We start from the raw sequence: 144,179 nt of genomic DNA, 5'->3' as shown, positions 1-144,179 counted from the left end.
GCATTAAATCTAGAAACTGCTTTGGGCAGTAGGGCCATTTTAATAATATTGATTCTTCCTATCCATGTGGCTCAACAATTTTAATCAGGATATGATCTCATGATGTGTCTCATCTTGAAAATAAAAAGTTGTATCTTTCTTGTAATAGGCAAAGAAACCATGACTGTTTGAGTAGTAATGAGTAGCCAGAGTGCCCAGAGTTTCATCTCTAAATATCTTTTTTTTAATAGAAATAGGTAATTTCAGGGCAAGTAATATATAACCTTTAAAATTTCTTATAAAAAAGATAAAACACTACCAAACACTATTAGGATCTATTATATAGACTCAGGAGACAATATGAAGAAGCTCCTATTAGCCAAATTTGAGATTATTTTAGCATCAGTGAGAATCTTTAAAGTGATGGAGCAAATATGTTTAAAACCATGAACTTAAATGGGTACTAAAATAAAATCCCTTTTTGCCTTCTTTGAAGGAGAGTTTGGGAAAAAATCATTATATTGAAAGTAGAGATAAATAATTGAGCATTTTTTCCTGTCTTTTCTATAAGGTCTGTTCTTCAAGTTACCTAAACAGTTGGTAAGATGATGTTCTCCATTAAATATATGCTAGGGAATAAGTGAATGTCATTTCACCATGCTAATGAAATAAGAAATCTAATCAATGATCAGTAATGACGGCCAAATTCATGAAAAGAGAGAAAGCTAACACACGGCGTCTGATAGACTTACATGACATTGCCAGTAAAGTATTCTTGCCAAAGATAATGGAACCCGAATTTTATCAGCCTTAGAGCTCCAATTACAAATCAGCAGGAAATATAGAGCAGGTAGAGGATCATGTTAACCTACTCCATGGAAAAGCAATTGAAAACAAATCCTGAGTGGGAGAAACACCATCAGACAAAGGTTCTGGTTCTTTCAAGAAATGAACTGCAAGAAAAAAGAAATAAAGATAATAAAATAAAGAGTGAGGGAAGAGAGATTTAGTGTATGATTCTTAATCTTTACTAGATTTCTGATTTTAATAAATTATTACAAAATAATCTGTAACAATTGGGAAAATTCAAATACTAAGTACTTGTTTGTATTCAAGCAATATTTGTGATAATGGTATTGCTCTAAACCAAAAAGTTATTTTTTAGATACACACACTGAACTACTTAAAGAGGAAATTTTTTGATATCTAGGATTTGCTTCCAAATAACCCAGAGAAAGTAGTGGAGAAATGAATGGGACAGAAGAAACAAAACTAACAACATGTTGACATTTGTTGAAGCTGTGTAATGTCTACATTTCAGTTCATTATATTATTTTATATCTGTATATATACATATATATTTTTAAAAATGTATAATTAAAAAGTTTCTATAAACATTCAGAGCTTTTTATCACCTGTAAAATCTAAATGTATAAAAATAATGCACCTGAATCACACCTTGGAAGGAGAAGGTTTAAGAGCTTAGTCACTAAGACATTAATTAGAAATAAATATTAAGGAATGTTTGTCTACATTCAGTTATGATCTATTTTCTATTCAAAAAAAGTCTATCTTCTTAATTTGTTACTTCTGTGTTCGGTATACCTGAGCAATATAGTACACTATAATAATCTATAGTGGCACTATGTTAGACTAGGAAAAGAAAATTTGTGTAATGTAGAAAAGCCATCCAGGTAAAACTGTACCTTTTTAAAGTGGTACAGCCTCTCCTCCATACTCCCAATGCCATTCAAAAATCTCTCACACTGTGGGACAGAGACAGCTACGCTGTTCTTTTAGATAACTGGGCTTTAGTCTCTTAGGTTTATTTATAAACTCACTGAGAAAAGATTATTTAACTGTCTGAATTTCTTTATGGGTAGAATATTATCTACTTTAAATTTAAATAATGCTAGAAACATTTTTTCTTCTTTTTTTTTTTTTTGGCTGAAGTGTTTGTGAGAAACAGCTAACATATTTTACTTGGAGGAAAATAAGAAAACCGAAGCACATTTATTTTGAATACTTTTATACCGTTGTCTTCCCATGCATTTAGGGAAAGAAAACCTACAAAGTAAAAAGAAAATCATAACTGTTTTTCAAATCTTTGACTTCTTATCTAATGAACTTTTTCCTTCACACGTAATCCACTAGTCAACTGCATTCCCCATAAACCAGCAAGTTTATTACAATAATAAGCATAGTTGACCTTGATATTTATTTTTTCCAACAAAAATGTGTTGATTGATTTCCACTCACAGATCGCTGTACATTTTTTTATTAGAAAACCTGTTGTTTTTACATCATAATTTTTGTTTTTATTTTAAATAGACGGATAAAATCGTATGTGTTTATCAAGTACAACATGTTTTGTAGGATATATTAACTCTATTTATGAGAACAAGGTTTTCGGGTCCCACACCAGTGAAGTCTTGTTATGTTTGTCTTTCTGTGCCTGGTGCATTTCACTTAACATAATGCCCTCCATATTCATCCCTTGTTGTCGCAAGCATCAGAATTCCCTTCTTTTTATGATAGAGTAGTATTCCACTATATACATATTCCACATTTTCTTTATCCATTCATCCATCCGTGGTCACATAGGTTACTTCTATGTCTTGGCTATTATGATGCAGCTGCAATGAACATGAGAGTGCAGATATCTGTTCAACATGCTGATTTCAATTCCTTTTGAAATATGTCCAGTACAGAACAGTGTATATTTTGTCAGCATTTCTTAAATTTTTGTCAACTAACCAAACTAACCTTCTTTCAGTTTTAACTTTTCACTGAAATTTCCCAATGCCCCTGCATCTTTCCTTACACTGATTTTGTCTAATATTATATGACTGTTTCTGCCAATGTTATCAATTTTTCTGCATCTACTAATAGCAGCTTATACCTGTTAGCTATTGTCCTCCTTTTCTTATTCTAGCAAAAAGATTCTGATATGATCTATCAGAAAAAGAGACCCAAAGGAGCATTTTTAAAAGTTGAAGTGATGGCATGATGTCATTTTTAGTCACTTTGTGATATAAATTTATCTTGTTTTGTTTTGATAATATTTAGAATTACTAGTAGTAGCAATATTTAGGATATGGTTTTATAAATGTAACATATTTTAACTTGTTATTTTGAATTTGTATACATTCAAAGGAAGTTTTAAAGACAGTCTAGAGAGGTTGTTTGTACCCTTCACCCAGTTTTTTCCATTGGTTGCACTTTATGTAACTATGGCAAAATATCATTGCAGAAAATTGACATTGGTACAAAGTGTGTGTATAGTGCAATGCCATTTTACTGCATGTTTAGATTCTGGTTACCAACGCCAAATGAAGATACAGAACTATTTTGAAAAACTGTTCCATGACCACATCTCCCGCATGCTACTGTTCTATAGTTACACACAACTAACCCATGGAATCCACTAACCTGCTTGCTATTTTAATCATTTTGTCATTCAGTGGCATCACACAGTATGCAATTTTTGATACAGCCTTTTTTCTTCAGCGTAATGCTCTTCATATCCATTCAAGCTTTGATATATATCATTAGTTCATTCCTTTTTACTACTGAAAAGTATATCATGATATGGAGGTACAAAAGTTTGTTTAATCATTCAACTATTTAGGAACATTTGATTATTTCCAGGCTTTAGCTATTACAAATGAATTTGGTATGAATAATTGTGTATGGATCTTGTGTAAGCATAAATTTGTATGTCTCTAGATTAAATGCCCAGGAGTACAATCACTGGTTAACATGGCCAATTTCTGTTTGGTTTGGTTTAAAAAAATGCCAAAATATTTTTTCAGAGGGGCTTTTTGACTATATTCCTTACAGAAATATATGAGCAATCCATTTTCTCTTTCTCTTCACCAGCTTTTGGAATTATCAGTAACTTTTACTTTAGCTCTCCCAACATTGTAGGACATTATATTGCTAGGATGATTTTCATTTCCTTAAAGTTTAGCAATGTTTAACATTCTATCAGGTGTTTATTTGCCATCCATATAGCCTCTTTAGTGAATTGTGTCTTCATTTTTTTTTTTCCATTTTCTAATTAATGGGTTTTTTTAAAGTAAAGTTTTGAGATTTCTTTATAAATTCTAGATATGGCCTCTTTATCAGATTTGTAGTTTGAAGTATATATATATATATATTTTTTTTTTTGCCAGCTTGTGGCTTGTCTTTCATCTTCTTAACAGAGAATTTTCAAAGCTAGTGTTTAATTGATTTTTGATTGATGTTTTTGGATAGACCATGCTTCTGGTGTTCATGTCTAAGAAGTCTTAACCAAACTCTCAGTCCTAGTATTTTCTCCCATATTTTTTTCTCAAAGTTTTATAGAGTTAAAGATTGAAGTTAAATTTATGTTCCATTTTGAAGTTTTCTTTATTTATTTCTTTTACATGAGGAGTAAAGTTTAAATCAAGGTTTACTTTTACCTGTCGATATCCAATTACTCCAGCACCATTTTTTGAAAAGACTGTCCTTCCTCCATTTAATTGCTTTTGAATATTTGTCAAAAATCACTTCATCAATTTGTATGTGACTATTTCTGGAGCATCTATTCTGGTCCATTGGTCTATGTATCTATCCCTCTACTGATACCACACAGTTTGATAACTGTGTGCCATAATCTTGAGAATCAGGTATAATGATCCATCCTGCTTTATTCTTTCTTTTCAAAACTGTTTTTGCTATTACAGTTTTTTTTTGGCTGACTATAAATTTTACAACAATAACGTCTATATCCACAACATATCTAGTTAAAATTTTTGCAGGAATTTCATTAAACTTATATATCAAGTTGACAATGACATCTTCACTATTTTGAGGGTTATAATCCATGAACACAGTATGACTTTATTTTCATTTTTTATTTATTGCACCAGAATTGTTGAGTTTTCAGCTTAAAGCCCTGTAGATGTTTTAAGTTTAAATCACAGTATTTTATCATTTTTTGAGCAACTGTAAATAATATTGGAATTTTATTTTTAGGTTCAATGTATTGCTAGTATATAGAAATACAAAGCAATTTTTGAACGTTTATCTGTATTTTTGTGTTTTTAGCTAAACTTACTTATTAGTTCTAGGAGGTTAGTTTTTATATTCCTTAAGATTTTCTATGTAGGTGATCATGTGATCTACAAATAGGGAAAATATTATTTCTTCCTTCAGACTCTTACGTATATGTTTCCAAGTCATCTTGCACTGTCTAAAAATGTCAGGACTATGTTCACAAAAATTGAAAAGAGTAAACATCTTGCCTTGTTTCTAAACTCAAGGGTAAAGATTCACTGTTTCACCATTATGTATTATGTTAGCTGTAGTTTTTCTTTTTTTCTTTGTAGATCCTCTTTATTAAGTTCAGGATGTTCTTTCCTACTATTAATTTTCTGAGAGTATTTGTTAATCATAAATGTGTGCTGAATTGTCAAATTATTCTTCAGGTGCTTTTTCTTTTTAGCCTGCTAAAATCACGGATTTTTCTAATTGCTTTTAAAATGTTGAAACAGCCTGCTTGCCTGGAATAAGACCCCTTGCTCACAGTGTATATTTCCTATATATGTTGCCTAATTCTACTTTACAAAATTTTAAAAATCAGTTTTACATCTATATTTTCAAGACATATTGCTCTGTAGTTTATTTATTTTTGCCTTTTCTTGTTTTGATTCTGTCTTTGCTAATTTTGGAACAGTAGTGCTAGCTTCATTAAAATGAATTGGTAAGTTTTATCCTCTTTCATTTTCAAGAAGAGGTTGCATAGAATTTATGTTCATTTTATTTTTTAATTGTATTTATAGTTGAATATATTTATAGAGTACAAAGTGGCATGATAGTTCAACATAATGTAAAATGACTAAATTAAGCTAATTAACATATTTATCACTTCAAATATGCAACAATTATGATGGTGAGAACATGAGAAACTTACTCTCAGCAAAACTGAAATGCACAGTACTCAGTTATTAACCATATTCAGCATTTTGTGCTACTGATTTAAAAAATAAACCAAATGTATTCCTTCTAACTGAGGCTTTGTACTCTTTGATTATTATCTTCCCATTTCCTCCAATTCCCAGATTTCATAACTACCTTTCTATTCTATTTTAAACTTTTCATTTTAGATTTCATATATAAGTGAGAACATGTGACATCTGTCTTTCTTGTTTCTGGCTTATTTAATTTAGCATAATATTCTGCATCTATGTTGTCACAAACAACAGAACTTCATATTTTAGGGCTAAATAGTGTTACATTTTGCATATATACTACATTTGCTTTATTCATTCATCCCTTCATAGACACTAAAGTTTATTCAATCACTTGGCTATTTTGAGCAGTGCTGGAATGAACATAGGAGTTCAGACTTCTATTTGACACATTGATTTCAAATCTTTTGGGTAAATACCCAGAAGTGGGATTGCTGCATCGTATGATAACTCTCTTTAGTTTTTTGAGAAACCACCATATTGTTTTTCATAATAGTTGTACTAATTTACATTCCCACCATTAGTGTACGAGGGTTCCCTTTTCTCATATCTGTGCCAATGCTTGTTTTTTGTCTTTTCTGTAATAATAACCATTCTAACAGAAATAAGGCCATATCTCATAGTGGTTTTAGTTTGCATCTCCCCAGTGATTAGTGACGTTGAACTTTTTATCATGTATCTATTAGCTATTCGTATTTTGTTTGGAGAAATTCAGATTCCCTTCCCGTTTCTTAATCAGATTATTTGTTTTATTTCTTTAGAGTTGTTTGAATTTCTTATGTATTTTGGATATTAATCCCTTGTAAGATGTATGGCTTGCAAATATTTTCTCTCAGTCTGAAAGTTCACTCTTGTTTTCCTTGATGTGCAGAAGCTTTTTACTGTGATGTAACACTATTTATCTATTTTTGCTTTTGTTGACTATGGTTTCTGAGTCAAATTAAAAAAAAAAAAAGTTACCCAAACCAATGTTAGATCGTTTTCTCCCCATTTTCTACTAGTAGCTTTACAGTGTCCAGTCTTATGTATGTCTCTAATACTTTTGAGTTGTATTTTATGCATGGTCTGAGATATGGGTCCAATTTCATTTTTGGCATGTGGATATCCTGTTTTCTCAACAACATTTTTTAAAGAGACTATCATTTTCCCATTGTATTTTTGCTCTTAAATGTTGAGTAGAATTTCCAGATGAAATGATTTGGGCCCTAGATTGCTTTTTTGAGAAATTTTTGTGTTATACTTTCTATTTTCTTAATAGTAATAAAGCTCCCAAATTATGTATTTGATATTGGACAAGTTGAAGTAGTTTGTCCTTTTAATGTAATTGATCCATATTATCTAACTTGTTCATTTATGTGTAAAGCTATACATATGGTATTACTCCCTTAATGTACTTTTGGTTTTTCCGGGGTTTGTAGTGACATCCCCTCTTTCATAGTAATATTGGTAATTTGCGTCTTCTCTTTTTTTCTTTCTCAATCTTTTTAGAGATTTGTCATTTCATTAATCTTTTCCAAGAAACAGATTTTTGTTTCATTGTTTTCCTCTATTATTTTCCTGTTTGAAATTTCATTGATTTCTATTTTATTTTTCTTATGTTGCTTTAGACTAAAATTGCTTTTTTTCTAGTTTATTAGGTTGGAAGCTAACATTATTGTTTCAGATCTTCTTCTTCTCTAATATATGTTGTTAATGCTGTAAATCACCCTCTAGACATTGCATTTGCCACATCTCACATTTTGATAAGTTGCATTGTCATTTTTATTTAAGTCAAAATATTTTTAAGTTAGTCTTAAGTCATCTACTTTGGCTTATGGGTTGTTTAGAAATGTGTTGTTTAATTGTCAAATATTGGAGGATGTCCCACATCTCATTATGTTTTTGAGTTTTGGCATAACGCTGTTGAAGTCTGAGAATAGATTTTGTATGATTTCTGTTATTTTCAATATATTAATGTGTATTTGTTGCCCAAAACGTAACCTTTCTTCATGAATGTTCCACATAAGCTGGAGGAGAATTTGAATTCTCTTGCCACTGGATGGATAATTCTATAAATAGCCATTAGAACAAATTGATTTACAGTGCTATTCAGTCAACTAAAAGAAATTTTTGCCTGCTTAATCAATGTTACCAAAAAAAAAAAAAAGATGATAAAGTCTCAAACTACACTCTTACATTTGCATATTTTTTTCTTTCACAACTATCAAGTTTTGCCTCACAAATTCTGACTCTCTTTTTAATTGTGTACATGTTAAGGACTGTTAAATTACCTTGTAAAACTGGTCATTATTCCTGATAATCTTCCTTGTTTGGAAGTCTGGGTTTTTTCCTTGAAATTTATATAGCTAACCCTGTCTTTTTTTTTTTTTTTAATTAGTGTTAGTAAAGTATATCTTTCTCTATCCTTTTAGTTAAACGATTTAATTTTTTATATTTAAAGTGGATTTCTGATAGACAGCGTAGCAGCATATACTTGGGTGTACTCTGAAACGCACTGTCTTTTAATTGGTATGTTTAATTGGTATATTTAAGATTATGTCCACTTGAAATAATTAATGAATTAATATTTACCATACTTAAGCATTTTAATTTTGTTGCATTTGCTTTTGTTTATTTTCCTCTCTTTTTCTGTCTTAGTGGGTTTTAACTGAGCATGTTATCTCCTTTCCAAGCATATCCACCATACATTTTTAAAAATAGTAATTGCCCTTGTATAGGGAACTTGCAACAGAGTACTCCCAATTTCTCTCTCAACTCTTACGACAGTGAAATCATTCATTTAACTTATCTATATGATATAATCACCTTATAATTGTTACTATTATGATTTAAGCAGTTATATTTTTCAGCAATGGATTAAACAAATAAAACATTAAGTATATCTTAATGCATTCTCCCTCCTGTGCTCTCCCTTTCATTCTACAGGTATGCATTTGTGAATTATATTCTTTTCCTTCTCCCTGAAGAACTTTTAATGTTTCTTACAAGACAATTTTCTAGTGATTAATTCCCTCAGTTTTTGTCTAAGAAGGTCTTTATTAATTCTACATGTTCAAAGGATAGTTTTGTAGAATATAGAGAACAGTAAGTCAGTGGAATTTTTTTTCCTTTAATGTTTTAAACATTTCACTCCACTCTTTTCTGGCTGTCTTGGCTTTTGATGAGAAGTCTCTTGTAATTTTTATTCTTGTTCTTCCATATGTAAGGTGTTTTTCCCTCTGGTTTACTTCAAGATTTTCTCTTCACCATTGTTTTTTAACAATTTAAATATTCCTAGGGATCGATAGGTAATTTTAGCATTTTGCTTGGCATTGACTGTTCATTCTGGATCTGTGGTTTGGTATGTGTCACTAATTTGGGAAAGTTCTTAGCTATCATAATTTCAAATATTCCTTCTGATCATCTTTTTTTCCTTGTAAGGTATTCCACATACATGTACATAATATTTTTGAAAATGTCTCACATTTCTTAGATGTTTTGTTTCTTTTATTACTCTTGCTTTTTATATTTTAGTTTCATAATTGTTTTTCCTTGGCTATGTCAAGTCTACTTATTAGAACAGCAAAGGCATTCTTCATTTCTCTTACAGTGTTCTTGATTCTTACATTTTCTTTCAATTCATTTTTAGATTTTCTGTCTCTCTGCTTTCATTAACCATCTTTCTGTCTATATTTTCTGCTAGGATACTTTCCGTATTAAACATAACTATTTTTAAATTCTCCATTTGATAATATCAAAATCTGTGTCATAATCTGATTCTTTTTTTAATGTTTAGTTTGTCTCTTCAGACTGTGTTTTGCTTATAATGGTGCTGGTGTTCCTTTGATTTTTGGTTGTTGTTTATGTCATTGCTTATGGTTTTGTTAGAGACTGGACATATTGTATTGAGTATAAACTAAAGATGAAACAGACCTTAACTTTGGGGATGTATGTTAATTTGGCTAGAAATTGGGCTTTATAAATACTTTCTTAGTTATGGTTGTCAAAGGCTCTCATGTTTCCTTTTTTTTCCTTCTCCTTGTTCCCTTGACGTTTGGCTTCTCTGATGACTCCTGTTCAGGGAAAGTCTGTGTCTTACAGCTCTTTCAACTCTAGCTACTGTTATTTTACTGGAGCTGTGCTGATGCAGAGGGAAGGGTCAGAGAAGAGAATCATTCTATAGCCTTATGATGAAATCTTTTTCTTTCAAATGGACCTCTGTCTGTGGTCTGGGACCTTCACAGGTTTTTTTCCAGAGGTATTCTCTTAGCTGATGCAGGAAAGCTAAAGGGACCTGGAGTGAGAGAAATACCATTCTGAATTTGGGAAAAGACTCTGGTAGTCGTTTGCCTTTTGTAGAGTAGGTTTTCTAATGAAGGTTTCTCTGGACCTGTTTCACAATGATTACTCCTCCCCTCCCTCTTCTCTTCCTTGGATTTTACCATCAGAATCTTGTCAGTTCCTGGGAGTGAAACGCCCTTTAAAACTGCAGCACCACAAGTTTCTCATTGTTATGCTATTCTACACTTTGCCTTCACCAATTTGAGAACATCAACGTTTCATTTTTTCTACAGGTCTATAGTTCAGGGCCTTCTTCTCCACAGAAGCAATCTTGGCTGTCAGTCTCCAAATTGACCTGTCTCTCCAGAGTTTTATGTTGATGATAGAACTGGCAGCTTTCGTTATTGGTAAGTACAATAAAAGTCATTGATTTTCAGTGCATCCAGATGTATTTTGTTTTAAAAACTAGAGTAACAACATCCAAATTATTTACTCACTAGTGCTAAAATCAAACTTCCCGCTGAAATCTGTTTTTAAAATTTTTTTTGTAAATGTTTGGAACCATCTATTCAAATTAAATGAAGTGTTATAGTGAATATATTGTTGGCAAAAAGAATCAAACCATAAAATTTTTGAAAATATTTTGAGCCAAATATGAGTGACCATGGCCGTGACACAACACATTCAGGACGTCCTGACTACATGTGCCCAGGGTGGTCAGGTTACAGCTTGGTTTTATATATTTCAGGGAGGCATGAGACATCAACCAACTACATTTAAGAAATGCATTGGTTTGGTTCAGAAAGGTGGGACAACTCAAAGTGGGGGAGGGGGAGCTTCCAGATTATAGGTAAATTTAACCATTTTCTGGTTGACGGTTGAGTTTGTCTAAAGACCTGGGATTGATAGAAAGGAAGTGTTCAGGTTAAGATAAAAGATTGTGGAGACCACAGATCTTTTTAAGTCTTATAGTGGCTGCCCTTAGAGACAACAGATGACAAATGTTTCCTATTCAGATCTTTAAAAGGTTCTAGACTTTTAGTTAATCTCTTTAGGACTGAGAGGGTCTGGAAGAAAAAATCTAGCTATCTTAGTAGATATTCTTTACAGATACAGATTTTCCCCCACAAAGGACAGCAGGGAAACATGAAAATCAAATATTTTGATTTTCTTCCTTGTCTCATAATGTTATGCCAGAGTCAGATTAGAAAGTAAGTCATGATATATAGGGTTAAATAAAACCCATTTGATGAGAATTTATGGTTTGTAGGAGATGACACCCCAGACCCCTTAGATAGGAATTTGGGCAAGATAAAAAAATCAGAGCTTAGTCCTCAATATATATAACATTGGCATAAAATTATTTAAATAAAAATAAAAACCAGAATTTAACTTTTGAAAATAGACTTTTATAATATTTTTAATAAAAATAACACTATTTGCAATTCTATTGTGCTCATTTTGTTGTCAATATAATCAGCATCATGTCCTAGATATGTATATCTAGACCTATATGTGTACATAATTAATAATAGTGTAAATTTTTAATACTGCAAAATATTTTCAGCTGCCAGTGATAACTGTTGCAAATACTATGCTAATTGTCAATACTTCTTGAACCACAAGCTACAGCATAAAGTAAATAAAATGGATATTTGGCGCTACTGAGTAAGAATACTTTGTTATCTAAGGACATATTCCATTCATGAATTGGAGAAGTATCTAATGTGTTACTTAATTTGTCTTTTCTCTTACACAAACACTTAATTATTCAAAATTCTCCCTATTTTTTATATAGCTCAAAGAAGAAATATTCATGGTGTTGGCAAAAGACTCAAGCTCTGTAAAATATTTGAAGAGATTTGTTCTGAGCCAAATATGAGTTAGGAGATCCTGAGAACATGTGCCCAAGGCAATTGGGCAATAGCTTGGTTCTCTGCATTTTAGGGAGACATAAAACACCAATCAATACAGGTAAGACAGTCATTGGTTCCGTCTGAAAAGGTGGGGGACAACTCAAGGTGTTGGGGTGGGGGGTGTTGCACTTCTAGGTCCTAGGTGAATTCAAACATTTTCTGACAATGGTTGAAAGCATTTATTGTTTATCTAAAGACCTGGAACCAACCGAAGTAAGTGTCTGGGTTAAGATAATGAGTTGTGGAGACCAAGGTTCTTATAATGCAGATGAAGCCTCCAGGTAGCCTGCTTCAGAGAGAACAGATTTCAACTGTTTCTTATCAGACTTAAAAATACGCACTTTGGGAGGCCAAGGCGGGATCATGAGGTCAGGAGATCGAGACCATCTTGGCTAACATGGTGAAACCCCGTCTCTACTAAATAAAATACAAAAAATTAGCCAGGCATGGTGGCGGGCTCCTGTAGTCCCAGCTACTTGGGAGGCTGAAGCAGGAGAATGGCGTGAACCCAGGAGGTGGATCTTGCAGTGAGCGGAGATGTCACCACTGTACTCCAGCATGGGCGATAGAGCGAGACTCCGTCTCAAAAAAAAAAAAAAATGAACACAGAAAACCCACCAGACTCCTTAGTTAATTCTCTCCTGAATCAGGAAAAAAGCCTGGAAAGAGAAGAGGATTCTCTCTAGGTTGTAGATTTTCCGCAGAAGAGACAGCCTTGCAGGAACATTTTAAAATATGTCAGGGCAATATATTTTGGGCCTGCTATCTGTCATTTTGGCATTTTATTGCTGCAGAGTCTGCTTTGTTAGTCTTAAGGTCTCTGTTTCAATGTTAATGCTGGTCAGCTATGCCTAGATTCCAAAGAGAGGAAAGTACAACAAGGCATATTCAATCATCCATTCCCATCATGGCCTGAACTAAAGTTTAGCTTTACCTCAAAATGCCCTTATCTGAGAGGAGGAATCCAGTCAGCTGGTTGGGGGTGCTTAGAATTTTATTTTTGGTTTACAATTGCATTCAGGAAAAACATATCTTGTTTTACCGATAGAGGAGAATAGATATGCAGAAAGGTTTACTCAGGTGTGAATGGTGTTAGTCACAGCCTTGAGGCTTAGGGTCCTGAGTCTTCCTTTGAAAGCTGAGTTCTGGATCCTGTATGACAGAGGAGCCATATACTCTTTAGTAAAAGCATTCTGTTTCTTTGTGATCTGTGGGATCTACGAAGCCGGGGGCCCATGGAAGGATGTCCGCTGATTAAGTCTAAGTATGGTAATGCTTGAAAAATCTCTGTGTGTACTCCATGTCACTTTTCCCTTGTTTTAAATATTTAAAACAATTTAAACAGAATTTATATCTTTAGCATAGTAACATTTCCACTAACGTGATATGCCTCCCAACTTAATTTTTCTGTAATGTACGTCATTCACTTTATATGTTTCTATATGTAGGTCTTATATGTCATACATTATTCAGTATTACGTATATTATGCAATATTTAGTCATTTTAAATAATTTTTGTCTTATTTTGATAGTACTTGCTGCTATATAAAAATGTTACTCACTAAATTGAATAGATTTATATCTGGCAATTTTTACTATGTTTTTTATTAAATCTATCAGTTTGGGATTCTTTTGGATTTTCTACATAGATGAATGTCTCATTTAAAGAGTGACAGTATTTTATTCTTTTCTTACGTTCCTTATGTTTTAGGGTTATCACTATTTTTGTGTAGTTAAAGCATCAGTGCTACACTGAAAAGAAATTGAACATTTTTGTCATGTTCCTGAATTCACAGGGGTTTTAAAAAATTATTCTTCTCCCTCCATTCGATAAGTTTGCTGTAGTTCTTTTGAAAATGTGCTTTATTGATTGAAAGAGTTCCCATTCATGTAGAGACAGCCTTTTGAAAAAATGTATTTTCCGTATTTTATTGCTCTTTTCTTTTTGTTTCATAAGTGGTAGTTGCATTTCATCAAATGATTGTCCTTTGCATTTAATGAGATGGTCATATTTCTCCTTAAAGTTCTTAAACAAGTGAATTGCGTTAACATGTTTTCTAATGTTGAAAATACCTTCCTTTTGTATAACAAAGTCAATAAGGATAAATAGTTATTTCCAATAATAGTTATTTCCTATGATATTTTTATATATCATTGATTCATATTGCTAATTTTTAATTTAATTCCTTTGTATCTGTATATTTGAGTAAAATTGCATATTTTTATTTTCCTTCTCTATTAGAAGATCAGTTATACTAGCCATATAAAATGAGTATACGAAGCTATTCTGCTTGTGGAGAAACGTCCAGTGTTTCTGTTCTTTCAGTGTAGAATTCAGCGTTTTTAATGTGTTTACAAGGTTGTGTACTTTTCCTCACTATCTAATTCCAGAACATTTTTGTTACCCCAGAAATAAACCTATACCCATTAGCAGTCATTCCTCATCACCCTCCCCTTAATATATCTTTGAATTCTTTAATAGTTAGTTAGATTGCTTGTTTTATTTTGAGTTGGTCCTGGAAATTTTTCAATTTATATATATTTTCATATTTATTGGTACCAAGGTTTTCAGGGTCTTTCTAATAACTCCAATTCCTGAAGCTTCTGTTGGTCTATTTCTATTGAATATTCTTGTGCCAATTTTCAGGCATGTTTTCTTGCCCCTTCTCCTACGAGTGATTTATTTTTATTGTGGGTTGAAGAGGACATTTGAAAAAGGTTTTTACAGAAATAAAGCCTCAGATGGTGTTATATGTCTCTAGAGAGTGTCTACATTTGCTTCTGTCTGTAACTGTGGTCACTAGTTCCCCAGGCCATTCTTAATTAATTTCGGTGTTGGAGGGGCTGTGAGGCTGAGCAGCAGTCCCCGCTGAGGGTCGGTCTGCATCCAGTGAGTCCTTACTCTTAGCAAGTGGCTGCTCAGTACCTTGGCAATTCCTAGCTGCAAACTAATGTCCCCACGATGCCTCGAAGTCAGTGGTCAAAATCCTCCCGAATTGGACAATTCAGAGGAAAAAGGAGGTGTATGTTCCAGTATTCTATAGCACTGGAGGATGACTCTAGTTGAAAACAATTTATCACATATTTTCAGAGAGTTAGAAAAGAAGAATTGAATGATTCCCAACCCACCAAAAAATGATACATTTGACATGATGGGGAAACCACCTTTGTAAAGAATTATAATAGTCAGAAAATTATGACAGTGAAAGAGATGTGATTTGACCACTGCATCTTGCCTTTAACCTCCAAACTACCCTTGGTCATTCCTGGGCTTGGGCCATTCTAACTAGGAGAAATTTAGTTTATAGTTTAAATGATAGTAGCCCCTCCCCCAGGCTAAACTGCCTTTGTAAAACTAATGAAAGGCCACCAGGTTAGCAGGATGAGTTCCACTAAGATGTAGGTGTAGTTAAATGATTACCAGCCATTATTCCAGAGTTCACAAGGTTTGCAACTTCTCCAATTTACTAGTGTAGAACATAAGACTGGCCTTTTAATATGTCTTTTCTGGCTTTTGCAGGCTTGTGCCTGCAACTCTGCACTCAACCACTCCTAGGACCCTCACCCAGAAGTGACCTCAGGCATGAAGGCCGTTTTCTGCACCCCTAAGATTGCATCCCCTACCAATTAGAAACACCCATCTCCTAGCCCCCTACCTACCAACTATCTTTGAAAAACTCAAGTCTCTGAACTTCCAGAAAGGCTGATTTGTGTCATAACAAAACTCTAGTCTCCTATTTAGCTGGCTCTACATGTATTAAACACTGTCTCTGTTGCCATTTCCCTGTCTTGACAAATCGGCTCTATCTGAGCAGCTGGCAAAATGAACCTGTTGCATTGTTAAATGGATATGCTAAATACCCTGATCTGCCCACTGTACATTGTATGTATCAAAACATGACTATGTACTCCACAAATAAATGCAACCATTATGTGGCCATTAAAAAATACATGTTTTAAATGGGCCACACACATAGCATACATTGCAATCTTCTACCAGATCCATCATATATTACTAACTCTCTCGCTGTCTTTAAGCATTTGTTTTTATTATTCATTAGTCTTTTTGAGTGTGTGTGTGTGTGTGTGTGTGTGTATTTGTGTGTGTTGGGAGGGGTAGCAGATGTAAAAGTCCTTGCATTAAGTATCATCTCTATTTTTTATTAATATTTTGCCATGTTGATCTTTTCTTTTTTTTTTTTTTAACATTTTAGCTTTGGGCCGGGCGCGGTGGCTCAAGCCTGTAATCCCAGCACTTTGGGAGGCCGAGACGGGCGGATCACGAGGTCAGGAGATCGAGACCATCCTGGCTAACACGGTGAAACCCCATCTCTACTAAAAAAATCTACAAAAATCTAGCCGGGCGAGGTGGCGGGCGCCTGTAGTCCCAGCTACTCGGGAGGCTGAGGCAGGAGAATGGCGTAAACCCGGAGGCGGAGCTTGCAGTGAGCTGAGATCCGGCCACTGTACTCCAGCCTGGGTGACAGAGCGAGACGCCGTCTCAAAAAAAAAAAAAAAAAAAAAAAAAAAAAAAAAACATTTTAGCTTTGTTGAACCCTCCCTTGTACCTTGTTTTCCATTTTAATTCTCCATTGTACCTATTTTTTCCCTTTACTGCACATTCCTTAACATTCAAACTAATTTTAATTCTTGCATTTCCCACAATAAATACATTAAAAGCTACACATTTCTCTGTGTCATAAAAATTTTTATATTTAGTATTTTCTATTATTACCATATTGTATACATTTATATATATTTCCATTATGATTTCATCTTTAAACTGTGAGTTACTTAGAAGATTTCTTTTAATTTCCAAATATATGGGGGTTTTAATGATTTTCCTTTGTTACCAATTGTTAACTCAATTGTGCTGTCATCAGATAATATAACCTATGTAATACCAGTACTGGTTTTATGGACTGGATTTGAAAGGAAGACATTTTCTCAACCTGCTTAGTTCAATGTTCTATATGCAGCCACAGTGTGAGCTACTGTAAGGTGAATTCACTCATGGGTGATTTGTTAATAAGGAAGTTAGTTTAGAATGGAGTAAACACTGTCTTGGCTCATCCTCAAAGATTCTAGACAAGAGGGTAGAGAATTATGGTAGGATCATATCTTTATTGAGAAATAGAAGTCTTCAATGTTGCTGCCATGCTGGCAGGAAAAGCACTACTGCATCCATCTTAAGAAAACTAGAAACAAGTACTAGGGTCCTTCCCAGGGCCACATCCCTCCTCCTCCTGTGCTGCACTCTTGCTCCATTGCCCTGCTTCCACAGACACTCTAAAGCAGCATGCTAGCTCATGCTCCGCCCATCTGCCAGTCTGTACCCACCAGCTCCACTCCAACCAAATTTCAATATATTGCCACTCTATTGTTCTGGAGCATTTTTAGCAACCACTGGGGCAGCGTGTGGTCACAATGTATCTGAATGGGCCGACAGATTATCCCCTCCAGTCTCCTGTACTCTTTTCTGTTTTGTACTCTTATTATAAAGCTGCATAGTTTTATATTGTCCCCCACAACTCTTTTTCTCATAATCCCTACTCTCTTTTGAATATATTTTTCAGAACAATGTATTTTTCAGGAAGTAGAAAATCTTTCACACACTTCCTATCGACATGAAAGACAGGGGCATTAAAATTACCCCAAAGGTGGCTTCTATCTTCATATTTCATGTGACCTTGAGGAGTGTGATACCATGATCAATAAAATTTTATCTGTGGGATTTTTGAGGCTTTGATTTAGCCCTTCTTTTTGTCAGATATCTGAGAAGGGTCACCAATGGGACCTTCTTAAAGTTCGTTCCAGATATGTCAATTTCTTCTTGTAGTTCTTTCACTTTTGACTTTATATATTTTAAAGGTATGTTACTATGTTTAGATACGTTTAGGATTGTTCTCCCCTCCTGGTGAATTAAACCTTAATGTTTGATCTCAAGAAAGGCTTTTTGCCTTAAGGTTTGTTTTGTCTTAGACTAATAAAAGTTCACTACTTTTCTATAATTTGCCTTTTAAAATCTGTTATTTCATCTGGAATCTTTGATACTTTGTTATTGGTTGATATGGTTTGGATTTGTGTCCCCACCCAAATCTCATGTCAAATTGCAAATCCCAATGTTGTAAGATGAGCATGGTGGGAGGTAATTGGATCATGGTGACGGATTTTCCCCTTGCTGTTCTCATGACAGTTGAGTGAGTTCTCATGAGATTTTGTTGTTTAAAAGTGTGTAGCATGTCCCCTTTCTCTCTCTTCCTCCTGCTCCAGCTACATAGGACATGTCTCCTTCGCCTTTGACTTTCCATATGATTGTAAGTTTCCTGAGGCCTCCCAAACCATGCTTCCTGTACAGCCTGGGAACCATGAGCAATTAAACCTTTTTTCATTATAAATTACCCAGTTTCAGGTAGTTCTGCATAGCAATGTGAGAACAGATGAATACACTGGTGTATTGCTTCTCCTAAAGCTTGCTCACAATGGCTTGTATCTTCTTATTTCATGTGACTTTGAGAATTGTGATATCACAATCAATAAAATTTGATCTGTGGGATTTTTTAGATTTTGATTTAGGCCTTCTTTCTGTCAGATAACTGGGAAGGGGCACCAGTGGGAGCTTCTTAAAGTTAATGCCAGGCTTAGGTCTTTTGGCATTGGAAATAGAGTGCATTATAGTCTAAAAGATGCCTTGTAAGCAGCCTGTCATTGGAAATGCTCTATTAAAGCTGTTTTCCTCCTTCCATATAAGCCAAAACCTCAAAGTTTTCCCACTGTCTCATTCTTCAGTTACTTTCTTCTCTTCACAGTTCGTTCTTTCCTCTAGAAAATCACCTTTTGGAAATTGTTTTTATGGGAGATTCTTATACTGATTTCTCACCTTCTCAGGACCTAGACTTTCTCTTGTTTTCCTCGTGAAGCTCATTTAAATGAGAGACGTGGGCTATGGAGGATCCAGGAGGCTGAAAGCCCTTGGCTCTGTGGCTTCAGTGCCTATCCAATTCGTTGTTTCTGCCTCTCTGGACGCCTCTTACTTTCTTATCAACTAAGTCTACATAAAGAGGACATTTGTATCCAGTCTTTTATACTTTTAATGTGTGATGCATTGCAAAGGCTATTTGGGCAATTAGTCTTCTACGTTGCTGGAATTTGATGTCTGATTATAGCTGCCCTTTTATTAGTATCTATGGTCCTGTATTTTAAAAATTTCAATAATCATAACACTATGATGAGAAAGTATTACTTGAAATATAATATTTTTTAAAATACATTCACTACACTGAAAAAAAATAGGAAAAATGTAATACTGATTGTTAAGCACTTTACAAGTTGTATACCTTTAAGAAAAATAGTTATTTTTATTTCTCTAAGAACATATAATGCAGGCATTTATGAATATTAAATAAACTTAAATATATAACAACCACATAGTGAGTATAAATACTGAACTCTGATATAGTGGATATGTGAATGAATTCTTTTCTTTGTGAACATTTAATTTTTTTTCTTAAATTTTTATAATGATTGAGGAATTGTTGGAAGCAAAGTGTAACCCACAGTGCTAAACACACATTCAGGCCTCAATTTTGTAATTTTCTACAACCTTCCTTATGCTCAGTGCATTCCTCAGAGATAGTTGTTAAGTATATTGCCAGTGTTAGGCAAGAGAAAACATTACTCTCATTTTCAAAAATAACATTTACATTAAGAGTGCAAATTTTAACTATTATGAAAAAAGTCATATGCCCTAATGTCAAGGCATTGTGTCCCATGGCATATGCCCTAATGTCCCATGGCAAGGAATTAGCTCATGCTGAAATAGTGACTTAGTCTTTTTGAAGTCATGAAATTCCATTTCGGGCTCTGAGGTGAGTTGGTATTTTTGTTATGTTTGATTTTATTCACAGAGCACAACTTAATAATGTTAAGAAAAAGGAATCAAAGTCTTTGAACTGAGCTGATATGCCTTCTTCTTTTGCATGGCTTAGAATGAATGCAATCTGCAGTCTTTCCCCCTCATCCTCACATCCACAGACTCTGCTTTTGCTGAGTGGTGTGGTAACAGCACAGAGCTGGAGATCAGAACAACAGATTTTGAATAACTTCTCCATCACTCTCTGGCCTACTAGAAAATCTGGTAACCTTTCTTAGCCTTGTAATTTGAAGAGTTGTTATGAAGAGTATATTCTGCTAAATGAGAAACAGTGGTTTGTAGAATGTAATGGAACTTTTAATATAATAGGTTTTTAATATTGTAAGTTGATTCTAGATTAGATTGTAAATAGATTTGGCCTTGTGTGCACCCACTCAATTTTTTTCTATTAAATCTGTTATTGGTCTATTTTCAGTATATGGACTTGAGACAAGAACATTACATGCCAGCACATATTATGAAGGTGCTAAGTAAGAGTACAAGTAGGTGACTGGCTTTTATTGCAAAGGTCAGGAAACACAGCTTTTAAGATTGATTCTGACATATGATATATATATATATATATATATATATATATATATATATATATATAATGTTTTATCCCTTTGGGCTGCCTTCCCAGTGATTGAAAAAAATGACTCCTCCTTCATTAATAGTTCTTTCATCATAGGCCAAGGTGGTTTTATTAGACTTTTCCTACATGTGATTTTACATCAGCAATATGAAACAAGTTATGGTGTGTACCAATATATTAACCATTCATAAATGAGTAATATCTAAATATGTAGTTATATCATGATGAGCTTTTACTTTTGCTAAATTATATGTCTACATTAAGTTGAATCATCGGCTTACAAATCAACTCCTTTTGGTGTCAGCCCATTTGTTTCATTACTGTTCAATACTAATAAACATACGTATATATCTTTTCTAAATTTATCCTTGAATTGCTTTTTCCCCAAACTCAATAAATAAGTTTTCTACTTCTGGTAAATATTAACAGGATATTATCGGGTATGTTGACTACTCTGTGATGTAACAAACCTCCTAGTGATGGTTCTCCAAGTGCTATTCTGGCATGCATTCTGGAATAAATGCATCTAGTAATCTCTAAAGTCATTCACTAACTTATGCTTTTTGGGCAATTTTTGACATAAAATTTTAGCAACTTTCCTTTCTTATGAAAAGAATTCTCAGACATTAAGAATTTTAATTCTTAATTCAACATTCAAATAACACGATCCATGATTATTTCTTCAAAAAAGTTGTAATTACCATATTCTAGACCCAGAAAAATTTTCTTTTAATCATACTGCCTAGTATACACCACTTCAGATAAAATCTAAAGCAAATTTGTCTAAGTAATTTATAACAAAACTATGTGATAGATTTGAAGCAACCAGCTTTCATCCCCTAAGTCTGTTGCTACTCTTAACAGTATAAATTTATTGAGTTTACTTATTTCCTTCATGCCATACTCTTATAAAAACTTAATATGTGATTACTGAAAAAATAAGTGGCACACTTCTATCCTTCAGCAATGTGCTATCTTACTGAAAAAATAGTTCCGCATTTCAAAAGAAGTTGAGTAAAAGACAACATGTGAAACAAAGCTAACAACACACGGAACCAGAAGTAATTAATGCAAGGGAAGGTAAAACTAAACCATGAAAAAGAGATCAGCAATATGTAAAAAGAGATCAGCAAAATTTTAAAATGTTCTTATCCTTTTGTGGCTTTTAAAGATACTTACATGGAGAGATACAGAAGGAGCAAATCAATCCAGCCAGCCAAATCAGCTGACCCACTGAAAATAGTCCTTGGAATGACAAGTGCCCCAGCCATCTGTCCATGTCAAAGAATCAGGAGGGAAGACATGCCTGAGTCATGCTCCTGAGTGAGATAGAAACTCTCTGGCTTTCTATAAAATCCTTGATTTTACAAATAATCTTGATGAATTTGTCAATATATTTTACTATAAATAAGCCTACTCTAGTGAAAGTGATCACTAATTCGGTTTTGCACTTAAACTGAATATTACTCTTAAGAAGTTTTTTGCACTGATCCTTGTTATCCATGTGACAGATGCCATGTGAAGAGTTAGCTGGGATTAAATTTAATTAAATTCATAATCTCCTTCTGAAAACTTTCTAGAAAGTTTGAAAGTGATTGGATTTTAGTCTCAGAAGGTATGTCTTTGCCTATAATCTTTTGGAAGGGAGAGAGCTTGGATTCAATCAGTTACCTAGAGTTCAACAGTTTGTCTGGATTGATAATACTTCTAAAATTATTTTTAAAATTAAGCTATAATTTATCACCTTTGTTATAAACCTAATTGATCCTTATCATTGTCACTTGAAATAACAATTATAATAAAATGTCAGGATATCTCAAATCAATCTCAATCTTTCATCTATGCCTAATTATAAATAATATATTCAAACAGGAATATAGCCATAACAATCTTACTTAAATAGTGTGATATGATGATGAAATGGCATTTTTAAACATTTTTGGCTCTTCTTGTTGATTGTTTCATGATATAACTTGTGTTTAATTATTTTGTCCTAAAGTGCCAACATAAATAAAAATGAAAAATAATGAAACTCATTTACAATGTGATATGTCATATACTGACGTGGTTCATTTTGCGAGGTTTTTGTTTATTTGTAGTAGCAAATCAAAGCGCATAGAATATATATACACACATTTCTCTATGCCCCTTGTTCACACTTCAAACTGTCCAATATTAAAATGTCTCCTTCTTCCTCACACAACTTTTTGCAGATTTATACAATATTTTAACTTTTATTTAAACAAAATAAAAACATCAAAATCTCCTGAAGAATGTAGTCTTCTGAAAGTCTCAGCTGATTGTTCTGTTTTTGTCTTGTGACATCCACTTGATTGTAATTAAGGGAGTGGTTCCTGCCCTAGAAAACAGGGCCCCAGGAGAACAATCCTCCTGGACTGGTGCACATGCAGCCATCTGGTGGTCAGCCCAAGGTGAGAACCCACCCTATAGCCTACAGCATTTTGATTACAGCATTTTGATTATCAAAATTGGAAGATGAAAACAGATTTCTTTGCTTTTGCCTTCAATGCCACTGGACGTGCCACTAAAGAAAGTCAAATGAGGTCTCTGAGACATCCACGTGGCTGAGTAGGGAGACAGTTTCCCCTTGATTCTAGCATGTTACTTTTCTATAGTATCCTCGGCTTTGTCAGGGTACTGGAGTTAAGCCCAACTCACTTGCAATTTGTTGACTTGGCTATTTTCTATTTGCCAGGTCCCTTTTATTTTTATTTTAAGTGTCCATGCCTGGGGTGGACAATTGAAAAGGCTTTGCCAGATCCCGAATCAAACTGTTATTAGAGATATAGGCTTAGTACTGAATCGAGTCAAGCCAATTACATTACACAAAGAACACTGAGAAAATTATCAGGAGCAGAAAATAAAGCATGCGGCCATCTGGTGGTCAGCCCAAGGTGAGATGAGTGCACAAAATATATTTTCTTGACCCCCATTTTCCAAGTACATAGAAAATACTAACACTCGTGTCCCTGTAGGTGAAAACCATTATATCATCCAGTCCAAAGTGGTTTTCTAACTATTTTACTGCTCCACATAAACATAAAGAGAATATAACATTTTGACTTTTTTCTAATACTGTGATTGAAAATGAAATACATATTTAATTTTTCCAAAAGTTTGATGACAAAATAGTTTATTTTCACATCAACCCATATAAATGTCTTCATATGCCAGAAAACATTCCCCCGCTCACTGCAATTGGTATGTCATATGCCATAGCCTACATACTTTTTAAGTCAATGTTATCAATACTACTTTCATTCCTTTTGGGTTTGCTTTTATCATTCAAAAATTATTCACAAGAATATAATTAGATATGATGGAGCCATATGAAAGCAATTCTATACAGAATACTTCACTGAGAAATTCCTGTTCAGATGTTAAGATTTTTCCACCTCCGCACATACATGATGGTTTAATTCCTTCTAGAAATATCTATTGGAACACTGCCTATGCACAAGCAAGTCTGTCTGAGAATGTTGGATAAGTGACGATGTGTATGTGTCTACTCTTTCATAGGGAAGATGATGTATGTGTACACTACAAAGACTCAAGGGAATGCATGGCAAGCAATAAAATATGAGTAGCTGAGAGGCAGAAGAAATGTTATTTCCAAATCGAGGTTACTGGGAGAGGCGTCATTAAAATGCTGTTTGCCATCGCATAGGCAGGTCTCAATTGCTCTGGGGTTGCTTCCACACGTTCTCTCACAGAATAGTTCTGAGAACATTCCAGCCAAAACTTCTATTCAAATTGATCAGCCTGATCTTACAACACAGCTGCTGGAAGAAACTGAATGGCACTTTTGAATTTCAGCCAATTTTGCTGCCTCATGGACAAAAAACTGTGTCTGATCTGTTCCATTCAACAGCACTTTCAGAATTTGAATTTTTCTGCCCCAGAGTATATATAGACACAGCTTTGGTGAATAGACCACATGCTGGAGATGAGAATTAACTGTCTCATACCACTGTGGTCCATCATAATAGGAAAACAGAATACTTATCATTTTCTTATGAGAAAGTATTATCAGCTTTCCCCTTTTTATTTTCTTGCTCATCTCTCTTGCTCTTACTAAACCATGAATTCTTGGAGGGCATGGATCTGTATCTTTCTATATACATCACACATTACTTATGTGTTCAGAGAATATTTCCTAATGAATGGTCAATAGGTATGGAGTGATTATGTTCATGTAATCCTGCATCTCAACCCTAAACCCAAATTGTTCTATACAGAGCAATTTCTCCTAGAGGCAATTTTCATTACTCACATTTGATAGAATCTCTATCATTCATCAGGGGATATAATCTACATGGCTTTACTTATGGTTAAAATGGACCCCTATCTGGAACTGGATGAACAGAGGAAAGAAATGTGTTGCCTAGGCAACAGAGCTGCTTTGTTTGAATGACTTTCCTTCTCATCACAGTGGAAGTTAAAACAGATACTGTACAAGAAATTGCTGAGTTTGTATTAAGTTTGCTGATAAAGAAAATAAGAGAAAAAAAAAAAAACTTTTGAGAGAAAGATGTAAAATGTGGGGGCGATTCTCAATGTTGCCAAAATGTGTGATAGGATATTTATTTAATTCACTAAAAGTATTATGGAAATTTCTGAATAAATTCAAGAGTTACTGCAGAGCACATATAACAGCCTCTCTTTGTATTTTATTTATTTTATATTAATCCTTTAGAAAATATTAACACTTTGAGAGAAATATTCTGTGGATCGCTCTCACAGCTGTCTGCTCATATACTAGACATTCAGAAAACACAGAATAAAAGGAAAATAAATTTTGAAACTGAGTGTCAGATACTGTCAAATGTAAACATTTGATCTCACTGAAGCAAAATGATTTTGTATTTGGAATTGCAATATTTCTTACGAAAATAAAATCTTTTTAAAAAAGGTTTGATATCCATCTTTTTAAAAAAAATAAGAGGTGGAATTTTATAGCTCAGTTCATTGACAACTGTTTCATTTCTCTTAGATTGTTTTAATTGAGAAGTATCAATACATAGAAGTTCTGAATCAAATCCGTGTTGACTTAGAATTCTTGTACAGATCTTAATAGTCTTGTTATTTCATTGGTGAAATTGAGTATAAAATTATCGACTAAACAGTGTTGCTCTCAGGATTAAGAAAGATAACCCATTAAAGAACCAGCACAATGCATGGCACCAAGTACATAAACAATGCTAGTCAATTATTATTAACCAAATATAATTATATGGAGAAAATGAAATATAATATTTCTCTGATAACAAAGATCTCACCAAATCACTTCAAAAGCTAGATAATAGCTATTGTTTCTAAGGGCGCATATAAGATATTAAAAATAATTTTCATTAAGTTAAACAGACCTTTTATAATATACTCTTGATAGCACTAAACAATAAATTTCCATGTTTCTTTGCACTAAGTTATGTACTTTACCTCAATATTACCATTTTGTAATTAAAAAAAAATCCATTGTGCACAGCCTCTAAAGTCAACATATTTTGTGATGACTATATTACATTACATATTCTTTATCTGAATTTGTAATATCCATATTCCAACTTAGTATTGTTTAACAACATTGATTCTAAAATATTAGACTTGGAGAAGCAATCATATGTTATCAATGCATAAATTACAGTCATTGTAGGGGTATTTTGCACTGCAAATAATATCTAGAAAGATACATGACTTAGCTAAGAACAAATGTAATTAGTGACTATCTACAATTAGATCTAGCTTCTAATATGGTACACTTTTTAACCTGTCATTTCTAAGAACTAAAGTACCATAACACTAATTCTGTTTTTTTGTTTTGTTTTGTTTTGTTTAAATTCACTGGTCTACTGAAATACTCCTTTGAGGTATTTGAACAAATCTTTGAGTGGTACAAAGTCAATAGTGAAAATAACTTTATTTTTCAATCATTGTCTAACTTTATGTACCAATGAGAGGGGGTTGTCATTAAAATATTTATATCTTGTCTGTAAAGGATGTTATTTCTCCTTCACTTATGAAACTTAGTTTGGCTGGATATGAAATTCTGGGCTGAAAATTGTTTTCTTTAAGAATGTTGAATATTGGCCCCCACTCTCTTCTGGCTTATAGAGTTTCTGCCGAGAGATCCGCTGTTAGTCTGATGGACTTCCTTTTGTGGTAACCCGACCTTTCTTTCTGGCTGCCTTTAACATTTTTTCCTTCATTTCAACTTTGGTGAATCTGACATGTGTCTTGGAGGTGCTCTTCTTGAGGTGTGCCTTTGTGTCGTTCTCTGTATTTCCTGAATTTGAATGTTGGCCTGCCTTGCTAGGTTGGCGAAGTTCTCCTGGATAATATCCTGAAGAGTGTTTTCCAACTTGGTTCCATTCTCCCCGTCACTTTCAGGTACACCAGTCAGATGGAGATTTGGTCGTTTCACATAGTCCCATATTTCTTGGAGGCTTTGTTCATTTCTTTTTACTCGTTTTTCTCTAAACTTCTCTTCTTGCTTCATTTCATTCATCTGATCTTCAATCATTGATACTCTTTCTTCTGCTATATCAAATTGGCTATTGAAGTTTGCACATGGGTCACATAGTTCTTGTGCCATGGTTTTCAGCTCCATCAGGTCATTTAAGATCTTCTCTACACTGTTCATTCTAGTTAGCCATTTGTCTAATCTTTTTTCAAGGTTTTTAGCTTCTTTGTGATGGGTTCAAACACCCTCCTTTAGCTTGGAGAAGTTTGTTATTACCGAACATCTAAAGCCTTCTTCTCTCAACTCATCAAAGTTATTCTCCATCCAGCTTTGTTCCATTGCTAGCAAGGAGCTGTGTTCCTTTGGAGGAGAAGAGGCACTCTGATTTTTAGAATTTTCAGCTTTTCTGCTCTGGTTTCTCCCCATCTTTGTGGTTTTATCTACCTTTGGTCTTTGATGATGGTGACCTACAGATGGGGTTTTGATGTGGATGTCCTTTCTGTTTGTTAGTTTTCCTTCTAACAGTCAGGACCCTCAGCTGCAGGTCTGTTGGAGTTTGCTAGAGGTCTACTCTAGACCTGCTTGCCTGGGACATCACCAGCAGAGGCTGTAGAACAGCAAATATTCCTCTGGAAGCTTCATCTCAGAGGGGCACCCACCTGTATAAGATGTTAATCAGTCCCTACTAAGAAGTGTCTCCCAGTTAGGTTAGTTGGGGGTCGGGACCCACTTGAGGAGGCAGTCTGTCTGTTTTCAGATCTCAAACTCCATGCCAGGAGAAGCATTACTCTCTTGAAAGCTGTCAGACAGGGACATTTACATCTGCAGAAATTTCTGCTGCCTTTTGTTCAGCTATGCCCTGCCCCCAGAGGTGGAGTCTACAGAAGCAGGCAGGCCTCCTTGAGTTGTGGTGGGCTCCACCCAATTCGAGTTTTCTGGCCCTTTTGTTTACCTACTCAGGCCTCAGCAATGGTGAACACCCCTCCCACAGCCTTGCTGCCGCCTTGCAGTTTGATCTCAGACTGCTGTGCTAGCAGTGAGTGAGGTTCCATAGGCATGGGACCCTCCAAGCCAGGTGTGGGATATAATCTCCTGATGTGCTGTTTTCTAAGACCGTTGGAAAACCTCAGTATTAGGTGGGAGTGCCCTGATTTTCCAGGTACCATCTGTCATGGCTTCCTTTGGCTAGGAAAGGGAATTCCCTGACTCCCTGTGCTTCCTGGGTGAGGTAATGTCCCACCCTGCTCTGTGGGCTGCACCCCCTGTCTGACAAGTCCCTGTGAGATGAACCTGGTACCTCAGTTGGAAATGCAGAAATCACCCATCTTTTGCTTTGCTCACGCTGGGAGCTGTAGACTGCAGTTTTTCCCACTTGGCCATCTTGGAAATGCTGAGAGATTTTGTCACCACCAGGCCTGCCTTACAAGAGCTCCTGAAGGAAGCACTAAACATAGAAAGGAACAACAGGTACCAGCCACTGCAAAAACATGCCAAATTGTAAAGACCATCAATGCTAGGAAGAAACTGCATTGACTAACGAGCAAAATAACCAGTTAACATCATAATGATGGAATCAAATTCACAAATAACAATATTAATCACAAATGTAAATGGGCTAAATGCTCCAATTAAAAGACACAGATTGACAAACTGGATAAAGAGTCAGGACCCATCAGTGTGCTGTATTCAGAAGACCCATCTCACATGCAGAGACACACATAGGTTCAAAATAAAGGAATGGAGGAAGATCTACCAAGCAAATGGAAAACAAAAACAAGCGAGGGTTGCAATCCTAGCCTCTGATAAAACAGACTTTAAACCAGTAAAGATCAAAAGAGACAAAGGAGGTCATTACATAATGGTAAAGGGATCATTTCAACAAGAAGAGCTAACTATCCTAAATATATATGCACCCAATACAGGAGCACCCAGATTCATAAAGCAAGCCCTTAGAGACTTACAAAGACACTTAGACTCCCACACAATAATAATGGGAGACTTTAACACTCCACTGTCAACATTAGACAGATCAATGAGACAGAAAGTTAATAAGGATATCCAGGAATTGAACTCAGCTCTGCATCAAAATCTCCTTAAGCTGATAAGCAACTTCAGCAAAGTCTCAGGATACAAAATCAATGTGCAAAAATCACAAGCATTCTTATACACCAGTAACAGACAGAGAGCCAAATCATGAATGAACTCCCATTCACAATAGCTTCAAAGAGAATAAAATACTTAGGAATCCAACTTACAAGGGATGTGAAGGACCTCTTCTAGGAGAACTACAAACCACTACTCAATGAAATAAAAGAGGACACAAACAAATGGAAGAACGTTCCATGTTCATGGATAGGAAGAATCAATATTGTAAAAATGGCCATACTGCTCAAGGTAATTTATACATTCAATGCCATCCCCATTAATCTACCAATGACTTTCTTTGCAGAATTGGAAAGAAAACATGACTTTAAAGTTCATATAGAACCAAAAAAGAGCCCACATTGCCAAGACAATCCCAAGCCAAAAGAACAAAGCTGGAGGCATCATGCTACCTGACTTCAAACTATACTACAAGGCTACAGTAACCAAAACAGCAAAGTACTGGTACCAAAACAGAGATATAGACCAATGGAACAGGATAGAGCCCTCAGAAATAATACCACACATCTACAACCATCTGATCTTTGACAAACCTGACAAAAACAAGAAATGGGGAAAGGATTCCCTATATAATACATGGTTCTGGGAAAACTAGCTAGCCATATCTACATATGAAACTGAAACTAGATCCCTTCTTTATACCTTATACAAAAATTAATTCAAGATGGATTAAAGAATTAAATATCAGACCTAAAACTATAAAAACCCTAGAAGAAAACCTAGACAAAACATTCAGGACATAGGCATGGGCAAGGACCTCAGGACTAAAACACCAAAAGAAATGGCAACAAAAGCCAAAATTGACAAATGGGATCTAATTCAACTAAAGAGCTTCTGCACAGCAAAAGAAACTACCATCAGAGTGAACAGGCAACGTACAGAATGGGAGAAAATTTTTACTATCTACCCATCTGACAAAGGGCTAATATCCAGAATCTACAAAGAACCCAAACAAATTTACAAGAAAAAAATCAAAGAACCCCATCAAAAAGTGGGCAAAGGATATAAACAGACACTTCTCAAATGAAGACATTTATGCAGCCAACAGACACATGAAAAAATGCTCATCGTCGCTGGCCATCAGAGAAATGCAAATCAAAACCACAATGAGATATCATCTCACACCAGTTAGAATGGCAATCATTAAAAAGTCAGGAAACAACAGGTGCTGGAGAGGATGTGGAGAAATAGGAACACTTTTACACTGTTGGTGGGACTGTAAACTAGTTCAACCATTGTGGAAGACAGTGTGGCGATTCCTCAAGGATCTAGAACTAGAAATACCATTTGACCCAACCATCCCATTATTGGGTATATACCCAAAGGATTATAGTGTATAGGGTATATACCCAAAGGATTATAGTGTAGAGGGTATATACCCAAAAGATTATTTAGTGCCCTTTACAGAGCTCATCTATAACAACAAAACTTTTAGTTTGAAAAATTATAAATTTGCTACAAAAAAATGCGTTGACATTGCAGAGTTATTTCTAGTCATCCTACATTCTTACTTTTAAATTAAAAGACTTCCATCATTTTTCAATACAAATATAATAAGATTTTATTACGAACACACACACACACAGACACACATAGACACATTTAATTCTACCACACAGCATGACAATGATAGTACAATGGATGAACTTTTGTATTAATAGGAAACTGAGCGTCATATAAAGACACATGTACACGTATATTTATTGTGGCACTATTCACAATAACAAAGACTTGGAACCAACCCAAATGCCCATCAGTGATAGACTGGATGAAGAAAATGTGGCACATATACACCACGGAATACTAGGCAGCCATAAAAAAAAGGATGAGTTCATGTCTTTTGTAGGGACATGGATGAAGCTGGAAACCATCATTCTGAGCAAACTATCACAAAGACAGAAAACCAAACACCACATGTTCTCATTCATAGATGGGAACTCAACCATGAGAACACTTGGACACAGAGTGGGGAACATCATATACCGGGGCCTGTCATGGGGTGGGGGAGTGAGGAGGGATAGCATTAGGAGGTGTACCTAATGTAAATGATGAGTTAATGAGTGCAGCACACCAATATGCACATGTATACATATGTAACAAACCTGCACATTGTGCACATGTACCCTAGAACTTAAAGTATAGTAAAAAAATTATATCTTATTTTAAAATTAAATAAATTTATTTTCAAAGATGTATTTTCAACAAATTTACATTTACACCATTCCTAGATTAATATGCTATACAAAATGAACTTGTGGTTTATTTGGAAGATATCTAGGTCAGATAAATATTGTCTGGCAAGGGACAGACACATTGGCAAGGAAAATACAGAAAAGCGTGATCAAGATAATGTACTTGGAGCATAATTCATGCCCAGATACCGAGTGTTGACTACAATTTATTTCGGTGCCATGTTTACTGGACAAAAAAAGATATATACCATACATCTAGTACAGACCTAGGTAGAGTGGAGATAATATGAAATAGAAACATAATTGAAAGTTCTTCTCTTGAGAAAATAAATCTTACCTGGCACATATCTTCAGAGGGCTATAAGGTATTTGGCTAGTCTATTAGCCACCAAAACTTGAGGAAATCAAACATTCCTCTTTGCTTTTCCATCCCATGACTAAATTGTTGAATTTACACTGAATTGTATATCTGTATACAAAATGTATCTACTAAATTTTTCCAAGGAGTATCATTACGCATTTTGCATCACCTTGTAAAACTGACAGTTCACAAAAGCAGAGCTGCCCTTCACAGAGCTCATCAATAACAACAAAACTTTTAGATTGAAAAATTATAAATTTGCTACAAAAAATGCGTTGACATTGCAGAGTTATTTCTAGTCATCCTACATTCTTATTTTTAAACTAAAAGTCTTACGTTATTCTTCAACACAAATACAACAAGATTTTATTACGAACACACACACACACAGACACACACACACACAGATATTTAATTCTACCACATAGCATGACAATGATAGTACAATGGATAAACTTTTGTATTAATACAAAACTGAGCTTCAATTGCAGCTCCTAAGAACCATTACAAATGCCCAAATAAAAGGTATACATTTCATGTTTTTACTGCATGGTTTTCTGCACACAAAGAAAAACCACAAAGTAAGGAGCCTAAATGCTGCTATTTAAAACAAAACAAACAAAAAAAAAATGCAATAGATTTCTTTCTGTTCTGATGTGCAAAGTCTTAGAAATAGCTACTCCTATCCTTACAACAAGAAAAAATATGAACGCACTGAAAGTTAATGACTTTTTTGGGCCCATTAAAGAACTGAAGTCTCAGGGCAAACTGTCACCTGAAACCTGCAAAGACAGGTGAATACAGAGAAACAGCTGAGATTGTCTTACCTGGAGGATGGGTTGCTGGAGCCATAAAGTTAACACTTCTGGAAAAAGCGGTCAGCATGGAAGAACAGATGGGTAATGTAAACAGAAACTCTAAGAAAAATTCAACGAAAATGCTAGAATCGAAAAACTCTGAAATAGAAATATCCCTTTGATGGATTCACCAGAATCCTAGACATGGCAAATAAAAGAAAGAGTAAGCTTGAAGGCACGTTAACAGAAACTTCCCAACTGAAATGCAAAAAGCGAAAAATATATAATGACGAGGAAGAAGGAGAAAAATAAGAGAATAAGGAGGAGAAACAAGAAGTACCCAAGAACTTTGGGACAGTTTCAGAGCTGTCATATATCTGTAATGGCAATATCAGAAGAAAAAGGAGACAAAACTGAGAAATATTTGAAGTAATAGTCATTGAGATCTTTCCAAAATTAATGATACTCAAAACTAAAAACCAGAATACACAGAGAACACAGAGCAGGATAAATAGGAAAATAAATAAATAAATAAATAAATAAATAAATAAATAAATAAATAAACTCACCTACATGTAACATTTTCAAATTGTAAAAAAACAACACAAAGAGAAAGTCTTGCAAGAAGCCATGAATGGAAGGTGAGGGAATGCTTACTTTTAGAGGAACAATGGTAAATTTACTTTAACTCTGTTACACAAATTAACTGAAAACTTATTTCCATAGATAATACTGCACATAATTGTTTATGTCAACTTATTCACTGCTGCCAAAAATTGGAAAATATCAAAATGTCCTTTAATAAGCAAATGGATAAAAAAAAAAAATGTGGGTCATCTGTGCAATAGAGCAGTATTCAGCAGTAAAAAGAAATGCACTATCAAGACATAAAAGGGCACTGAGGAAACACTGTATGTTGCTAAGTGAAAGAATCAGTGTAAAAAGGCAACATACTATATGCTTTCAATTATATCACACTCTGGAAAACCAAAGACATAAAGATGATACAAAGAGCAGTAATTCCAAGAGATATCAAAGAAAGAGAGGAGGACAGGAGAGTAGAGGAAGAAGGCACAGGAGATTATTTAGAACATTAACACTGTGCTGTATGATATGTAATTATGGATACATGACCCTACCCATTTTTCAAAAACCATAGAACTTACAGAACATAACGTGAAAATTAAAACATGCAAATTAAGAAAAAGAGAATTGGGTATCCCAGGAACTAATTCGAGCCATGATAAGAGAATCTAACTATATTACAAATGTATAAAACAACCTCATTGATGGGGTTGGGAAGAAAAGGTGCTGACCTAAGTAACTCTGGAAAGAAGGAGTATCTATAAGGCTAAAGGCAAAAAGAACTCACATAAGAACGGTGCCATAGTTGATAAAGGTGTTGCCCATGGAGACATGGGTTAAAAATTCTCATACTGCTATACTTGTATTCTAGAATTGAATACATCGGTAAATGGCTGCTTGGTGGTGGGAGCCAAGTTTCTAACTATTGAAGTAAAAAATTTATAGACAAGAAGAAGCAGCTAAATGATTCAGGTGGTGATAGATTAGAGAGTTGAGGTCATTAGTATCAACTCATGTTTAGCTGAATATAGCTACAACTGGATATATACAAAAGTATTTATAAATATCTGTTTAAAGCCAATGAGTATGCACACATGTTTGCTGAGATTGTCTAAAGGAAAAGGACATCAAGACACATAACACCCAGTTCCTGATTTCTAATATCATTGTTCAGTAAAAGAAACCAAGGCTCCTTAGAGAAATGGCTAATTCTAGAACTCAGAAAGTAAACAAGATGATCATGGAGAATCATATAGTGCTAGAAAGGAAGAAAGTGCTCCACAAAAGTTAAATAAATTTTAAAAATGCGCCATAGACTTTAGTTAACAATGACATATTAATATTGGTTCATTAGTTGTAACAAATACCCAGTACTAATAGAAGATGTTAATAATACAGAAAACTTTGTGTTGAATGTGTGGAAACTCTTTGTGCTATCTTTTCAATTTTTCTTTAAATCTAAAACTGTTTTAAATATTAAATTCTATTTAAAAATCACAGTGAAAGGAATTCAGTTTTCTTAGGAAAAAGAGAGATTTCAGTTACATTATTACAGTAAAATATCATTTAAATTCCTGTGAATTACAGATAAATGAAAAAACCTTAAACTCCATTATTAAATGTCTGATCCTGGGCACATGGCTATAAGATGTATGTTACATCCTTTAAACTTCTAGTTTTTAATCTTGAGAAGGAGTTGATGATATATTGTTTTTTTATGAAGTATTCCATCAGTATACCTCAAAGCAAGCCATGATGTTACAGAAAGTTTTAATGCTTAAAATAAAAAATCAAAAGACAATGAATGAGCCCTTTCTACTTTTTTTAGCTCTAGTTTACTGCAAATATCACTGACACATGTATAAAATATTTAATGGATCATTCCCCTTCCCTTCGCAGAGGTCTATTTGATTTTCATTTATCGCGATTCATTCTGAAATTGCCTTTCTAGTGTCTGTCATCAGTTGAGGTATTCTTGCTCAAATGCTTTCAATCCTTGCTCCTCTTGTGCTTCTGGTGACTAAATTGACTAGAGTTGAGGAAGGGCTTCCCTGGTGTAGATGACATTTTGTTCAGTAAGTGCCTGAATGGAACAGGCCAGATTTTAAAAGAAAGCAGAGAATTACAAGTACACATCTTTCCACATAGAGAGGATTTCTGCTTGCTACGCTTTTCATTTTAGCCCAAGCCTGGGGATTGAGTTTCGAGTATTAATGTTACAAACCAAGGAATCAAAGTGTGTTTCTTGGATCATTTACTTTCTCCACAGCCCAAGTCATTGTAACCTTGGATTTTCTGATGTCATAATCTTCAGGAGATTAAATGAGGAGATTTCAAAGCTAAACTGTCTGAGATAAAGTCCCACTTCCACTTCCAGCACTTGCTCAATGCAACCCTTGGAAAATTATTTTCATTTTGATGACTTGTTTTTTCAGCATAAAGTGGAGATAATAATGGGAATTAATTCATAGGATTGTTTGAGGATTCAGTGAGTCATTGTATGCAAAGTGTTTAGTACAGTGTCTGGCATGAAGCAGGGGCTAAGAAAATATTTGCTGTTATTATGTCGCTTACACCTTTCTAAAACAACCAGGTAGATACATGAAGGTAAGCATTTATATTATTCAGGCTCTCCAACGAAAAACCAATTTGTTGGAGGAATGATTAAAATAGCTAATTGCACTCCTTGCCTATCATTCTATTAGTCCCCAAATGCTTGCTAAAATCCACACCCACAATACAGCTTCCCTAATTTTGTTTCCTTATCCATGTCATTCACTTCAGAATCAATATTCCCTACAAATCAAGTCACTGATGAAAGTGAAACCACATGCAAGAAGTCTGGTAACTTGATGTTTTGCACTCTCTGCTAAGAGAAAGCCCACTGGAAGGCTGGAACAGCTGTTGGCTGATTAGCACCCTACGTCTACCAGGTTCCATACCATCCTGACGATAAGGCAGCCATGCACCAAAACAGGGCAGCTGACGACCTGCACTCAGCGTCGTCATGATTTCCTAGAATCTGTACTCACAAGTAGGGTCTGCTTTTCCTGCCTCATATTTCTCAGAATTGCTTCAACACAAGTTTGGATTCAACTCCTCATTGGTTGATTTGCTTTTCTATGACCACATTAGAAGTTAAGTCCTGCCAGCCACAGTGGCTCACACTTGTAATCCCAGCACTTTGGGAGGCTGAGGAGGCAGATCACCTGAGGTCAAGAGTTCGAGGCCAGCCTGGCCCAACATAGTGAAACACTGTCTCTACTAAAAATACAAAAATTAGCCAGGTGTGGTGGTGGGCACCTGAAATGCCAGCTTCTTGGTGGGGCTGAGGCAGAAGAATCACTTGAACTGAGGAGGCAGAGGTTGCAGTGAGTCGAGATCACGCCACTGCACTCTAGCCTGGGCAACAAGAGTGAAAATTCATCTCAAAAAAAAAAAAAAAAAAAAAAGGGAAGTTAAGTCCTGATCAGTTGTGTTTCAATAGCTTTGTCTAACCACAAAAAACTGTGATTAAAAAAAAAAAAAAAAAAAAACTGCAAAGAACAATAAAAACGTTTACAGAATAGAAGAAACTATCTTCCGCCGTCTTCATCCCAGAGAATGCATTCCAAATCTGAGCCTGATGACATTACTTTTGTTCCTGACTTACCAGGTGAGATAATGCTAACCATATTCAGTACGAATTCCCTGTGTAAGCATTTCATTTATAACTTTCACCAAAAATAAAACTAATGTACCCAGGATCACATTTAACAAGCACTGGAAGTAGGACTTTAATTCAGGCATTTTAGCTTTGAAGTCCCTTCCTTTCATACTGCTGATACTCTACTAAAAGACTTGAACATCCTCATGATTGTGATGCCAAAAAAAATCCAAGATCATAGTATACTGGATGGTACAGAAAAATGATCGCGGAGATACACTGTGATTCCTTGAATTGTAGCATTCATAGCTGTTCTTGCTATCTTCTGAAACTAAAAATTCTACAAGACATCAAGTTGTTAATTAAAAGAAAGTATGACATTTAAAAAAAGAAATGGATGCTTTACTGCACTTTGCTGCTGATGTTCATTGCTCTGCCTCCTTTTCTATTATGAACTTCCTGAGCGTCTGTCACCTGTCACAAAGGTAAATCATCAGGACTTGCAGAGCCCTGTAGATTTGAGGAGCAGAGTGGGCTCTGTAGCTGCCTGAGAACTGTGTCAGGGCTGGAGAAAATCTTCTACTTCAGGATTTACTTGCCCCATATTGCCTTGTAAAATGATTGCCTATCCTATTTCCAGAGAAATAATCAGCAACTCAAACTGATGGTGGAGCATGATAAAACCAGGGCAGGAAAAACAGCTATTAGCAGGACGAGTCGCCAAAGGGCATTTATTTCCCTTCTCCCCACTCCCACCTTCAGAGCCAGTAGATTCAACCTGAGAGACTGCTTTCTCTCAGCTGGATCCCTCCCAGTCAGATGCTGGTTTTTTTTCTGAGTCTAAAGTCAAGTCACTGGCCTAGGATGTACCTGCTGAGGGACTGTAAATGGAAGACTTCACCTGTGCTCTTGGCACAGGCTGCTCTGTGATATGGGGCTCATTCTGAAAAGAAGACAAACGTGCAGATAAACTGCAAAGTATGGAAATAAATATAATAACATTGGTAGGGAAGTGGAAACCAATAGAACACGAGAGAGATTTAAGAATGGTCAATGTATAAGTGGCAACTGAAAATATAATAAATATGCCACTAAAACCAATGGGAAAAAATAGATGATTTAGAAGGTGGTATTAGGACATGTTTTACTACTAGGGAAAAATGATAAAACTGTATCCCTGCATAATACCATGTTCCAAGTTTGAAACTAGATGTATCAAAAACCTCAGTGTGCAAGGTAAAATGATAAAGTAGAATATCCTTATTTTTAGTAATCATGTAGCTTGCCACTCTGGACAGTAATCTGGCAATACAAAATTTAAGCATGTGCGAATCTTAGAAAGTCAGATCATAGATACATATTCTAAAGATATTCTCACACAAGGGAAAATATGCAAGGATATTCATCCTGGTGTTATCCTGTGATGACAAGGCCCTAGATGCAATCTCAAAGTCTATCTCTGGAGAACAATACTGAGAAATTACAAGATAGAGACAAGGTGCACATATTAACAGAGACAAGTTTAAAAAAATGCTGATCAAAAGTACAATAGAATAAGAAAGCATTAGAACACAATAACCTATGCAATCCTAAAATGTACATAAATAGACAACAGAAATACTGCTTACAAGAATGTATTTGAATGTATATATCTCTATGTACATATTACATATTCACACATACACATAAATGTATAATCAGGCAGGCCTTGCATAAGCCAGTGATGATGTTTTCCATAGACTAAATAATATGATTAATTCAACTATTTGCAAGTCAAGACCATAAAGAAAAAAATAAATATAGAAATAAATAACAATAATTTTTGCTAAATTTCAATACTTTTCCAATTCCTATTCTTCAAGAAAATAAACCAAGTAGTAGCAAAGTGGTATCTTTTATTTAGAAAATTACTGTTATCTTTCTCTCTGTGTATGCTACTTTTAATTTTTTCTTTCTTTCTTTATTTTGAGACAGCGTCTCGCTCTGTCACTAAGGCTGGAGTGCAATGGCATGATCTCAGCTCACTGTAACGTCTGCCTTCCAGGTTCAAGAGACTTTCCTGCCTCAGCCTCCTGAGTAGCTGGAATTACAGGTAAGCGTCACTGTGCCCAGTTATTTTTTTATTTTATTTTATTTTTTTTTTATTTTTGTATTTTTAGTAGGGATGGAGTTTCGGCTTGTTGGCCAGGCTGATCTCGAACTCCTGACCTCAGGTGATCCACCGGTCTCAGCTTCCCAATGTTCTGAGATTAGAAGCATGAGCCACCACTCCCAGCCTATATGCTACTTTTAAAGCATCAAGAATTTTCACATCTACTTGCCAACTCTGGCCCCAAACAACTTTTCTCCTTGCTCTTCTATAAAGAGTACTCTTCTATGTAGAATGAAATTAAAAAAGAAAGCAGACAATGCTTTGATCCAAATAATCCAAAAAAAAATGAGAGAGAGAGATCCTTTAACCATCCACACTTGCTGTAAAGAGAGTAAACATGGCTTAGAGAAGAGAAAAAGAGAGTTTAAAGGCAACTTCTACAAACATTCTAAATTTAACCTTAATAATCATGGTTATTCATTATGCATTGCAGTTTTCACAAATCGTTTCATTGGTCTTTCATAAGAATCTCATGTACTTGTTAATTCTGAGACAGTTGCATGGATTACCAGATACCAGTTGCTAGCTATAAAATGGCAAATCAAGGTCTTCTGTCCAGGCCTTCTGAAAATTATTTAAGTGCTTGTGCCTTGACACTAGGTCAAAAACTCTAATGGATACTGGTCAACTCAGATAGAGCATCATTAGACTTTATACAGCAGTGATTTCCTGGGAAAATCCCATCAACTTCAGCAGTGTGAAACAGACTAAGGACATTACATAAAAGAATAATTTTTATATTGAGTCCAAGTAATTCCTGAAATTTACTACAGTTAAGTCACTTTCATATGTTTGGATGAATAAAGTTCCCCATGAAAATTATTGATATTAAAATCCAATCTCAAGAATCATCATCGTGGAGGACCGGAGGCAGGACTAGATTGCAGTTCCAGACAGAACAGCTTGCGGAAGCTCGCATTGTGAATTTTAGCTCCAGATCTACTGCAAGAGCAAACCAACAACCTTGAGAGGACACACAGACCTTCTGAAGGAAGTGAACTGCTCTTGTAGGACCCAGAAGACACCCCATATACAAATGCAGAAGTGGGGAAGGGAGATCCTTCTCTCCAGAACACACACTTCCCTTGGAGAAGCTGAAAGTCTGTTTGTGGGAGACGTTTCTGACTTTACCTGGAGCTGAGTCAATTTAGATAGCAAAGTGAAATACAGGGGTGGAGGAAGCAGCAGAAAGGCCCTGGGAGCTTGCTGCATCTCCTAGCAGGCCATCCTTGCCTGGCACCACAGGGATCCATTGGGAGGGTGATCAGAGGAGCAGGAGGTATAACTCCACAGGAAGAAGGGAATCTCTAGCTGAGTTTTGTAACAATTTGAAGAGGGCGAGAAACCTCCTGGACAGAAATCGGGGGAAGGCGCAAATCTGGTGTGCAGACTTTACAGGTGGGGGAAGAACCAAGCCCTTTTCTTTCACAGTTGGAAGGCAAGTATCCCAGGGCAAGTTTTCAAGTCCACCATGCCCTCTGCTTGGAAACAGACTTGGGGCTGTTGCAAGGTACATGGTGGAACTGAGACCAGCCCTTCGGTTTGCATGGGAGCTGGGCGAGGCCTGTGACTACTGGTTTTCCCCTCACTTCCCTGACAACCTGCATGACTTAGCAGAGACAACCATAATCCTCCAGGCACACAACTCCAGTGACCTGGGAACCTCACTTGCATCCCCCACAGCAGCCGCAGCAAGACCCGCCCAAGGAGTGTCTGATCTCAGTGATGCCTAGCCCTGTCCCCACCTGATGGTCCTTCCCTATCCATCCTGGTAGCGGAAGACAAAGGGCATACAATCTTGGGAGTTCTAGGGCCCCACCCACCACCTGTCCCTTTGTACACTACTACAGCTGATGCTTTCTGGAAAGCGTCATCTTCTGGGTCAAAAACGAAATCAAGAGTGAAATAAAAACATTCTTCAAACTGAATGACAATAATGACACAATCTATCAAAACCTCTGGGCTAAAGCAAAGGCAGTGCTAAGAGGAAAGTTCATAGTCCTAAGTGCCTACATCAAAAAACTGGAAGAGCACAAACTGACATTCTACGGTCACATCTCAAGGAAATAGAGAAACAAGAATAATCCAAACCCAAACCCAGCAGAAGAAAGGAAATTACCAAGATCAGAGCAGAACTAAATGAAATTGAAACCAAAAAAAGTACAAAAAAATAAATGAACCAGAAAGCTGGTTCTTTGAAAAGATAAATAAAATTGATAGACGATTAGCAAGACTAACCAAGAAAAGAAGAGAGAAAATCCAAATAACCTCACTGAGAAATGAAACAGGAGATATTACAACTGACACCACTGGAATACAAAAGATCATTCAAGGCTACTATAAAAACCTATACACACATAAACTAGAAAACTAGAAGAGATGAGTAAATTCCTGGAAAAATATACCCTCCTAGTTTAATCAGGAAGAATTAGATACCCTGAACAGACCAATAACAAGCAGGGATATTGAAATGGTAATTTAAAAATTACCAGCAAAACATGTCCAGGACCAGATGGATTCACAACAGAATTCTACCAGACATTCAAACAAGAATTGGTACCAATCTTTTGGAACAGTATTCCACAAGATGGAGAAAGAAGGAATCCTCCCTAATTCAACTTATGGAGCCAGTAGCACCCTAATACCAAAACCAGGAAAGGACATAACCAAAAAGAAAACTGTAGACTGATATCCTTGATGAATATAAATGCTAATATCCTTAAAAAAATACTAGCTAACCGAATCCAACAACATATCAAAAAGATGGCCCACTATGATCAAGTGGTTTTCATACCAGAGATGCAGGGATGGTTTAATATACACAAATCAATAAATGTGGTACACCACATAAACAGAATTAAAAACAAAAATCACATGATCATCTCAATAGATGCAGAAAAAACGTTTGACAAAATCCAGCATCTCTTTATGATTAAAACTCTCAGCAAAATCAGCATAAAAGGGACATAACTTAAGGTAATGAAAGCCATCTAGCACACACCCACAGCCAACATAATATTGAATGGGGAAATGTTGAAAGCATTCCCTCTGAGAACTGGAAGAAGACAAGGATGCATACTCTCACTACTCCTCTTCAACGAAGTACTAGAAATCCTAGCCAGAGCAATCAGACAAGAGAAAGAGTAAAGGGCAACCACATTGGAAAAGAGGAAGTCAAACTGCCACTGTTTGATAATGATATGATCATTCACCTTGAAAACACGAAGGACTCCTCCAGAAAGCTCCTAGAACTGATAAAAACATTCAGCAAAGTTTTCAGATACAAGATTAATGTACACAAATCAGTAGCTCTTCTATATACTAACAGCGACCAAGTGGAGAATCAAATCAAGAACTCAACCCCTTTTACAATAGCTGCAAAAGCAAAAAAACAAAAAACAAAAAACAACTTGGGTATATACGTAAGGAGCCAAAAGATCTCTACAAGGAAAACTACAAAACACTGCTGAAATAAATCATAGATGACACAAACAAATGGAAACATATCCCATGCTCATGGATAGGTAGAAAAAATACTGTGAAAATGACCATACTGCCAAAAGTAATTTACAAATTTAATGCAATCCCCATCAAAATAACACCATCATTCTACACAGAAGTAGAAGAAATAATTCTAAAATTCATATGGATCCAAAAAATGAGCCCACACAGCCAAAGCAAGACTAAGCAACAAGAACAAATCTGGAGGCATCACACTACCTGATTTCAAACTAAACGATAAGGCCATAGTCACCCAAACAGCATGGCACTGGTATAAAAAAAGGCACACAGACTAATGAAACAGAATAGAGAATCCAGAAATAAACTCAAATACTTACAGTCAACTGATCTTCGACAAAGCAAACAAAAACATAAAACAGGGAAAGGACACCCTTTTCAATAAATGGTGCTGGGATAATTGGCTAGCCACATGTAGGAGAAGGAAACTGGATCCTCATCCCTCACCTTATACAAAAATCAACTCAAGATGGATTAAGGACTTAAACCTAAGACCTAGAGCTATAAAAATTATAGAAAATAACATTGGCAAAATCCTTCTAGACATTGGCTTAGGCAAAGATTTCATGACCAAGAACCCAAAAGCAAATGCAATAAAAACAAAGATAAATAGCCGGGACCTATTTAAATTAAAGAGCTTTTGTACAGCAAAAGGAACAGTCAGCAGAATAAACAGATAACCCACAGAGTGGGAGAAAAATCATCACAACCTATATGTCTGACAAAGGACTAATATCCACAATCTACAACAAACTCAAACAAATCAGTAAGAAAAGAACACACAATCCAATTAAAGTGTGGGCTAAGGACATGAATAGACAATTCTTAAAGTAAGATATACAAATGGCCAACAAATATATGAAAAAAAAAAAATGCTCAACATCAGTAATGATCAGGGAAATGTTACATGAGAGCGTTAACAACAAAATGGGCCTAACTTCTTTATTTCACAGATGCAAAAACTAAAGACCAAAGAAAACAAGTAAATTTCTCAAACCTAAAAAGCAGATGATTTGTTGAGCCAGAGACTCCAACATCCCAGGCCAGTAGAATTTGATAATACCAAGCTGCTTCTGGTTTTGTTCTTTTTTAAAGAGATACAACAAAACAAACAACAAAACAACAAAAAAAGCTTTTTGGAGATTTGACTTTCTTGCACTGCACTCAGGGTGGGATGCCCACTCCAGAGCTCTCAATAAATCAGGCTACACTGAAGCCTTCTCTGTGGCTTCTCTGACTCCATGAAGTCCAGTAAACATAGACATAAAGACAATATGGTGACATTTGGAAATTCTCTTTTGCTGTGCAAAAGCTCTTTAGTTTAATTAGGCCCCAGCTATTTATCTTTGTTTTTATTCAATTTACTTTTGAGTTCTTAATCATGAAATTCTCCCTTTTGTTGTCCCATCATAAATAGGCTAACTGAGACAATATACTGAGAGGACAAATATTCAATGGTGATTGGTTTCACTAGTCTCATCTCAAGAACACGTTCCTCACATGGACAAGGGAGGGGAACAATACACACCGGAGCCTGTCAGGGGTGAAGAGCAAGGAGAGGTAGAGCATTAGGACAAAAACCTAATACATGCAGGGCTTAAAACCTAGATGACGGGTTGACAGGTTCAGCAAACCAGCATGGCACATGGATGCCTATGTAACAAACCTGCATGTTCTACATATGTATAATATAATTTAAAGTTTAATTAAAAAAAAAAACAGTTTCCCCTCATAATTTTATATTAGAGGATGGTTTCTCAACATAAATGTCAGCTGATTAACCAAAGAAAGTGAGGTAAATGATTTGCCGAGCTATTTACAGTAGTGCTCTTGTGAATCAATGGAACACTACTGATTCAGTGGCATATTAGAGCATCCTGTGCTGATAACTCAATATTTCAAAATTAGCAATGATTTGCCAAGCATTGTTCTCCTTTTGCCCTTCAATATTGCTTCTGATAAACTGAAAAAAGAATAAAAAATCTGTTAGAATAAAATCTCAGTTTTATTACCATTACCAAATGGCTCTGTGTAATGCTTAGAGTGAGGTTGCAGAGGCTTTTATCCCAGAAACACCACAGCATAATATAAAGAACAAAGAAACAAAAGCCTAGCCTAATATATTTGACATAAAAGTCTCATAAACTTTGGAGCTTTCAGAAGACTGTGTAATTAAGATATATGGCAAGACTGATGAAAATCGAGAATTCTGAATGGTAAAATGTAAAAAGAAGACCAGTGAAAGAAAAAATAGCAAAGTGTTTATCCAGAAAATACAACCCAGCATAATTTATGGCAATGAAAGGCAGGCTGTTTGTAGCATAATTGCACCATTCTATCTAAGCCCAATTTATTCTTATTGTCTTGTCATTCCACCTTGTTCCTTCATATGCTCTAGTTGTTTTGCTTCACCTACTGAAACAGTGAACAGGTGGCTGCTTCCTCACAGGGAACCAGTTCCACTATCCACCCCCAAATGACCAAGCATGTCACCTCTGTGATATGTGGAGCATCTTGCTGTGTTTATCAACAGGAAGTAGTAAAATGGTTTTCAAAGGTTCTGCAAGTGTGTGCAAGAAGCTTTATTGAAATAATTTACCTCTAAAAGGTAGTGACAAACACTTAAAGAGAAAGAGAGTGTTTTCTGTTACTATACCTTTCTCAGGTTTTCAAGTAGAAAAGAACACCAGTGTGATTTATGGCATGCTAATTAGTTATGATCTATTCATTACTTTTTTTCTCAAAGAGAAAACATTTAAATCAACTGGAGCTATTCATTTCAAACTGATTGCAAAGCCATAACCTTGCTGATGTTATCAATGTTATCAACAATAAACTTAAATTGGACACATTGAGTGAAAATAAATCTGAATTATAATCTTAAAAGCAGAAAACATGGAATATAGATATTATCACCTTTTGTTCTGACTGTTCTCCTCAAGCCAGGGAGGTAATGACTGTAAAAATATGGTTAACAGCTGCATTTTGCATGAAACATCATATTCTATGAAATATAATATTGTTCTAGAAAGAATCAAGAAGAATGCTGGCCTTCCTCTTAGAAGATTCAGTTATGAAACATTAAACTGTGAGCTCCTTAAAGGCTGAATTATACCTCATTCATCTTTGAATTCCAGTGCTTAGTACAGAACCTAGTATATAGCAGGTATTCAGTACATACTTGTTTAATGGATTAACAAATGAATGAAAGCTACCAAATGACTCTTATGAGTAATCAACATTCAAACAGAAAATAGGGAATGTCTATAACACAAACAATTGTCTTCCCATTGTTCACAAAATAATCTTCACTGAAATGTGTTCTAGAGAAGAATTAACTTAATCAGAATTTAACTTAGATTGGAATTTAGAATTAGGATTCAAAAAAGTTAAATTATTAGATGTGCTACTGAAATCAAGTGAAAATCATCTCCATTTTTATAATTTTTTGAAAACACTATATTTCATGCCTAGAATATTAAATATTTATCCTAAATTGTTTATCTCTTCTGAAATGTATTAAATGTTCTCTTCTGCTGTGTAAATGCCATGTAGCACCTAGATACAAGGAGGCTTGATGCAGAGATCTGTGTGGTCTTACAGCAGACTTGGTACTCGGAGTTTGAATGTTGTTAACTTCCCTTTTACACAGAGTCATAGCCCTTTACTCACAGAACAAATTCAGAAACAAAACAGAGAGTTATCAGTGATAAATGGTATTACAGCCAACTTATAACTTGCTTTCTACCGTAAATCATCCACTTCGTTCTCCATCTAGTGGTTTGCCCAATGTGGTCCCTGCATGAGCATCACCTGGGAACTTAGAATTGCAAACCAGGCCGGGCGCGGTGGCTCAAACCTGTAATCCCAGCACTTTGGGAGGCCGAGACGGGCGGATCACGAGGTCAGGAGATCGAGACCATCCTGGCTAACACGGTGAAACCCCGTCTCTACTAAAAAATACAAAAAACTAGCGGGCAAGGTGGCGGGCACCTGTGGTCCCAGCTACTCGGGAGGCTGAGGCAGGAGAATGGCGGGAACCCGGGAGGCGGAGCTTGCAGTGAGCTGAGATCCGGCCACTGTACTCCAGCCCGGGCGCTAGAGCGAGACTCTGTCAAAAAAAAAAAAAAAAAAGAATTGCAAACCATAGGCTCCTTCCCATCCCGCATCTACTGAATCAGAAATTCTGGTGTTAGGGCCTAGCAACCTGAGTTTTAACAAGATATACAGGTGATTCCATTGTATGCTCACTTTTGAGAATCACTGCTCTATGATATCTAAGACTACTCAAAAAACATAAACAATTGCATAGAATAAAAATTAAAAAGTACTGTATTTCCATTCCATGAATTTCATCCTTAAATTCATAATATCTCTGATGGCTTAATTATGTGTCTTTCAAAATTTCCAAGGCCCAGTGGCCTGGAGATTGTCAAAATATCCTTTCCTAGGTAAGGGTTAAGTTGCTGTTTTTCCACCTTTGTGCTATCCCTGTGAGGCCTCCATGGATTATGGAGGAAGTGTGTGCCTTGTTAGGGTATGCTTCTCTGGCCCATTTACCAAGTGACTCAAAAGTTGCTAATGCTGGGTGACACTCAGAACACAAAAGGGCTCTGAACAGATCCAGGCTGCTATGCAATCTGCTCTGCCTCTTGGGTTTCATGATCGAGTAGACCACAGGAAACTTGAAGTGTCAGTGGCAGAGAGGGATGCTACAGGTGAGTCACAGTGCAGGCCTTTAGAATTTGGGCTTAAGGCCTTACTATCCTTGGTGAATGTCTACTCTGCGTTGGAGACACAGATTTTGGTCTACTACAGGGACTTAATATATAGTTCACTGTGAACTATGTATTGTTTGCCGCCAATAGTCACAGTTAGGTGTGCACCACAGTACTCCATTGTCAAATGGAAGTGGTATTTACCAGATTGGACTCAGGTACACCTTAAAGGCACAGGTAAGTTACATGAAGAGGTGTCCCAAATGTCTATGGCTCCTACTCCTGCTACACTGCTTTTTCTCTCTCAGCTTGTACCTAAGGCCTCATTAGAGTACCCTATGACGATCTAAGGGTGAAAAAACTCTTGCTTAGTTTGTGAATGGATCTGCATGATATGCAGGTACCATCTGAGATGGGCAGCTGCAATGCTGCAGCCCCACACCTACAGGGTCTTCCTGATGACAATTGCAAAGGAAAATCCTCCCAGTGGACAGAACGTGGATGAGTGGACCTGGTTGTTCATTTTGCCTGGGAGGAGAGAGAGCCAAAGATGGGGGACTATAATGATTCATGAGCTGAAGCCAATGGCTTGGCTGTATGGTTCACTATTTGAAGAAACGTGATTGGAATATTGGTGACAAGGAGGTCTAGGGAAGGAGCATGTGGGTAGACTTCACTGAATGGTCATAGAATATAAAGATATTGGTGTCCTTTGTGAATGATTGTCAACAAGTGGTTTCAGTAGACCAATACTTTAATGATGAAAATAGAATGCCCTGTTCTGTTGATGGCAGCCAGTCTCTTTCCCCAGCCATTACTATCATATCCAAGTATCAGCTGGTGACAAAGTGGCTAAGGTGGCAGTGATGCAGAATACATATGTGCTGAAAAACACTGACCTCCACTCACCTGGGCTGATTTGGATACAGCCTCTGCTAACATTGAACCATTTCCTGGGTGATCAGCCAGCTGCCTGGTTGTTTTCACTGGGCCACTTCCATCATGGAAGGGCAGAACTTTGTTCTTAGTGGAATACTTACTCACTACAGGTATTGATTTGCTTTACCTGATTACAGAGATTTTGCAAAATTACCATCCATGAACTTATAAAATGCCCTTTCAAATATCGTGGCATTGTACTTAGCATTGTTTCTGACCATGGGCCTCATCTCAGAGCAAATGAAATGTGACAATTGGTTTATGCTCATGAAAACTCCAAAACAATAGCACCCAGAGTTTATATATGTATGGCTTTGTACGTTTGATATTTCTTAATTTTTTTTAATTCTATAAGCTATAAAATAGGCCCAAGATTATAATCTATTTAACAAAGATACTGTAAAACTAAAACAAAAACATAAGTGTAACATTTTCCAGTTTCAGCTTTCTGCATATGGCTAGTCAGCTTTCCTAGCACCATTTCTTAAATAGGGAATCCTTTCCCCATTGCTCGTTTTTGTCAGCTTTGTTGAAGAACAGATTGTTGTAGATGTGTGGTGTTATTTCTGAGGTCTCTGTTCTGTTCCATTGGTCTATATGTCTGTTTTGGCACCAGTACCTTGCTGTTTTGGTTGCTGTAGCCTTGTAGCAGACTTTGAAGTCAGGTTGCAGGGTGCCTCCAGCTTTGTTCTTTTGGCTTAGGATTGTCTTGGCTATATGAGCTCTTTTTTCATTCCATATGAAATTTAAAATAGATTTTTCTAATTCTGTGAAGAATATCAATCGCAGTTTGATGGAAATAGCATTGAATCTATAAATTACTTTGGGCTGAAACTGGATCCCTTCCTCATACCTTATACAAAAATTAATTCAAGATGGATTAAAGACTGAAATGTAAAACCCCAAACCATAAAAACCCTAGAAGAAAACGTAGGCAATACCATTCAGGAAATAGGCATGGGCAAAGACTTCAAGACAAAAATGCCAAAAGTAATTGCAATAAAAGCCAAAATTGACAAATGGGATCTAATTAAACTAAAGAGCTTCTGCACAGCAAAAGAAACCAGCATCAGAGTAAACAGGCAGCCTGCAGAATGGGAGAAAATGTTTGCAATCTACCCATCCGACAAAGGGATAATATCTGCAATCTACAAGGAACTTAAACAAATTTACAAACAAAACAAAACAAACAAAACAGCCCCCTCAAAATGTGGTAAAAGGATATGAACAGAGGCTTCTCAAAAAAAAAAAAAAAAGACATTTATGCGGCCAATAAACATATGAAAAAAAGTTCATTATCACTGATCATTAGAGACATGAAAATCAAAACCATAGTGAGATACCATCTCACATCAGTCGGAAGGGTGATTATTAAAAATTCAAGAAACAATATATGTTATTGAGGCTGTGGAGAAATAGGAACCTTTTTTACACTGATGGCACATGTAACTTGGAAGTTAAAGTAAAATAAATAAATAAACAAAATAAAATAAAAAATAGTACTGTGTTACCTTCCATGGTATAATATAGAAAACCATGAATTCACAGAAATATAAATTAACAGATAAAAGTTTGATGAGGAAAAAGAAAAAAAAAAGAATGTTTTCCACAATGATTAGTGAACTTTAAAGTCACAAAAGGGTGATTTTTGTTAACCAATTAACGTATATTATTTGCTTATATTGTCTGATAAACATGACATTAAGCACTTTTCACATATACATTTATGCTCATCATAGCATTATGGTCTATATGGCAACTTACTCAGAGAGTTTAAGAAACTGTCAAATGAGTCACAGCTAGTAAATGATAGCATCAGGTTTTGACCTAAGCAATATTTCTTTGGACTATTTTTAACACAACATGTGTATTAGTCCATTCTCACACTCACTGCTGTAAATAACTGCCTGTGACTGGATAAGTTATAAAGAAAAAGAGTTTAATTGACTCACAGTTCCACAAGGCTGGGGAAACCTCAGGAAACTTGCAATCATGGCAGAAGGTACCTCTTCACAGGGGGCAGGAAAGAGAATGAGTGCCAGCAGGGGATATGCCAGATGCTTATAAGACCATCAGATCTTAAGAGACTTAGTCATTATCATGAGAACAGAATGGGGGAAAATGCCCCCTTGATTCAATTATCATCACCTGGTCCTTCCCTTGATATGTGGTGATTATTACAATTCAAGGTGATATTTGGGTGAGGACACAGACACAAACCATATCAAGCTGATTCTATTTTCTAAGCATATTATAAAACTCTGTTACCTTATGAAGGCATTTGTCATCTTCAGAGGAATCAATGTCAGAAAGTGTAACCTTGAATAAGAAGAAACTCAAATTTTTCTTTGTTTTGTTAAAAAAGAACAATCATAATTTTATATTATAAAAACATTGAGAATCTTCACAGTAATAAATAATTGTCATTTACAAAGTCAATAATACTTAAGTACCACAAAAAGGGTATTTAGTACTGAACTAAGGACATTTTAATTTTTTTTCCTCAAAAACACCAATTCTTATGTTTTTACATTCAGGGCTCTAATATATATTGTTTAACCATTAAAAAGGAATCTGAATGACATCCCATGAATGAGGCATGAAGAAGAGACATTTCAAGTCAGAAGTAAACTCACTGGGAAACATATTAAATTTCCCTTGGCCCATTTGCTAAGAACTGTTTCAGTGGAATGCTGAGTTAAAACCGATTTGTAATAGTTTCAAAGGTGACTAAAATGTGAAGATTTGAAAACATGCCATAATTACAACTACGTAGAAGAGATTGAGATTGCAGGGAACAGACATTTCAGGCTGAAGCTACCGAAATAAGTGGAATTAAAGGAGGGATTTTATTTTTAATTTTAAGATGTAGGTTGGGCATGGTGACTCACGCCTGTACTCCCAGCACTTTGGGAGGCCGAGGGGGGCAGATCATGAGGTCAGGAGTTGGAGACCAGCCTGACCACCATGGTGAAACCTTGTCTCTACTAAAAATACAAAAATTAGCTGGGCATGGTGGTGTGTACCACCTGTAATCCCAGTTCCTCAGGAGGCTGAGGCAGGAGAATCGGGTCAAACTGGGAGGCAGAGGTTGCAGTGAGTCGAGATCATACCACTGCAGTCCAGCCTGGGTGACAGAGTGAGACTCCATCTAAAAAAAAAAAGAAAAAAAAAAAAAAAATATGTAACCATATTTGTATTCTAATGGAAATAGACAAATAGAGCAGAGAGAGACAAACTGTTGATATTTGAATAAGTAAGATATAATTTCAGGAGCAGAGTCCTTAAGCAGGTGGGGAAAAAATGGAATCCAATGTAAAAGTGAAGGATTTTTGGCTAAGATGGGAGCATATGCATTTCTTCATAGTAAGAAGGGTTATGGGAATAAATGCAGCTAGTTTGGTAGTTTTTCTTAATAGATAAATAATTTTGTTCTTAATGCTGCTATAGTAGTAAAGTAAAGCCAAGGTTATTAAATACAGCAATAAAGGACATTTGCTGAAAGTTTGGAGAGAAAAAAGATATAAACAGCAAATTCAGACAAATGATGACTCATAAGCAAGAGTCATGACTGGGCTGAGGTTTGGGAGTCACAAGTTGAAGGCGAACTCATCAGCATAGTTGTATGTTTTCTCTGAGTCATATTTTGCTACTTGGGGAAGCAGATAGAAATTTACTTTAATTATGGTTAAGATTTTTCAGATGTGTTGTAAGAAGGAGAGAAAGGCAAAAACGTTGGGGAGGTATGTAAATAGTGATTATACTGATGTATCATGGAATCTAAGTTGTTTAAGGATGGAATTAAGTCATAACGTGTTATGGGCACTTGAAGGTAAAGCGTTGAGGACTGGGAGTCTTCAGCTTAGTCTGGAATAGCATAACTATGGTAAGCGGGCTGAAAAAATGGGATATAGAGTTATAAAACGGAGACTCTGGAGACAGTACAGTCATGGGCAATCATACAGTTTAGGGAATGGGCACCTGCAGACAAATGCACAAATAGCTGAGAGGGAAGCAGCATAGCACTGAAAGCTAGGATATGGAATTCATCTTCTGTGTGAATGTTGAAGCGTAAGACTTACAGAAATAGTGCAGAGAAACAGTTAGTCAAATACTAAAACGTTGAGTAAATGAGCAAGAGTGACCAGGTTGACATCATCAGTATGCAAATAAGCAATGCAATCTGATGAAATGCCTGGCAAAGGAGCAGTGGTTTATGAGGAAGTGGAGATCAGGAAAAGCAAGGAGGAGCAAGGTGACAGAATGGGTCAGATTAGGCATTACAGTTGGTTGGAGCAAACCATGAGAGGATGTAATGTAAAGTTGGCCACCACTTGGTATGAGGCATCAGTGACATCATCTTGGGATGGTGTCTCTGAGGATAAAGGGGAGAATAATACATCCACTGGCTCTAGTCTCCAGGTTGTCAGAAATTTGTCTCATGGACAATTAATTCCATAGCATTTGTGGGTGCATCACCTCAATAGGAAATTTCCAGGCAGAAGAAAAAAGAGGAGTGATATGGGATGCAGGTTTAAGGTGAAGAGCTGGTCACTTGTGCTTGCATAAATGTGTTTCAAACTCCAGAAACTTGACCACTGCAGTATTGACTGAAGCTGGGAGAAGTGACCAAAAAGATGAAATTAAGAGAATCTGAAGTCGCTTTTAAGAGTTGTCTGGTGTACACACACACACACGTGCCAAAGCACACTTTTTCTCGAAAAAATGCTTCCTGTTAGAAATAGGGCTACTTTTATAACTAATATATTGGGATATCTGTACTCATAAACATAGAATATACTTTATTTAGTAACATGCATCTAGTACATAGTTATATCTTTCAGCTTATTAATTACATTTACTCAAGTAAAGATTTATTTCTTATAGTGTTTACACCTGCAATATAAAAATGGTTTAATGTCCTGTCAAAAAAATTTTTGGATTAGTTGACAAAAACCTGAAGACATAGTTGTTGATCTGCCATTATCTCACCATCTAACTTTGGAGAAGTGCAATTGGCAGTAAAAGAATCTACTGTATCTATATGGTAGGTGCATTCTCATTTTTAAAAAGGTGTAAAATTGACTGTTGTCATTATTATATATGCATTATTCTTTGCCTCGTCAACTCATAGGTATTTAGACTGGGGTTTTCATGCTGCAAATGACACTCTTCTAAAATAGATCTTCATATTGATCTTGCTTTAGAAAATAATACTATATTCTTATTATGATATCACAACTTGCTCCATTGAATTCATACATTATATACTGTAACATACAAGTGTAGAATAATTTTGAAAATCTGGCTTGGTTTTTAAATAGCATAACAATGCTTATATTCTGTCACGACATTTCTTTCAAGGGAACTGTTTCTTCGCTTGTTCAATTGATCCTTTTTGCACTATTGATTTTCCTTCTTATTTTTTCTACATATTAGGAAATAATATGAAGCAAGGCCCAAACTGAACATTTTAAAAAATAAAAGATACTATCACATTTCAAAAGCATATAACTTTGTGCATGTTACTATTCATCACTGAGAAATGTAACAGATTACATTTTGCTTCATTTTCTCATCATTTTTCTATGCATACTAGCAATTACACAGTTAAAAATAAAAATGAAATCCCTTAAACATTTTCACATTATCCATTATACTAGTATTATTTTCTTCCTTAAATATGCAAAATAACTTGTTGAAAATACAAATATTATAAGTACCAGTTACACCCATTAAATTTATAAAATGAGAATATATAGCCCAGAAATAGCACCTGAAAAACTCTGCTGACCCCGCTTCCCCACCTATTCATGGAGGTAGGACTGAAGCATGCGCCAGCCAAATGACTGTTTTTGGAGAAGCAGTTTTTGGAAAGGCAAGAAGCTGAAATGATATTAAAGCAATTAATAAAACTACAGTCAAGTTTAGGATAAAGTCCATTAGGAAAATAAAAACAAAGATCAAGTCCAAATATCCAGATGCAGGATCTGAGACACACAAGGTACACAGAAATGAGTTTTAAGGACGGGGCATGTGAAAAAGCATAGGACATGAGTCAGATTAAGTCAACTAAAAGTGAGATCCAGAGCAATCATCACCAACAGTGCTAGCCTGGAGAGCACAGTTCAGACAGGGCTGAGTGAAGTGACTAGGAGGGAGAAGTACTCTTGGCAATGGAGTAGTGCAAGACTTCTCTTCAAGAGTTCACAGGCAGGGCATGGTGGCTCATGCCTGTGATCCCAGCACTTTCGGAGGCCAAAACAGGCTGATCACCTGAGGCCAGGAGTTCGAGACCAGACTGGCCAACATGGTGAAACACCATCTCTACTAAAAATATTTAAAAAATTTAGCCAGGCATGGTGGCATGTATCTGTTATCCCTGCTACTCAGGAGGTGGAGGCAGGAGAATTGCTTGAACCTGGAAGGCAGAGGTTGCAGTGAACCGAGCTCATGCCATTGCACTTAAGCCTGGGCAACAAGAGCAAAACTCTGTTTCAAAACAAAACAAAATAAAACAAACAAACAAAAACAAAGAGTTCACAATCTGCTAGGAAACACAAATAAAACTAATCTATAATGCTATTATATAGCAACATAGAAAATGAATACTTAGGATGGGCCACCTAGAAAAAATGTGTTGAATGTGGTAGGATTTATGTTTGGGTTTTGTATAATAGGAAGTCTATTTTCTCCCATGTTTCCTTGCATTTCTTTTCATTGAGGTAAAATTCACATAGAATAAAATTGATTATTTAAAGTATATAACTCAGGGGCATTTAGTAAATTCACAACATTGTGCAAATATTACTTCTATCTAGTTCCAAGACATGTTATTACTTTCTTTTGTGTATGTATGGTAAGCACACCTAAAGTCTACTCTCTCCAGAAATTTCCAGTATACAGAACAGTATTATGAACTAGAGTCCTCATGCTGTACCATAGATCTCTAGACTAATTCATCCTATGTAATTTCAAGTTTGTACTCTTTGATTCACATCTCTTTATTTCCATGCCCTCTCCTCCCAAGTAACCACAATTCCACTCTGTGTTTGTATGTATTTGACTTAAGATCCCACATATAAGTCAGATAATACAGTATCTGTCTTTCTGTTTATGGCTTATTTCACTTAGTGTAATACCCTCCAGGCTCAACAATGTTGTTGCAAATGTCAGTATGTCCTTTATTAAGACTGAATAGTATTATATTATGTACATATATCATAATTTATTTATCCATTCATCCATCTATGAACAGTTAGGGTTGTTTTCAAATCTTGGCTATTGTGAATAATACTACAATGAACAGGGAAATGCAAGTATTTCTACAAGATGCTGATTTCACCTTCTATGGGTATATAATCAATGGTAGGACAGTTGGATCATACAGTAGTTCTATTTTTAATTTTTTGAGAAAACTCCATGCAGTTTTTCACAATAACTCTTCCAATTTACATTCCCAGCAGCAGTGGACAAGGGTTTCCTTCCCTCCACACCCTTGCTGACACCTCTCACATCTTGTCATTTTTATTATAGCTATCTTAACAGACATAAAGTGATATCTTACTGTGATTTTTATTTGCATTTTCCTGATAATTAGTGCTGTTTAACGCCTTTGCATATGTATGGTTATTTGCATATCTTTCTTGGAAAAATGTCTATTCATATATTTTGCCTATTTTTAATTAGATTACATTTTTCCTTTCAAGTTGTGGAAATTCCTTATGTATTTTGCATATTAACTTCTTATCAGATATATAGTTTGCAAATATTCTCTCCGAGTCCATAGATTACCTTTTTATTGTGTTGATTATTTCCTCTGCTATGCAAATGTTTTTTAGTTTAATAACTAATGTTTATGGATTGAAAGTTTTAATATTTTTAAAATGTCAAATACTGCCTAAAGCCATGTACAGACTGAATGCAATCTCAGTCAAAATTTCAATGGCATTTTTAACAGGAACAGAAAAAACATTCTAAAGTTATATGGAACCATGAAAGACTCAAATAACCAATGTGATCTTGAAAACTGAAAACAGAGTTTGGGGCATCATATTTCCTGATTTCAAGTTACATGACAAAGCTACATTAAAAAGAACAATATGGTACTGGCATAAAAACAGACACATAGACCAATAGAACAGAGTAGAGAGCCCAAAATCAATCCAAGTATACATAGTCAACTAATTTTGGCAAGGCCACGAAGAAGAGACAATAGCATTAGGATAATTGGAAATTAGTACTCAAAAGAATGAAACTGTACTCTTATATAACACACAAAAATCAACTCAAAATAAATTGATGATTTAAACATGAGATCTGAAGCAGTAAAATTTGTAGAAGCAAACATGGCAAAAATCTTCTTGATATTGATCTTAGCAATAATTTGTTTTGAATATGACACTGAAAGCTCAGGCAGCAAAAGCAAAAATAAGCAAGTGTGACTACATCAAAATAGGAAACGTTTTAGTAAGGGAAAGTGTTTCTTTTTGGCAGAATGTCACACAGAGATAACATCAGGAAGAAAGGTGAGATTATAGGATGAGGCAATTACATATCTTGATATGATAAAGAACAAAAATAACAAACAGAACAATTATAAGAAGGCTGATAGAGCTGGTGGTTATAGAATTCATGGACACCTGGAAGTTCAAGAAGAAAGACATGGAAAACTGTAAGTTTGAATTTTGCAGATAAATAGAGGAAGATACTGACTAATTAATACTGAGACCTGAGGAAGAGACTTCATGTTGTATCTTCTCTTTATAATTCATTTGTATTGTTTAAAATGGCCTTTCCCCATTTCAAAACTAACGTGTTAGATAACCTCCCACAGTTTTGTAAAGTATCCCTGTGTGTGTGTGTGTGTGTGTGTGTATGTGTGTGTGTGTTTGTGTGTGTGGAGAGAGACAGAAAGCGACAGAAAAAAAAAAAAAAAAGGAGGAAGAGACCGGAAGAAGAAAATGAGGAATGGAAAGAGGAAGAGGTAGAGGAAGGAGAAGACAGCAGTGGCGAAAAAGAGAATGCCAAATGATTATGCCACGTTGGAAGACAACTTTGCCATTCCTTATAGAGCTTACCACCTGATGCAGCAGTTATGCTGCTAAGCATTACCCATTGATTTGAAAGCTTATGTAAGGTCTGAATATTTTTGTTGCAGCTTTATTTGTAACTGCCTTCAGAAGATGAATGAATAAATAAGTTGGGGTATACCACAGAATGGCATATTATTAGGAAACAAATCACCTATCAAACCACCAAGAGACATAGATGAATCTAAAATGCATATTGTTAAGTGAAGGAAACCATTCTGAAAAGGCTATCTACTGTAGGATTCCAATTATGTGACAATTGGGAAAAGGCAAAACGGTAGAGATAGTGAAAAGATCAGTGGTTTACAGGGGTTCAGGAATGAGGAGCGTTAAATAAGAGAAGCACAGGGATTATTTTTGGGTGGTGAAACTCCTCTGTGTGACACTGTAATGATGGTTCCATGATATTATGCACTTGTCAAGACCCATAGAGCACTATAACACAAAGCACTCATATGACTGTATGCAAATTAAAACAAACGTGTTAAAGAGGTCATAACATTCAACTAAGTGTGGGGCTATGTATGCAGGGGCCCTATAAGGCTAAGTCAGTTTTTGTTTCCATGAAGCCAGCCCACTCCTGTTTCATTTGTCAATATTTGCCTCTTAACATTTGCCCCTGAGCTTTTGCTGGGTGTAACCAACCTCTCTGAGCAAACCAAGGTCTCTGTGTGTCCCTCGGGGTTGGAGCAGACACTGCACAGCTGTGACAGCTCCTCGATGGGAATAGTTGAGGCTGAACTGAAGATTGGCTTTTGCATCCAGGACAGAGGGAGGCAAGCAGGGAAGTTCAGGAATGAGGCACTGACTGCTGCTGACACATGGTAACCATGGGGTAGTGAGAGCCATCACTAGGGGTATTCCAGCCTGAAGGCAAGGAAAACTCCTGAAATTTGGAAAGAATGCAGGACTGAGCAGATGTGGAAAGTCATGAAAAAGAGGGTCCCACACTTACAGGAAGACAGTACCTCTCTCCACCATTTCAGCTGCCATGCTCCAGAGCTTCTGCAATTCTGTTCTGCAGCTTTTACAGTATAAGCAGCATTTGACAAAACAAGATTTATGAGAATAATTTTTGAGATTTGTTTGTTTTACCTTATATTACCAAATGTGTCTGATGGTGACCTAAAGATTTTCCTGTGACTCTACTTCACAGACAGACACAAACACAGGCCCACACTTTTAGTCCTGAGAGGATGCCAATGGCCTTTCCCTGCACACCATGGTCCCATCTTCTCTTGACTGAACAGGGAAAGATGGAATCACCAAACTAAAGCAACCTAAATTAATCTGCCCATGAGGAAAAGCAATTCTGAGAACTTGAGAACTTCCAGAAGTCCCCTCATACCACTAGGGTAGACAATACTAACAATAAAAGGAAATATTTTGAAGTGTAGCTAGACTTTCCTCAACTAAGAGAGTCTTTGAAATGCACAAAATGGAGCTACAGAAATGTTCCCTTCAGCTGATCAATTTTTCTGAAATGTTCATTTGGACCTTATACATTGTGGTACAACAGTTAATCCTGAGATCACAAGGAGAAACTACAGTTTCTTCCCTCTCATATAACTTTCCTGGAAACATAAAACAAGCAAACAAATGCAAGTCAGTGTGTTTTTTTTCCAGTCTGGGGGAACCTCACTGCTATTAGTGCTCTAGCTGGGGACTTTACCTGCCTTCCCTACATGAAGCTTTTGCAGTCAGATCCAGGAAACAAGAGAAATGGGCAGTGGGTCCCAATCAGAATGAATTCAGAAATTTCCCAGGGTGTGAAGTCAGTACTGGGCTGAAGGCTAAGCTTGCTTGCATTTGATCATGGTGTCATTTTATCTGTGACAGACAACACTAGAAATAGAGATGATTTCTGAGTGAAGCCAATGATTCTTCAATCACAAACTTGCCTAAGAATACTAAGAACCTGAACAATGATTCTGGCGGCACATGGGCCAATAGAAGTTGCGTCCTGTCAGCAGCTGCAACTTGTGACACAAAGAGGGGCAGGCCACTGCAGAAGGACTAATTGAAGTACAAGGGCAGAGGCCTCAGACATCCCAAAAGCACACAAAAGAAGCAACAACAACAACAAAAAAATCTATGTATTAAAATATTAAGTATTTTTATTATACTCTTGTTACAGTAATTTTAAAAATACCCAGGAAGCCTGGGGCTGCCTCTAGCCAGGTAGAGAGGGTGGTGAGCACAAAGGGGCAGGGACTCAGCTGTGACACTTGAGGACACTCAGGCTCTCAGGGTTCCTTATGCTCCTAGGGCTATTTTCAACTCTAATGTGAAGTCAGTCTAGCTTTAAATGTGGGCAAATATGAACATGAATTAAACATGAAAAGGCAAAGAGATATATTTAAGAAGAAAGAGGACGGCTTGAAATGCATCCAGCCATATTTTTGAAAAATAACAAAATATTAACACTTTTCAGGATTGTCAGAAGAAGGTGGTTTGAGAATGGGAATAGCCGCCCTCAAGTGAATTTCCATTATTTTCCTTACAACTGTCGTTCGCCATTTCTTCATGTATAACCTGTACTCTTATTGGGCTTTAGTCAGCATTTGCTGTGCATGATGCTTTGAAATCTTTGCACAGCAGTGGTGTGAAAGCATGCAGAGCAGCCCCTGACACTTGGAAATTCTAAGAAGGGAATAAATGATCCCCTCTTGCACAGCAACAGCTTGACCACTGATGGCTAGTCCAGAATAATTCTGGAAGTTTCAGTTTCCATCCTTTGCTCTCTGTGCCCTTCAATTGATTCTTCCACAAGTGCTTCCAAATTAAGGATTGAAAAACCAAGGAATCACAGGACTCAAAGAAATATTAATATTCATCTAATCTGGAGGTTTGGGGAATGGGAATGGATTTAGGAGAAATGAAGACAGTGACAGAGCAGCCAAGTCCTAGGTCACTCACTGCTGCTTCCATTAAAATGCTTCTTTTTCCCTCTTTTGTCTGTTGGATTCCCCTATGAGATTTTATGTGAAGCACATATTTAACTATGAAAAAAGGTCCAGCAATGAAAAATAACTTGAAAACTTTGGGTATATAATGGCATTTATAACGCATTAGAAAGGGTTCCTTTTGCTTTGTGGAAAATGTGCTTTGGAAATTTCTGAGTTTACATGAATGATGAAAATATACTGTTTAATTTAAAGATAATTGTTTAACACTTTTACACTGTTGGTGGGAGTGTAGATTAGTTCAACCATTGTGGAAGACAGTGTGGTGATTCTTCAAGGATCTAGAACCAGAAATACCATTTGACCCAACAATCCCATTACTGGTTGTATCCCCAAAGGATTACAAATCATTCTACTCTAGAGACACATGCACACATATGCGTATTGCAGCACTATTCACAATAGCAAAGACTTGGAACCAACCAAAACATCCATTAGTGATAGATTGCATAAAGAAAATGTGGTACATATACATCATGGAATACTATGCAGGCATAAAAAAAGAATGAGTTCATGTCTTTTGCAGGGATGTGGATAAAGCTGGAAGCCATCATTCTCAGCAAACTAACACAAGAACAGAAAACCAAACACCACATGTTCTCACGTGTGAGAGCTCAATAACAAGAACACGTGGACACAGGGAGGAGAACATCACACACCAGGGCCTGTTGGGAGCTGGAGTTGGGGCCAAGGGGACGGAGAGCATTAGGACAAATAACTACTGCATGTGGGGCTTAAAAGCTAGAGGATGGGTTGATAGGTGCAGCAAACCACCATGGTACATGTATACCTACGTAACAAAACTGTATGTTCTGCACATGTATCACAGAACTTAAAGTAAAATTTTTTAAGAAGATAATTGTTTAAAAATCTACCTGAATAATTTTAGGGTCAGATTGGGCAAGGGAAATCAGTGTATGAGCAACCCATTCCCATGTACATTCCACGACAAGAAATAGCACAATGTGGCTTCCATGCCTAACAGAATAGGTAGCAAACAGGACAACTTTGAGGCCTAATTGCCTAATCCTCAGTGCCTCTGAACTTGCCATAGTCCTTGAAAACCCATCCTAGAAATCTCTTATAATAGACAATCTGCCTGGCTACATAGTTATAAAATTTCATGGTTTTTATAACACATGATACACTCAAAGATTCTTGCCACTTCTATATTACATTTAAGTATAATTGAATACATAAATATGCACACAATATACTTTTCAGTACTGGCACTCATTGAAACTTAACAGATATCAGGGAGTTTGATGATTCTTACTAAAACCATACTATAAGTCCTTGGACTGCCAGGACATAAGCTGTCAAAAATACTGTGACAGCTTATTATAAAAACAGATTTAGTGACTTTGATCCTAACCTTTTCTAGCCAGGTTCACCTTCTTCCAACAAATAGTGTATGATTCCTTCCTAAAGTTAACACTTATTCTACTACAAGGTCATTGATCCACCTGCATCATACATGCTGACTCACACTCCCTTCCTGAAGGAATTTGATTCATTGTACTAATTTCACCTCATTCACTCATTCCTCTGAACAAACAAAAGAGAACATGACAGTCCATAGTCACTCTGCCAAGCACTGCCCCCTGCCCCCTCCTTGTTGAGTGTCTACCCTTCTTAGGAAATCACACCTCACTGAAATGTATAACTCCAGTTACCATCTTCATGAGGAGACACTGACCCCTCACCTAATAAAGGGTGTTTTAGAAAAACTAAATTATTTTTCTTATTCCTATAAATAGTATTTATTAAAGAAACAACACAAATCAACACAGCTGTTTAAATAAATATTGTGGAAAGACACATCCAAATGCTGTGTAACTGCAATTAAACATTGAGATATTTCTGAATATTTCTACTCCTTCCATAACAAGAGGTTTTGTTTTCTATGTCAATTTTCAAGAACAGAGAAAGAGGCTTCAAAAAGATTAATATCAAAGAAAACAATTGTCTCTTAGAAGTGTAGACAAATACAGTTGATTTTTTCCCACGAATTTATGCATGATACATTACTGCAAAGTAATGGTCTTACTTGAATTCAGGTAGAGCAATATTTTTCTTTTGCTGGGGTCACTTCTCGGGCAATCTCAACATTCTGGAGAGCAGTCTAGATGCAGAAATAAAAAAATAAAATAAGTCCTATGAGCATTCAAAAATAGAAGTGATGAAATCTACACACTGAAATGTATCTACTTTCCCCATGAGGAAGACAAGCCTGCTAGTTACACTTAAATCATACACAATTTTCCACACTTTCTTGTCAATTTCTAGGAATAGCTCAGATCCCTGTAAATTATCGAGAGAGGAAGTGAGGTAATATTTTCCAAATGACTAATGTAACAAGATTAAGTTCTGTGGAATACACTTTGGGGAAATTGACTTCAAAAGGAGTACCAGAGGATATTTGGTAATCTGCCCAAAATTTCATCTGCCAGTAGGTAGCACTTGGATCCAAATTTCGAATGAGGCTCCAAGTTTAAATTAGTGACAATATGTAAAAGCCTTCATCGTGAGGAATAGTCTATTGATTTAATGTCAAGAAGTGATAACTTTTTTAATGAAACTTAGCTATTTACTCAGTTTTATTGTGGGGGGGGGCAGGCTGATCCCTTAAAACATTGAAGGCTTGAACAACAGATTGTTAATTCTAGAGGCTAGAGAGATGCTTCTGGCTTTGTCATTTAGTTTTTAATGATCCCGTTTATGATACTTGGCCCCTCATGAACTCAACTGTAGTTTTGAAAATACTGTACTTTAATAAATGAAATGTAGGTGAGATGTCTATATTTAATAGAGAAGTGGTTATCAGAAGTTCCAGGGTGATGAAGCTGGCTGCATAAGCGTTGCTTCTATAGTTTATTGAAAATAATAACATATTTATAACTGAGGAGATAGGGTTCAATTCTGATTCTGAATCAGATTCAGATAGAGGCCTATAAATATGCATTTTAAAGAAGCTCCCTCAAAATCTGAAGCATAGCTAAGCTGAGAACCCTTAACTAGAGTAAAGCTTTTGAGACATGCTAGGAATAATTCTTTTTTTTTTTTTTTTTTTTTTTTTTGAGACGGAGTCTCGCTCTGTAGCCCAGGCTGGAGTGCAGTGGCCGGATCTCAGCTCACTGCAAGCTCCGCCTCCCGGGTTTACGCTATTCTCTCGCCTCAGCCTCCCGAGTAGCTGGGACTACAGGCGCCCGCCACCACGCCCGGCTAGTTTTTTGTATTTTTTAGTAGAGACGGGGTTTTACTGTGTTAGCCAGGATGGTCTCGATCTCCTGACCTCGTGATCCGCCCGTCTCGGCCTCAGGAATAATTCTTGGATGGTGTGATGGTTAACACTCAGTATCAACTTGATTGGATTGAAGGATGCAAAGTATTGAACCTGGGTGTGTCTGAGAGTGCTGCCAAAGGAGATTAACATTTGAGTCAGTGGGCTAGGAAAGGCAGACTCACCCTTAATCTGGTTGGGCACAATCTAATCAGCTGCCAGCATTGCCAAGATATGAAGCAGGCAAAATACCATGAAAGACTAGACTGGCTTAGTCTTCCAGCCTACATCTTTCTCCTGTGCCAGATGCTTCCTGCCCTTGAACATCCAACTCCAGATTCTTCAGCTTTGGGACTCAAACTGGTTTTCTTGCTCCTCAGTTGGCAGGCAGCCTATTGTGGGACATTGTGATTGTGTGAGTTAATACTACTTAACAAACTCCCATTATATATATATATATATATATATATATATTATATATATATATATATATATATATATGTAATATACATATATATTTCCTATTAGTCCTGTCCCTCTAGAAAACCCTGACTAGTACAGATGGCCCCCATATTCTTGCCCCTAAAATGCTTCTTGGCTGCAGACTGGACTTGTGGCAATTGTGGCTTTCACTCCTGTGATGAGATTCTATCAGATGACAAAAGTGGAGGGATTATGTGGCTGTCATCTCCCAAATCAGTCAATTTTGAGTTAATCAGTTTGAAGGAGATTATACTGGGTGGCCAGACTTGATCAGGTAGGAGCTCCTACAAAGGATCAGAGGTTCAAGCTGGGACAGATCCTCTCGTGCCTTTGGAAGAGGGAAGCTGCCCTGTGGAGATGGTTGCATACCCAAGTCCTCCAGGAAGTGGCCACTAGGAACCCGGAACAGCCCTTGTCCAGCACGCAGCAAGAATGTGGGGACCTCAGTGCTAGAAATGCAAAAAACCGGATTCTGCCACAAACCTAAACAAGTTTGGTAGAACCCCGGAGTTCCAGATGCGAACGCAGCCTGAATGCCACTACAATTGTAGCCTTGTGAGACTGTGCATAGAATCAATCTGCATATGTCGTGCCTGCACTTCTAACTATGGAAACCATGAGGAAACAAAGGAGTACTATTTTAAATGACTAAGTTTGCTACATGTTTTTATGCAACAATAGATAACCAATACACGAGATAAGTCTTATACCTCATTCTGTTATTATTGTATCCCCACATGTCATGCATGTGATTCCATATTTTTTTAAATTTATATGATAAGGAGTTCAGAATTAGATATTGTGTCAAAATAATGTTAATTGCACTGGAATAATTATTATATCTTTAAGTGTTTTCACAGGTTGTTTCCTTAGTTATTTTATGTGAAATAATTTTAGACTAATCTGTTTTTCTCCATTTATTTATTATTTTATATAGATGTATTTGATGGATTTTATTTATGAAATAATAAATATACATTAAGCCTCTTGAATTAAAAAAAAAGTAACCTTGTACCACAGGACCAATGTTGAGGTGTGAAAGTAGGAACGTTAGTTAAAGAACAACATGCTATCCTCACTGAGGCAGGTCTACTCCTGGTCTCTATAGCCACAGAGGTGAGCGAACATTAGAACTAGAATACAAGGTTCAAAGTACCACTCTTACAGCCCCAGGTGCAAATATGAAGAGCAAAAAGGGAAAGGAAGCTCGATGAGTCTAGCTAGATGAGTCTTCTGTTTACATATTTACCACCCTCAATTTCACGATTACCCATTTATTTTCACTTCATTATTTTTTTTTTACAGATGGGGTCTCACTCTATCATCCAGACTGGAGTGCAGTGGGTGCAACACTCAGTGCATAACTCACTGCAGCCTCTAACTCCTTGGCTCCAGTGATCTTCCTGCCTCAACCGCCCAAGTAGCTGGGATTACAGGTGCAAGCCACAAAACTCGGCTCCTAGTTGGGACCTCTGCAGAGGCTTTAATGAAACACCGTGAGGGAAATGAAGAAATCAAATAAAAACCTCAAACCAAAACACAGACAGTCCAAAGAAGAGTTCACTACAGCTAATGAAGTAAATAAAAATCTAAAAATGGTAGGTTAATCAATGTATTACTTAACAAGGAACTAGAAGAAAGGAGAGATTTTAAGTTTCTATCCAACTGGAATATATGAGGCAAATAAGAAATACCAGGGCTCTTGCCACCATGTCCTTCCCAGTTCTGAGCTCCCTAAGAGTGGGCCGTCTTCTCTCTCCCTTTCTAGGTCTTTGTATGTTTTTCTCTATGTGATGTCCAAGATATTAAGTTGCATTTAAGTGGGGGGAAGAAGCAAAACTGCTTCTTCTCCAGTTTTGTCAGAAGCAGAAGTCGAACTTCATTTTTGACCTAGGAATTTAACTGGAAAATTTAAGTGTAAAACATAAGAGTATACATGTGAGGTTTAAAAATACATTATTGATGTTAGTTATTCAAAGTGTCTTTTAATATTGATAAATTCATACTGCATGCGCTATGATGTCTTTTTGTGAAATAAATTATTATTCACTGTAATTATTCAATGAAATTATTATTCATTGAAAACCCTTAAATACAAGTATCACTGAGGAAAACAAATTCAATTGTAAGTGACAAAGATGGAAAAGTTTCAGAAAGAAAATAAATGTTTTAAAACACTCCTCATCTATATAAAAATGTGAAACAATCACTCTGCCTGGCGTATTATTTAATAAGTTAAATATCTTAGTTGTGATGGGAGTTTCACAGAAATATACGTATGATAAAATGACATATACACACAAACGAGTGCACGTGTAACCAAATAACTCTGTGGGTTGTACCAAGGTCAGTTTCCTGCTTTTCATAATCAGGTACTGCAGTTATGCAAGATGTTAAATTTGGGTGAAGCTGGGTGAAGGGTACACAGCATCTCTCTGTATGTTTCTTTGCAACTTCCTAGAAATTATAACTAATTAAAATCTTAAAAGTTTCTTAATGTGGGGAAAAGAAAGAGAGATCAGACTGTTACTGTGTCTATATAGAAAGAAGTAGACATAAGAGACTCCATTTTGTTCTGTAGTTGAGATGCTGTTAATCTGTGACCCTACCCCCAACCTTGTCCTTGCAAGAGACATGTGCTGTGGTGATTCAAGGTTTAAAGGATTTTGGGCTGTGCAGGGTGTGCTTTGTTAAACAAGTGCCTGAAGGCAGCTTGCTGGTTAAAAGTCATCACTATTCTCTTAATCTCAAGTACCCAGGGACACGTACACTGCCAAAGTTCTCAGGGACCTCTGCCTAGGAAAGCTAGGTATTGTCCAAGGTTTCTCCCCATGTGATAGTCTGAAATATGGCCTCGTGGGAAGGGAAAGACCTGATTGTCCCCCAGCCTGACACCCGTGAAGGGTCTGTGCTCAGGAGGACTAGTACAAGAGGAAAGAAGGCCTCTTGGCCGTTGAGATAGAGAAAAGCATCTGTCTCCTGCCCGTCCCTGGGCAATGGAACATCTTGGTGTAAAATCCGATTGTATGTTCTGTTTACTGAGAAAGGAGAAAACTGCCTTAGGGCGAAAGATGGGACTTGCTAGGGCAAGACTGCTCTTTATGCACTGAAAAGGTTTATGGAGATGTTTGCATATGCATATTAAGGCGCAGCACTTTTCCTTAAACTAATGTCACAGAGATCTTTATTCACATGTCTTATTGCTGACCTTCTCCCTACCATGATCCTATTATCCTGCCACTTCCCTTTTTTTAAGATGGTAAAGATAATGATCAATAAATACTGAGGGAACTCAGAGGCTGGTGCCGGTGTGGGTCCTCTGTATGCTGAGTGCCGGTCCCCTGGGCCCAATTTTTCTTTCTCTATACTTTGTCTCTGTGTCTCATTTCTCTCCTTAATGTTCCACCTAACAAGAAATGCCCACAGGTGTGCAGGGGCAGGATAATAGGATCATCGTCCACCCCTTCACTTAAAAAGTAAAGGAAATGTTGAATATAACTTCAAATAGTGTTATCTCTTAAAGGAAAATAGAATAAAATACAAATATAGTAAAAATCATGTGTACTACAGTTGTCATGCTCCACTTCTTACATTGGGTAATAGATTCACAGATTCTTATGGTATTAATATGCTTTATATCATATATATACACACAGACATATATACACACATGCATATACATGTATACACACACATATGTGTTAAGGTTTTGTTTTTGTCAACTATTATACTAAAGTAAAACAAGCAAAATGCATCTTATGCTATATTTCTGTTTATGTATTTTTGTGTGCATATCTTCAGATGAGAGATACATATTTTCTTTCCTTTACTGTTAGACAAAAAAACAAATTGTTCCTTAATGGCAGTAATAAAAGGAATGGAATGACTTGGTCTTAATAGTATATCTACAATTTGTGGCTTTATTTACATTTGATTGTCTTTATGTTAACAATGTAAAGTCGTTTGTGTTTGTATGAAGTATGTAGCAATAGAATTAGTAGTTGGGAATTATAATTTTTCACAAATATGATCCTTTCTAAAGATGTGTAGATTTTTTTCAGGAAGTTGGGAAATATTAAACGTTTTAGAAAAAGGTTACTAAATCATTTAGCTTGCTTAAGTTTTATTATACAAATTAAAGGAATTGTAATTAAATTATATTTTTATATTTTAATAAAATAAAGCACAAGATGTAGCCACATAACATCAAATTATAAGTTCAAATTTAGATTCCTTCATTAAGTAATCATGTATTTTATAACAATACTTATCTAAGGTAATTTTTAAATTATTAGAAAAAATGATATGCAAACTAATTAATGGCTTTTCTAAATTTCTCTCAAAATAATACTTGAGTGAAACAAATTAACTTTCTTCCTTTCTTTTCTTTCCTTCCTTTCTTTCCTTCCTTTCTTTCCTTCCTTTCTTTCCTTCCTTCCCTTCCCTTCCCTTCCCTTTCCTTCCTTCCTTCCTTCCTTCCTTCCTTCCTTCCTTCCTTCCTTCCTTCCTTCCTTCTTCTTTCTTTCTTTCTTCTTTCTTTCTCTTTTGAGACAGAATCTTGCAAAATTGCCCAGGCTGGGGTACAGTGGTGTGATCATGACTCACTGCAACCTCAACCTGCCAGGCTGACAGGATCCTCCCATCTCAGCTTCCTGAATAGCTGGGACTACAGGCACATGCCAGCATGTCTGGCCAACTTTTGTATTTTGTGTTTTCTTTTGTAGAGATGAGGTTTTGTTCTGTTGCTCAGGCTGATCTCAAACTCATAGGCTCAAGCAATCTGCCTGCTGAGGCCTCAAAAAGTGCTGGGATTATAGGCATGACCCACCATGCTTGGCCAAATATACTTTCTTATCAGGACTATTACACATAATCACGGTCCAGAGAGGTCAATGTTATTTGAAGGAATGTGATATGAGAGGTTTTATATATACTAGATTTAATAGCTGAGTGACATATAGGAAAAGTTGGTTTAGAAACAGACTCTTGGCCGGGCGCGGTGGCTCAAGCCTGTAATCCCAGCACTTTGGGAGGCCGAGACGGGCGGATCATGAGGTCAGGAGATCGAGACCATCCTGGCTAATACGGTGAAACCCCGTCTCTACTAAAAATACAAAAAAAAACTAGCTGGGCGAGGTGGCGGGCGCCTGTAGTCCCAGCTACTCGGGAGGCTGAGGCCGGAGAATGGCGTAAACCCGGGAGGCGGAGCTTGCAGTGAGCTGAGATCCGGCCACTGCACTCCAGTCCGGGCGACAGAGCGAGACTCCGCCTCAAAAAAAAAAAAAAAAAAAAAAAAAAAAAGAAACAGACTCTTTTGCTTTCCTAATTTCAAAGATATTTTATTTAGCATAATTGGATTGCATTTAAGTTACAATGCATCTTTAGGTTCAACTAGCAATGCCCATTGGTTATATGACAAATGTATGTATAGACATATATCTTGATATTTTTAGGAAACACTAAGGTTTTCCAATGTAGGGTTTCTGTAATGACCTGAAAATTATAGTTGTAAATCACTGAAAAAGGAAAATAAAAATGACATGGCCATAATGGAAGCAATTTTCAAGCAGATACTATGCAGAACATGGTAGATGAGTGTCCCTGGCTGAGGATGATGTAAATTAATTGCTTCACTTAGTTAAGTTAAGCAATATTAAGTCAATTGTACTCTTCCTAGATATAAAAGCTCTATTTGGACATGAGTACAAGGATGAAAAAGCTCTACAGCAAACATCAGTATACAGGACACAAAATAATTTTTGGATACACTTTGACATTTTCCTGATTCTTGCTTGAATAAATCACTACTTGCAAAAATGATTTCTGTACATCCATACATCAGTTTGCTAAAGCCTCAATCCTGTCACTGACTGCACTGTGATATAGAAAATTAATCTTTTCTTCACTCAGACAACTTGCTAGAGCAAGGTAAATGGGAATCTCTGGCTGGGGATGGAGACTAAACTTTAAGTTAAACTGACCTCACTTAATTAAATCGAGCAATATTAAGCCAATTGCTCTCTTTTCAGTAAGCAAAGCTATGCCTGTGAAGCTCATCAAAACAGAACTCAACACTGCTCTGTCCAATATTATAAACACCTGACACCAAACTCAACATTTGTGTGTGTGTGGAGGGGGGAGACAAAAAATTATTTTTACTGCTGGGGAGGGGAAAGCATAGTTTATATGGATTAGAGTCACTATTGTCTTAATTTATGACATACATAAAATATGCTAAAAGCAAATTTGAAAACCTATAAATAAGGGATGGCTTATTCTTTGACCATAATGTTTAGAGTGATATTCACAAAAATGAACTTTATCTTCTGATGCTGTATAGTCATACCATTTAATAAAGCCATGGAGAATAAAAAGTATTTAGCAATAGAATTCATAGTTGGAGATAATATTTTTTTCCAAACAGTTTCCAAACTGTTGACATAAGGGTTGCATATTTTGAAGAGTTACTTCTATTTACAAATTCACCACATGTTTCAGTGTATATTAGGGACTTTGTAGTCTTCTAGGGTCTGTGAATGTAGCAGGGAAATAAAACAAAGGACAAATAGATAAGTGAAATTTATATTATGACATGTAATACTTTGTACGCACAAAGAGAGTTGCAACCAGATATCCCCTAGTAATTTAAAATGTGTTCACTAAAAATTATCTACTTAAAAACCTATCTACTTTTAAATATCTTTTGATTTTGCAGAACCAAACTATCATTTCAGTCAGATTTTCTGATAGAGCTTTAAATGAATAAGCACCAGTAAAGAAGGTTTGCGGTGTTATTCACTGTTCGTGCTTGTCAATGGAGAATTGCCAGTTCTCTGGAAAAAAGCAATCCCCTTTCAGAATTTCATACTGGAACAGAACATGTTCATATGCGAAGTTCTTTGTAACTGTGCATCATGCTGTACCAGCCATGGCAAAGCATCTGAATAGCAGAGAGCAAAGTTCTGTTCTCCTTAACCATTTCAGACAAGCATTGTGAAAAATCAGCTTTCTGTTCATTTTTACTTCTGACCATAGTTTAAGCATATTGAGCAGGCCCATGATGATAGCCAAAAAAAAAAAAGAATCTGTGTCTTTCTATCAGGGTCTCTGAGATCAATAGGAGCATTAAAATGGAAGAGAGACAAGAGGAAAAAGCAAACGAAAGAGGTAGATCAAACCCGTAGATTTCAGTCTGTCAGTTCAATAATTTGCAGTGCTAAAGGCAGCAATTGTAGAAATGTAGTCATTATCTTGAAAAGGTAGGATTCAACATAAGTGATTTTTTTGAATTCTTAAACTTGTCAGTTTGCATTTAGAATTTTAAACTACAATTTAAATAATCTATTATAAAAGCAAATTAATTTTACTAAAAAAATTCCTGGGCGGAGTGCGGTGGCTCCTGCCTGTAATCCCAGCACTTTGGGAGGTGAAGGCGGGCGGATCACGAGGTCAGAAGATCGAGACCATCCTGGCCAACATGGTGAAATACCATCTCTACTAAAAATGTACAAATCAGCTGGGCGTGGTGTCGTACGCCTGAAGTCCCAGCTACTCGGGAGGCTGAGGCAGGTGAATCACTTGAACCCAAGAGGCGGAGGCTGCAGTGAGCCGAGATGGCGCCACTGCACTCCCACCTGGCGCAGAAGCAAAACTTCGTCAGAAAAAAAAAAAAAAAAAAAAATGAAGAGAAATTTGTAATACTTAGTCTATTAAAAAAAGTTGGAATTCTAACTGGAAGATTTAATTTTGGAAAAATTGTATTTTGGAATACTTAGAAGCAACAGTAAAAGGGACACAGATAAGTCATCTTCTAATCAATAGGTTATAGGTTATGATTAAGTAGAATTTTTCGAAATTTAAAACTAGAGAATATGGGACTTAGTTTCTGTGGATGAAACGAGTCTGTCTCAATAAAGGGCAGTGGAATAACTGGCTGAGTCGAGGAGAGTTGCTTTCTTCCCAGTTGATGGAATCTACAGAGTTGACAGACCAGAAAGGGCCTCCCTTGGAGGGTGAAGGGAGAGTCCTCTCTTCTGAAGAGTGAACTGGGACCTAGGGTATGGAAGCAGGTAGTTAGCAACTCTATGAGAAAAGACTGGAACCATGAATCCTGGAAACAGCCGCATGACACCAGATGCCATCCCCTTCTGTTTGCTCTGAGCCCTTAGAAAGGCTTCCTAAAGATTTCATGGTGATCTCTGCTGTGCCTTGTTATAGAATATGCGAGAAAGTTTCTGTGTCCAGGCTCCCATGAGGCAGTAAGAGGAGCATGCTCTGAATCTGGAATAGCCGGGGCATGTTAACCTCCAGGAACAGCAGTGGGGACAGATGACAGGAGCAGAACACGTCACTACATAATCACCAGGAATGGCCAGGCTGATGTCAATCAGGACAGAGGATTCAGCTTCACATATGTGATGTAAATACCCCTTCCTATGCTGATGTCCTAGATTAGATAGCGCCTCAGTGGGAGACCCAGCGGGCTAAGGAAGGGAAGCATGATGGAGGATGAAGTCTTGCTGGAGACTGGTGCTTTTTGTTGTTGTTGTTGAGACGGAGTCTTGCTCTGTCGCCCAGGCTGGAGTTCAGTGGCGAGATCTCACTGCAAGCTCCGCCTCCCGGGTTCACGCCATTCCCCTGCCTGAGCCTCCCGAATAGCTGGGACTACAGGAACCTGCCTCCACGCCCGGCTAATTTTCTTTTTTTTCTTTCTTTCTTTTTTTTTTTTTTTTAATTATACTTTAAGTTCTAGGGTACATGTGCATAACGTGCAGGTTTGTTACATATGTATACTTGTGCCATGTTGGCGTGCTGCACCCATCAACTCGTCAGCACCCATCACTTGGACTCGGGAAGGGGAACATCACACATCGGGGCCTATCATGGGGAGTGGGGAGGGGGGAGGGATTGCATTGGGAGTTATACCTGATATAAATGACGAATTGGTGGGTGCCTGGCTAATTTTCTATGTTTTTAGTAGAGACGGGGTTTCACCGTGTTAGCCAGGATGTTCTCCATCTCCTGACCTCGCGATACGCCTGCCTTGATCTCCCAAAGTGCTGGGATTACAGGCTTGAGCCACCGCACCTGGCCAGTGCTTTCTTAAAGCCAGCGGGCTTCAGGGTTCACTCTGGGCAGCCTCACTTGCCCGTTGGCTTGGTGACACTATTTTCCTGCTCTCAGGTTATTCACAGAGCTGCTCTGACAAGAACCAGGGTGACTAATTCTATATCACTTCCTTATTTTGTTCTCCCAAGCAAGTGGCAGTCAAGTCAAGCTCTCCACCTTCCCTGTCACTGTACAATTCAATTCAACCACAAATCACACAGCATTTCTTCTGCCTCTCACTCTTCCTCCTTCCTCTTCTCTTTCTCTTTCCCTAAATATTATTCCCCTCTCTTTCATTCTTATAAAAGCAGTTTAGGCCAGGTTGTGAAGGCTTTTGAATGCTTGTCTAAGATTATATGCTTTATTAATGCAGAATAGGGAATGAATAGTGTTTTTTTTTTTTTTTTTAAGACAATATCTCTTAATCTAATTTGTGGTCTTTCCTTTTGCCCCTTAAATATTGCTGCTACCCAGGATGTTTTTATTCAGTGTTTCATTTTTGTTTTTTTTTCTTTCTTTTTTTTTTTTTTTTTCTGATTCTTCCATATCTTTTTTGTGGGAATGCTCTCCTCACTAGACTAGGGCTTTCAAATCTATAACTACCTCAGGTACTAAAGGGCAAATCACTGATTCTATCTTTAGGCCAGAGGTTTCTCTGAACTCCAGATACACATACACAACACACAACACATATACAACAAACTCTCAGGTCCTCTTGGAAAGTCCCTAGAATCAGCACATTGACACTGAAAGTTAGCCTTTCCCCACAAAGACATGCCTGTCTTCCCATATAATCTATTAATAGTACCATCACAACTCCCACGCCCCAAGCCACAAAACTGAACTTCATATTTGATTTCTTCCTTCGCTTTGTCCCTATACAATCAGTGGGTCAAGTTCTACTAAAATCTCCAAATAATTTCCCAACTACATACTTTCCTTAAGTCTTTCTACCTCATTTACCTTATCCTGTTATTTTTCCTTGCTTAGATTTCCATAATCATGAAAAACTGATTATATAGTGTTCCATACAAAATCTCTGATTTGTTCTATGCGCTGCTGCTGAAGTCATCTTTTTGAAACATAAACTTTCAGCTTATATGATCATGTGACTCTTCAGCAATAAGTTCTTTCATAGATCATCATCATCTTCAGGACACAGTCAGTATCATTTAGAATAATATTCACTGTCCTTAATGATCTATCTATAAGTCTTGACATTACAATATCATCGTCTGTATTTTACTATTCCAAAACGCCATTCTCTAAATATGAAATCCTCTCTTTGCAGCAGTGGTCCCTCTCATTGGTGGCTGCATCTGCCTGAACTCCCCTTTCCCCACACTTCTCAGACTCCTACGCTTCTTCCAGGCTTGTGTCCAGTGTTTTCAAAACTCCTCCAGAAAGTACCCTACAGTCTATGTTCTATGCCCAAGTTCTGTGCTCCCAAAAGAGTACTACAGCGATTCTGTGTTTCTGCAAGAGCTCAGTGAGTATCAAATAAACTGATATAAGTATGAGTAGGTCTTCAGGTTCAAAATCCATAGGATACATTATAAGGCAATGATTAGCTATGCATACTGTTTCTAAGGGAGATTTCAGAAATATGTTATGACTCAGAGAGATCACAAATCACATGACTTGTTATTCAAGGAAATTTACTAACACACTATGTTATTTTATTTACATTTTATTCACAATGAAATGTAAATCTTAGAAGCCATCCTAGTGGCGATATAAAATAAGAGCACAAAAAAGCAAAAGCATGTCCATGCTTCTAAGTGCTGAGGACTAATCTTAAGCAATCCATGTGACCCCTTAAGAAAACTGGGAGGTTTTCTTCTTGGAAAGAGGTAATTCTTTCAAAGCAATAGCATTTTCCTTTTCAAATGCATCTCAAAAGTCAACAAAAGGTTACCAGTTACCATTAGAATAGATATTGTTTATATCACCCCTTTAACACAAAAATTTCAGATACTATTGAAAGTTAATTTGCTCTAACAACGTTTATGTGTCAGAAATTGTATTCAATTCCATAAGGCTCCAGGTGGGTATTATCTAGAAATAGTTCTTCCAACCCTAAAGATTAGTAAATTTTTCTCAGAAGATGAGACACAAACTGCATAGAAAATTAAGTGCAATGCCCAAGAGCATGTCCTCCTTGTATTAGAAAACCAACAAACACATTACTCAATATGTTGTCCTGCATAAATATCAAACATGCAGAGTTTGCTACTGTTTTCTTGTTCTGAATTAAAATTGCTCCCAGTTGATTCCTCATTTTAAGTCTAGCAGGTAAGGGCCCAACTTAGCTAATTGGGCATATTTTTCAATAGGAGAGGGAGCTGCAGGTGGATTCTGGTTTAATTCTTGATTTAATTTCTTTGTCTATTTTGCTGGTGGTATTCCAGAACAGATAATTAAGATTTTTGAACTGTGATTCCCTCTCTCTCTATATATAGTATGGAACCTGTAAGTTCCATTATATATAGAACCAAATGAATGAGGACAGAATGAGAGGATACCTGTGAATACGCCATAGAAACACTAGGCTCAGCTACTGAATACAATTGCGGAGAGAATCAAATACTCAAGTACACACATATGACTCTAAGTTTCATTGAAGCTGCAAAACAATCACAGCTATTTTATTTCCTTTTTTGATACACATGTCAAATAGTGAAAATATTCTCTATATAAACATGATGAAATAGTGAAGACTCACATTTTACTTTTTCCGTTGACCAAAATCTCATTGAGATTACAATAAAGAGACTAGAAAAACACAAATTAATAATTACAAAGAACAGGAGAGGACATAACAATGTTTTGGAAGTTTAAAATCAGATGTGTGATGAGTAACTTGCTTACAAGGCTAATGCCTAAACCTGTGCTAAACCAGCAGCAGGCAAAGAATAGGAATAAGAAAACTTATATTGCAGAATTTTGGTAAAACCAGGAAATGTAAAATATAGATGTTTGAAAGTATTGCCTCAAGTGAACAGAAAATAAGACTGGTTTATAGGATATGTAAAGAGTTTAGTAACAAACTCATAGAACATAACTGCAACCAATTACAAGTGAAAAAAAGGAATATTTAAAATAGTCAAAAACCTTCTAAAAGTCAATAAAGAAAAAAGTCAAATAATCCAATATAAAAATGGACCCAAGACAGGAACAAGCATTTTAGAAGAGAAAAAACCCAAACGGCCGGTCATCATCAAAAAGCACTCAACGCCCACTAGCAGTTATCAGGCAAAGGCACATTCCATTCACAGTGTGTTATTTGACCATTAAATTAGAAATAAACGCAGACAATAAATGCTTGAGACTAAGAGGAGCAACTGGTTTGTAAACTCTAGTAGGAACATTAATTGGTACAATAATTGTGGAAAATAGTCTAGTATTATTTATTAAAGGTGTCCATATCCAAGGTCTCAGCGATTCTATCCCCAGATATATACCCTTAAAAAACAAAAATCCCCTTACACATGTGCATCGAGACATACCAGAATGTCTGTTCACCAAAGCATCTTTATCACAGCAAAAATTGAATCAATTAAAAGTTATGTTGATGTAATAAAGAATAGAGAAACAAATTATGCAGTGTTACTGCAATGGAAGGTTGATTACAATGGAGAAAAATAATAATCTCCAGCTACATAAATCAACATGGAAATCTAGGAAAATGTCTGTAGGTATTCAATAATTGCATAGTTGAAAATTAACAAACTTTGATTTCCTATTTCACATTTAAAATTGTATTTATTAAATTGAAGTTAATATTATTACCCTGTTATTCTAAATAGAAGTCCTGTTTGTGCTCCATGACCATAGGTATAGCATCCACTGAGTATTGTCAATCCCTGGGGACTCTGCCCAGTGCTCTCTGATGGCCGTCTTCCTACACTTAAAAAGTATTGAGAACCCACCCAAGAAGCTACTTTATACATGGGTACAATCTGTTTTTTATTTCCTAAGAGACAACCTAAAAATAAGACTGCATATGTGAAAGATGAATAGATTTCATATATATTCAAAAATTTTCTAAAATTCCAGCCATGTGACATTAAAGTATCAAGAAAGCCTTGGATATCATGGATCTACCATAATCTTAACCTGGTAATGTGAAGAGAACCCTTTACTGCTTAATAGAAGAAATGAACCAAAAGTGCCTATCTTGATGTCCCAATGGATCAGGTCTCCCAAACTAAGATGATCATGGAATTTGCCACCCAAATAATGTCACTTGGGAGAGTGATAGGAAGAGGTATTAATAATTTGCTAGGATAATAGACATAAGCCAGGAATGCCCCGGAGAAAAGAAAACATACATTTAACTTACCCAAAACTAACAACCACTTATTGCTTTTGTCTGTCAATGAACATTTCTTTAGACATTTTTGAAAAAGTTAACTTCTGTCTAGCTTTGGTAACTACTTTTATAACATTCTCGATTCTATGGATTTGTTTATTTTCATTTCTATGAATGTGCAAGACAGGAAAGGTCTCAGTGCTGTAAACAAAGCACCAGTAGCAATCTCGAGAAAGTGTAAATTGTTTTGTTTCCTTGGCTGAATTCTTGAATTTTACCTCCATTTTTATGACTTACAATGAAAAGTCCTAAATATTACATTTTTATTTTGGCATCCAGTAATACCCTATCTGCAAGCTCGGGGAAAGTCCATAATTCAAAATTTTCTTAAAGGCTTTTGCTGCTGTGATATTTAACCTCCTTCCTTTTTTGATAAGAAAATAATAATGATGTAAAGAATATGTTTTTAATTGTATGTTGAATAATATGTATTTTGTGTATACTAATATGTATTTTTATAATCAGATTTACCTTAAAGAATTATCAAGTAATCATTAAATATAAGTTTCTATTGGGGAATAATTTAAACAAAATAAAATACTCATATACGAAGGACACAGTTTGATGAGTTTTAGCAAACCTATATAGCTTTGAAACCACTCCTGTGATCAAGATACAGAACATTTCTATAGCACTCAGGCACAGTCACTCTTCTGATTTTCATCTTCATAGTTTAATTTACATAGAAAGCAAACAAATTAAATACTACTATAGCTAAATATGTATCTAAATATCTGTATACAGACATATAGATGTGTCCATACAGCCATAGATATTAATATCTATTTTTGTCTAGTCTTCCTTGTTTGAGGTTCAGCTTTTTTTGCACCAATCAGTATTCCATTCTTTGTATTGCTGAGTAGTAATCATTGCATAAATATAAAACCATTTGCTTATCTATTCATTTGATCATGAGAATTTTGTGCAATTTCAATTTAGATATGAAAACCTGCTATGAACACTTGATTTATTCCTCTTGGAAATGGAAGTGTTACATCATTTTACATTTCACACAGTGCTTATGAGTTCAGTTGCTCAACATCCTTAACAACACTTGGTATTGCCAGTCTTACTCCTTTTAGTTATTCTATTGGGTGTGACATGGTAGCCCAAGATGGTTTAATTTCCACTTACTTGATGAATAATGATGTCAGCGCCTCTTCATGTACTTACTCACAATTTGTACGTCTTCTTTAGTGGCATACCTGGAGTGCTTGATCAGAGCACTTGCCCATTTTTAACGGGCTAATTTGTCTTTTTAGCAATAGTTTCTATCATTCTTGATACATCTTGTCCATGGGCAAAACTAGGAAATACATGTACATATCCCAATCTACATTTTAGGTTATATATTAAACTATCTACAGTAATACATATATAACTATCTATACATATAGATGTACATTATATCTATCAGTCATATATTGATCACTGTGTATATTGATTTTTATATTTTGAAGTAATCTTAGATTTATGGACTAAATCTATGTGGCCAACGTGTGTTATCCTTTTATGTATTGCTGAAGGAGATCTGACAATATTTCAGAAAGGATTTTAGCATCCGTGATCATAAGTGCTATAGGTCCGTAATTTTAATACATTTTCATTTCGCTATAGCACTTGTCAGTGTTGGATTCAGGGCTATACTGATTTCATACAACAAATTGGGAATGTTTCCTCTCTTTGTATTTTGTGAAAGAGTTTGTATAAGTTTTGCGTAAATGTTTCCTGAATTTTTAATAGAGTGGACTAATGAAGCCAACTGTACCTGGGGGTGTTTTGTGTATAGGGACAAAGGATGTAGTCTTAAGTCTCAATTTCACTTATTTAAACAAAATAAGGCTATTCAGATTTCCTCTTTTTGTATTAATCTTAGCAGATTTTTTTTCAATAAAAGTTTTCATTTCATTTACCATTTTTTTCTTTACTGAATAGTGTTTATATTTTTTTCCTTTTTACACTTCTATATCTGTAGTATTCATAGTGATGCTCTGACAAATTGTGATTTTTCTGTTTCTTTTACAATTCTAAGTAGTTTTATTCATCATTTCAAACAACCAACTTTTGTCTTTATTATATCTATCTTATGTTGGTTTTCTGTTACCTCTATTGTTTGTTTTCTTCAACTTACCCTGAATTACATTAAATCTTTCTTCAGATGGCCCTATAGAGTGAAAGGTGATATTTTTATCATTAACCTTTTCTTCTTGCTAATATAAAAAATTAAGGCTATACATTTCCTTCTAAGCTTCATCTCACAAATATTTATTATCTGTAAGTTATCTATAGCTTCTAATTTATTTTGTGGTTTCCTGTGCATAGCTTAATTTACAAATATTTGGGAATCTCTAAACATTATAGAATATTTTATCTCTTATTTAATTCTGTAGTGTTATAACTTAAAATTTTTTGCCTAGCCAAAGGTCATAAATATTTTCTTCCATTATTTTTCTATAACTGTTGTGGGTTTAAGTTTTACATTAGTTCTCTAATACACTTTTAGCTAATTTTTGAATTGTTGATTGAAATTAATTTTGTTTACTGTAGATATCAAATTGTTCTACTACCAGTTGTTTTTAGATAATCCTTTTCTCAATGAATGGCCTTTGCAATTTAGATGAAAACCAACTGATCATGTGAACCTGGGTCTAATTTTGTAATCTCTATCCTTTTCTTATGATCTCTCTGTGCATTTTTACAACAGGACCATACTGCCTGTAATCAAGGCAGTTTTATTTTGAGCTTTGAAATGCAGCAGTATTACAACTCTATTTCAAGCATAATGGCGAATTTGGTGTCTATTAATTCATCTGGAGTAAAAGGAAAATCTAATTCTTTCACAAAATATTTTAAAATTATTTCAATTGAATTTTTAATTTGAAATAATTTCATAGTTAGAAAAAAGTTGTAAGTATAGTACACAGAATAACTCTATAACCTACACCCATTTTATTCTAAATGTAACATAGTACATAACCATTAACAGGTTAACGTTGCCACATTGCCATGAACTGAACTATAGGCTTTATATTCAGACTTTACCTTTTTTCCACTAATGTCTTCTTTCACTCCAAGATTTTATCCAACACATCACATTGCATTGGGTCATCATGTTTTCTTGGTCTCTTCCAATCGATGGCATTTTTTTCAGGTGTTTTGTTTTCAATGACCTTGATAATTGTGATCAGTATAGGCCAGGTGATTTATAGACGGTCTCAATTTTGGTTAGTTCAATACTTCTTCATGATTAGGCTAGGTTTATAGATTTTTGTGAAGAATATCACAGAGGTGAACATCCTTCTTATTTCATTATTTGAGGAAGGTCAGGACTTATTTCTGGTAGCATATACCTTGCCCACTTGGCTACAGTGGCGCCTGCTGGGTATCTCTATTCTACTTGGACACAGTAAAGGGAGCATCACACACCGGGGCCTATTATGAGGAGAGGGTAGGGGGGAGGGATAGCATTAGGAGAAATACCTAATGTAAATGATGAGTTAATGGGTGCAGCACACCAACATGGCACATGTATACATATGTAACAAACCTGCATGTTGTGCACATGTACCCTAGAACTTAAAGTATAATAAAAATAAAAAAATAAAATAAAGTTACTATTTCTCACTTTATGTAGTTTATTGTTTGAAAGTGAGTCTCTAAGTCCAACCCACACTCAAAAGTAGGGATATTCAGCTCCACTTCTTGAAAGGAGGTATATCAACATATATTATTTGGAATTCCTCTGCAAGGAAGACTCCCCTGTGCCATATATTTATATCCATAATCAATTTTATACCAGTATGAATTCATATGCATGTATGTTTATTTTATATTTAATACAGTGTCTATATGTATATACATACTCTATATAGGATATATATACACACACACACGCTGTGTTATATATACTCTTGCTCAAATTGTACAAACTTTGGCTGTTGTGAGTGCTTTCAGATTGGGTCCCATGTCCTTTTGATATAACCTCATCTTTATTTAACTTCCATTTTGGTCACTATTCTACTTTCCAGCATTATAATGTGCATTACGCGTATCCTCTATTTTCCCTGCCTTAAGTAGAGAATCAGCCATTTTTCCAGGAAATCCTGGTTCATTTCATTAGAGAGTAATATTTGGAAACTGAGGCATGGCACGTGCAGTGTGTTTATGGTTACTGGAATTACAGTGCTTCTAGATCCCATGCATGTGCACAGCTAGGGAACACATGCATGTATCCTAACCTGCATGTTCATATAATTTATGTATCCGTCCGTATTTGTTATTGAATTAAACAAATTCATAATACCTCCAGTTGTAATCCAGAACCACGAGCTTCAAAGTCAGTCCCCACCATCCCTCCTGGTTTCTTCCTCTGACAGAGAAAATGCTGAATCGATTTGCTTAAGGTGGCATCTGCAAGGTTTAGCTATTCCAAAGTCACTCTTTAGAGTAACCTATTACCTATATTTTATTACTTATTTGTCAAACCCTAGTGTATTCGTAAAGTGGTTTCAAAATTTCTAACCTCCATTTCTGTAAAAAACGAGTTTCCCAAATAAGGTACAGTGATTAATTCTTTAATTCTATAATTATTTTGTCTTTAGCTTACCTTACAGTTTCCAGTCAAAGCAGTGCTTTTTCTGATGTTTCTCAAGTCAGCTCTTATTTTTCCCTCACCACCTTCAGTGAAGTTTGTTATACATTTATAATACAGTTTGATTCATTTTTCAGTCTTCATTCCATTCTGACATTCCCTGACGTCCTGGTTAATTTTTTTAATTGACCTGTTTTCAAATCTACTAGATGACTCTTGACAAGTGCATACAGTCATGTATCTACCACCCAGGTATAATGCAGAAGAATTTTATCACTTTCAAAATTCCCTGTATCCTTGTCACATTCAATCACTCCTGCCTTTAGTTTTAAATACAACATCAACAGGATATATGGTAAAAAAAAAAAAAAAAAGTTTAAAAATTGGACTTTATAAAACTTTAAACTTTTGCTCTGTGAAACACATTGTTAAGAGAATAAGAAAACAACTGTATAGTGAGAGAAAATATTTGCAAATCATATACGTGATAAAGAATTTATATACAGAATGTATAAGGAAACTTAAAACTCAACAAGAAAAAAATAAAGAAAAAAAATCATCACAAGGCTTTTAACAGACATTTAACCATAGAAGACATATTAATGGCAAATAAGAATATAAAGAAATCTAAATTTAAACCACATTGAAAGGCCACTACCTAAGTTTTAGAAAGTCTAAAATTAAACAAAACTCTCACAATGATATGGCTGGTGAGGATGTGGAGGCACAGGACTCCTCACACATTGATTGTTGGTTGCAATATGACATAGCCACTGTGGAAGACAGTTTGGCAGTTTTTTAGATAAGTAAGCCTGCCTTACCACTCAACCCAGAATTCCCACTTTGTTTTGCATGTTTGTTAGTGTGTTTTTTATTTTATTTTTAGACTGAGTTTCACTCTTGTTGCTCCGGCTGAGTGCAATGGCGCGATCTTGGCTCACTGCCACCTCCCCGTCCCAGGTACAAGCGATTCTCCTGTCTCAGTCTCTCAAGTAGCTCTGCTTAAAGGCGTGCACCACCACGCCTGGCTAATTTTTCTGTATTTAGTAGGGATGCGGTTTCACCATGTTAGTCAGGGTGGTAACAAACTCCTGACCTCTGGTGATCCACCCGCCTCAGCCTCCCAAAGTGCTGGGATTACAGACGTGAGCCACCACGCCCAGCCAAGCATTCCCACTTTTAAACATTTACCCAAGTAACTTGAAAGCATATTCACACACATACACACACACACACATAAACACACACAAACACAAGTTGAATACTCTTTAGTTGAAATATTTCCTTATCCTCATATAAAATAACATTAAGTATAGGCATTTTATTTTTCTAATTTTCTTTCCAAAGCGCCTTAATAAGTTTAACAAAATCATTTATCTATATTTAGCTGTATTTCTACAAGTTTCCACCTAACATTCTGTACAAAGATAGTTCAAGTCATCTATCTATTTTATTAGAATTTGCATATGCATATTTTATTTCCCTTTAAATGCATTTAGATTTTATTATTAATATATATCTAATTATTCAAAAATATATATCTAATTTTAAATTATTTGAATAAGTAAACTGCTACTTTCTAAAATATTTGAAAATACAAACAAAAAGTGCATTTGACAATAAGGAGATTTTTTTATTTTGGGACAATCATTTCTGCTTTCCCTAAACTTTGTTGGGTTCAAGACACCTATGAAAGCTTCTAGTAGCATTGCCAGGTCAGCAATCTTGAATAAAGGTCAAGAAAGAGAACAGGACTTGAGCTGCTTGTAGTCCTCTGGGCTTTGGAGGTCAAGATGACAGAAAACAATGACAAAGGAGATGAGAGACAGCACCAAATGAGGTAAGAACACCAGTCACATGTGGTGTCTTGAACCCAGCATAAGAAATACACATATTGATCCCTTTCCTTTATATAAAAAATGCTCTGTGTGCCTTGTATATGTGAGTAGAACATTCATCCACCCACTGCTCAACTCCCAATCTACAGCCGCTGCTCCTGCCGAGTCAGTCTCCTTCTACTCATTCTTACCTGTTGATCCCTGCAGTGTAAATGGAAGCACATGATTCACTCCATCCCCATTGCTGCCACAATCATGTGTATCATTTCCCTAGATTCCTGAAGAAGCTTCGTAAATGATCCCCAGTCCTATTGTTGAGCCCTCCAATTCACCCTACAGTGCTAAAGCATGAAACATATGATAAAATTCTCACTCTTCGCTTACAGCCCCCTACAGGACCTGGTGCCTATATAACCCCTGGAAATTCTTCCTGAAAATCTGTATGCTGCTGGCTCCTCCTCCCTCTAATATGCCTGCTCAGAGGAGCCCATCCTTGATGACCTCACCTAGGTATGCTGGACCTCATACTCACTGCTATCATTTCACCCCTAGGTTATTCTGTCCTATCAAAATCAACACTATCTGGAACTATTGTCTTCATTTGTATGTTTCCCTCCTGATTGATTTCTCCATCTGCCTTCCATCTGTGGCCTGATCATACAATGCATTCTAAGTAATTTGTCTAAAAAGTATTTCATTTAATCATTAAGATGGTTTTGTATAGCATACCTTGAAGTAGCATTGTTCAAAGTTATTAAGTAGGCATTTCATTCAATTAGATGAAATTTATAGGCTAAAGATTCTAGTCAGGATGTTGGAAGTGAAGGTGTGTGACTGCATCTGTGTGTCAATGCTTCTTATCATATGTGTCATCACTCTGGTCCTGCTCTCCAGGATTCACGGACTCAAATCCATACCGAGGTTGATGGAAGGCTTTCTGGTGACATGTTTTTATTATGCTTCTCAGTTACCTCATGTTAAAAGGAATTCTAATTTTTAATACTAATTAAGGCATATGATATAACTGTTAATAAGCAGCAGAGAGTAACCGTATTCCAATTTCTGACCTAGGAAGTTAGTCTTAATATCTTACTCTCCATTATCAACTAAATACAAGGCATTTTTAATGCAGGTTTTACTCAGGAATATGTGGCATATCCATTATACTAAAATACACTCTAAAATTAAACCAGACCAATAGAGTTGTGCACCCAAACAGTAACATATTGGTTCTTTCTAAATTGCTTTTACAGACTGCTTGCTAAGTGATTCTTATCAAACTTGCATCTGAGCAAATGTTATGCATACGTATGTTTGAAAGTACGAGACTATCTGGCACAGTTTGGTGGGAAAAAGTATCCATAAAGACACTTGAAAAGTGATGTTCCTAATATGAGTAAGTCTTTAATACACAGAAGCAATTTCTGCTACACCAGTTACTATTTGTCACCCTAGTTAGGAAATATTTTCTAGAATCATCCCTTCCACTGCCAAAATGTAATTGTATTTCCCTTTCTATTCAGTATTTAAATGCCAAGGGAGGATAAGAAACAAACACAACTTTTTTCTCAATAAAAATTTAGTAATACAAAATATAGCAAGGCAAAACTTGAAAACTAGACAGGGAATTTTGTCTTGGACAGAAAGTGATATTATTATGAGTATTGGAAATGAGAAACACTTAAATTTCCCACTAGAACACTTCCCATATGGAGTTCTGTCAGGTCGAGGCAGCATGGTCATCTAATGTAATTGTTCTGGGTAATGGGAGATACTATGGACTTTATTTATTTTTATTTGATTTAGTTAATTTATTTATTTATTTTGAGATGGGAGTCTCACTCTGACCCCCAGGGCTGGAGTGCAGTGGAGTGATCTCAAGTCACTGCAACATCTGCCTCCTGGGTTCAAGCAATCCTCGTTTCTCAGCCTCCCGAGTAGCTGGGACTACAGGTGCTCACCACCAGGCCCATCTAATTTTTTTGTATTTTTAGTAAAGATGGGGTTTCACTATGTTGGCCAGGCTGGTCTTCAACTACTGACATCAGGTGATCCACCCGCCTTGGCGTCCCAAAGTGCTGGGATTACAGGTAAGCCACCACACTGGCCATGGACTTTAATTTCTCTTGCTTTTGCAAAATTTCAGTGAGAAGTTTTAACATGATGAAATACACTGATCAACCTGTATTCATATGCTTGTTAACACTTGTATAAAGTAAAAATGCAAGTCATTAGAAAATTTTACTTCATTTACCAACAGCTTTGTTAACAAAACTTTATCTCTTCCCAAATAAACCTAATTACAATGTGATTGACATTTTTTCATTTTTGGTTACCTTTTCTTTCTTTTTTTATATTTTCCATTTTATTTCATTTTATTTTTGTAATTATTATTATACTTTAAGTTCTAGGGTACATGTGCACAAGGTGTAGGTTTGTTACACATGTATACATGTGCCATGTTGGTGTGCTGCACCCATTAACTCGTCATTTACATTAGGTATATCTCCTAATGCTATCCCTCCCTCCTCTGCCCTCCCCACAATAGGCCCCGGTGTGTGATGTTCCCCTTCCTGTGTCCAAGTGATCTCACTGTTCAATTCTCACCTATGAGTGAGAACATGCAGTGTTTGGTTTTCTGTTTTTGCGATAGTTTGCTGAGAATGATGGTTTCCAGCTGCATTCATGTCCCTACAAAGGACATGAACTCATCCTTTTTTATGGCTGCATAGTATCCCATGGTGTATATGTGCCATATTTTCTTAATCCAGTCTGTCACTGATGGACATTTGGGTTGATTCCAAGTCTTTGCTATTGTGAATAGTGCTGCAATAAACATACGTGTGCATGTGTCTTTACAGCAGCATGATTTATAATCCTTTGGGTATACTCCCAGTAATGGGATGGCTGGGTCAAATGGTATTTCCAGTTCTAGATCCTTGAGGATTCGCCACACTGTTTTCCACAATGGTTGAACTAGTTTACAGTCCCATCAACAATGGAAAAGTGTTCCTGTTTCTCCACATGCTCTCCAGCACCTGTTGTTTCCTGATATTTTAATGATTGCCATTCTAACTGGTGTGAGATGGTATCTCATTGTGGTTTTAATTTGCATTTCTCTGATGGCGAGTGATGATGAGCATTTTTTTCCTGTGTCTGTTGGCTGTATGAATGTCTTCTTTTAAGAAGTGTCTGTTCATATCCTTTGCCCACTTTTTGATGGAGTTGTTTGTTTTTATTTCTTTTAAATTTGTTTGAGTTCTTTGTAGGTTCTGGATATTAGCCCTTTGTCTGATGAGTAGATTGCAAACATTTTCTCCCATTCTGTAGGTTGCCTGTTCACTCTGATGGTAGTTTCTTTTGCTGTGCAGAACTCTTTAGTTTAATTAGATGCCATTTGTCAATTTTGGCTTTTGTTGCCATTGCTTTTGGTGTTTTACACATGAAGTCCTTGCCCATGCCTATGTCCCGAATGGTATTACCTAGGTTTTCTTCTAGGGTTTTTATGGTTTTAGGTCTAACATTTAAGTCTCTAATCCATCTTGAATTAATTTTTGTATAAGGAGTAAGGAAAGGATCCAGTTTCAGCTTTCTACTTATGGCTAGCCAATTTTCTCAGCACCATTTATTAAATAGGGAATCCTTTCCCCATTTCTTGATCTCAAAGATCAGATGGCTGTAGATGTGTGATATTATTTCTGAGGGCTCTGTTCTGTTCCATTGGTCTATATCTCTGTTTTGGTACCAGTACCATGCTGTTTTGGTAACTGTAGCCTTGTAGTATAATTTGAAGTCAGGTAGCATGATGCCTCCAGCTTTGTTCTTTTGGTTTAGGATTGTCTTGGCAATGCGGGCTCTTTTTTTGGTTCCATATGAACTTCAAAGCCGTTTTTTTCCAATTCTGTGAAGAAAGTCATTGGTAGCTTAATGGGGATGGCATTGAATGCATAAACTACCTTAGGCAGTATGGCCATTTTCACAGTATTGATTCTTCCTCTGCATGAGCCTGGAATGTTCTTCCATTTGTTTGTGTCCTCTTTTATTTCACTGAGCAGTGGTTTGTAGTTCTCCTTGAAGAGTTCCTTTACATCCCTTGTAAGTTGGATTCCTAGGTAGTTTATTCTCTTTGAAGCTATTGTGAATGGGAGTTCATTCATGATTTGGCTCTCTGTCTGTTACTGGTGTATAAGAATGCTTGTGATTTTTGCACATTAATTTTGTATCCTGAAACTTTGCTGAAGTTGCTTATCAGCTTAAGGAAACTTTGGGCTGAGATGATGGGGTTTTCTAAATATGCAATCATGTCATCTGCAAACAGGGACAATTTGACTTCTTCTTTTCCTAACTGAATACCCTTGATTTCTTTCTCTTGCCTGATTTCCCTAGCCAGAACTTCCAACACTATGTTGAATAGGAGTGGTGAGAGAGGGCATCCTGTCTTGTGCCAGTTTTCAAAGGGAATGCTTCTAGTTTTGCCCATTCAGTATGATATTGGCTGTGGGTTTGTCATAAATAGCTCTTATAATTCTGAGATACATTCCATCAATACCAAATTGATTGAGAGTTTTTAGCATGAAGGGCTGTTGAATTTTGTCACAGGCCTTTTCTGCATCTATTGAGATAATCATGTGGTTTTTGTCTTCGGTTCTCTTTATATGCTGGATTACGTTTATTGATTTGAATATGTTGAACCAGCCTTGCACCCCAGGGATGAAGCCCACTTGATCATGGTGGATAAACTTTTTGATGTGCTGCTGGATTCAGTTTGCCAGTATTTTATTGAGGATTTTTGCACCAATGTTTATCAGAGATATTGTTCTAAAATTCTCTTTTTTTGTTGTTGTGTCTCTGCCAGGCTTTGGTATTAGGATGATGTTGGCCTCATAAAATGAGTTATGGAGAATTCCCTCTTTGTCCATTGATTGGAATAGTTTCAGAAGGAATGGTATCAACTCCTCCTTGTATTTCTGGTAGAATTCGGCTGTGAAACCATCTGTTCCTGGACTTTTTTTGGTTGGTAGGCTATTAATTATTGCCTCGATTTCAGAGCCTGCTATTGGTCTATTCAGGGATTCAATTTCTTCCTGGTTTAGTCTTGGGAGAGTGTAAGTGTCCAGGAAATTATCCATTTCTTCTAGGTTTTCTAGTTTATTGGCGTAGAGGTGTTTATAATATTCTCTGATGGTAGTTTGTGTTTCTGTGGCATCAGTGGTGATATCCCCTTTATCATTTTTTATTGTGTCTATTTGATTCTTTTCTTTTTTCTTCTTTATTAGTCTTGCTAGTTGTCTATCAATTTTGTTGATCGTTTCAAAAAACCAGCTCCTGGATTCATTGACTTTTTGGAGGTTTTTTTGTGTCTCTATCTCCTTCAGTTCTGCTCTGATCTTAGTTATTTCTTGCCTTCTGTTGGTTTTGAATGTGTTTGCTCTTTCTTCTCTAGTTCTTTTAATTGTGATGTTAGGGTGTCAATTTTAGATCTTTCCTGCTTTCTCTTGTGGGCATTTAGTGCTATAAATTTCCCTCTACACATTTCTTTAAATGTGTCCCAGACATTCTGGTATGTTGTATCTTTGTTCTCATTGGTTTCAAAGAACATCTTTATTTTTGCCTTCATTTCGTTATGTACCCAGCAGTCATTCAGGAGCAGGTTGTTCAGTTTCCATGTAGTTGAGCTGTTTTGGTTGAATTTCTTAGTCCTGAGTTCTAGTTTGATTGCACTGTGGTCTGAGAGACAGTTTGTTATAATTTCTGTTCTTTTACATTTGCTGAGGAGTGCTTTACTTCCAACTACGTGGTCAATTTTGGAATAAGCGTGATGTGGTGCTGAGAAGAATGTATATTCTGTTGATTTGGGGTGGAGAGTTCTGTAGATGTGTATTAAGTCCACTTGGTGCAGAGTTGAGTTCAATTCCTGGATATCCTTGTTAATTTTCTATCTCGTTGATCTGTCTAATGTTGACAATGGAGTGTTAAAGTCTCCCATTATTATTGTATGGGAGTCTAAGTGTCTTTGTAAGTCTCTAAGGACTTGCTGTATGGATCTGCTTGCTCCTGTATTGAGTGCATATATATTTAGGATAGTTAGCTCTTCCTGATGAATTGATACCTTTACCATTATGTAATGGCCTTCTTTGTATCTTTTGATCTTTGACGGTTTAAAGTCTGCTTTATCAGAGACTAGGATTGCAACTCCTGATTTTTTTTTGTTTTCCATTTGCTTGGTAGATCTTCTTCCATCCCTTTATTTTGAGCCTCTGTGTGTCTCTGCATGTGAGATGGGTCTCCTGAACACAGCAAACTGATGGGTCTTGACTCTTTATCTAATTTCCCAGTCTGTGTCTCTTAATTGGACCATTTAGTCCATTTACATTTAAGGTTAATATTGTTATGTGTGAACTTGATCCTGTCATTATGATATTAGCTGGTTATTTTGCTTGTTAGTTGATGCAATTTCTTCCAAGCATTGATGGACTTTACATTTTGGCATGTTTTTGCAATGGTTGGTATCAGTTTTTCCTTTCCATGTTTAGTGCTTCCTTCAGGATCTTTTGTAGGGCAGGCCTTGTGGTGACACAATCTCTCAGCATTTGCTTTTCTGTGAAGGATTTTATTTCTCCTTCACTTATGAAACTTAGTTTGGTTGGATATGAAATTTGGGGTTGAAAATTCTTTTCTTTAAGAATGTTGAACATAGGCCCTCACTCTCTTTTGGCTTGGATAGTTTCTGCCAAGAGATCTGCTGTTAGACTGAGTGGCTTCCCTTTGTGGGTAATATGACCTTTCTCTCAGGCTGCTCTGAACATTTTTTCCTTCATTTCATCTTTGGCGAATCTGACAATTATGTGTCTTGGAGTTGTTCTTCTTGAGGAGTATCTTTGTGGCGTTCTCTGTGTATTTCCTGAATTTGGGTGTTGGTCTGCCTTACTAGGTTGAGGAAGTTCTCCTGGATGATATCCTGAAGAGTTTTTTCCAACTTGGTTCCATTTTCCCTGTCACTTTCAGGCACACCAGTCAGATGGAGATTTGGTCTTTTCACATAATCCTGTATTTCCTGGAAGCTTTGTTCATTTCTTTTTACTCTTTTTTCTCTGAACTCTCATTTCATTTCATTTCATTCATTTTATCTTCAATCGCTGATACTCTTTCTTCCAATTGATTGAGTCAGTTACTGAAACTTGTGCATTTGTCATGTAGTTCTCGTGTCATGGTTTTCATTTCTGTCAGTTCTTTTAAGGTCTTCCCTGCATTGATTGTTCTAGTTATCCATTCATCCATTCTTTTTTCAAGGTTTTTAGTTTCTTTGCACTGGTTACGTAGTTCCTCCTTTAGTTCTATGAAGTTTGATCAACTGAAGCCTTCTTCTCTCAACTCATCAAAGTCATTCTCCATCCAGCTTTGTTCCATTGCTGGTGATGAGCTACGTTCCTTTGGAGGGGGAGATGCATTCTGATTTTTTGAATTTCCAGCTTTTCTGCACTGCTTTTTCCCCATCTTTGTGGTTTTATCTGCCTTTGGTCTTTGATGATGGTGACATACTGATGGGGTTTTGGTGTGGGTGTCCTTTCTGCTTGTTAGTTTTCCTTCTAACAGTCAAGACCCTCAACTGCAGGTCTGTTGGAGTTTGCTTGAGGTCCACTCCAGACCCTGTTTGCCTGGGTATCAGCAGCAGAGGCTGCAGAAGATAGAATATTGCTGAACAGCAAATGTTGCTGTCTGATTCTTGCTCTGGAAGCTTCATCTCAGGGGTGTACTCCGCCATGTGAGGTGTGAGGTGTTGGTCTGCACCTAGTGGGGGATGTCTCCCAGTTAGGCTACTCAGGGGTCAGGGACCCACTTGAGCAGGCAGTCTGTCCATTCTCAGATCTCAACCTCCATGCTGGGAGAACCACTACTCTCTTCAAAGCTGTCAGACAGGGACTTTTACATCTGCAGAGTTTTCTGCTGCTTCTTGTTTAGCTATGCCCTGTCCCCAGAGGTGGAGTCTACAGAGGCAGGCAGGCCTCCTTGAGCTGCGGTGGGCTCCACCCAATTCGAGCTTCCTGGGGGCTTTGTTTACCTACTTAAGCCTCAGCAATGGCGGGTGCCCCTCTACCAGCTTTGCTGCCGCCTTACAGTTGGATCTCAGACTGCTGTGCTAGCAATGAGGGAGGCTCTGTGGGAGTGGGACCCTCCCGGCCAGGTGTGGGACATAATCTCCTGGTGTGCGTTTGCTAAGGCCCCTGGTAAAGCATAGTATTAGGGTGGGATTTACCCGATTTTTCCATGTGTTGTGTGTGTCAATTTCCCTTGACTATGAAAAGGAATTCTCTTCCCCCTTGTGCTTCCCAGGTGAGGCAATGCCTCACCCTGCTTCAGCTCTCACTGGTCGGGCTGCACCCATGGACCAGCATGGACTGTGCAACATGCCCCAGTGAGAAGAACCTGATACCTAGTTGAAAATGCAGAAATCACCCATCTTCTGTGTAGCTCACGCTGGGACCTGGAGGCTGGAGCTGTTCCTATTCGGCCATCTTGGGCACCCCCTCTGGTTACAATTTCTTAAAAACTAAATTCTCTCACTTAACTGCTTAATTCATTCAATTCAAATATATATATATATTCATATATATTCATATATATAAATATTTTAATTACAGGTTTGTGCAAAAAAGTAAAAAGCAAAATTTGTGTGTTTGCTATGAAATTCCTTGTGAATCCTTCTTCAATCTCCTACTCTCTTCTCTCACCTTTTCTTTGTTTATAACTCCTCTGTTATAAACCTTATGTCCTTGTGTTATAAATCATATTGTATTCTTCATCTTAACTTTAGTCTGGGTTTCTGTAGAAAAGGCACAGTGAAATTCATCATTGTGTTCCCAGATCTTGCAAAATGCCTATCATGTGGAAAGTGTTTAAGAAATGTATGTTTTCTTGCTAAATAACTTCAAAAATGTTTAAATAACAAAATTACAGCTATACTATAAAATATTAGGAAGCCATAAGAAAGAGTTAGGCAAACATAAACAAACACATTTATAGCGACCCAGAAAGAAATGTCATAACACTTAAAGTTAAAAAGGAAGTTATAGAAAAATAGAGTGTGAGTTGATTTTGTAATAATAGGTGTCAATATAAATAATTTGTAACTATGTGTGTGTAATAATTATATGCAGTTTTAAAGGATAAGAAATAATGAAACACACATATATATGCCCAGCTTTTATTTTCTTTTATTTTCAATATTATTACATTATAGATATACACAATTATGCATTATGAAACCTTAACTGAATCTTTGTCATGAGATATGTTATTGGTTCCTTATGATCCCCTAATTCTTTCTCTGTGGCTCTATCTAGTAGAACATTTATATAATATATTGTAAGGCATTAAAGTTACATTTTCACCCTCCACTAAATTAAGAATTCTCTAAGGTGGATTTCATGTCATTTTGTTGTTGTTGTTGCTATGTACCTTAATGATCACATAGTAATGTATTTCAGATACTCAAAGTGTTCAGTTTTAAATGGATAAATAATTATATAGAAATTTAATTAGCTAACCTTCCTAGCACATGTTCATTTTTGCACATATTCATATCTCTCATTGCAAGCCTTCAGGTAGGTTTGAACCATTAGTAGTCACAATGTTTGTTTATTAATCATTAGGAAAATGCTAATTAAACCCAAGGTGTGGAACAATTCCACACCCACTAGAATTCTGGAAATTAAAAACAAAAGTGAAACAAATGAAAAAATGCAGACTAAGGGTTGGCAAGGATGAAGGACTGAAGCTCTCACAGGTTGCTGGTGGGCATCCAGAGGTATCTTATGAAGTTCAACACCTAATTACCATCTGATCTAGCAATCTTGTTCCTGTATATTTAAGTAAGAAAACTGAAAACAGACATTCATAGGAAGACCTGCCTAAAACGTGTACAGCAGGCTAATTCATAATCAGCGAAACCTGGAGACTCCATGTATCTTTCAAGTGATCACTGAAGAAACACGTTTCCATGCATTATTACAGAGTTTCTGTTCCAGTGGGTCTGGTGTGGGCCAAATAATTTGAATTTCTATCAAGTTTCCAGGGGATGTTAAAGCCGTTGCTTTGGAAACCAGACAATGAGCATATTGATTTAGAATATAATTAGTAAAGAGCTTAACTGGTCGCTCTTTCAACCTACTTCTTTATAATGGAATCAATGTATACAAGTATTTGTACAATGATGTGTGAGGTGAGATGAAAACAATCTCTCTGTTTCCAAAATGACCATATTTTAAAGATGACCCAGAAAGAGCCTCCCATAAAGAAAGAATGAAGACGGATATGTCAAAATATGAACTTAATGCTTTAAGCATTTAAAATGAAAGACAAGTGAGGTTGACACTGGGTCTCTGCAGGCAAAGGGGGAGTTTGTATTATGTATGTGCACACACACTCAAATACACACTCACACCCACCCCTCCACATTCAGACTCACATCCACATGCTACAAATATTCACACATACACACTAACATGAACATTCTCACTCACACATACACAGATTCTCACACTCATACCCACGCATACCACCACACCACATAAAATACACAGACATTCTCACACTCACACTCTTACACCCACATACACATACATATGGCATATACACACTGTACATACACTCTCTCTTTCAGACACACACATGTTCAAGATGAACCAGAATGGAAAATCTGGCTGAGACAGAGAGCATCACCTATAGCAGTTCATTAGACTCAGAAGAAGGCTGAACATGGAAACAACCGGAAAGATGCAATGTTATGTGTGACAGTCTGGGATCCTTCCAGAAACCCTTCTTCTTAACTACAACAACAATAGTGGAGTCAGTTGATCCCTCTTTAAATGTTAGATTTCTGTCTCACACTTCTTGATTTCTAGCATTATATAGAACAAAGATTTGCCTCATCAATGCTTATTGGTTGATTATTTTTTATCAACTAAAGTGGGACCTTATAGAACAATATATTATCTTCAGGACATTGCAAATTTTGCAACTGTTTACTCCAGCACTTATTTTAATTTTTGCATTGTTTTCTCTGCAATATAAAACAGAAACACAAAGCTTGCTAGTGACATGTGAAAAGCTTCAGACATCAACTGAATTTGGCAAGACTATTCTAAACTGAACTACGTTACTGAGCTGTATGAGTTTACTCATCACTAAGAATCACTGTGAATCATTCTGTAAATGCTCTCATCTCCTTTAAATTCCAGTGACTCACTCTTGGCTCTGGTGCTTTGCAATCTTGCCAGGTATCTTGGGAATGTGCACAGTGGGTGCATGAAAGATAATTAGCTGTTTCTTCAAATGACCCAACTGTGGAGTGCATTAAGATAATTCTAGAGTCCCATAAATGTAGAGGGTTCTTTCTTCTTTTCCTTGCTCAGTCTCCAAGAGCAGGGCATACTATGACACATCTAGTGATGTCTTTCTAGTCTTTTAAGTTTTCACTGATAGACTTTTAAGAAAAATAGCTGGAATTATTTTAGCATATATTTGGGGGTTTTAACTAAGTCTAACGTTGGCAGACATGACACAGTCATTCTGTTTTCTAGGTTAATGACATCTTACATATTGCAGCTCTTCTGGAAGTGCTAGTGAACATGAGTTTAAGCCTAAAAGCTTACACTCTTAGACTACATCCATATTTAGGGTTTACCTAAGAAAATAAGTCATATTTAGAAATTATGCATATAAATAACTACAGCAATTTTATAGTAAAAAATTGCATGTTCAAATATAAATGATTTATTACACAAATTAAGATATGTACATTCAGTATAATATTTTGCTGCCATTAAAAATGTTTTTAAAAATGTTGATAACATAATATCCCCTGGTATATGCCAAAAGTGGGTTACAAAATAAGACATTCATTGTAATCTCAATTATAGGAACATAAATACCCACAGATATACACAAATGTACACAAATATACTCAAATACATGTACACAAAAATCTACACAAATATAAGCAAGTATACACAATATGAATGGACACATATATCAAAATGGTAACAGCATTTGTGTGTAACAGGATCATAAGTGGCTTTTATTTCCCATTGTTTTTCTGTTATTTCTGAACTTTTAGACTTTAGTTCGGTAATTTTATTGTCAAATAAATATAAAATTTGAAACTTAAAAAGTCAGTATGATACACTCTATATCATATAAATATAACTTACAGTTTTTATTTGCTTAGGAAAATATGCAACAATCCTACCCACTTTGATGAATTTCAATATCTTACCCAAGGATTTTTGTGTTTAAAATAGATACCTGTTTTTCTAGGAAAAAGCGCAACTGCTTGTAAATGGCACTCACCAGCAAGTATGAGCTGCATGCCCTTCAGTGCTTTGATGGTGCATGAGTCTTTCAAATAATTCTCCTTCTTCTTCTTCTTATTATTATTGAGATGGGAGTTTCACTCTTGTTGCCCAGGCTGGAGTGTAATGGTGAAATCTCAGCTCAGTGCAACCTCCGCCTCCCAGGTTCAAGCAATTCTCCTGCCTCAGCCTCCCGAGTAGCTGGGATTACAGGCATGTGCCACCATGCCTGGCTAATTTTTGTATTTTTTTTTTCAGTAGAGATGGGGAGTTTCACCATGTCGGCCAGGCTGCTCTTGAACTCCTGACCTCAGGTGATTCACCCCCCTCAGCCTCCCAAATTGCTGGGATTATAGGCGTGAGCCACCGTGCCCAGCCAGAACTCTTTATTAAGGTTGATATATTTTCACTGGCATCATGCTGAATTATTTCAATTGCTGTTTTTTTCTGAAAACACATTTTCAGTGCTTTCGTCATCCGTGGAAAACATATATGTGAATTTCAGGGGTTGAGAGACTGTGTCTTGCCCTGATATCCTTACTCCAGACTGTTAAAGTTTTCACATTAATGTCATTTTTAAGGTTGTCATGAAGTCACAATTATCAGCATCTATAAAAAAAGTATTCCTCTACCAGATATGTTTCTTAGCTTTAGACCACAGAATGGAATTCAAGCAGAAAATTTATTGATAAGAAAGATATTAACTTGATCCCATAATTAATGGAAAGGCTGAAGAATTGGACTCAGGACACAGAGGCTAGCCCAGGAGGTGAGGCATGGCTGACATGCTAACATGAGAATCCTGTCTTGAGGAGTCACTCCAACAGGAGTCACCATAGATCACTCACTGTGGCCCCAGCTACTACATCTCTGGACAGTCGCCTCCAAGCTGAGATCGTCCATCCTCAATGTCCAGTGCAATCTCCGTGTTGATGCTGCCTCAGGACAGGAAGCTGCCTCTTGCCTGTATGTTTCCTGGAATCTTCCCCACAGACCTGGTGGTTTACTCCCTGTCACTTCCTCATGTCCTTGCCAGGTCTGACTTTAGAATGGAAGCCTCCGCAACCACTCTAGGTGAAATAGCACACTGTCACACTGTTGTCTTCATGCTGCTTTGTTTATTCTCAGGAATACTTATTGCCTTCTAACATACTATCTATGTACACATTTACTTAATAAGTGACTGTCCTCCTCCACTGAAAGATAAACTCTTTAAGCAAAGTCTTGGTTTTGTTTGCTGCCAGGTTCCCACACCTACTGAAACATAGCAAGCACCGTATAAACCAGTGCTGAATGAAAGATGGAAAGGTGACTACAGGCAGTAAGAGCTGTGGTCAGGAGATGAGATTGGTCCAATGAGATGGGGGACTCAGGGCATCCCATCTGTAGGACGATGAACATTAATGGGCAAATTAAAAGCACTGTTCTGTGTTATGCACTCTTTTTAATTTCTCACTACACTAATTCAGGAGCCTTCTAGCTCATCTTCTCACTTTCAAATCTCACCAATAAAATATGCTAAAATACACTCCATCTTTCACACTGTGTGGGAGGATGTTTAAATACAGTATGTTAACACCGGACATGAGATAATGTTTGTATTTCTTAGAGTGTCTTTGTGGCAACTACTCTGCTGAAACTAAGTCATTCTGAAGCAGGTATTTTTCCCCTACATGTATTGTGGTGTTTCAGTTGCTCTCCATATATCCTTTCCAGAGAGTACCACAGGGCCCCAAATGCTTTATGCTATCTTCTGCTTGGTGAAAACCTACTGTTTTTCAACAGAGTAAAAATGGGTTGGTTTTAAAGAGTCTTCTGATGTCTTCCTCACTTTGGTAGCATGGACCACAAGTTACCACGGGTCCCAACCCTGACCCCTGTATATACTCTATCAGAGTCCCTATGAGTTGCCAGGGAACTGATGGGCCTGTAGGTCTGTTTCACATGATGTCCTTGAACACAAGGAAAGTCATAGTCATCTCTGTGCCCCCTGCAGCTCAGGCATAAAATAACATTCACCAGGTATTAAATTCATGCTCCAGGAAGGAAATGGAAGCTCAGGTGTGGAATTCAATGAGAAGGGTTGTGAGGAAGACAGGAAGGAAAATGAGGGAGAAGAGACAAGAAAAATGAGAGATGAGTGAGGAAGACTGGCTGGATTTGTGTGGAGTTTATGAAATAATCCTCACAGAAGATGCAGATTATAAAGCAGAGGAAGTTTGTATTCTTTATAGAAACTGTTCTTTATAGAAGAGATACTATAAATCCCCAAGCTGCTTTTCACTCCCATCTACTAATTTACACTCCCATCAACAGCGTATAGCTTTCCAAGGAGGAGCCTTAACACTGTCAAAGTTGGTAAGAAAAGAAGCATCACATATGTGATAAAGGAGTTAGGTCAGAAAGTTAGAAAATAAATAAAGATTCCTAAGAGTATTGGTATCCATGGTCAAATAGATTTTTTTTTAATTGAAAGAGTCAAAAAAGATTCTAATTGAAAGATCTAGAAATTAGTCATTGCATTTTGTAATTTAAAGATAATTTGTGGCTTTGAGATTGCTTTTTTTTTTTTTTTTTTTTTGAGACAGAGTCTCACTCTGTCACCAAGGCTGGAGTACAGTGACATGATCTCGACTTACTGCAACTGCCACCTCCTGGCTTCAAGAGATCCTCCTTCAGCCTCCCGAGTAGCTGGGATTACAGGCATGTGCCACCATGCTTGGCTAATTTTTGTATTTTTAGTAGAGACGGGGTTTCACCATGTTGGTCAGGCTGGTCTCGGCCTCCCAAAGTGCTGGTATTACAGGCATAAGCTACCACGCCTGGCCTCAGGATTTCTATAATTTTAATAGAAAGTACAGAATCTTTTTTTCCAAGGGTTCTACATTTTCTTTTATATTTTTTTATCTGTCTAAACAGCAATGTTATGAAGAAAGTCTTACAATCCTTGGATTGGGTTTTGACTATCTCCTGAATGCTGATGATTTTCATAACTATTCATTTCATTCCTATTTATTCTGATTTTAATTTCTGTCATTTCAGCCATTTCAGCTTGGTTAAGAACCCTTGCTGGAAAACTAGTGTGATCATTTGGAGGTAAGATGACACTCTGGCTTTTCAAGTTGCCCAAGTTCTTGTTCTGGTTCTTTCTCATCTGTATGGGCTGATATTCCTTCAATCGTTGAAGTTGCTGTCCTGTGGATGGGTTTTTCTTTCTTTTTATCTGCTTTGATAAGTTTGATTATGGTATAAGGTAGGCTTGGTCCACTGGCTTTGATTCTAATTCACTCTTGGGTCTTGAAGGGGTCTGCTTTGATTGCTATCTCTGTGACCTTGTTTATATGTTTTTGGATGTTCTGATCCATGGAGCTCCCTTAGGCAGGGGCAAGTTGGTAAACAAGCCACACCCTTGCTGGATTGGCTGTTATCTGCTGTCCGTGTGCTCTGCAGGGAAACACAGGGTAGCAGCTGCCTGCAGAGCTCAGGCAGAAGCAGAACCACTGTGCTAGAAGCTCTAGCAAGTGTGACTCATCTAGCTACAAGAGGTGGGGGTGGGTGGGGTTGCCTGTTCTGCTGACCAGCTGGGTGCTTCCCAGGACAACAGGGAGCTGTGGCAACAGGCCAAGTTCACACAGATGCAGGATGGCTGGGCTGGAAGTTATAGCAGGCATTGCCCACCTGGCTATCAGTAGCAGGTGTGGGTGGGGTGAGGTGCCCTGCTATTCAGGTGTTTCTCAGGACAAAAATAGTCTGTGCCCTTTAGCTGAATTCACACAAAAGCAGAACCACTAAATGCTCAACATCACTGATCATTAGAGAAATACAAATCAAAGCCACAAAGGGATACCATCTCACACCAGTCAGAATGCTTATTACTAAAAGAACAAAACATAACCGATGCTGGTGAGGCTGCAGATGTAAGGGAAAGCTTATATGCTGTTGTGGGAGTTTGAACTAGTTTAGCCACCATGGAAAGCAGTTTGGCAATTTCTCAAAGAACTCAAAGCAGAACTACCATTTGGCCCAGCATTCCAATATTGGGCATATTCCCCCTCAAAATATAAATTACTCTACCATGGAGACACATGCACACATAAGTTCATCACAGTACTATTTACAATAGCAAAGACATGAAATCAACCTAAATATCCATCAATAGTTGGTCTTGATAAAGAAAATGTGGTACATATACACCATGAAATACCATGCAGCCATAAAAAAGGAACCAGATCATGTCCTTTGCAGCAACATGGATGAAGCTGGAGACCATTATACTAATCAAACTAACACAGAGTCAGGAAACCAAATACAACATGTTTTCACTTATAACTGGGAGCTAAACGTTGAGTACACATGGACACAAAGAAGAGAACAACAGACAGTGGGACCTACTTGAGGGTGGAGGTCGGAAGGAGGGTGATGCTCAGGTACTATGCTCATTATCTGGGGGACAAAACAATCTACACACCAAACCCCTGCAACATGAAGTTTACCTAAATACAGTAAACTAAACTAAAAAATAAATTTAAAAAATTAAACACCCAAACAACAATTTCAGATAAACTGATAGATAACAAGGACAGAAGAGATGCAGCATAAATACTCCACTACTTCTGAAAAATAAAGTTTTTAAAAACAAAGAAATAAAATTCATTGAATTTTTTGTTAAAAGAAAGTCCCCACAAATCCTGAAAGACCCTGTAAAGGTTAATGAGAATATATCATATATCCACAAACTGATATAAACAAGAATTAAATAGTTCTTGCTACCTACTGATCACTTTAATATCTGCTGCATATTAATGGTAGCTATCAGTAATATTCTCTGCTGGTAAACACACTAATAGAAATAATAACAATTCAAATATTGACAAATGCTTACCAGAATAAACATAAACATAAAAGAACACTACAGTTCTTCAGTTTCATTCCTTTATGTAATATTTTACTTTCTGACTTGTCTTTTTATTTATTACCACGTGGTGGAGTGTTAAGAATGTTCAGGATTTTGATTTAGAATCTGATTGAAGTATTCACATAGGATAAAACAAAGTTGAACTTCATTCAGAAAGCTTTGAGAACAGTATTGGTAAGGGGACGAATGTCCGTGAAGATCAATTGACTTTTCATGCCTTTTCTTGTTGACAGGGGGTAGGTACTTGAAAGAGCTTGGCTCTTCTCAGACTGCAGCAACGCAGCCATGCAGAAAAGGGAATCTGAGTCTCACAGAGATGTTCATTTCCAGGCCGACTACTGGGTTGACATAATTGAACCTGTGGAGCTATTTCCCACTGGGATCACAGAAAACAGCCCAATCCAGGATCAGTTCTATGCTACAGTTTCTATTTATTTGACCTTTTTTTCATTGTAAATACATAAAAGAGGACTGAAAATTACTTTATAACCACTGGAAGAATATCATCAAAGCTGGATTCTTTTTGATAGTAAGTTGGAATCATTCTAGTCTCCTGTCCAAAGTGAACACTTCCACCTGTGCTCTGAATCTCAATTCTTCCTGGGATCACATTCCATCGGTGATTCAAGTCTGCCCCCTCTTCCATCTATAGCTGCTCAACTATTTTTTCTCCTAAAGTACATACACTCATCTCAGCGTCTCTCATTTTTAAAAGGTAAGAATGGAATGTACCCTACTAACCATACATTCCCCCAATTGTTATTTTATCTTTCCTTGTCATCACAGAAAAGATTCTTGAAATTGTTGTTTATACTTGTTGATTACATTTCTACCACATTTTATGGAAAAAAAAAAAAAAGCTTTCCTATAAGCCAGGAAAAGCCTGCTTGCCAAATCCAGTGTGCTTATGTCACTGCTTCCCTTGCCTAACAGCTCTGTGATAACTTGGTTCAGCAATTGCATTACCTCTCTTTTTATTTTATCTTACATTGATAGTAAGCCTCACTTAGAAAGCTCCTCTCCCTGTGCTCTTTTCATAGGCATTGGTGATCTCCAGCTTCCATTCCCCGTTACTCTTGTTAACCATGCATATTTGTTCACCTGGGTGACTTTTTCACTTTCAGTGTTCTTGCTATAACGTATGCCATGGTAACTGCTGGAACTGCCTCACATGTTCTCATCCATTCAAGGATCTCTTCCTTTGTGACAGCAACACTGCTATTAACCCACCACCACCGACACTGATATTAATCCAGCACCACAGATTGAGTTCCATGAATGGCATATTATGTACTGAATCTTGGCAGTCCCCACCCCCATAGCCTTTTTTATGTATTGGCCTTAACTAACATGTTCAACAATATAGAAAATTTAAGCATATCCTCCTAAGGGCTGTCTTGCTAAGCATCCCAGGCTGGACTAGCTGTTCTTTTCTCTGTTTCCAGACTTCTTTTGTTAATTACATTGAAGTTTCTTATTATGAATTATACTGTGCTTTCAAAAAGATTTGTTGAAGTTTTAACTCATAGTACTGCAGAATGTAAACTCATTTGGAAAAGGGGACTATTGCAGGTGTAAATGGTTAAAATAAAATCATACTGGGGTAGGGTGGGCCCTGAATCCAACATGAATTATATTCTTTAAAGAAGAGAAGATCCCTTGTAAGTTGGATTCCTAGGTATTTTATTCTCTTTGAAGCAATTGTGAATGGAAATTCATTCATGATTTGGCTCTCTGTCTGTTACTGGTGTATAAGAATCCTTGTGATTTTTGCACATTAATTTTGTATCCTGAGACTTTGCTGAAGTTGCTTATCAGCTTAAGGAGATTTTGGGCTGAAACAATGGGGTTTTCTAAATATACAATCATGTCATCTGCAAACAGCGACAATTTAACTTCTTCTTTTCCTAACTGGATACCCTTTATTTCTCCTGCACAGCAAAAGAAACTACCACCAGAGTGAACAGGCAACCTACAGAATGGGAGAAAATTTTTGCAATCTACTCATCTGACAAAGGGCTAATATCCAGAATCTACAAAGAACTCAAACAAATATACAAGAAAAAAACAAACAACCCCATCAAAAAGTGGGCAAAGGATATGAACAGACATTTCTCAAAAGAAGACATTCATACAGCCAACGGACACATGAAAAAATGCTCATCATCTCTCGCCATCAGAGAAATGCAAATCAAAACCACAATGAGATACCATCTCACACCAGTTAGAATGGCAATCATTAAAGTCAGGAAACAACAGGTGTTGGAGAGGATGTGGAGAAATAGGAACACTTTTACACTGTTGATGGGATTGTAAACTAGTTCAACCATTATGGAAAACAGTATGGCAATTCCTCAAGGATCTAGAACTAGATGTACCATATGACCCAGCCATCCCACTACTGAGTATATACCCAAAGGATTATAAATTATTCTACTACAAAGATACATGCACATGTATGTTTATTGCGGCACTATTCACAATAGCAAAGACTTGGAATCAACCCAAATGTCCATCTGTGACAGACTGGATTAAGAAAATGTGGCACATATACACCATGGAATACTATGCAGCCATCAAAAAGGATGAGTTTGCGTCCTTTGTAGGGACATGGATGCAGCTGGAAACCATCATTCTTAGCAAACTATCCCAAGAACAGAAAACCAAACACCGTATGTTCTCACTCATAGGTGGGAACTGAACAATGAGATCACTTGGACTCGGGAAGGGGAACATCACACACTGGGGCCTATCATGGGGAGGGGGGGGGGGGAGGGATTGCATTGGGAGTTATACATGATATAAATGATGAATTGCTGGGTGCTGATGAGTTGATGGGTGCAGCACACCAACATGGCACAAGTATACATATGTAACAAACCGCACGTTATGCACATGTACCCTAGAATTTAAGTATAAGAAAAAAGAAAAAAGAAAAAAAAATAAGAAAAGAAAAAAAGAAGAGAAGAGACACACAATGAGGATGACATGTGCCAGTGGAGGCAGAGACTGAAGTGACACAGCTGCAAGCTTAGGCCTGTCAAAGACAGATGGCCACCAGAGGAAGCTGGGAAGGGGCCAGGAGGCAGCTTCTACCCAGAATCTCACAGGGCACATGGCCCTGCTGACACCCTGATGTTGGATTTCTAGCCTCAAGAACTTTGAAAATAAGTATCTCTTAAGTCACTCAGTTTATGGCAGCCCTAGGGAGTCAATACGGATGTTAGTACCAGAAGGAAGGGAGCTGGCATACAGATAGCTAAAAAATGTGGCAGTGGCTTTGGAATTGGGTAAGAGACAGAAGCTGAGAGAATTCTGAGATGCTTAATACAAAATGCCTAGATTGTCTTGAAGAGACTGTTGTTAGAAATATGGACATTAACAGTGCTCCTGTTGATGCCTTATGGAGAAATGACAAGCATATTATTGGACAGTGGAGGAAAGGAAGGAAAGGCAATACTTGGTATAAAGTGTCAGAGAATGTGGGTGAACCGTGTTCTACAATTGGGTGAAAAGCAGAGCTTGTAAGTCATAAACGAGAATATAAAAGAGCTGAGGATATTTCCAAGCAAAGCACAGAAGGTGCAGACTGTCTCGTCCTTGCTTCTTATGGTAAAATGTGAGAAAAAGAGATAAAGTGAAGAATGAACAAAGAAGCAAAAAGCAATCAGTATTTGTTGATACAGAAAATCCCTAGGGTACTAAGATACCATGTCCTGGAGATGGGGTCAAGGATGAAACTGAACAGCTGTTTTTAACAAGATTTTATTTACAACTCATGGATCCAATCCATAAATCTCTCAGCAGAAGCTAGGGATAGAGATACAGTTATCCAGGAATGATTTGTTGGGGACACTTCTTGTCTTATGGCTTGGATCCCTGTGAATTGTACGGGAAACTGATAAAGCTTTTGAGAATTTTATACCAGTGGAGACACTGTCAGTTTAGACTGAAAGAGACAGAGATGGGACAAAATGAAGGAAAAATTATAGGGTATAAAAATGGGTGCAGAGTCATTGCCCACTAGGACCTACTTGGGCCAACAGAGTGAGGAATTTTGCCATAGAAGGCCAGAGGACAGATTTTCAAGATACAGAGAATTATTAGTAGTCCTTGAAACCTAATAGAATTTTCCCTGTTGGATTTCAGACTGGCCTGGGACCTGTGACTCCTTTTTTCTTCCAGTTTCTCCCTTTGGAATGACAATGTCTACATTCTGCCTATCTCAGTCTAATTATTGTAACTTGGAAGCAGATAATTTGTTTGATGTTTTGACAGATCCACAGCTGGAGAGGTTTTGTCATAGGATCAATCACACCCTGAATCTCATCCATAAATAATTTAAATGATACAATTTAGAATGTTTTAATTTGATGATATGTAGATAAGATTTCAGACTTAGAGTTGATGCAGCAGTGGTTACTCTGCAGATGTTGGGATGTGGTGAATATATTTTAATAATGATTAAAAAATTATATGACTTTTTACAGAAATAGAGAAAGTAATTCTAAAATTTTTATGGAATGACAATAGACCCATAAATAGCAAAAGCAATTTTGAGAAAGAATAACAAAGCTAGAGGCATCACATTTGATTTCAAATTATATTACAAAGCTGCAGTAATCAAAACAGTATAGTACTAGCATAGAAACAGGAAAATAGACTGCAGGAATGAAATCGAAAACCCAGAAATAAACATATGAATATGTGGTCAACTAATCTCCAACAGGTATATAACAAGGTGCTCAACATCACTAATTATCAGAGAAATGAAAATCAAAACCATGGTAAGATGTGGTTTTATGTTTAAATGGCTCATATATATATATATATATATATATATATACATATATGATTGGAATGTAAATTTGCACAATCATTTAAATAAAATAGAATGGAGGTTCCTCAAAAAATTAAATATGGAACTACCATGTGATCCAGCAATCCCACCTCTGAGTATATATCCACAAAATAAAATAAAATCACTACTTTGAGGAGATAATTACACTCCCATGTTCATTGAGGCATTATTCACAATAGCCAAGATATGAAAACAACCTAGACATCTAACAACAAATGAATAGACAAAGAAAATGTGATGTGTGTGTGTACACATATGTACAATGGAATATTATTCAGCCTTAATACACAAGTAAATCCTGTCACCGGCAGCAACATCCATGAACCTGAAGGACATTCTGCTGAGTGAAATAAACCAGACACAGAAAAAAATGATTTCACATACATGTGGAATGTATACATATAACAAAACCTAACGTACACCTTCAATATGTACAATTTTTATTTTTCAATTATACTTCCAAAAATCTGCAAAAAATTCAAGAAGTAATCAAGTGCCCCCTTTGATTATTCCAGGTCAAAATATAAGGCTTACTGAAACAGTTATTTGTGAATGCTTTCCTGATCACATTTGCTAGCCTTCACACTGAAAGCAAACATTACCCATAAACGTGTTGATTTATAATACACATATTTTATATTATTTGAAACTTTCACTGACTATATCCACTGGAAGCTTATTTTATATTGTTCTGCTTTTTCTCTGTGTTTTTCATACCCTCTTTTTGAAATTAAATATGTTGTTTTTATTCTAATTTGCTCCTTCCCATGGTCCAGATTATTTTTATACCTTTCTGTCGTTAAATAACGCATTCTAAAATTTCAAGTTTACAGTTAATGAATATCTTTGTAATCTTTCTAAACAGAACAAAGGCCTCAAATATTTCTTGAAACCATTATCTCCCATCCTAAATGGTATTGTTGTCAAATAATCTGGAGCTCCCATTCTTTCTTAATCCTCAAATTTGCTTCTGCTTTGTGTAGTCACTGTTTATTTATATTTACCAAAGTGTTTCATAATTTTTTGCTCAGTGTTAGTTTTTGATTCTGAGACTTCCCTTGCAATATCGTTTATCTTCTTCTCAAGTACATCTTTTAGAAATGCATTTATTGAGCATCTTTTAATGCAAATTTCAACGGTTTTGTAAGATAAAAAAATTCTTTCTAATTTTTGTAAGTAAAAGTGTGAACACAGGAAAGGCAAGCTGGCATTTCCATTCTTTTAGCATTGTGAAAGTGTTAATTTTTGCTCCTGGTTTCCATTATCATGATAGTAAAATATATAACCTTTTCTCTCTGACTACTTAAACACTTTTCAATTTCCCGTTGGCATTTTGTAATCTACCACAAAATCAGCTATATATACATTTCTTGGTATTTATCTTTCTTGATATTTGTGCCTCCTAGATTTGAAGACTTTTGTGTTTCCTCACTTATGAAAAATCTGCAAAATAGTTTGTCTCTCACTCTCACTAATCTCTCTCTGAAACTCCAATTAGCTTTGTGTGAGAGCCTCTCATTTTGCCTTCTTTGACTCTTAACTATCTTAGTTTCAATTTCTATCTTTTCAGTTCTATATTCAGGATAACTTATTTTGTTATATTTTATGGCTATAACTAAAGATATGTCATTCTTGGGCTATGACAATCTAATAATTCTCCTCAGAGTTTTAAACTTAGAGTTTTAACTTAGAGAATATTTCTCAAACATTCCATTTGTTTCTTTTTCATATTTACATGAACATTTTTTCCTTAGTGTTATTGTACAGAATTTCCAATTGAATTTCATTTCCTTAATTTATTAACTATTTGTATGAAATTCTGGTCACCTAAAATTACTTTGGTCAAGGTACGGTGGCTCACGCCTGTGGTCCCAGTACTTTGGGAAGTGGAGGCAAGAGGATTGCTTGAGATCAGGGGTTGGAGTCTAGTCTGGGAAGCACAACAAGATCCTGTCTCAACAACGACAGCAAAATAATAAATGAAATTACTTTGTATTTAGTTTAATTATGAGCTTTGAAAACAGAGGGCTTTTTCCTGCTGTATTTGTAATCGTTGACCATGAGATCTGAAGTCATGTTTGGTTGTTCTTAATCTTGAGGAACCTATAATGTGTGATATGAGGATGGTTTCTCCATAACACAATTGGGAAAAGTTTCAAGTCTGAGCCATTTCTCCACCAGGGCAATATGAATCTAAACCCATGGATCTTGTGAGGGTAGCTCTGTGGGTAAAATTGTTACTCATAGTAGCTTGTGCTTTGCTGACAACTCAGGCCAAGACAGTGAGAATCACATTTTGAACTCTTGTAGGAAGACTGATGTGTTTTATAGATGATATTTGGGGTCCTCTGAGGGTTCTGGCTTTAAACTAAGAAGTTTCAGTTCCCATTTATTGCGGTCCTTGCCTTCTGCATTCTACCTGGACAGTAGAAACTAAGGTTTCCTTCTGGATGCTATGAAGCCTTGAAATGAAACTTTCAACCACTCTTTTCCCTTCTATGCCATGTGCGATGCTCTGTATGATCAGGAAGTGTGTGTGCTAAACTAACCATTTAAGGTATGAACAATAATACAAAAGACGTTTAATATAATTTATTCATTCCTATGTCTTAGTATCAAATGTAGTGCTTGGTACATAGCAGGCACTCAATAAATATCTGTTGCCTAAATAAATCAGTTTAATGCTATGAGTTAAGGTATATGAAATATTAGAGAATAAAGTTGTCTGTCATCAATTTTATCTTCATCAAATTATGTTCTGACTCTCACTACTAGTCATGTCAATTCTAAGTCACATTGGATTTCAGAGTAATTTCACTATCTTAAATTTCATTTCTGACTGACATAGCCATGAATGTACAGCCAAAAATTACTAAAATGACACTTGAATGCAATTTGTATGTCCAAATTGTGAGTATATATTAATATAAAGATAAAATTGTGTGTTCTTTAAAGAATGGAGTGAGCATATAATTTTTCTATTCAAACATTTTTGTAATTATAATTAGAACTAACATTTATGAAACTAACTGCAAGCTGAGAATTGGGATAAGAACTTAATTTAACTTACTTTTCAACACTCCATGAAGCTGGTTCTATTATTTTTTTCTATTTTATAGTGGGAGAAAAAATAACCAACAAAAAGCTCAACTTGTTCAAAGTCATACCACTTTTAAGTCATGGTATTGGAATTTGAACCTAGGATGAAGTACTGGGAGCAATATACAGTTTATTTATCTAGACATTTGTGTAGGAATTTTTGAAAGAATGTAAGTACTTATTATTGTCTTTATCACCTGTGAATTGTAGCATCTTTGCTACTGGCAAGAATGCTTTTTAAAGTGCTTTTACTATATAAAGGAATATTGCTTTTAAATTTCTACAGCCTCTTTCTATATGCTCTGTCTAGCTAAAGACAAGAACATTTGTTATAAGTGAGACACTCAAAAAGAGCAAAGTATTTCTTTGCTTATCTCTTAATCACAACCATCATTTTATTTAGTTTGTGCTTAGACTATGTCTCTATTTTCATTCCTGTTCACCATCAGTAATGGAGGGAGATAGAATTAAAACATCATTACTGATCCTGGGATAAGCAAGTAGTTTCTCTGTACAGAATTTTTCTTTTTCCAATATATTTGTGAATTGTGATTCCTCAGGGGAGAGTAATTAGACTGCTACATTGGAAACTTAATATGCAACGCTACTAAGTTTCAATGATTGAAAGTTTGATTCTTCCTACTTGTTTGCAGTAAAAGATACTTTTTTAGGTTCTCTCCCCAATCAAATAACCAGTTTAGCATGATAATGATATACATAAATTTAAAAGCCACCTATTGAATACAGAAGTGGTATTAGAAAGTGTGTTTAATGCAGTGGTCTGTGGCTGCTCAGAGGCAGACACAGTCAGAAAAACAAAACAATTGGACTTGCAAAGCAGACTGAATGGTAAATCAATGAAAATAAATGAAGATAACATTTATTTTACTGAAGGAAATATGTCCTAATTGTATACTTTTGGTCAGAGAGTTTGTAGGTTGAGATAAATTTGGAAGTATATCCTGTTTGGGCATTCTGAAATGAAGCATTATTAAAAATTAATCCAGCAACAAGAGTGACAGAAAAATGACTACATGTCTTGAATGTTTCCTATGTAAACCTGGTCTAGACCAGTAGGCTTCTCTGCAGTTATTACAGGACAATTGCCAGGCCTTGAGGCAGTCGGCTCTCAAAGGATTCCAGCTCTGAGAAAGCCCTTGAGACTTCTGTTCCAGTCCCTTCACCCACTGGGCGGTGGGCCAGAATAGCCACTTTGATGAAAAGGGCCTAAAAAGAGCACCTGTTGTAACTGAACCCAATGCTTAAATCATTCAAGATGATTACTTCTGATGCACTGTTTTCACTATTGCTAAGTAAATCCATACCTTCGTCATGACCTCATATTCCCTCTAATACTCCTAAGATGTATTTTAATGCAATGTTAGTACCACTTAATTACTCTTAAAAGTCACAGTAAATGGCTTCCAAAGTGCCTCTATCATATAGGCCTCATGTGTCGGTCTGAAGAGTGGACCTCAGCCTCAGCTGCTAGCTCTATGTCAACGAATTTCTCCTCCCCCATCGCTCAGGAATCCTTTTCTTTCTGTTTTAAGGGATCTGTAGGACACACCACACTTTCTGATATTATACCTAACATTTCTCTATCTTCATGATTCCATTGTCCTTATTTACCAGGTGATTTTATATTTTTATCCCTGAGTGTGGAAGTTCTTAACCACTTTAACTTCCATGACCCCAGATATAACTGTGATGTATATGTAAAAGCATGCTGCCTCCAGGATTGTATGCCCCTGAGGGAAAAGCTTGTACCTCTCCACTTTGTGGAACCTGGTACTCACCTTCACTGCAGACTTGGACCTTTTCTGGCCGATCTAGTTCATGGGCTTTCTTTTGTTTTCCTCTGCTTTTCTGTCTAACCTGGATACTATTGTCACCTGTTCCAGAAGTTTCTCCACTGATGACGCTGACTCGCACACCTTCCTCTACAATATGATCTTGACAAATCACCAACATTGGGATCTGTGTTTATATATATATATATTATATATATATATATATATATACACACACATACACACACACACACACATGAAACATATATAAAACATATATAAAATTTATATATAAATTTAATTATACATATTTATATTTATTATTTATTATATATAAATTTAATTATACATATTTATATATGTTTTATATTGTCACCTGTCACCTGCATTTCTTTTTTTATCAATACTAAACTTTTGAAAAAAATACACACTAATTTCTTACAATTGTTCCATTATTTACCAAGTTATTTTAATCAATTTTGTGTATATTATAATACAACATTCTGAGAAAGTTTCTTTTCCTTCCATTGAAACCTATTTCTTCTCCTGTATCAGTTATGGATGTGAATTGTCTCATAAAACTATAGAACCTGGCACAACCAATTAAAAATAGCCAGTCTGAGTCCAAAGGCCTGCTTTGAGATTCTTAGAAATTTAGTCACATGGCCCTTTCAAAACTTAACATCACTGTTTCCATTACTGAGTCATGCAGATAAATAGTCTCCGAATTTCCCTGGCCACTGTGACTCCTTTTCACTTCATCTTCCTCAGTGTGCGACCACTTGTCCTCAGGTGCGATGACCTAAGAAGGGTGCCACAGAGCCAGCCAATGTGTAATCATGCATAAACTTCAAAGCACGGCAGAAACAGCTCACCTACACAACCAGAGACACCTCTTCCTATGTTGCTTTCTCTGTGAAATATTCCAGAATTCCACCAATAGTAATATGCCTCTGACCTTGCACAGACGCTACACATAGCACTCCATATGCAGGCACTTAGCATACTCTATGAGGAGCACTGAGCACACTGTGTGATGGGCATGTGGCACGCCTCACTAAGGCACAGAGCATACCACACAGTCAGCATTTTTTTTAGCACAGCATATGATTGCCACCTAGCACATCTTAACATAGCAATGTAACACGCCATACACTAAGCACTTAGGACACAAGTCACTATACACCTATCCGAGCAGACCTGAGCTCCAAGAAAGCAAGTGTGCATCTTTTCCTTCTAATCACAGAGCTTGCACAATTCTTAGGACACAGTGTGAATTCAGTAGTAGAGGATTTATTACAATGGTTGCCTTAGTATATAAAAATTACATTTTATGTGCTTGTTAAAAAAACATGTTCTAATACTACACATTTAAATTTACTAGGCATTACTTAAATATATATTTGAGAGATTTCTATGTGACACATCCATAAATAAAGAAAACCTGATGTCTATTTAAAGAAACAAACAAAAATTATATTGGACCAAATTAACCATCTTCTTCAATTTAGCTAAAACATTTTTAAAATAATAACTACTACATTATTTTGATACTGTTTACAGGACAGAAAAGCAAGTGTTGATTATAGTTATATTTAAAATTTCACCTGTAATTGCTTTAAACAATGGCTTATATTCTTAGCTGGGATTTAATTTCACATTTAGAGGAGCCATTGTTACTGAGTTCCTGATGTTAAAAATGCATATGCTCACTTTCCTAGTCCACCTGCTATCCAAACCAAACTCTGTAATTGCTTTGTATTCACATAATCTTTTCAAAGAACTCTGGACTAAAGCCAAATGTGCCTTTCAATAATCAGTAGCTGGACTCTTGTATAGTGATAGCAGAAATCTGAGTGCTTTTAGGTATGGTTTTGTTGGTAAATAAGTAACTATCTTATAGTATCATTTATGAGAGGGTATGCCATGAAAAAAATAAGGTAACATATGTTTAGTGTAAGTAACTGCATGCTCACAAGAATTTGTAATTCCGTTATAAACTCTTTAGCACAACAAATATTTCAAAAATTCTATGGAGTATTTAATCCCATTCTCATACTGTCTGTCGCTTAACACTCGAATTTTAGCAACAGGCTTCGATCACTAGGGCCAATTTCTTTAGGAATTTGGCAACAATTTTCTTCCTCACTGCCTAGCCCAAGCGGAAGCAGGGAAAGGCCTTGGAGGTAATTTGGCATAGGAACAGGATCATTTTCTGCCTTATTCAACAATAATTTGAAGCTATATCAATAATTTATAAGCGGAGGAGTAAAAGTAAAGCTTCAAAGTCCATTTCATTCATGTAATTAGGACCGTATTGCTGTTCAGCATCTTATATTTAGAGGTAAGCTTTATTAATATGCAATGTTAATTTTTTGAAGAATAAGATTTATGCTTTAGAAGTATCAAATATTATTTTACACAGTCTATTAGAAAATTTCTGAACAATGAGTCGTTACATCTATCCTTTAGCAGCAATGCTATTCACATACTAAGAAGGTGATTTAGTTTGCTAGACCTGCCATAAAACAGTAGCAGAGACTGGGTGACTTCAACAACTGAAATTTGTTTTCTCGATATTCTGGAGGCTCAAACTCGGAGGCCGATGTGTCAGCGGGTTGGTTTCTCCCAAAGCCTTTCTTAAGGGCTTGCAAATGGCCATTTTTTCCCTGTGTCTTCACATGGTCTTCTCTGTGATTCTGTCTCTGTCCTAACCTCCTCTTTTAATAAGGACACAAGGCATATTGGATTACGGAGCATCCTAATGGCCTCGTTTTAATTTAGCTAGCTCTTCCAAGACACCATCTCCAACTACAGATTCTGAGGTACTGGTAGTTAAGAATTTAACATATTAATCTGGGGGAGAGACACAGTTCAGATCCTAACTGGAGGATTTTGTGATTTTTGTTGTTGTTCTAATATAAAGAAAAAGACACTGAAAACTCTATATTATTTATATCCAATTTTGGTAAAAGCAAAGTCACCTTGGGAAATGGGATATCTACGTTTGAATCCAAGCCCTGCCACTTATTACCTGTATGGCCTTGGGCACATCACTTAAGAAAGCAAAGATGTGTTGACTTGTGTGCATTTTTAGCTGCTACCTATAGGTTACACAGCTATTTGTCACACAGGATTGGTTTGCTTGAAGATGTCCCTTCTTTTGGTCTCTACAATGTCACCCTTTCCCAGTTGGAAAAACAAAACAAAATCTGTGATTTGCATATACATAAAAGGCAGATTTTATTCTGAAAAGGAGCTTTTGTTTGGAAATTATGAGAATTAATGAGGTATTGTAACAGGCATCTTTTAGCAATTTGATATTTCATCTTTTATAATGCATGTAAGAAAAAAACCATACTCTTGCTTTCTTAATACAAAGATATTCTAAATGCCTGTCCTCTTTATATTTTTGGCAGCAGTGAATAAAACTATAGATTTTAGATGAGTGTAACTGAATCATTTGCTTGCTCTTTTTTTACTGATCATTAAGAATTCACATAAGACCTGTGCAGTATTCTCCACTCTCCTTTCAGGAACACTGAAACCAGCAAATGCATTCATTTACTCAAATTAACTGTCTGACAGTTTAAATATCTATGCTTTTATGCACCGATGTAATTGTGTGTTGGAGCACCGAGAGGTACAATAATTACCATCAGCTACTAGTCTGTATTTATGTACACCTCTGCAATGCCTCAGTAAAAACTGACAAATCAGGTTTGAGGTGAGTCTTAGGACTTTGCAGAGGCATGTGGAGTATGAAATCTTAGATGTCGCAAATGCATCTAAGATTTTGTACTCCGATGACCTAATCTCACCTGCAGTATTGATAACCTGATTTACCACAGGTTTCCGCTTAGTTTCTGAATCTGTCACAATATGCTGAAAGTTGTGAGCCCCCTGAATCCACTGAGTGTTTGTGTTTAGCACATAAAATGCTCTCTGTAAATATTTGTTAAATAAATGTACTTCTATTCCCATTTTATATGCAAAGCAATTAGGTTTTTCTCTCTATTGGTCTGGTGCATTCTTCCTGTGAGAGCTCATACAATTTGGTTTTCTATGAGGAGAACTACTGTAGGGTATTTCAGCTGGTATAGCTCTTGAATTTCTTCTCTGTACTACTCCTATCCTCCTTCAGCTCATCATCAGTTATTTCAAATGCATCCTCTTGTGCCCATTGCCATCCTCCTGCCTCTGCTGACGTCACAGTGCCTCTCTCTTCTGCCAACCATCTTCCCAGTGCTCCTGAGCTACAGCCTCACCTCCTTTAATTAGTGATGGACATTGCAGCCCAAATGCTCTTTCTAAAATATGAGCTATGAGCCTCAATGTCATCCTCCTCTGCAACATTCTTCAAGCTCTAATAGCCTTGAAGATGTAGTCCAAAGGGCTAGATGCAGTCATAGCATTTTCTGACCTACTTCTTGTGCAGTGCTCAGCCTGCCCTCTTCCTGCATTTGAGGCCTCGCAAATCCACTGTAACTCCTGAAAGGGACCTCACTCCCTCACCTTCACTACCTTCCCATCTTCATCCCCTCTCCAGGTGCATAAGAATAGTGAAGTCTTCTCCTGGGAATAAGGGAGTAGTTTTTTACCCATTTTACTATTTGCTTTGCAAAACGAAGTAGGGAACAAGTTACCAAGGATGCCTTGAGTATTTTTACATTTATTCAAAGGCAGCCTGGCTTAAAGAGACTGAGAAATACTATCCCACACAACCATGGGTACAGTTTACAAGGTATGTGTTTATCTGTGTGGCAGATGACACTTGGGGTCCCTAAACCAAGGCAGTGGTCATTGAGGGTTGGACATGGTGCTGAGGAGCAGGTGAGAGGTCAGCACAGGGAAACCAGTTTAGAAGTAATTTCACTTGGGTTTTTTTTCCCCAATCCCAGAATTTGTATCTCCAAAATGCACTATTACTAAAGGCTTTCCTATCCAGAAAACTTAAACTTAAGATTTGTATTTAAAGTATATATTTTTGTCTTATTGCATTTGTTCTCTTTTCCAATTTAGTTTCAAGCTTAACCACCGCATTATTTCACCCAGGCTGTAGTGCAGTGGTGCAATCATAACTCAATGAGGCCTTGAAGTCCTGGGCTCCAACAGTCCTCCAACCTTAGCCTCCCGAGTAACTGGGAGTGCAGTTGTGAGCCACATTGCTTGGCTTATTTTCATGATTTAAAATGCATTATATTCTTTTTGGTACAGTTGTAACACACTGGTTTAAATCCTCAACAAATTCTCCATCTGTGTCACTAGCTTCACAGTCTCTAATTATTCTAAAATACTGGCACAATACCACTAAAGATAGTTTGTATTAATACTTATTTGAGTGAATCATGTTACTTCTCATCTAACAGACTCTATTATCTTCCAAAGCACATCAACATTTTTTTCTAGCAGGTACCTGTAACATTATTTTTCTTTTTGTACATAAAATTTTGTGTATGCTGATAAATATCTGGGGTTAAACATTCTAGAATGTACACGGTTTCTGAGCAGTGCATATAGAACTAGATAGGAACACCAGAACTCCAAGAGTCCTTTGAGCCCATCTAGTTAAAAGTGCTTTATTTTGCAGATATGGAAGCCAAAATTCAGAAATTTTAACTGATCTAAGTTCACAGAAATAATAAATGACAGAGCCAAGTCAGAAGCCAAAATTAGTCTTCAAGTATCCAGTTCAATAAATTTTAACTCTGACAATGTTGTTGTTATATTCAGAGGCACTTAAGTACAAAAACTAATGGTCTTGAGAGACTATTTTTGTGTGTATGGCAAGTGTGCATTTATTTTCAATAATAATGAAGACATTTTAATATTCTTAGACAAAAAAATCTAATAAATATTTTCCTTTCAGTGTCTGGATATGATAATGATATGATGGGGGGAAAAAGCAGCTCAGTGCTTCCTGTAAGTCAGATTGTCCTATGATATGTTTATGCGAAGTAATGGCAACCAGCCGTGTAAAGAGGATCGGTTGTCCTGCAAAACCGCACTCATTCCACAGCTACATGACTTGTTCCTTTAATATCTACTATATCATTTCTCCACCAGTTTCTTAACAAATTAAGAACTTGGTACATAATTTTTGATTAAGCAAAATAGGAGACCCAAAAATAAAAACATAATTTGGTTACTAAAATTTGATCACTAAAGAATTATGTGTTCAGGAGAAGACACTTCATTGTAATATGTTAGTAGTGCTGGTGGTGATGACAGTAGTAATCGTAGTGATGGTGAAGTTGGTAGTAACAGAGGTGATGATAGTAAAAAGATGGCAGTAATAATGAGCAGTAGTTGTGGTGGTAGCAGTGGTACTAGTAGTAGTAGCAGTAGTTATCATGGTAGCAGTATTGGTGATGGGGGTGATGGCAGTAATGTTGGGTAGTGTTAGTGGCAGTAGTAATGGTAGTAATAGTTAATAGTTTCAGTAGAGTGGTGGTGGTAGTAGTATTAGTAGGGATAGTAGTAGTTATGGTGGTGGTGGTGGTGGTGATGGTAGTAATATTGGTAGTATTAGTGGCAATAGTCGTGACTGTAGTAACACTGGTAGTAGTTTCAATACTGGTGGTGGTACTGATGATAGTAGTGACAGTAATAGCTAGTAATAGATAGTATAGTAAGAGCTAACTATTTCTTAAGTGTTTGCTAACGGTCAGGCATTACTCAGAGTTCTTACAAGTATTAATTCATTCATTTTTTCCTTACAATAACCCAAAAAGGTAGATACTACTACTATTACATTTTGCTAGAAGGGGAAAAAGCAAAAATAATAAGACAGATGTTATGCAATGTGTCCAGAGTAAATGGCAAAGCTACATTTTTAACTCAGGAAGACTGGTTTTATCTTCATCTTCTGCTGTGCTTCTTAAGGCAAGATACTAAATTATCATGAACAAAATTGATGATGAGTAATTATTAATAAAGAATGAGGGATGTTTTTATAATCTTAGCAATTCTGAATCCAATTCAAAGAAGTATGTAATGCATATCCTATCTGAGTATTGAACTTTCCTGTAACGGTAAGTATGCTTGTATTATTCTAGTTTATTAATTCTGGCTCCTAAATTTACTAGATACGAGTTTTTTAACAACTTCTTTGATTTCCCTATGCCTCAGTTTCTCATCTGATAGGGGTATAGTAATTGTCCTTATATTGTAAAATTATACAGACTGAATCAATACAAGGGCGTTGATCAAAAATAATAGCTAATTAGCTCAGTGCTAGCTATTATTATGTTTACCTATTATCTCATCTAGTTTTCACAATAATGTAAAAATTATATAATTTAATTAATTAGTTGTACTTAGTTGAATGAGGATTTGTTGAATTACTATTTCTTTAACACTTAATTCCATGTCATTGCCATGCCATCATTTTGTTTCTTGGTGAATTGCAACATAACTTTTCCTGGGTCTGGTGTGTTCAGCTGCATGCCAGCCTCACTCCCCTACAGGAATCCTGGAAACAAGTCTCTGAGCACAAGTTGTCTCTGAAGGTATTTGATTAATCTAAGGAAGCCATTTCCTGGCCATGTCAACCTGAGTGCATTCCTGAAATTGTTTAGATGGCCACTGAAAAGAGAATTAATTTTCTCTCTGTGGTGGCAATGATCAGTGATAAAATATAAAATGGGGCACTTCGCTGGCTCTCTCTCTCTCTCTTTCTACATATATACACACACACACAGATATACACACACACACATGTATACATATATATACACACACACACATATATATAACCATATAGAGAAAGGCAGTGAGAAAAAGAAGAAGGCACACTGAAAAAAGAAAAATATTTCCAGAGGTGTTTTGTTTTGTTTTGTTTTGTTTTGTTTTGTTTTGCTTCTGTGTAGTTTCTGAGCTCCAGCTGTGTGCCTCCACCACAGTAGTTTGGAGGACCAAACCTTTGTTAGTTTCTGTGGGCCAGTGCATCCTGCAGTATTTTCTTGAGGTGGTTAGAAGTAGAATTCCATAACTCAAGCAGAAAACAGGCATCGATCTCTTCCAAGTCTAAAACAAACAAGTTCTAGATCCCATTACTTTGCCTCCAACTCTTTTAATTTAAATAAATTAATTTTTGGATTCTAACTGAGTATGGTTTTAATATCAATCTATATATAATTTTTTAGAATGATAAAAAGCTGGTAATTTTGTTATTTGGAAAACAAACAATGTGGAATGTAAGGATACATTTTAATTTTGTAAACTATAAAGAAAGAATTAAAAAAATACTTTGTTTTCAAGTCATAGATTCTTGATTTTTCTTTCAAAATTATCAGGATTATTTGGGGTACACAGGGAATGGAGAGAAGAACTGAATCTTTCAGTGAACTCCTCACATGATTGTCTTGGCCATATGTTAGCTATGCGTCCGGAGTCAATAGCTAAGATCCTCTTTGCTTCTATTTCCTTATATGCAAAGTAGAGCTGATGATATTATCCACCTCAGAGGGACACTCAAAGATCGTGTGAATAATCTACATATGTAAAGTGTGTAAAGCAGTGAGAACAACACTCAGCAGTTAATAAATCTTAGTTCATGTTCTCATCATTTCCAGCATATTTATTTGAAATAAAATATTGAAAATCATTGTACATGCAATTTTTTAAATAACCGAAGGAGAAAAATGAACTATTGCTGCTTGGAGTTGTAGTATCTTCTCTGGTCATGAAGCATGGTTTCTACTCCTTGGGTTGAAGCCCGTTGAGAACAGACTCTTAGTGGGTCAAACAGTTCAAATGCCTTAACAACCAGGAAATTTAAGGTTAATAAGCAAATCACATTCCCAAGTGGCTGGTATGCAGCCTTATTTTTTATTATCAAATAGATTGTTCGTACATCATACATTTGGAAAATAGAGAAGCAAGTAGGTGCTTTCTGTGAAATGCAACCTAAGAACAAGAGAGTGCTCAATCTTCTGCAGTGGTCAGCATCTTTTCCTTCCCCAGGGCCAACTTCACATAGCTCTTACCAGGTAACAGGGAACTCAGCACACTTCAGCTCTGCTAGTCACAAATCTCATCACACTAATTAGATTGTGAAGCAAAACCAAACATAACCTAACTTCAGACCTAATATTAGTATTAAAGAATAAAATAGAAATGAATAGAGGAAATGTTGCCTTCCTCCTAGTTCCTGGGACTTTTCAGTTGCTAGTACATGCTTATCTGCAACCTAGTGATAACAGAGAGAATAACAAAACTCAGTGACCAGTAGAGAGACTTCACTACTCACTGGAAATATAGTAAGAGCTAATTCTGTGATTAAAAAATCACTAAAAATAAATAAACTATAAGATTCAGACAGCAATGGAACAAAGACAATTTTGCTAAGAAGCATGAGGACTGGTACCATGCCCTACCTTCCTCCTCCGTGATTATTGATCACTTTTATCTGAAATATTGGCATTTCCCTGTGTGCGAATTAGACCCTAAACATTTTATGTTCTTTATAAGAAAAAGAAAAACATATTGTATACTGATGTCAGGAATCAATCTTAGATAAGGACAATTCTATCTTGCTTATTTTTCAGAATGTGAAGAATCACATACATTTTGATCGTACCAGATAAACAAGTGTAGCCGGTTTACTTTTTGATATGCTGGACTCTAAAATGATAATAAGTTATATCTGTTCTTAAGTGCTTTTTTACAGCATGGCAAGTCCAAATTGTGTGCACACACTCTGGAAATGATGTCTAAAAAGGCATTTGAATATTTTCAGGCATACGTGAAACAAAGACAAACGATGATTCACATTCAGCTGAGTGATTAGAACATTTTCAAGCAGAAAGAATGGAATATGTTCGTTCCAGTATTATTAAAATTGTCTTAAAATGTAAACCATGATGTTAAAATTATCAAATATAATCTCGTCATGTTGTTTCATGCCTCATTCTCTACTGAGAAAATGAGTCCTAGCATTAAAAAAATCTAAGTACTCAGAAGCTTTGGTCTTCTGTAAGTTAAATAAGTTTTCCACTTAACTTAAAATGCCAGGATGTTTTTTGACTCCTTTGCAGTTCTGAAGGTCATTCTGCTGATGCCATGGTCAGGTAGAGTCATAAGTAAATTTGCGGAGTGAACAGCATAGAGCTCCGGAAGTTATTGAAATATGGCTTCTGCATCAGCAGGGAAATAGGAGCAGCAGCCCCTGCACTCCTCAAGCAAAATGCTCATGGAAAATGAGTATAAAATAAACATTTCTGGCATACCCACAACCTAACCTGACTAGCAAGAGAAAGAAATAGGCCAGGTTTGAAAATTATAACACTTCACATAGGCATGCATCCAATGGGCATGCTTTGTGCATATGAAGGTATATATTCAAAATTCTTATAAATGCACAAATATGAATTAGGTACGCAATGACTGAGGATGGCGAAGTGGGTGAGAATTTGATCTTATGTGGTTTTAAAGTCCATTCCAACACAGAGTCAATGATTCTTAAAAATTATAAGCGACATAAATCAAAGGGCGGGTAAAAATCACAGAAATAAAAGACCTAAGAGTAGAGTTGGGGGAAAACCAGTGCTGAGAAAAGTCAGGAAGAAAGACAGATTTTATACTGAAATTGATTTTGGAGTAAAATCCTACTTTGCAGAATCATTGTAAGTATTCCATTAACTAGGAAAAAAAGGGATTTGGAAAGTGTTTAATGCTAGATGGCGTTAGTTATAATGGTTCAGGGCATGCCGTCTGGAATCCAACACCCTAAATTTGACCACTTAATAGCAGTTTCACAGTTGGAAGTCACTAATGTCTACCCATAGTGTATTTTCTTTTATGTAACCTGGAAATAAAAGTGGTGCATATTTTATAAAGAATTAAATAAAAAGACATATGAAAGATCTTCAAAAAGTGCCTTGAGCATAACAAATACTCAATTTATGCTCACGGTGCTGTGGCCGTGTGCATGTTGCTGGGGAGGGCTGCTTCGGCTGCGCAGTGGCAAACCTGACACAACCTTGGGGCTGCTGTAGTGTATGACTGACATTTTTTTTTGCTTTAAAACAAAATTCTCTCCACTGGGGGGGGGGGGGGTGTGGGTGGTACTTTTCAATGAATGATGAAGGAGCAGTTGGACATTTATAGGCGAAATAAAATAAGCCTTAAGCTAAACATCATACCTTGTAAAAAATAATGATCTCTAAATGGGTCATTGACTTAATGTAATGTAAACAATAAAATGCAATGTAAACGATAAAAACATAAAAGTTCTAGACATACACACACAGCATGGAAATTTCCTTCCACATTTCAGCACTCATTTGTCATCAGTTGTCTCCTTAACTGCGGATTATCACAGCAACTTTCCTACCTTCAATCATCTTTTTTTTTTTTTTTTTTTTTTTTTTTTTTTTGAGACGGAGTCTCGCTCTGTCACCCAGGTTGGAGTGCAATGGTGAGATCTTGGCTCACTGCAAACTCTGCCTCCCGGGTTCAAGCAATTCTCCTGTCTAGCCTCCCCAGTAGCTGGGATTACAGGCACCAGCCATGATGCGTGGCTAACTTTTATATTTTTGTAGAGATGGGGTTTCCCCATGTTGGTCAGGCTGGTCTTGAACTCCTGACCTCACATGATCCACCCGCCTTGGCCTCCCAAAGTGCTGGGATTATAAGCACGAGCCATTGCACCCAGCCAATCATCTTAACCCTCTCACTCACACTGTAAAACCACTTCCTTAGTAGAATTTAATCACCATTCTCTCCAGTCTTACCACCTGAATTTTGCAAGACAATATCAGAAAGTAAGTTGACTGGTTGCACTTTAAATTCACGCCCTCAGACATGGACTTTCATTATAGGCCCAATACATTTCCAGTTAAATTCACTTTCTAACGTATTTAGTTTTTCATTGCAGATGTATTCTTGAATTTTAAAATATTTAATTGGCAAGTACATGTTATATATATTCAAGGTGTCCAACATGACTATTTGATATATGCAAACACTGTGTTATAGTAATGACAAGCAAACGAGTTACTACACCACTCCTGCTGTACATTACAGCCCCAGAACTTGTTCATCTTTTTTTTTTTCTTTGAGATGGAGTCTCACTCTGTCGCCAGTCTGGACTACAGTGGCACGATCTCAGCTCATTGCAACCTCTGCTTCCTGGATTCAAGTAATTCTCATGCCTCAGCCTCCAGAGTAGCTGGGACTACAGGCGTGCACCTCCACACCCAGCTAATTTTTGTATTTTTAGTAGAGACGGGGTTTCACCATGTTGGCCAGGAGGAGTTCAATCTCTTGACGTCGTGATCCGCCTACCTGGACCCCCCAAAGTACTGGGATTACACGCATGAGCCACCGCGCCCGGCCTTGTTCATCTTAAAACTGAAACTTTACACCCTTTGGCCAACATTTCCCCAGTTTCCTTTCCCTCACCCTCAGGCCAACTACCTTCTGACACACTGCTTCTATCAGTTTGACTTTTGAAAATTTCTCATGTGAGTGACATCCTACAGCATTTGCTTTTCTCAATCAGGTTTATTTCATTTACCACAATTTCCTCCAGGTTCATCCATATTGTCACAAATGGCAGAATTTCCTTCTTTTTAAGAAGTTATTGCATATTTGTCACTATTAAGAATGAAATACATTCTTTTAGTGCTTATTACTAATATAAAGAAAATCTAATGGTTTTAAGTATTTATTTTATAGATAATTATCTTATCAGATAGTCTAAAGTAGTTCCAATTGCTTTTTAATTGCACCTTTGATTTTCTAGGCATGCAATAATATAAATCAAAGTAAATGAGTGTCTCCTATGCCATATAGTATTGTTCACATTATTTGTGGGTGAGTTGTTAGTTATTACGCCAAATATTCTCAATCTATTCCTAGATTACTAGTCTCTAAAAGCAATAAAGATCACATAATGTTGTCAAATGTCATTTTGTGAGTTAGTTTTTTTCTATGATAATTTATGTAAAGTTGAGCCACCCATGCATATTTAGAATTAAATACTTGGGCCAGGTGCAATGGCTCACGTCTGTAATCCCAGAACTTTAGGAGGCCGAAGCAGGTGGATCATGTGAGACCAGTCTGGCCAACATGGAGAAACCCCATCTCTACTAAAATTACAAAAATTAGCCTGTGGTGGCAGAGGCCTGTAATCCCAGCTACTTGGGAGACTGAGGCAGAAGATTCACTTGAACCTGGGAGGTAGAGGTTGCAATGAGCCAAGATTGTGCCACTGCACTCCAGCCTGGGTGACAGAGTGAGACTCTGTCTCAAAAAAAAAAAAAAAAAGAATTAAATACTTGTGTATGCTGCATAACTGTTTTGATATACCTCTTGATTTTATTATTTTTAATTAAAGTTTTTAGACGTAAATTTTTAGATCCAATTGTTATATTGCTTCAGTTTATGCTATCACATTAACCTTCTGATTTGGGGATTGTGTTATCTTTATTCTTTTTTCTCTGTTTTAAAATGTTTAATGTAAAGTCATCCATGTGTGCCTGAAATCAAACCTACCTGGTTTCCTACATTATTTTTTTGATATGATTTTATATTTAATTAGTTAAAATTACAATTAAGGTGATTACATCTATGTTCTTAATGCAAAATTCATTTTAGTCATATCAATAATTTTCTGAAATAAAATATATGCCAACTATCTTTTCTATGATCTCAAATTCTTTGGATGATGAAAAAAATCATGTGTTTTCTGAAGGTTAACACTTGTCTTTTGTATCAGACTGTTTTTCTAGTACTACTAAATTTTTAAGTTTTGATAAAATATAATTGTCTTAAAATAATTCATTTACGTTTTCAAATTTATGCCATAGAGTTACTTATATTGTGGCTATATTTTTGGCCTGAAAGATTATTTTTGTTATATCTTCCTTTGTGAGTTTTTTAACTCTGAAAGTGGAAACTTTCTTTTTTGCATAGTCTCTTTTTTCTTCTGATTCTTTCTTTTCCTTACTTTCCATTTCAACTACTGTTATTTGATCACAGAGTTATCCTCCATGTCCCATTTGTCACTCATAATTTCAATTTCCTAGGATTTTGCTTGGAGCTGAGATATATGCCCTCCACTGGGCCTTGGTAAACACTGATGCAGTTCCACTTGTAGTAATCATTTTCTCTCTTTAATAAGAGTTTTAATGGAAGGGCATATTGCTCTGCTTGGGCTGCCATAATAAAATATCATAGACTTGGTGGCTTAAACAACAGAAACTTATTTTTGCATATTTCTGGAGGCTGGAAGCCTAAGCTCATTTCTAGCAGTTGGATTTCTGGTGAGGGCTCTCTTCCTCCCTTCTCACTGTGACCTCACATGGTTTTCTTCTGTAGGTGCAAGAAGATTGAGAAGTAGAGGGAGAGAGAGAGAGAGAGAGAGAGAGAGAGAGAGAGATAGAGAGAGAATATGCTGTGTCTGGTGCCTCTTCATATAAGGACACTATTTATATTAAATTACGACCCCCGCCTTATGACATCATTCAACCTTAACTACCTCCTTAGATTCCCCCTTCTCCAAATACCATTACACTGGGGGGCGGGTAGAGCTTCAACCTATGAGTTTTGGGGAGAGACAATTTAGTCCATAGCAGACAAGTACAGTAGGTGATCTCAGGAAGCAAGTGTGAGGGAGCTAGGAGAGTAAGGCAATGACAACAAAAATACACTAACACGCATACGCATTGATGTTGCAACTAACAGAGTTGTAGAGTTGTAAATCTTCCTGGGGTCTGGATAATCATAATAAATTCCTCCTCAGAAAATCCATCTAAACCAGAAGTCATCACACTACAATTTGCAGGTAGAATTGAAAGCTAAAATACATGATACCTAGTTAAGTTTGAATTTCATAGAAATAACAAATAATTGTTTAGGACATATCTAGATTAAAGAAGTTAATTGTTATTTATTTAAAATTCAAAGGTAAGCAAACTATATTTTTATATGCTAAATATGGCAACCTTCCCCATTGGCCCAATTTAGCCACGAGCCAATTTTTGTAAATAAAATTTTAATTGGAACATGACCACATTCATTCACTTTTGTATTGTCTACGGCTGTTTTTGCACTACAGTGGTATTACTGAGTAGTGACTGCAAGAGAGTATGGACAGAAAACGCTAAAATATGTACTGAATATATTTACCAAAAAATATACTAAATATATTTACCTGGATTTAAAGGACAAAAAGCTTCATCTCGAGCAGTTGGTATTGATTCCTAAAGCTTTAGCCCCTTGCTCTCTTCCAGGCTGTGTGTGTCTACAGGGGTACTAAGAGGGTTCAGGTTTATAGAGACCAAAAACTGAAAGACAAATGGCTTGTCTAAGCTCACAAAGACTAACTACTACAGTTGCAAATGAAATCACAAGTGTTGCACACCAAGGATGTCTGCACCTTCCAAGAAGGCTGATGATGGTCACTGATGAGAGTTCTGCTTGCACCTGTGTTACATTAGGCTGATAGCTAGACATGAGCAGAATGGGGAGCCCCTGAGAAAAGGGAGGGCTGGAAAATCTCTCACCCCAGAAACCACTCAAAACATCCATGCTAGATATGAGCAGAGAGGAGGAAAAACACCTAGATGGAAAGCAATGTCCCTTATGACTTGCAGTAATCCCTCACTCTGCAGTTAACCTGTCAGAATATCACTAGATGCATGTTGATAAGGGAAGCGGGCAGAGGGGAAATTCCTAAGAGATATGCAGGAGCAGTAAGTGCAGATTTAGCCACTACACAACCTTCCTGGAGTGAAAAACACAGCTATTAGGTAGAATTCCTATCCAACATCTGGTTTGCACATGCACATCAACAGACAGTAAGAGAGAATTCCACAAGGCTGGGCAGAAACTAGATGGGGAAAGGTGGGTACTTAAGATAGAAGTGGGAAAACTAGAGAAAGAAAAAGGTGGTAACTTAAGACAAAGGTGGGAACTTCCAGAACAATCCAACATTATAAAAAATCCCATGCAGAACTCTCAGGGCTGTTGCTGGCACACTGGCTTTCAGCAGCCCATTCTGCCTCACCTTTCAGAGTATACTGTCTCTCTATGTAAACTCTTTGCTCCCAATTTCCCTTCAATAGGGCTCACTGTTTTCTTTGAATTGTCACTTAGCAGAATTCTGTCTCTCAAGTAAGACTAAGAGCTGAGGATCTCCCCCTTCCTGGTAACACCTGGACTTCCTGTTGAATGAGACCACTCAATGGCTCAGTTATTTAAGGAATTATAGCAGGGTAGTCTATTCATTAAGTTTGAGTATAATTCTAACCAATATCATATGAACATTTGTTAAATGCTGCAGAACATAATTTGAAACCTCTTGTTCTAACTAGAAAATTGGTGCAAGTAGTTTTACCAATAATCCCCACTATGATTCCTCCATGATTTATATTCTCCATTGAAGCGCTGGATTTAGACTCCTCTCATGTTTTTGATAATGTGATTTTCTACAGGACAACAGGACTGAAGATTGCAGAAACTTGAAAGAGAATATGAATTGCATCTGCTAAAAAATTCTCATGAATTGGATATTAATTGTACCCTTGTACATTTCAATATTTGCCTATTTATGTCAGTGGACAAGAGAGTCAGGCTGTCCAGTCTTTTGATAAGAAAGATAGTCAAAGTTCAAGGGAGAGATCTTTCTCTTGATTCCTGTGGTATGCCATGAATTGGCTTCCTATGAATTTCCAGAAAACTAATATAGGATGCTCCATGCCCAGGAGTGGAAAGTGTCTCTGTTGTCAATGGAAATGGCTGGTGTCCCACAGGGCTGCAACCAGAAATCAGAGTACAATGCCTTTACCTTCAATAATGGAATTTTCTTAAGTCAATTATGCTTCCCTCTCCCTGTCTAACTGCCTTTTCCACCTAGACTGCATACATACACAGAAGTGATGCTAAGATTGCTCCAGAGAGGGTCGTCTCACATCTGCAAAAATCCTGGGTCTCTGGCCTCTTCAAAGTTTCCTTCAGACTCCAAAAGCAGATCACAGTTAAGTGTAAGGTTCCTTGAGCAATGTATTGGATATACTCAAAATCAAGAAAATTTGTTCAGGTCACTGTATGACTAGAATCCCCCCACAAATAACTCAGCAAAGGAGCTGGACATAGTAGGATTTTAACAAAGATTCTATAAATGTAACAAAAACATATAAAATATTTTAGCTTCAAGAAAATCACAAAAGAAAGAAGATACTAAATCATTTTTGTTGTTATTGTTTTATCTAGTTGTAAATCTTACCAAGAGTTTTGTGGGAGTTTTTCCCTTCATGAATGTTTTGTTACAAAATAAATCTTGCTTTTTGTAGAGTATCATCTTTGTAGCATTGAAAATACATTTACCACCTTCTTCACTCTCAATACTGTTTTTTACACAACATCAAATTCAATCCCAGTTCCATGTGAAATTATTGCAAAGAATGGCAAATATAAATTATTCTTACAACATCAACCTTTGACCTGTCCTATGAAATACCAGAATATAAACTGTCTTGTATTTTATAACATGTCTTCTTTATCCTAATGGCAACTTGATTTTACTCAGCGTGTCAAGTCTTATAAATAACAGGATTCTGTTCATTTGTTGCTGTTATTTTCAAAATAAAAATAAAATAATTGCTCTCATTGCCTCTTGAACAGAGTTCTATTTAGTTAGTAAATGCAATTATTTAAAAAGAGAAAACTATGAAAGGTAGATTTGTGTGACCCATGTTAGTGGCTACCTCATCAAAACTTGGAATCTCTCTTGTTGCCAATAAAAGACCTACACAGGTAGGATGTGATAAATGAAATGGACACTGACTCATCATTCAGAATACAGTTTGGGGAAATGCTCATGGCAAAGGCAAGGAAACTAACCCCTATCAAAAAATTACTTATGTGATGCTAACACAAAATATTTTACACATTTTCTCGTTTAATTCTTACAACACTTAGTGATTTGCTCTTGTTAAACATCTTGATTCCTGGCCAGGCATGGTGGTTCATGCCCATAATCCCAGCACTTTCGGAGGCTAAGGTGGGCAGATCACTTGAGGTCAGGAGTTTGAGACCAACCTGGCCAACATGGTAAAATTCTGTCTCTGCTAAAAACACAAAAATTAGCTGAGCATCTTGGCGGGTGCCTGTAATCCCAGCTACTTAGGAGGCTAAGGCAGGAGAATCACTTGGACCTAGAAAACGGAGGTTTCAGTGAGCCAAGACTGCGCCACTCCACTTCAGCCTGGCCAACAGAGCTCTACTCCATCTCAAACAACAACAACAACAACAACAACACCCTTGATTCTGCATTTATGCTATTTTAACCTTTAAAATAATATTTGAGATAAGTTACACCTAAACTTTTTTAAAAAGTTAATGCAATTAATTGTAGTTATTAAATACAACATAATTAAAGAAGTATTTAAAGACAATTTACCTTATAAAATTGACCTTTAAATGTCATACATGCATGAGAATTTATCTTTCTATTTTCTATTTATCTATCTATCTACATATCTATCTGTCTATGTTGCCAATATTCCATCTAGAATGCTAATAAAGGATGGGGAAAGGATCTATACCTTGCTCTTTCATGTTGCCCAAGTTACACTTTGTTTTGGCAACTTAGGATAGTCTTGAGAGCTTATAAAAGGTAAAGATATTTAGAAGATGAAAATATAAAAGGGCATTCAAGAAAACTTACTTTAGTAGACACTAACTGCATTCCCTTCCTTGAAAGTAAAATTTTACTTTCTGTAATTATTTTAATTTAGATTGGAAAGTCTCTTAATTGTCTTGCTGGGCACCCTGGCGCTTCAGTTGCTCATTGCCAACAGGCAACATATTTCCTGTGCATTCTGCTCTTGCCAATCATAAAATTATAATTTAGGAAAGAAGAGTTAATCAGCTCTGCTTGTCTCCAAACCTGTTTATGGCAGTATGAATTGCTATTGTGATTATATAGTGATTTTCAAATACATGTATTATTGAAATTCCATGCTGAAATATAGAATTGAGTCTATATAATCTATGAATATTTGGGTGTACATAATAAAGGTGAGTTGTCAAACACAATGTTATCAAGGTTAAAGTAAGTTAACCAGAAAGGTTTGCAAAACTCGTGAGAATGCAAGAAGGATTCTGCATTCATATCACATAAAGATAACTAAAAACAAAACCACACAATCATCTCAAAAGATGCAGAAAATACTTTTGATAAAATTCAACATACTTCATGTTAAAATCTGCAACAAACTAGGCATTGAAGGAAAGTACCTCAAAATGAGAAGAGCCATCTCTGAAAATCTTCAGTCAATGTCATTGAATGAGTAAAAGCTGGTATCTCTCCCCTTGAGAACCAGAACAAGATTACGATGGCCAACCCTTACTATTCCTATTCAACATAGTACTGTGAAATGGTTTAGCTCTGTGCCCCACCCAAATCTCATGTTGAATTAGAATTCCAAATTTTGGGGGAGGGATCTGGTGGGAGGTGATTGGATCATGGAGGTGGATTTCCCCCATGTTATTCTTGTGATAGTGAGTGAATTCTCATGAGATCTGATTATTCAAAAGTGTGTGACAATTCCTCTCCTTTCTCTCTCTCTCTCCTCCCTCTATGTGAAGAAGATTCTTACTTCCCCTTCTCCTTCCACCATGATTGTAAGTTTCCTTAGGCCTCCCATTCATGCTTCTTGCTAAGCCTGCAGAACTGTTGGTCAATTAAACTGTTAGTCTTTTCTTCATGAATTAACCAGTCTCAGATAGTTCTTTATAGCAGTGTAAGAATAGACTAATATATACTGGAAGTCCCAGCTAGAGCTGTCAGGCAAGAGAAAGAAACAAAAGGCATCCAAATAGGAAGAGAGGAAGTCAAGCTATTTTTGTTTGCAGATGATATGATTCTATACCTAGAAACCCCCATGGTATCTACTCCAAAGCTTCCAGATCTGATAAACAACTTCATCATAGTTTCAGGATACAAAATCAATGTATAAAAATCAGTAGGATTTCTATATGCCAGCAATGTCCAAGCTGAAAACCAAATTCAGAATGCAATCTAATTCACAACAGTCACAAAAATAATAAAATATTTAGGAATACAGCAAACCAGGAAAGCAAAAGATCTCTACAATGAGATTTACAAAACACTGCTGAAAGAAATTGGAGACATCACAACTAGAAAAATATTCCATACTCATGAATAGGAAGAATTGATACTGTTAAAATGGCCGTATTGCACAAAGCAATTTATAGATTAAATACTATTCCTCCTGCCTCAGCCTCCTGAGTAGCTGGGACTACAGGCACCTGCCAACATGCCCGGCTAAGTTTTTGAATTTTTTAGTAGAGACAGAGTCTCACTGTGTTAGCCAGGATGATCTCGATCTCCTGAGCTCTTGATCCGCCCACCTCAGCAGTGAGCCAAGATCGCACCACTGCACTCCAACCTGGGTGACAGGGCAAGACTCTGTCTCACAAAAAACAAAACAACAACAACAACAAAAACAAAACAAAACAAAAAAACAAAAAACAAACAAACAAAAAAAAACTACTCCTACTAAACTTCCAATAACTTTCCTCACAGAATTAGAAAAAAAAAAAAATAAATGTGAAAACAAAAAAGAGCCCAAAGAGCCAAAACAATATTAAACAAAAAGAACAAAACTGGAGACATCATGTTACTCAAATTCAAACTATACTACAAGGCTACAATAACCAAAAGAGCAGGGTATTGGTACAAAACAGACATAAACCAATGGAATAGAATAGAGAGTGCAGAAATAAAACTACACACTTACAACTATCTGATCTTCAACAAAGCCAAAAAAAACAAGCAATGGGAAAAGAACTTCCTATTCAATAAATGATGCTGAAATAACTGGCTGCCCATATGCAGAAGATAGGAGCTGGACTCCTTCCTTACACTATATACGAATATCAACTCAAGATGGACTAAAGACTTCAATGTAAAACTTAAAACTATAAAAGCCCTGGAAGGTAACCTAGGAAACACCATTCTGGATGTAAGATCTGGCAAAGATTTCAAGATGCAGGTGCCAAAAGCAACTACAACAAAAACAAAAACAAAAATTGACAAATATGACCTAATTAAATTAAAAAGCTTCTGCAGAGTGAAAGAAACCATCAACAGAGTACACAGACAACCTACAGAATGGAAGAAAATATTTGCAAATTCTGCATCCAACAATAGTCTAATATCTAGAATCTATAAGGAAACTAATCACAACAACAAGCAAAAAACAAACAACCCTGTTGAAAAGTAAACAGAAGGCATGAATAGACACTTCTCAAAACAAGGCATACACATAACCAATAAGTGTATACTCTCCATCACTAATCATTAGAGAAATGAATATCAAAACCACCATGAGATATTCTCTCACATCAGTAAGATGGTTATTATTAAAAAGTAAAAAAATAATAGATGCTGAAGAAGTGGTGAAGAAAAGGGAATGCTTACACACTGCTGGTGGGAATGTAAATTAGTTCAGCCTCTGTGGAAAGTAGTTTGGAGATTTCTCAAAAAACTTAAAACAAGACTACCATTTGACCCAACAATCCCATTACTGAGTATATACTCAAAGGAATATTAATTTGCTACCATAAAGACACATGCATGTGTATGCTCATTGTAGTCCTATTATCAATAGCAAATACATAGAATAAACCTAGATGCCTACCAATGATGGACTGGGCAAGGAAAATGTGGTACATATACACCATGGAATACTATGCAGCCATAAAAAAGAGTGAGATCATGTTTTTCGCAGCAACATAGATGGAACCGGAGTCCATTATCCTAAGCAAACTAATGTAGGAACAGAAAACCAAATATGATATGTTCTTGCTAATAAGTGGGAGATAAACATTGAATACACATGGACACAAAGAAGAGAACAGACACCAGGGGGTATTCAAAGGTCGACGGTGGGAGGAGGGTGAGGGTAAAAAAACTGACTATTGGGTACTATGCGTCTTACCTGGGCGATGAAACATTCTATACACCAAACCCCCATGACATACAATTTACATATAAAATAAACCTGCACATGACCCCTGAACCTTAATTTTTTTAAAAAAAAGGAATATAAATATTATTGTGCTTTTAAAAGCCTGAAAATGGAAATATGACATTGAAAATGCATACCAGGTACTGTTTATGCAAGAAAAATCTAGATAAAACTCTAATTAACAAGTTTATGTTCAAAGAAAGCAACTTAGCCTTATCTCAAAAGTTTGTCAAGTAAATATTCAATTATAATATTGTGTTAGTATATTTGAAGGAATATGTCGTTTTTTAATTGACAGGTAATAATTATGCAAATTTATCAGATACGTATTGACGTTTTGATACACACAGTGCATAGTGATCAAATCAGGGTAATTAGCATGTCCGTCACCTCACTTACAGTTTCTTTGTTTTGAGAATATTAAAAACCCTCTCCTTTAGCAATTTGAAAGTATATAATAAATTATTGTTAACTATAGTCATACTATAGTGATATAGAACACTAGAACTTGTTCTTTCTCTTTAGTTATAATTTTGCATTCTTTAATAAGACTCTCCTTATCCTTCCTTCTCTCTGTCCTTCCCAACCTCTAGTAACCACTTTTCTACTCTATTTTACTCTACTTCTATAAAATCAACTTTTTTTAGCTTCTAAAAAAAGTTGAGTGAGAACATGTGGTATTAACTTTTCCTGGATTCTTTCACTTACTATAATGTCTTCCAGGTTCATCCATGTTGTCTCAAATGACAGGATTTCATTCTTTTCTATGGCTGAATAGTATTCCAATGTGTATGTACACCACATTTGCATTGTCCATTCATCTATTGATGAACACTTAGGCACCAAAAGCAAAAATAGACAAATGGGATTCTGTCAAACTAAAAAAGCCAAGGAATCAACCAACACAGTGAAAAGACAACCTACAAAATGGGAGAAAATATTTGCAAACCCTTCATTCAAGAAGAAATTCATATCCAAAATATACAAGGAACTCAATATAATAGAAAAATAACTGCAAATAATTCAATTAAAAATGTGCCAATGATCTGAATAGCCATTTCTCAAAAGAGCTACAAATAACCAACAGATTTATGAAAAAAAATGTTCAACATCACTATTCATCAAGGAAATGCAATCAAAACTACAGAATATCATCTCATCCCAGTTAGAATGCCTATTATCACAAAGATAAAAAATAGCAAATGCTAGTGAGAATGTGCAGAATGGGAACTCATACACTGTTAAAGGGAATTCAAACTGGTACATTTTCTATGGAGAGCAGCATGAAGTTTCCTCAAGAAGCTGCATATAGATCTACCATTTGGCACAGGAATCCTACTTCTGGATATTTATCCAAAAGAAAGGAAATTTTAACAAAGAGATACTTGCATCCCCATGTTTACTGCAGCACTATTGAAATTGCTAAGAAAACGGGAATATGTCAATTTTGAAGGTTCTCCTTTTAACCAATGTTCTCGAATAATCACAAATTTGATTTTTGTCTTATTGTTTGTGTATCCATGTGTGGCTGTGTGCGTTTTAGCCACAGACACTATGTAAAATATAAAGAATATCTGGGTTTTGTTTAAAAACAGTTAAAATACTATCTAATTTCTCAAAGACCAGCAGCAGAAAATCTACTTGTTATGTAGAGAATATCATTATCAGTGGAGTCAGAATGGAATTCTACCTGTTCCTAAATATCTCTCCCATTCAAGTAACACAGAGTCTGAAATTCTACCATTAGACACATATCCCGATTGGTTGAATCACTTATTTTTTGTGAGGTGCTTTTAAATAGTTTTAAATTTCAGTATAAAATGTCAAAAATTTCAAAATGCCTTCTGTAACCTCTAGATGGATTGTGGCCCCTTGTTCTATGTGTACATGGAACATTGTTTACCTCCTACAAAAGAACAGTAGTGTGATTTGTTCACTATTTTGTGTAAAGCTGTAATGAGTCCGTCTTCTTTGCTAGATTATGAATTCCAATGAAAGTGCACTTATGTTCCACAGAATCTTCAAAACCTAGAACACTGTCTGCCTAAGGAATAAATAAATATATATATTCGTGTTAAATCACTTGCAAAATTATGTGATTTATAAATAAGGACTGATATTCAAATACATAACTTGTTCAAGATCACATTTTATGTGGATCTCACTGTGAAGGGAGCTTGTCTAAATTCTAAACCCATGCTTTCTCCACTATATTAGGAAGCATTACAGTGATCCCTCAGTACCCATGGGGAACTGGCTCCAGGATCTCTACAGGTAGCAAAATCCACAGATATTCAAGTCATTGATCTAAAATGGCCTGCTATTTGTGTTTCACCTATGCACATCCTTCCGCATACTTATCTCTAGATTACTTATATTGAATGCAATGAAAATTCTATATAAATAGTTGTTAGACAGTATTATTTAGGGAATAATGACAAGGAAAAAGTTGGTATATCCTCAGTATAGATGCAATTTAGTTTTTCAATATTTTCAATACACAAAGGACTAACCCATCAATACAAAGGGCCCACTGTGTATTACCCTATCTTGAAATGAAATACTGACTGGAAGAATATTTTATTCACGAAATTGGGATACATTGGTTGCCACACAGCCTTTTCTTGAAGTCGGTGGCAACATCCTGAGCTCATTGGAAAGATTTGAAACCATGAAAATAATTAAAAACAATGTCAGGAAAGAATGAAGATGAACCTATTTATGTCTCTGTTTTCTCCGGAGTTGAGCTATGTTTTAATTAATCTGAAATTTCTACTCCTGTGAGAAAAATAATAATGGCAATTATAGGATCTAGGAGAAGTAGAAAGCAGAAAAAAAATCAATTGCTTTTCACACACTGAAACTAAATATTTACAAATTTAGACATATTAATATTTTAAAAAGACATATGAAAATTTAGTAAGTGTGCCAAGTATAACCATTGAAACAAAAGTTGTTGCATAAACAACTTTGAATGAAATACAACATACTTAACAACCCACATCTATCTTATATAAAAAGTTCTTTTGTATCTGGTACTGCCAAAACTCATGATGGGTGAATTTCATGATGAAGTTCTCTTAAGTTTTTCACTTTCAATCAGAGTCAACAAAACTGTATTTTCTTCATAATCTTAAAGTACATAAAGTATGCACTATACTTGTAACTCTCCTTAGTTTCAAAATTGGCTATGTTAAGAAAGAGTATTTCTCTGATGTATAAGGAATTTTGTGATTGTGAGTATGGTTGACATTACTCTAAAAACTACATGAAAGAAATCATTTCATTTTAATTTTTGTAATGCTATATTGGTTTAAAACTTAGTTTCTAGCTAAAACAAATTCTTCAACATGGACTATATAAAATTTGCAACTAAGAATCTAAACATAATTATTAGTTGAATATTATGTCAGCAATGTTTAAAAGTTTTAGTCTTCGGGAGGCTGAGGTGGGCAGATCACGAGGTCAGGAGATTGAGACCGTCCTGGCTAACACGGTGAAACCCTGTCTCTACTAAAAATACAAAAAAATTAGCCGGGCATGGTGGCCGACGCATGTAGTCCCAGCTGCTCAGGAAGCTGAGGCAGGAGAATGGCGTGAACCCGGGAGTCGGAGCTTACAGTGAGCCTAGATCGCGCCACTGCACTCCAGCCTGGGCGACAGAGTGAGGCTCCATCTAAAATAAATAAATAAATAAAATAATAATAATAATAATAATAATAATAATAATAATAAATAGTTTTAGTAAGAGTTCAATGTTTTGTATTTTCCTACAGCGATTATACTACTTTTTTGAGTTCCACTACTACTATTTTTTTCATCCTCAGACCCAAATACTTGCAGAATGTATTCATTCATTTGTATCCTGAATGACTACTCTGGCATAAAAACATCAAGATAGCTCATTCATAACTTTTGTGGATAATCTTACCAAATTTTTGTGAGCTGTTCGGAAAACAAATACAAACTTTCACGAAGCTATTCTTCCTGGAAAAAGTCCCTATTTTACAATATGTATCATCTATTTTAGTTCATAAATATGTTACCATGTCTTGCCGCCTTTTGGTGCACATTTTATTTTATGATTCCCATTGACAGTAGGTAATATTATGAACAGGGAAATATATAAACTGCTCCTTCACTTGAAAACGTATTACTTCACAATTCAATTTTCAGTAGATTTCAACAATTGTGTTGTAAACTCAAGGAAAGCCTTTATTTACCTCAAAAGTAGGCTCATTTGGATCTCATTATTCACATTGACAAATTCCTCATAGCCTCCTTCACAATTATACTCACCACTTCTACCCAGCAAGTTTCTTTTTGTTTTGCAGAAACGCCAAGATTTCCAGTTACACCTTAGCCAAAAACATCAATGAAACAAATTTGAACTATTATAGTTTAAAAACTGCCGAACTCTTCCACAATTGTGTTACATTATTGTTTTTCTATCCCCTTTCAGCTAATCCTCAAATTCAACACTGTCAAGAAGTGTGGTTGTGCGGATGGATATTGACATGGATGGAAATTGAATCCTAGTCTTGGGCTCTGCCATTTTTTAGCCATCTGAACTTGGAGAGGCAACAAAACCAAACTGCACATCATTATAAAGATTTAAAATGGTAAAATATATTACAGTGCAATTTCCAGGTTTTAGCATTTACTAGACTGGGGTTCTTTTGCCCTTAAAAATGTTTGTCATTCATGGAATTTTTTTTTTTTTTTTAGATTCAGGTAATAGTAATTAAGATAATAATTTACAATGCTCTAATAATTTTCACATTTCAAAATAATTTTCATATTGTTTATCATCAAAAATGTCAGAGATAGCCTTGTGCTCACTTTGGAGAATTTAAGAAAAAAAGCACTAGTAAAGAAAAACTGACCCACAAAGGAGAGATTCTAAAAAAACAAACAAAATCCACATATTTCTTCAGTTTGTATCCACATTTTTTACCTGTACTTAAAGGCACTTTAAAATAAATAAACAAAGCAAACAAATATAATCTGGTTCAACATTTCTGTACATTCCCTTCTGAGTATTAAGGGCATATCACAATTGTACACAATAGTAACCTGCATAGCTACAACCTTCTGCCTTCTGGTTTTGCACACAGAAGAAAACCAAATCACATCTTATGTGGATCTCATTATGAAATGTGCTTGTATAAAAATCCATTGTATGTAAAATCCACTGTATAACTGGCAGAATGTTACCTCTTTCTCAACAGGCCACCTGACCTTGGTGCTGTCCACAATGACTCTTCATCTTGAGAAACACTGAGACTGTTTCTGTCATTCACGTATCTATATGCTTGCAGAGATCACATCCATGGAAAGGTTTCAGTCCTTAAACTGCTAGTTTTCTTTTTTCTTCTTTCTCAACTTATGTTGTAGGTTTGGGGGTAGGTGTGTAGGTTTGTTACATGGGTAAATTACGTGTTGCTGGGGTTTCGTGTACAAATGATCACATCATCCTGGTAGTGAGCATAGTACCCAACGAGTAGTTTTTCAACCCTCACTGTCCTCCCACTTTCTGCCCTGAAGTAGACCCTGATGTTTATTGCTCCCCTCTTTGTGTCTATGTGTATTTAATGTTTAACTCTCATTTGTAAGTGAGAATATGCCGTATTTTGGTTTTCTGTTTCTGTATTAGTTTGCCTAGGATAATGACCTCCAGCTGCAACCATGTTGCAAAGGACAAGATTTTCTTCTTTTTTATGGCTATGTAATAGTCTATGGTGTATATGTGCCACATTTTCTTTATCCAGTTTACTGTTGATGGGCAGCTAGGCTGATTCCATGTTTTTGCTATCGTGAATAGTGCTGCAATGAACGTATAAGTGCATGTGTCCTTTTTGGTAGAAAGATTTATATTCCTTTGTATATATACTCAGTAATGAGATTGCTGGGTCGAATAGCAGTTCTGTTTTAAATCCTTTGAGAAATCTCCAAACTGCTTTCCACAGAGGCTGAACTAATTTACACTCCTACCCACACTATAAGTGTTCCCTTGTCTCTTCAACCCCAACAACATCTGTTATTTTTCTGACTTTTTAATGGCCATTCTGATTTGGTGTGAGGGCATCTCATTGTGGTTTTGATTTGCATTTCTCTATGATTAGTGATGTGGAGCATTTTTTTTTCATATCCTTATTGGCCATGTGTGTGTTTTCTTTTGAGAAGTATCTGTTCATATCCATTACTCATTTTTTAAATAGTATTGGGTGTTTTTTGCTTGTTGATTTGTTTAGGTTCATTATGAATTTTGGATATTAGACCTTTGTCAGATACATAACTTGCAAATGTTTTTGTCCATTTTGAAGACTGTGTGTTTCCTCTGTTGATAGTTTCTTTGCTTCACAGAAACACGTTGCATACATTACTAAATTTCTAAACAGAATTTGGCACTAAGTAAACCCTGCTGTTAACCTTTTTTCCCTGAATTGGTCTGACAGTTCAGTTCCATTTTCTTTCCCTTAGCACAATAATCTCTCATTTCTTTACACATTTTTCTACCTCTGTTCCCTCTTGAAATGTTGATGTGTTATTGGTGCTACTTAACTACTTCTTCCTACCCTCCCTGCGCACTCCCAAACACACATATAATTTCAGTAAACATCTCCACAAGACTCAGACATCAGTATCTTCAAGCCATATACTGCCTTATACTCCAACTGCATCCTAAAATATAGACATAAATAAAAACCAAATACATAGACAAACGGCTTTTCCTTTTTCTTTGTTTTATCTATATCAAGTAATGTCCTCATTATCCTTTCGAGTTAACCACACTAGAATCTTGAGTTTTATTTGAATCTGCTGTTTCCTTCACATCTTTCTTCTGAAACCTCACAACATTGTATTCATCTTCCTATCCCATGTCTCTTTATGATTTAATCTTGCTTGATGGCTTTCCACTACCTTTAGATAAAATCCCAAACTCCTCCATGGATGTGAACTTTTCACAATTTGTTAACAGTCTATTTCTTTACCTTAGCAAACTGCCCTTATACTTTATACCACAATTGTATAATACTTAACATCTTGTAGGTCTTACAAGGGACCATATTATTTCATGGCATAACATCTTTGTGCATGGTGCTTTCTCCAGGGACTCTGTAGGAAAAAACTTCAGGCAGGACTGAAGTTCTAGTTCGGCCCTAAAATGAAATCCACATGGAATTTTGGTTCCTATTTTACTTGGATTCACAGAAACCGCTCATGAGTGGCTAGTGTTATTTGATGCTAATTACTGGTGAGTATGCCAGCCACTTTGCACCTTGATATAAAAAATGTGGTCTGTGTGATAAATATAATATTAGGTAATGATGATGTCTATGTGATTGTGAACATGCTAAAAACCAATGAATTGTACACTTTAATGGGTGATTGTTACAATATATCAATTATATCTCAGTAAGATTATAATTGAAAGAAAATATATGGTCTCAGGCCTTATACTAGACTTACTGAGTTTTAATGAAAGCTCCAGATCATTTGAATATATATAGTAATGTTTGAGAGTTACTTTAGAGTATGGTAGGGTTTGGCAAACCTCTTCTTTAGGTGGAATCATTAACAATGACTGTCCACCCACATATGAATCTCATCATTGGGTCTATTTGCTCCACAACTAGAATCAGTGCTTTGCATAGCTAGCTCTACACAGGTAAGTGTTAATATTATTTGCTCTTGAGAATTCTCCTTCAATGAAATCCACTGGTATCTTACCACCAGCCACAGTGCTTTCCTTTTGTTATAAATCCATAGAATGTAAATTATCATACTTTTATTGTATTGAATTATACTTTCTCCCAACACAGTATGTTTTATCGGGAGTGTTGTCTTTCTTATCTTTGCATTACTATAATCTAGCACAGCAACATAGTACTCCACAGAGACTGCCGAATAATATTAAAACTGTTTGTCAGTGTAACATGGATGTGATAGTCCTAGTCTCCTGAGAAGCAAATGCTAAGATGGGATTCAATGTGCAAGAATTGTATTAGGGAAATACCTGTGAAAGAAAATGAAGAAGAAGCCTAAGAAGTCTAGGAGACCCATGATGCAAGGCTGACTCTGAGTGAAGAAGGGAGGGAAAGTGGGGTGGAAGTGTCCTAAGTAGCTATTTAAGCTGAAGAAAGTTCAGCAAGGATATCAGGGAGTCCTGAAGCCAAAATCAGATGTGAGCCAAATCCCACTCAAGTTTTCCAGAAACGGGTGTGCCCATTATCATTCCTGCCAGTCAGTCAGGCTGAGTATGGCCCATGGGAAATGTAGTTTTTGAGCAAACAAACCAGCAGACTTCCTAGTACAGAGACATGCCCTCCCTAAAGGAGGAGACTGGAAGAGCATTTTGATGGCTGCCTCAGTGACTCTCAAAAACCTCCCAAATCTGATGTATTTAGGTTTTTCACAACATGTCCACTGATAGCAATGAGCATCTAATTAAGGTCTTTGCATTTTTCCTTATCTGACGTCGGTTCATCCCCATGTGTGAAGTCCCTGCTATGTCCTCCTTCCAGGAACAGATAGCTTAACAAGGTGGGCCAGGTTTCTGCCATCAGAAAACTAAAGAACACAAAACAGCAAACCTGATGCAAGTCAGTTATTAATTATAATCTCATTCAGTGGCATACAATAAATAAATGCATTATATTTTCCTTAGAATAGGAAATGGGAAAAGAAGGGTTTTATTGGTTTGAGTTTTGGTGTTTTGTCTTTTTTAGACTGGGAGTTCCCAGGTGACAGATTTGGTATTTTGTCATTGCTATCTCGCTCAGCAGAGGTCCTAACATATTGCAGTTTACAAATTAAATCTGACATTTTAATTAAAATTATGTGGGACTTCTACAGACCATCAAATAGGAGAAAACAATAAATTTAAAAAGTTAGTTATCTGTTTATTATCCTGCTTATGGATTACACAAAACTTCTCATTGACCAGTCTTCAGGGATATCATCAGGCAGGTTTTTCTCTAGAAAAACAAAAACATCACCTTACGTGAAATATATTATGAAATATAGAATCATGATACATACACACACAGTGCAATATTATTCAACTTTTACAAATAAGAAAATCTTACCATTTTAGACAACACAGATGAACCTATAGGACATTGTTTACTGAAATAAGCCAGGCACAGAAAGACAAATGCTGCATGATCTCATTTACGTATGGAACTAAAAAAGTTAATGACATAAAAACAGAGTAGTAGAATGATAATAACCAGGGATTGGGAGTTGGAGACCATGAGGAGATGTTTCTCAATGAAGTTATGTAAGGTGAATAATCTAGAGACCTAATGTACAGACTGGCGACTATGATTAGTAATACTGTATTATATACTGGAAATTTGCTCAAAGAGTAGATTTCAAGTGCTCTTACCACATGCACAAACATCAAAAGGAAAGAAAAGAAATTTGAGACAGTTATGTAAATTTCCTTGAGTGTAGTAATCATTTTACTATGTGTAGGTATAGCAAAACATCATGCTGTACACCTAAAATATAAACAAGAAGAAAGAAAAATAGAAAATCTAATTTTCTCTTGCTCCAAATTAAGAAAAAAATATATTTTTATTACCAAATATTTTAATTATCTATGCCACTATGTTTATTCCTATTCATGGGAAAGTAAGAATTCACCTTGAAAACATATTTTTGGTCCATTAAGATTCTTTTGAGCACTCCTCATCTCTTTACTGTCTTTCAGCATTTTTAAAAATAGTAAACTAGTCCTTTCTATATAAATTTTCCAAAAGCATAATTTTAAAAAAGGTCCCATTTTGGTCTTAATTTCAGTAAACTTATCCTTTCATTCTTTTATTATTTTTCCTACCTTCAATGTACTTTTTCCATATGCTGTCTGTATTCTTGTGTCTGAGGTTATAACCAGTACAATGTGTGCAGGGATATAATGGTTCTTCCTGATTGTATTTTCTGCCTTAGTACCCATCTTCCCTACTTTTGTCAGCAGCCCTTGATATTTTTGGATCACACACTCTTTTTTAATTCCCATTCAGTATAATCTGAGAGAAGGGGAGCACTGGGTTCCAAAGTTAGTGTACAGGACTCAATTAGTGCATTGTCTTCACCTGGCCAAGCTAATAAGTTAGAGAGGTATATAGACTTTGACCTGAGCTAGTGCTTCCAGAGTGAGTATCAAGACTTCTAGAGAACCTTCTGCAGATGAACCTTTCTAAATCTGCTGCTCTTTGATTTTGTGAGAACTTAGGACTGAAGCCGTCTTACCACCATGAAGGGAAAGCCTGTCTTGCACAAGAGCCAATCCAGAGAAAGAGAAGAGAAACAAAGTGAGAGAAACTGCATCCAGGGATGTCTTCTGAGGCCCCCACTTAGGATGGGCATAGACCCAGCCGTATCCTTACCTCTTCAGTTACAAGTCATGAGCCAATCAATTCCCCTTTTATTTAAGCCAATTTACAACTGGATTTTGTCAGTTGCAACTGAAACAGCCTGAGTAATATACAAAACTAATGAAATTTGAAACTTTGCTCAAAGATTTTACAATATTTAAGAAGAAAAAGCAGGGGACTGGTATACAATTTAATGTTTACTTAATTTATTTAGCTCTGAAATGCTTGTTTAATTTCTTTGGGTTACTTGAAGATGACACTCTTATGGCCCTGGCCCTGGGACTGATCCTACAGAACTTTTTTCTTCTAAAATAAATTCTAAATACTTCTAAAAGCATAATAGGACTGCCCACGGTTGTCTAATTGTTTGCATTTAAAGGTTAATAACACTATTAACCTCATATATTTTGCAATAAGGACAGTTATTGAGTTTATGCTTTGATTAAACATACACACAAAACTAAGTAGAATATATTTATAAAATATTATAAGGTTTGGTTATGTAAGGATATTTTTCCCATGAAAGCATCTAAAATATTTTAGAAACAAAACAGAAATGGAGGAGGTATGCAAGAAAAAGTGTGACGTTTTGGCACAATTTTGACACAGTGTAAAGAGGCTTGACATTATTGAAATAAACATTTATACAAGACATCATAAAATAGTAAACCACGTGACTAAGAGTTTCAGCTGCTCTGGAACTGTGGAAGCTCTCTATCTGAGATACCAAAGCACAGGGTACTTGACCAGTAGTCTTGTTACAAACAAAGACAAACTTGACCCTTTCAGGGGCAGCTCAAATCCCCAGGAGATTAC

The sequence above is a fragment of the Trachypithecus francoisi genome, unplaced genomic scaffold, assembly GCF_009764315.1.
Source record: "Trachypithecus francoisi isolate TF-2019V2 unplaced genomic scaffold, Tfra_2.0 Lachesis_group7, whole genome shotgun sequence".
Lineage (NCBI taxonomy): Eukaryota > Metazoa > Chordata > Mammalia > Primates > Cercopithecidae > Trachypithecus > Trachypithecus francoisi.
This window is presented reverse-complemented; position numbering follows the sequence as displayed.